The sequence below is a fragment of the Pezoporus occidentalis genome, unplaced genomic scaffold, assembly GCF_034315485.1.
Source record: "Pezoporus occidentalis ecotype Australia unplaced genomic scaffold, CSIRO_AGI_Poc_V1 ctg263, whole genome shotgun sequence".
Taxonomy (NCBI): Eukaryota; Metazoa; Chordata; class Aves; order Psittaciformes; family Psittacidae; genus Pezoporus; species Pezoporus occidentalis.
The window spans coordinates 1,416,850-1,533,875 of record NW_026914534.1 but is presented as its reverse complement, the minus strand read 5'-3'; the positions used below and the strand labels follow the sequence as shown (position 1 = coordinate 1,533,875).

At 48.5% G+C, this 117,026-nt stretch overlaps 7 protein-coding genes across 8 annotated transcripts; 4 read left to right on the top strand and 3 right to left on the bottom strand.

Moving 5' to 3' along the window:
- Positions 1 to 2,720: 2,720 nt before the first annotated feature.
- On the bottom strand, positions 2,721 to 18,330 carry DESI1 (desumoylating isopeptidase 1). Its single transcript, XM_062624198.1, has 6 exons — positions 18,081 to 18,330; positions 9,204 to 9,225; positions 8,206 to 8,275; positions 7,397 to 7,506; positions 6,491 to 6,613; positions 2,721 to 5,487 (listed from the first exon to the last, which is right to left on the bottom strand). The coding sequence occupies exons 1-6, from the start codon at positions 18,169 to 18,171 to the stop codon at positions 5,394 to 5,396; spliced, it is 510 nt and encodes a 169-aa protein (XP_062480182.1). The 5' UTR covers positions 18,172 to 18,330; the 3' UTR covers positions 2,721 to 5,393.
- A 33-nt stretch (positions 18,331 to 18,363) lies between these two features.
- On the top strand, positions 18,364 to 30,326 carry XRCC6 (X-ray repair cross complementing 6). Its single transcript, XM_062624196.1, has 12 exons — positions 18,364 to 18,470; positions 18,578 to 18,687; positions 19,140 to 19,278; positions 21,145 to 21,399; positions 22,188 to 22,371; positions 23,285 to 23,471; positions 25,061 to 25,229; positions 26,369 to 26,530; positions 27,086 to 27,215; positions 27,890 to 27,990; positions 28,959 to 29,072; positions 29,847 to 30,326. The coding sequence occupies exons 1-12, from the start codon at positions 18,383 to 18,385 to the stop codon at positions 30,050 to 30,052; spliced, it is 1,845 nt and encodes a 614-aa protein (XP_062480180.1). The 5' UTR covers positions 18,364 to 18,382; the 3' UTR covers positions 30,053 to 30,326.
- A 1,397-nt stretch (positions 30,327 to 31,723) lies between these two features.
- Positions 31,724 to 35,457, bottom strand: SNU13 (small nuclear ribonucleoprotein 13). The gene is made up of 3 exons (XM_062624195.1): positions 35,347 to 35,457; positions 34,475 to 34,595; positions 31,724 to 33,613 (listed from the first exon to the last, which is right to left on the bottom strand). Exons 1-3 carry the CDS (start codon positions 35,347 to 35,349, stop codon positions 33,351 to 33,353), a joined length of 387 nt encoding a protein of 128 aa, XP_062480179.1. The 5' UTR covers positions 35,350 to 35,457; the 3' UTR covers positions 31,724 to 33,350.
- A 139-nt stretch (positions 35,458 to 35,596) lies between these two features.
- On the top strand, positions 35,597 to 72,808 carry MEI1 (meiotic double-stranded break formation protein 1). Its single transcript, XM_062624194.1, has 31 exons — positions 35,597 to 35,742; positions 35,998 to 36,121; positions 38,560 to 38,610; positions 40,453 to 40,526; positions 41,177 to 41,282; positions 41,825 to 42,028; positions 43,295 to 43,425; positions 43,895 to 44,009; positions 44,815 to 44,931; positions 45,467 to 45,566; positions 48,326 to 48,460; positions 48,997 to 49,111; positions 50,629 to 50,747; positions 51,771 to 51,912; positions 53,272 to 53,383; positions 54,008 to 54,068; positions 55,243 to 55,340; positions 56,095 to 56,269; positions 56,380 to 56,527; positions 57,089 to 57,361; positions 60,520 to 60,685; positions 62,235 to 62,339; positions 63,974 to 64,084; positions 64,591 to 64,775; positions 65,811 to 65,892; positions 66,331 to 66,536; positions 67,266 to 67,347; positions 69,715 to 69,821; positions 70,665 to 70,796; positions 71,152 to 71,261; positions 72,587 to 72,808. The coding sequence occupies exons 1-31, from the start codon at positions 35,626 to 35,628 to the stop codon at positions 72,630 to 72,632; spliced, it is 3,849 nt and encodes a 1,282-aa protein (XP_062480178.1). The 5' UTR covers positions 35,597 to 35,625; the 3' UTR covers positions 72,633 to 72,808.
- A 430-nt stretch (positions 72,809 to 73,238) lies between these two features.
- On the top strand, positions 73,239 to 80,424 carry CCDC134 (coiled-coil domain containing 134). The gene is made up of 7 exons (XM_062624192.1): positions 73,239 to 73,366; positions 76,992 to 77,109; positions 77,853 to 77,974; positions 78,179 to 78,263; positions 78,480 to 78,661; positions 78,878 to 78,949; positions 79,274 to 80,424. Exons 2-7 carry the CDS (start codon positions 77,007 to 77,009, stop codon positions 79,397 to 79,399), a joined length of 690 nt encoding a protein of 229 aa, XP_062480176.1. The 5' UTR covers positions 73,239 to 73,366; positions 76,992 to 77,006; the 3' UTR covers positions 79,400 to 80,424.
- A 418-nt stretch (positions 80,425 to 80,842) lies between these two features.
- SREBF2 (sterol regulatory element binding transcription factor 2) lies at positions 80,843 to 105,986 on the top strand. Of its 2 annotated transcripts, none has more exons than XM_062624190.1 (19): positions 80,843 to 81,061; positions 85,184 to 85,579; positions 86,423 to 86,604; positions 87,780 to 87,920; positions 89,659 to 89,880; positions 90,992 to 91,106; positions 91,291 to 91,472; positions 92,220 to 92,412; positions 93,408 to 93,589; positions 94,254 to 94,527; positions 95,480 to 95,649; positions 95,865 to 96,033; positions 96,555 to 96,675; positions 98,213 to 98,322; positions 99,437 to 99,569; positions 100,096 to 100,264; positions 101,394 to 101,579; positions 102,474 to 102,585; positions 103,229 to 105,986. In XM_062624190.1, exons 1-19 carry the CDS (start codon positions 80,980 to 80,982, stop codon positions 103,447 to 103,449), a joined length of 3,360 nt encoding a protein of 1,119 aa, XP_062480174.1. In that variant the 5' UTR covers positions 80,843 to 80,979; the 3' UTR covers positions 103,450 to 105,986. The 2 variants fall into 2 exon arrangements, with proteins under 2 accessions (XP_062480174.1, XP_062480175.1); XM_062624191.1 differs by having other exon boundaries at positions 80,844 to 81,061; positions 85,184 to 85,576.
- A 1,041-nt stretch (positions 105,987 to 107,027) lies between these two features.
- On the bottom strand, positions 107,028 to 115,940 carry SHISA8 (shisa family member 8). Its single transcript, XM_062624189.1, has 4 exons — positions 115,024 to 115,940; positions 108,247 to 108,371; positions 107,992 to 108,132; positions 107,028 to 107,323 (listed from the first exon to the last, which is right to left on the bottom strand). Exons 1-4 carry the CDS (start codon positions 115,569 to 115,571, stop codon positions 107,046 to 107,048), a joined length of 1,092 nt encoding a protein of 363 aa, XP_062480173.1. The 5' UTR covers positions 115,572 to 115,940; the 3' UTR covers positions 107,028 to 107,045.
- Positions 115,941 to 117,026: the final 1,086 nt, after the last annotated feature.

The following is a 117,026-nucleotide window of genomic DNA, read 5'->3' as shown; positions in this document are numbered from 1 at the left end:
GTCCTGAGGAAGGGGATGGGAGCAGTGTGCATTCACCCTGTCAGTGCCCACGCCTCACCCTGTGTTTCATATAGGATGCTGTCAGTAGCTTGTATGTTCACTGGGGAAGTGCAGTTTTCAGCCTCCACGCCTCTGCACAAAGCCGTAACTTTTTGCTTTGACTTGCTTAAGCAATTACCCCACGAGTCATTTAGGATTAATCAGACCATCTGGCCAGGCCATATTCACAGAGATCCGTGTTACGCTGGCCTGACACGCCATGGTGAACAGCCTGCCTGGCTGCTGTCTCCTGCAATAACTCCTGAGTTATAGTCCAACATCAGAAACAACCCACATGGAACATCCAGTGTGCTTTGCTCAGCAGTTAGCTTTGCCTTCGGTCCCCACATGGTGCTCATGGTGCTGAGCTACACTGGAACTGGGAGGAGACTTTATTATGGTCTGATTGGTTTTCTTTCCCTCAGTATTACTTGGTTCCAGGACATGGTGCAGCCCCTTTTCCCAGCTCTTCACCAGATTCCTCTCAAAACGAAGCATTCAGGTGGCTTCACAGGTTCTGGTTTTCACTCATGGGTTTGATTTTCCTTCCCCCACTCCATGGAAGGGGGATCTACAGAAAGAGTGTTAATAATTTACCTCTGTGCCATTGCCTTGGACAAAGTTTACCTCCACATCCTCAACTGCTTGCTGAAGGAGGCATGGACTGTGTTCGTGTATTTCCACACTGCTCAAGTGAGTTGCCAGGCAGTCTTGCATGGTTATTATTTGCCCTGGCATTGGCGTTCCTCCAAAATCACAGGCCTGTTGCCTTCTGGATCAGACCCTGGTTATAAGCTCCCCCCTCTGGAAAGCTGGACTCTTCTCCCCCAGTGTTTTCTCAGCACCCAGCTGTTAGTGTTCAGTTGGGTGCTGAATTTTTAGTTCACCTTGGGGTTATGCTCATTTTATGCTCATGGCTTGTCTGGGTGTGATTACATATATCCCGCATCAGTCAATGTGTGGACACTAACTCCAGAACGTGAATACTTCAAAGTGTGTCTGCTGTGGCATGCTGAAGAGCACATAGAGATGCCTTCATGCTAATGCCCAGGACTCTCAAAAGACAGCCATGGTTTCAGGCACACAGTGAACTCCTGGGGGTTCAGGAATGCCAGCCTTTATCCGTGACATGGTACGAGGACAAGACTTCCCATGTCTGGGTGGAAGAGGTGTGGTGTTAGGAAAACCTGCCAGCTCACTCCTGTGGCAGCCCTGGTGATGTAGCAGCACTCATTTCTTGTTGTAGACCAAGCTGCCCTATGGTCTTGTCTCCAGGCTGCTCCTACCTGCAGCCTTCTTGTTTGGGAGAGACCTTCCTCCTTGCCTTTTGCGTTAGTACTTTGGACATCCCAAAAGCTGGAGCTGCTCTCCCCGGCTCAGGTGCATCCCTGCACCGCAAGGCAGCAGTGCCATCTCGAGGTACTTCTCAGAATTGCGAAGTGTGCTAAAACACGGGTCAGCGTTCCCATTTTTGCACATTCCCGCAGTGCCATGGGTTCATGCTGCAGGAGAGCTTCCCAAAACGTGAACTACCTGTTGTGCTTTCTCCAGCTTATTTGTCACGCCACTTTAGAACTCCTATTCAAGTTGAAACACCTCTCCTAGCACCCCAACTTCCTTTTGGTATCAGCCAGTGAGCACTTGTTCCACCTCCATTTCCCAAGAGTGTGAGCCTGCCTTTTGAAGAGCACAGCTGCATACAGCTGTGCTTGTGTCTTCGTTTGGGTTAGCTCTGGGAACATGGGCGCTGTGGCTGTTCTGGTTATTTAATACTTTGCACTTAGCCCACTCTTGCCATTCCCTTGCTTGCTGCTATGACAGGCAGCAGCTGTTGTCACAAGTAAGATCTCTGTTACTAGCAGCAAGGGCAAATACTGTGTTGGAAGTTTAGAAGGCAGGTGGCTATGAGCACTGGCTTACACTCGGTCTAGGGCTGCCACTAAGGTAAAGGTTTTCCTTCATACATGTTCCCAGGTATTTTATGTGGGGCTAGTACTGGTACTTGATAGCAAACCAGCACCACAGCCGAATAACACAGCCTAAAATAACCATAGACGTAAATCTTTGTTAAAGCCCCCTGCTACAAGCCCTCTTCTGTACTACACTGCTAGAGAATGTTAGACAAACAGTGAACTATGTGGTTTATCATTTGGATCCCACTGATAAGCGTTCAGAAGGCTGAATCAAACAGAACTAAGTTCTTCCCCAGAGCCAGGTATTTCCCCTGCTCCTTAACAGTGCAATGCTACATAATCCTTACAAGTCTACTACTTAAAGCTGTTTTCTTCTTGAAAGTAGTAATGTAAGACAATCAGGAAAAGCTTTGAGCCTTTTCCTGTATTTAAACTCTGTTGGGCTTCAACAGCAGATATTAGGCTGCACAAAACCTACACTGATGGAACACCTACTGTCCAGCCTTCATTCACCTCATCCAAGCTGTGTCAAGCCTCAGGCGTGAGGTCTTGATAAGATACCACAGTGGTTACAGAAGGAAAAATATTCCCTGCAACCAGTTTTAGCCAAGGGCAGTAGCAACCACATCCAGTAGCAGTACTTGGCACAAAAGGCTTGGGCAGTTTCTCATCCTGTGCTTCCTAGCTGGGACTAGAGTGAAGAAAATGATGACTTCTGCTGCATTTGCTGGGCAGCTGCATGGACGCATATATTCAAACAGGAAAACCTGCTGTATTTATTTTTATTGTAATAGAAAAAACCCACAAATAAACCAAAACATCACTTCCTGTCTAAAGACGTTATTAACATTTTCAAAATGGCACAGGGGAACCCCAACAATACAAGACAGAAGAGTAAGTGTGTGTGGGGGAAAAAAAGGCTCTGTTCCCTTTCAGGAGCTCAGTTTCCCCCACCCTCTGTCAATCAGCTGGCTGAAGTTTGTCACCTATATACACTTACATACGCCTCTCAGTCTAGTTCGTATATCTATGGGTGGAATGGTGGGGCCACAGTCCTGCAATTTGCACATAACCATCTTTGAGGAAAATGGGTTTCCAAAGAGGCCTACCAGGTACAAGGGTCTTGTCACCCAGCAAGATCAAGCAAACAGGATTCCCTCCTACAGTTCTTTTGCCATGAAACACGGAGCAGGTCCCCAGCCCAGGGGACCCTCTAGGAGCTCCTTGGCTATTGCAAACAGTGTATGGCCAAGGGAAATTTTACCCAGTGACCTTAAAGTAGCAGCAACATCTCTTCTGCAAAGGGGCTGCTCAGGAGGGGAAAAGGCAGATGGCAAAATGCATGGGGTGAACTGTTCTTTCCTGCCTTCCAAAGGGATGTAAAAAGTCCTCAAGTAGGCAGCCAAAGCAGAAACCAAGCTCAGGACCTCTTCAGTGGTGAGCATACAGGGGATATCCTCACTGTGTAAAGAGTGTGGAGCAGAAACTGTGGCACCAGTGCTTCCACTGAAGGCAGCTGCACCTGAAGCAATAGTTTGCTGAAAGACAAGCAACAACAGCTATGTTGCTTGCAGGTACCACACTACATACTTAGATGTTGGGCTGGACCATATCAGGTGGAGTGTACCTGTTCAACTGAGGAAGCTCCAAGACCTTTAACGAGCTATAGCACTGTGGCTGCAGGGGCCACTGTGGTGCACTGAGAGCAGGTACACACAAAACTGCAGAATGGACTGACAATACCCCACTCCCACTTGTGTAGCAACTGCACAAGGTGCAGGGCAAGAAGTATTTGACAGAGTGACTAAAACTGCAGTTTTCCTCCATTCCATCCCCTCAAAAATATGAACCATTATAGTCCACACTGAGTAACAGTGTGAGAAACTTATACTGTATTATTCTGGGAGAAGAGAGCCCAGCAGAGGAAAGACATCTCCTTCAGGTATGCAGGAAGATTCCAGTGCAGCAAATCTGAGATCCAGGACTGAACTTGCAGCGATACTTCTCACAACAAAGCAGTGGACAAAGAGCTATACATTTGCATAGATGCTTTTTCAGTGGCATCTGGGACGTGCAATCTCCATTTCTGGAGCATCAGCAATGTTTTGGGGTTTCTCTCATGTCTTTCTTCTGTTCCTTCCTAAATGCAACTGCTATAAAACTGCTCATGAAAGTAGTGTATACACAATGCATGAAAAGAAATCAGTGTGCCTATTTTTCATTCCCCCAATCGTTTTCCACTGCAAATAGCTGCAAAGCTGTAAGAATCTTAAACTAGAAGAAGCAGTATTGATACAATCTAATGCCAATCTAAGGACAGGACTGCTTCTGCATGTATCCCAATGAACTCAATTGTTTCATAGAAGAGCTTGATTTTACTCTTCCTCATTTTCTTTACATCAGGGGAGACCTACCACCTAATTCCTCTTACACTCAAGCAGAGTCCTCTCAGTTATGTGTTTGCTTCGGAAAGGACAGCAATATCAAGGAAAACTGAATTCCTATTGTGTCTGCAACCAGATATTGAAGGCAGAATTGGTCCACCTTATATTATCATGCAGTTGTCATGCTGTTCCTGCCTTGCTGTACTGTAACTCTGGCTTGGTAAGAAAAAAAAACCTCAAAGCCAAACAGAACAGCTCTTATGCAAACGTAACGGTTAACTATCTGCCAGTAATCCTAAATACCAGAAAAGTAAACCTTTCACTTCATTTTACTTTCACCTGAAATAATGATATTCTGTTCTGTCAACTGGTTCCACCCCACAACTCTTGGATCTAGCGTTACAAGGCTCTTGGTAACTCCCTTCCTCACACAACTCATCCCACTGAAGGTTTCAACTTGAGCATGACACAGACACAACAGTTCAGCTTGATCACCTTTCCCGCACAGCTTTGCCACTGCAAACATTCAAATCAGATGAGTTCAGCTTTTCCCTTGAGCAAACAACATAATATCAATGAAACATGCAGAAGACTAATCCTGGGATACCTTTACTTCCTAGGCTACCAATAGTTCCTTTGCCTTTTTGCTAAAGACTTCAGCAAATACCCCCATAACATAGGCAATGACAGGAGAAAGATGCAAGCCTGCAAGGGACAGCCACGACATCCCTTATTTACTTCAAATTGTGTAATGGGCTCTTGAATGCTCATGGAATGAATTCCCACTTACCATCACAGGAGTTACTTGGAAAGTGTCATCCTACTTGGACAAGACAGCCTTTATAAATTAGTATAATATTATTAGAAATTATGGCAATCTTTTTGGTAGCATTGGCTTACATGCACCCTGATAAATCCTCTCCCTAGGAAATTTTAAAACTTGTCTTGTAGCTTCGGTAGAGTTAATTCAGATGAGAAATTATAAAATAGAAATCTCATATATTGATGTTTAAAAAGGAAGAGGCCTGGTGAGGCTGGGCACACTGGGTCACTCCTGTTAGCTCTGTCCATTATGTCTGCTGAAGGTATTTCCTCCAGGTGGCTGGATCTGGATGGAGTCCAGGAGGGGCCTTAAAGCTTGTCCAAAAGGTCTGAGAAGGTAAAGAAATAAACATCTCAATAAATCATCTCTTGATGGAAAACTTTTCCCATATACTACTGAAGTGCACTCACTTCCTAGAGCGCAATCAAACTAACACTGCTTCTAAGCAAATCTGAAGAACAGACTTCCATTGCAAACTGAAGTAAATTTAACCAATTAGAGTTCACTGTTCAATAACTCAGAATTTCAAACATGATTTTATACAAGCTAGTTCTGAGTCCTAACATGCCCAGACTGCTAATGTGGTAATACTGTGTCTGAAACTGGCTTTTAGTAATTCATTCTACTTAAGTGTGTGAATGAAAGCCCTGTTATGCAACTGCTGTGCTCTGTTACGTACCACATCAATGTTAAAGACTGCTAGAATACCCTCTAGCTCCCTCATAAGACAATGGTTCAACACTCATACAACAATTGCTGTTGCAATCTGTAGCACTGCAACACTGAAAAATAAACCTGGTTTATCTTTCAATATGACTCACTCTGTTACAGACTTCGATTTTGAAACATATGAAGCAATAAGAGCCCCAGATAGAAGATGTGTGTCTCCCCAAAAATGTGGTATACCACTGTTATGAGAAATAAGACCTATATGATGGAGCTCAAACCAGCCCACTGGGATCCTCACTATCTGAGAATTAAGAGGAAAAAGAAGCTGAGCTGGACTATGAGGCAGGAATTCTTCATTTCCTTTTTTCTTCCATCCAGTCCTAGTTTTAAAACTGCAATGTTAATTTTAAAATTACTTTTTCCCTGCCTGGTGACATTTATGAGACCATTGCAAAATAACTAGCATAAGTTAAAAGTAGAAGATCAACCTTATCATGTCTTTTCAGCAACATCAGTACCAGTCAGCACCTGTTGTACAGTGTTGTAAGTGTTCAAGTAAAGCAAATAGCATCCTCTCCTTAATCTTATGCTGATTGTCTGTCAAATTTGTAAGCACTGGCATGAAACAATACACCATGGAGAGGAGCAGCATGCATACTCACGTGGCAAGAACTTCAGCTGGAAGGTCAGTGATGTAGGAAGGGATTTTTTTTCCTGTCAGGAACTGTGCCACTTCATTACTGAAGGTGTTGCAGTTATGTTCAAAGAGGTTGTAAGATTCTCCTCTGTGCCACAGGAAAGGAATTGAAACATAAAAATAGAGAGTCAGCAATAAATCTAACAAGCAGGAAAACTTCGTCCCCTAATGAGGAACATCATCTTATATTAGCACTTTTCCCCCACAGAGAATTCTAAGGCAAATAGAGACATCAATTCACCTTCAAATTCAATTGAATCTGGGAGGAAAATGGCATCTCTGCATCACTGACTTCGTACAATGTTTTTTGGAGGGTAAGTGAGGTCAGCGTTCTTCAATTAAATCCACAGAAGGAATAATGAGAAATCACAGGAATTACTGACATTGAAATATAGCCAGAACACTAAACGCTACTTTCCCATTCTTGTGAGTAGACTAGACTCTTTAACAGTCAAGGCCTTGATTTTACTCATATGAAAAGTTGGCAGCTTTAATACAACACTTTACCTATGACTCATGGGGCAAAGAACTATTTACTGAAATATTTCATACAGTGCCTTCATTTTCCCTGGTGATTCTTTCAAAGGCATTGCAGGCATTGTTCCATTTGACAAAAAAGCAGCATGAAAGACTTGCTGGCAACAACACTTTCTCAGCCTAGCTCAAGGCTGGCACACTAGAGAGTTGCCTAGCCGGTAGCTCCTCGTGTATCAGTGCATCAGATCCAGTCTCATAGTCGGAAAGTACAAAATAATGCACTTAGCAGACAGAGCTTTGTAACCAGGATCGGTTTCACAGTATCTTCCTCCACTCTGCATCTCTTCCCCTAAAGGCCTTTTTTGTTGATTTTACAGCACAAGCTGCTACTTACCGGAACATAGATTCCCCCAGTGAGGAAAGATACTCCAGAAAAATTTCTTCTGTGACTTCAGTGTTCCCCAGGTCAACAACTGTGTCTGGAGGTCCAAGAAGTGTCCCTCCCTGTAAAAATTAACAGCCAGAAGACAATGTTAAATGGACAGTGAATTATTTGGAAGGACTCTACTGACTAGAGCTGTTGTGGCTTGTCCAGGCACAAAATAAAGTACTTTAGGTATATTTGTGAAGCAAAAAGCCCTGCTGGCCTCCCCTGTTCTGGGAGCATGTTACTTCATGTTTAGGAGCATGTAAGTTGCATGTTACTTCTAATTCTCTGAGAAGTATGCAGAATGCAACTTACATTTCAGCTTGTATACTTGGCTCTTGATGCTGAAAGCTATAGACTATGGCAAAATTCTGCTTTAGAAGAATGGTCCACCAGTTTTGCCTCTCCAAGAGAAAAGCCTGTCAAAGCATCACGATTTTATTATTTAAGATTTTAAAAGGATCTCAAGTTGCCATGTCAGCACATAAACGCCCCTGATTCAGAATTTGACAAGGCATCACTCTGCCAATGCAGCTGCAGAAGGTGTTGTGGATAGGCAGATTCTCTCAGCAGAAGCAACTCCCAACCTGTATTTAGTTAGGCTTAAACTTGCTGCCCATGCTCCCTTTTCTTCAGAAGCCCTGGGAATCCATGGCAAGCAGCAGTATGTGGCTGCATTCAGAAGCCTCTTGCTGCTTTCTTAGAAGACAGTGTCACAAGCAATTTTGATCAGGTAACCCTATCACAGAATTATCACAAACAGAAGTTTAACTTACAGGTGCACAGCTGGAGATTCCTCCACTGCCGTAGAAGAACTCATCCTTATGGACTATTATGGAGGTGTGCCTGCCACAGAGTAAGAAACCACAGGTGAAACAAAGGAAATAGTTAACCTAGCATATAAATCACTGGCAAATTTGTGTGCTCAAAAACAATATGAAGTGAACAACTGAAAAAAAAAAAGGTCAATGTGTTGTGATCTGCTGGGACATGACTGGATAGAGAAGCAGTGATTAGCAAGACTATTGTAATACTCTAAGTGGCTGGGAAAGAACAGGCATAGATGTGCTCAAGCATGAAGGAGCATAGGAAGAAGGAAACTTCCCCACCAGCATGAGATCTCCAGCAGCCTCTTTCCACTAAAGGGCTGAGGGTAAATTCACAGAGATGGAGAGACGGAGCTAGCTCTGCTACCGCACTGACAGAAGTGTGGGTCTGACAGACACTGACTGAGAAGGACAGACAGTCACTGCAGACGGATCAATAGAGAGGAAAACAGGAGCTTTGGGAACATGTGTTTGCCTTTAAGGAAAAAAAAACACCTCAAACAAAAAAAAACAAAAACCCCAAACCAACCAGCAACCACTCTCTCGATATGAATGGCAGCAAATTGGGATGTCTTTTGTAACAAAATGTAGTTACTGCTTTTATGTGCCAGAATGCCTTATTTTGTAATGCCTTCTTCCCACCTAAAAGTGCTTGGGCCAAAGACAATATCCTACCCTTGAAAGAGTGTACAAGTGCATTAAAATGCAACAGCTACTACCAACAATTTTTTTCATGGGGTCCACTGAGCTTTGGATGGAGAAGTTCAACCAGCACCTGACTGTACGTCATCTTACTGTCAATCTGTATTCAGGAAGCAAAAGTGCCTTGGTCTCTCTTCAGCACCAAAGTGTTCTTAAGATCTGAAGCGCACAATCTCATACTGAAAATATTTCCTATACGACATAGTGTTCAACACACATTATGCGATTTAAATCTAGTCACTTACCATATGCCATCCAGCTGTTTCCCTGTATGCAGAGAAAAGAAGAGTTATTAGCAACATATTTTCCAGATTTCAGCCTACAGTCTGTCAATCACATAAGAACTATGCTTATTACTTCACCATGACAATAACGCCGAAGATTTCATCCCACAGCTTCTTCTAAAGGAACAGAATGTCTTGCTTTCAAATTAACTACCTGGTCCACACTAGGGCTATATTTTTTTCCTCCTGTATGCAGAGGTGGCAATGCCATCCTGTCCTGCCAGTGCTTATCTGTCTTAGGCTTTTATCTACAGAACAAGAAAAAAACACTTTTCCTCAGATTAGCACCTTCAGTCAGGAACAGAAGAGTTGAATTCTACACAGATTTCATAATGGCAGGCAGTTAGCCAGCAGAGAGTATTTTCAGCCAGTGAAGAGAAATCTGACTCAAACATATGATCTGTGGTCAAAGTCTCTCTAATCTATGCCATGATTGCCTCCTTTTCCTTCCCTCCCCTGCCCTTTAGAATTACCAGTTTAAGTGCAGTCAGGCAGGGAGGAGTGCAGGGTTGAAATTTATACAAATTGTGTGTTTTGTAGAACACAGCAGCAAAGACTTGCTTCAGGCACCACTAAGCTGACACCATTGTGTCTTCTGAAATGCATTGCTAGTTCCCTAGAAGTGGGAAACCTAAAACTCTGTGTTCATGGTAGGATCTCAAGATCACCAAAGGATCACCAGCTGTTACTGCTCTAAACTCTAACTATCATAAGCTAAAGTCTTGGCCTCTCTGCTGAAGCTTGAAGAGGCCACTCTTCTGTTGGTGTCCGGCTTCTTCCAAGATACCTGGTGTGCTAGCAGTGATAGGCTGCAGCGTACTAGTTCCACTTGTCCTGTGAAAAGATACTCTCCAGTCATGGCACATACATCAGTACCATGACACCAACAACCCACAGGCAGGCAAAGGCACTGTCTTTCCCTTTCTATAGGCAGAGGGTTTGGGGATATTTATCCTCTTACTCCTCCACAGGGCTGCTTGGGTCTGGGATTGCCAGGAGCAAGCATGCTACTTCAAAGCAGCAGTAGTTCTTCATGAGCTCTTTCTCTTGGGCAAAACCAACTTTCAGTCACCATGAGGACCAAGTTAAAAAAAAAAAAAAGGATTTTTATTGATGAGGATAATTGATGAGGATAATCCTTCAAGAGTTCAGAGAAAAGGATGCTTATGTGTCCAAGTACGGAATAAACAAAAGCACAGAGCGAGATACCTGTGTCAGATGAGGGTCGTAGAAGAGTGCTGGCAGGGAAAAGACTGTTGTGACAATAGAGACACCAGTAGAAGCAAGCACACACAGTTCTGAAGTAGGTGGACTGATTTGTCACTACCATGGATTACAGCCAGGCAGCAAGCATATTCCCTGTCATCCACCTCACAGAAATGTAGGCATGGAGTAGGATGAAGGCGAAAAGATAGTAGCAACGACAAGAGAAGCAAAGTGTGTATTACAACATCTCAGGAGCATTTGCTGCCCCTTCAGTGTGCCCCATGCTGTTCTTCTCCTCCATTCTCTGTCCCTTGTTCCACATCTTCCCCATTAGAGCTTTTGCCTTGTGCTCTAGAGCTGCCAGAGACACCAGTGGCACTGCAGGCTCATTGGCAACATGCAGGTAGGGTATAGTGCACTGCCTTAATGTTAGCAGCTGGCCTATGATAGGCTCTACCACATGAATTTCACATAGTGTTCTGCATATCTGTTAATAGATTATTACACATTCATTCAAAATAAAACACTAGAACTTGAACTTTACCCTTTAGGGCAGAGAAACAAACCATTTCAAACACAGCACATACTAGAACTATATTTGTCCTTTTGCACGCTAAATGGAAAAAGAACATCTTAATATTTACTTTCACCCTCATTTCCAGCAAACAAAGGGCTTTCCACAAAGCTGCCACTTTGCACCTAGATCCATGTGCAGGTGAAAGAATTCTAGCAGATGCTGACAATGGCACAGGTGTTGCTGAAAACCTGCTCATGCAATCACAGCACCTACTTGAAAAGGTCATTGAGGCAAGGGCTACCACATATTGGGCTGCTCTAGCCAGGCTGTAGCCAGCAGCTCAAGGAGAGTGACTACCCATATTTGACACTTGTGAGATCACATCTGGAATGCCATGTCTACTTTCAGACCTCCCCATTAAGACAGACATACTGGGCTGGAGCACTTGCTGAGCTGAACAGCAGCTGAGAGAACTGGTCTGTTCAGCCTCAAGAAGAGAAGGCCAAGAGTCCTTATTGCTGTCTACAACAATCTAACGTGTATGGAGGAAAAGGGCGCTTTGCTCTACTCAGAGGTGAAAGGCAAAAGGTGCTAGCTGGAAAAAGGGAAATTCACAACTAGGTAAGAGGATAAAAAAAAAAAAATACCATGAAGGTCATCAAACCCTGGGGCAGGGATCAGAATGCATGTGTGATTTCCACTGTGGAGATACTCAGAAGTCAGCTGGCTCAGAGGCCTGAAGAATCTGCTCCCACTGGATCTACTTTGAGCAGGACTTCCAGAGGCCCTTTTCCACCACTGCAATTCTCTGATTGCATGAACAAAACACCAGCAGAATTCAGGAAAGAGGCTTTGCATTAGATTGCAGTCCAACCTTGGGGGCTCCTCTCTGGCCGCTACACATAAAATCTGTAGCCAACAAGAGGCAGCAACTGCCAGGGCAATAACAGCACAGCTCTTGCCAAGTGAAGCTGCCTGTCTTCACAAGACGTGTCTGTCTGAGGCTGCTCAGCTAGGTCAGTTTGTGCCAAGCACTGGTTTGATGATCTTAATACAGCTGCTGACCTGCTCTTTTTGCTTGGCTCCTGTAAGACATTAACCAGGCCATCACTGCATAAAATACATGCCATATCTGCAGCACTGATGACAATAAAGCATCCACAGCAGGTCCCCAGCCTGCTGCAGGCAAAACAAAATCCCCTTCTACCACCAGCGGACTGTGCTTGGTCAGAGGCAGTGCAGGCCTCTCCAGTGACATTGGGGAATCCCATGCCTAAGAAACCTGCCATTATTCACCACATACACACCATCGAGAGACACCTAAGACCAAGAACTTTTGGTATGCTGTGCAGTTTCTTATGCTACACATCTGGCTCTTGTCATCTCAACCCTAAACTGACTAACAGGAATAAGCTGATGGCCACCAGCTTCTGAGGAACCTGTGCAGCTCCCTTTCTGCTGCTCAACAAGAATCTCAAGGTTTGTCTGCGACATCATGTAAGAGGTTCTATGCAGACCTTCACCTCCACCACCATCTTCCTCCTGAAGTTTTGTCTCAGTTGGTGATCCTCCTGTGTTACTCTTCTTGCCCTTCTCTCAAACTCAGACATTGCACAGAACAGGTGACAGCTCACAGTGCCCCTCCTGACAAGCTCATGTAAAGCCATCAAGGCAGTCTTTGCCTTCTGCTGGACATTGTCCACTATATACAAAATACGTTGCAGCCTCTGAAGGCTCGATACACAACACCAGCCCCAACAGCATGACCAAGTGAGGATCAGCACTGTTCTGTTTCCACGGACAGCTGCCCAAGTGAGAGCATGAGCACAGTATTGCTGCAGTAGTGCTACGGCACAAGTTGTACCCACCCCTTGCAGTGACACTTTCCACTAAAACTGCTTCTGGCAGCACTATCCAGCTTGAAAAAACAGAAGGTCAAGCTTTTCAGGGAGCCTCCCCATCTAATCCTGCAGTGCAACAGAGCTTACATCCCATAGACAATTGAGTGCTCTAGAGGAAGGGATTGCAAATGCCATCTGGGGTACTGGCAGACATCATCACATTTCATGCTTATTGCTGCAACACATTTACTCGCAAGCTGAGGCTGTCTGTAACTATATAGAAAAATCTGATTCCCCAGTAATTTTGATTAGAGCTGCAAAAGCCTTTAAATTGCAGACATTACTCTTCACTCAACAGCTACAGCAAAGCTAATCCAAATGATCCACATGCATATAATATGGAACAGCAATGTACTGTTCCATATTACTGTTCCACTGAATGATGGAATGATACTCTTTTGGGCATCTCCTGTTTATCCAGGTAAAACAGAAACAGCAAGATAATTAAAGACTTTAGATGTTTCACATATCATGACAATATGTGAATATTGTGATATTCACAATATTAGCACAATAAATATTTCCGGAGGGCTGTGGAGCAGGAAATGATGTTGCAAATTTAGATGTACACACTTATACAGCAATTAATGCAGATGGTCAAGTTACAAGGTTTCGGCTGTCCCACAAGCGCAAGCTCAGCCTGAAGTAAATGTGAAACAGTCCAGCTTAATTTGACGTGCTTGCATTATGAGCTAATGCAAGTTGAGCTACCTTGTGTTTGTCACAGACCACAAACATGGACATGAAGGTTACTGTGGTACACCTGTTTGTGATGATACCTTGTCAGGCTTTGGAAACCTCATCACATACTTGATCTTTAGGGTTTTTTTTAATGCCTGATATGCTTAGATGGATCTCATCTTAAAATACTCAGTAGAACTCAGGAGGGGACGCCAATTTAGCATAGGTCTGTATGCTTCAGCATCTCAAAGATTCAAATTGTTTGAATGAGGCAGAGTATCATCTGGCAAGGAAACAAGTTTTGGGTTTTTATTCATTTGCTGTTATTTTACTTTATAACAGCCACAGCTCAAATACTTTCATGTTGCTCATGTGAGCCAGAAACCTAGAGACAAATACAACATTCAAATGCATTAAACAGTTTCAGGACCCTCAGCTTAGTTACAGGAATGTGGACAACAAAGTAGTTAGAATTGTTTGTTGCACAACTGATTCAGGAGATTGTCACTGTTAGGATAAGAGGGTATTTTGAAAGAGGCAAGCAAGCCCACATAATTTTAGGATATAATCAAATGGAATTACTTCCAGGCTTGGATTTATCAGGAAGGCTAAGCAGAAGGAAGATTAGATGCTTGCCAATCTATTTTACTGGCACAGTTAATTTCTTAACCTTGAGGGCCACACAACGTGTTTTATTCCTGTGCATTTTAAATGCCCAATGAAAGTGGTGTTCGTATATTCATTCAAATTATTAGACTGAAGGGCAGAAGAGTTCTGAGATGTGAAGGAATTAGGGAGATGGGCCACCCATCCATCCCTCAAGCCCAAGAACAACACCAGTTCCTGAGCTGCAAAATAAAGAAACAATGGGAAGCGTAGTACTTTTTAACGATGTATCTATGCCCTGCAATGGATATGCAAGCCACCCCGAAAAGCAGTGAACTATTCTCCCGTGGAATTGGAAGCAACAGAAATACCCACTGGCTGACCAAATTATAACAGTGCATTGGTTTGCATATTGTTGTAATTTCCTTAGGCAAATCCATTACGATTCCTACCCTTTTCAAGTGAAAATTGTCCAAATTAGTCAAGCACTTTCTCCTATGTGCTACCCAGGGCTCTCAATTGAAGCAAAAATACCTGACAGCCTAATGTAGAGGGAGGAGCCTGCTTCAGTTCTCTCCTCCTTGAGATGCCTAGAGATATCAAGAAGCAGGCTAGATTGGGGGAAGAAAATGCACTTGATTTTAATGAAATCCCTAGCAAATGCTCTGATGGAATCTCACATTGAAGCAATTCAAAACTCTTCAGAACGGGTGGAAGAGAGGCAGAGTGATGTGCTGGGTCTGGAAAAAAGGAACAAAGCAGAAGGAACCTCCTTTTAGCAGTTACCTTTTGCCGCAATCCCTTCTGGGCTGTTAAGTCCTTACAGCTGAATTCACCACTTACATTTCAACCAATACATACTGCCAAGTTAACTGATCATTAATTTATACTACCCTCATCCAAAGGTGCCACAGTACACTAAGGTCCTGCCCATTCTTTGAGTCACATGAGCAATAAGCTCTGTTACAGGACAGGAGAACTTTGGGAGGCGCAAGACATTTGCCTTTAGGCCCATGATGCAATAGAATTTTAATCTTCCTTAAAGATTTCTCTGCCTTTGTACATCTACTTCAAAATCAGCACTGCAAGCTGAACTACTCTGTCTTCCTTTCTACCCTCCGCAGAATAATCAGGTGGATTATATTTTCTGTCTTGAAAACAGAAATCTCACTGCAGTCAGGTTAACATTTACTATTTTTAGATCATGTAGGTGGACAAACATAGCCTCTCAGACTGAGAATGGTGGAGAGGGAACAGTACCTGTAGAGAAGATGCATGTAAAGCAACAGCACACAAAAATTAAACACACCACTTCTGATTTCAAAGGCGATCGAACTGTAATATTTGGTCATGTATACTTTAGAACAGAAGTATTCACCGAGAAATACAGGAATCTCACAAAAAATTAGGAACAACAAAAAGCGAAGACGTGCCCAAGGGCATGACTGTGTCACCCTAAAGCCTGCTATGAACGGTGCTGTATAGCTCTGCCTTCCAGGTTCATCATTCAACAACAACAAAGGGAACTGATACTGAAAAAGTTAGGACAACATTTAGTAGTGAGACTTGATCCTTGAATGCTGTATTGGTATAATCCATAATACCTCTGGATCCTATTAGCACAACTCAAGATATCATGTGGTGATGCTCTTGCAGTGGTCACCACCATAAGAAAGGATGCATCCCACTCTGGCAGTGGGATCTGAGCTGTTTTCGAGCACACTAGGAATTGATTTTAACACAATCAATGATTGTATTTGTTTCTTCTTTCTAAATCATATGTATTTCCGTATAGGTGATGTTACAGAATTATCACTCAAAGCTAAAGCACTATTTCAGTAAAACGCAGCATCTACGGGAAGAATACCTGAAGTACAGATGACAAATATATGGCACTAAATTATCTAAGAAATCCTTTCCTCTTCAATTTGTGACTTTTTCTGATGAAGTACAATTTATGGACATCACTGGCAAAAAAAAAAAAAAAAAAGTAGCTATTGTCCACCTCAAAGCTGATGTACAGAGAAGTAGCAACAGATTCTGCTGTTCTTCAAGAAAAAGCAGGCAAGCAGAACATTCTCTCCATCACTTCTCTCTTCGGGAGGTATCTAAAATAATCTGGAGATATGAGAGAACTGGATGTAAACCACATAAGAGCCTTAACTTGAAGGAAAAAAGGAACAAACAATGATTTGTTTTACAGACAATTCAGTTGCTGGATCCACATTACCACAAGTGTTCCGCAGGCTGCACTGTCACTGTGACCACATAGGCCTTGTTGGCCCTGCTCCATGAACACGTCTGAGCTCAGCTGGTTACTGGGCAGGATGAGTGACACTTCCCATGCTTCCAAGAGGTGTGCTCAGCTTTGTAAGTTTTCCTTTTCATTACTCAGACTCCTCAAAGTGTAGCACCAAACTGTATCACAAGCACAAGGTTTTGAAATTGCTGTTCGGATAGCACCAAAAATGAAGTTGTGCACTAAGTGTTTTTATGTAGAAATTCAGAAAGCTAAAAGATCCCAAGATTGAGTCTGCATGTAAGAGAGACCTGTGTGAAGACTGGCATGGAGATGCACAAAGTGACAACCTATTTCTGTACAAGTCTTTGCTTGGATCAACATGTCGAAATAGAGTGGTCAAAATCTGCTTACCTCTAACACAGGTAAATCATACACACATGTAATTTGTATCTTAAGACATGTAACTCCTAGCACAAGATAAAACATGGCTATTGTGAATTAACAAGTGAAAAATTACTTCCCTGAGGGCTGCAACAGAAGTGAGTGACCACACAAAATGTTTTGAGGTTAACCAGTACAGGAAGCACCCATCTTCCACAGCTGTTGCTGCTTTATGGCTAATGGAGCACAGCCCATTCAATCTCCACAATATTACCTTCTCAACTTTGGAAGCCTATCATTGCCATGTAGGAAACCTCACACTAAGAATTATTTGGACTTTGATTTTAAGCCTGCAGGAAAGCACAGAACCTCCTCTTAGTAAAGATGAGTGAAGCGAATGCCAACAAACTGTAAAACAAGATTACACAGAGCCATCTGTTCAGACACTGCGCCTGTTGAGAAGTCTCATTTCATACAGACTGATATGGGCCAGAGCCTACACGTAACAGGTACAAACCACTTTCTTGTTCTGCTCCTAATTCATGCTTCCAAAACTTCAAGCAAAACCTGTGTTTTTGTTTTTTTTTTGTGTCCCCAGTCCAAGGTTCAGCTGGAAACACACACATACTTGATAAGCCACACAACAAGCTCCTACCAACTCTCTGGAAGGAGAAGGTGGCTTGCTGCGCATCACAGCTGTGCAATGCTCAACCCAGTCCAGCCTCACCACAACACAAACCCAATAATCTTGTGAACAGCAGCAGGCCTTCTTCCAGCTCAGCCTTCCTGCCAAGGTGTCACAGCAGTTGGGGTGTCATGAACATGAGCTTTCCCTCACTTCAGGGGCTAAGTAATACTTTTAATTAGGCTTTAGTAAATCATGCCAATGACAGACGGTGGAAAAGTGCCTGGACCCTCTTCACCTGGACCTGCCTGCCTGACAAAGCTGGTCCCGCTGACAATGGAGACAGGGATGCTTCCGCTAAACCCCACACACCGAGCCCCCGAGCAAGGCCCGCGCACTCCTAAGCCGTGCTTCAGGCACCGGCCACCGCCGCAGCTCAGTGCCCGCTACCCACACCCAAGGGAGCCCTTCCCCGGGGGGCCATTCCCTTGGGAGAGCGGTACCGGGCCGGGTCAAGCCACGCCCGGGGCTGCAGCGGGTAGTTTCGGCCCTTTCCCGCCCGGACCGCAGCGGTGGGTGGGAGGACACGACCCTCCTGAGGCGGCAGCGGGAGGGGAGGCCCGGGCCGGGCCCTTCGCGGAGGGGGGGGGCAGTGCCGGTGCCCCCGCCGTGCTCTTACCCAGCATGAGGGGGCTGAGGCGCCGGGCCATGCCCTTGGACAGGTCGTACACATAGAGCTTCACGGGATGCAGGGCCAGCGGCTCCTCCATGAGGGCGCGGGCACGGCCGCCGGGCGGCACCGGGAACCCTGATAGACACCTGCCGCCCCGCCAGGTACCGAGAAGCGGAAGGGAATGGGTAAGAGCGGCCCCCGTACCGTTCCCGCCACCACCGGTCCCGGGTGCGGGTGCGGCAGCACCAACGGCGCGGTGACAGGCGGAACGGAAAGGGCGACATGGGCCTCGCGCGGGACCGGGAGCCATGTCGGATTGGGTGTCTTACTACCGGAGCGAGGGGCCGGAGGAGGAGGAGGAGGAGGAACAGGATGAGGAGAGGGCTGAGGCGGTCGGTAAGGGTTCACCCCCCATCCCAGGGGACACGCCAGGGCCCGCTCCCTTCGGGAGTCAGCGGGTGGAGCGGGCCGCTGCTGAAGCTGTTCCCCTCCTTGTTCCATAGCGGATTACAAGTTCTTAGGTCGGGACAGCCTCATTTTCTTAGTGGATGCGTCCGAGGGCATGTTTGAGCCCGACGGGGACGGCGTGACTCCCTTTGACATGACCATCCAGGTAAGGCTGCTTGGGGAACCTCCGGGACCGGGTGGTCGCCCTGTCTGGTCTGTTGGTGTAAGGGCCCCGGGACGCTCGAGCAGCTCGAGGTTGAAGGATGGCTGTGGGACTGGAGGATCTGTTGCCTGGTGGGCCGTGTCCAGAGTTGTGAGGGAAACGTGTATAGAATGGGCGATGGATCCGCCTTCAGCATGGATCTTGCTCGTAGAAAGGGAATGCTAATGCAAAAATACCTAAGGCTGTGTACTGGGATTCTTGAAAAACAAGAATCCCAAACTCTTTCTCCTGGGGAAACGTAGCTTAAAGCATTTGTTGTGGTTCTGTTTGCTAGAATCTACTTGTATAAAGGCCTGATTGCCAAAGTCAGAACTGTTGCACCCTTACCACGGGTGATTTTCTTCATGCGTTGACCCATGTGCATTTTTTTCTCCTTTTTTTCTTATTTTTTCCAGTGCATCTGGAGCGTGTACACCAGCAAAATCATTAGTAGTGACAGGGACCTGCTGGGCGTGGTGTTCTATGGCACAGAAAAGAACAAGAACTCAGCGGATTTCAAGCACATCTATGTTCTTCAGGAGCTGGATAATCCAGGTAGAGACAGTAAAGTGATATGAAAGTCACATAGAAAGATGGAGTAAGGAAATCTGCTTAGCAGCACTGTCAGTAACTGGTCTCTCTGAAAACAGCTGTCAGATTAATGAAAAGGTTGCTGTTACTGAGGTGTATTGGGGAAGGGTAGGTTTAGAAGTTTATTGAAAGCATGGGATCTTAGTAGGAGCTTAGCTTTGTCTGTTATAATTGGGTGAGATCCCTTTCCCATGTATTTTCTTCTATTTTAATGTGGTGGTTCACTTGCTGTGTGCTAAACCTAAGATCTTAACAGAACTCTTGGAGACCCATCATGTATCTGCTGCACTTCAGAAAAGCATGTGTACATGCTAAGGTCCAGTGCATTCCAGGTGATGGAGAATACCGCAGAATGGCTGAGGTTGGATGTGATTCCTGGAGGTTGTCTTCTCCAACCTTCTGGCTCAAGCAGGGTCAGCTAGAACAGGTTGTCCAATATGCTAACCTGTTTGGTGTGTTCCATCTCATATTTTCAGGACAAGCTTTGCAGTTCTTGAATGTAGCTCTTCCTTTTCTTAGAATTTCATAGAATTAATCGTAGAATCATAGAATACCAGGTTGGAAGTGACCTCAAGGATCACCTGGTCCAACCTTTCTAGGCAGGCATGAACTAGACTAGATGTCCCACCACCCTGTCCAGCCAAATCTTGAAAGTGTCCGGTGTTGGGGAGTCCACCACTTCCCTGGGAGATGATTCGAGTACCTGATTCTTCTCATTGTGACAATTTTTTCTCTTGTGTCCAGTCAGTATCTCCCAAAGAGTAACTTGTGCCCATTAGCTTTCATCTTTTCCGTGTGACTTCTTGTAAAAAGGGAGTCTCCATAATCTTTGTGACCACCCTTTATTATTAATTATTTATTAATTATCTAGCATCTGCTTGAGAATGAGTGCCAGTTGCTGAATTGGAAAAGATAGGAGTGCAAAGAATGTATGGTAGTGGTTGCTGATTCTCTGACAGCAGTTTTGTGGGTGATTTTGTCTACTAGCTTTTAATAGCAGCCTTTATCTCTGAGGAGGTTTGATTTAGTTTTCATAACTAGCAGGTTTAATAACACAGGGAGGTCTCCTGAAAGAACTGTACCTTGTCCTAGTTTCAGAATTAATTGCAACAGGGACCTGACAAGACTGCTTTAAGTTCTTCTGCCTTTTCTGGCAGCAGGCACCTTAGGCTTCTTGCTCATCCTTTTTTCCTCCTCTCTCCCTGCTTGCCTTTTGCCTTGCCTTAGAGGAAGTAGCTTGGCTGTGCTGATGAAGACAATGCAGGTGAGAGGTGGTGGCTGTTAAAAAGGAAGAGAATTGTTTATTTGCTGCCCCTGGAAAGCAGCATGCTCTGGATAAGAAAAATAATACTGTAATACTGTTAGTGTATAGTACATAATTATGAGCCTTCCAATGTGCTGTGGAGATGCAGGGTGTATTTCAGGCTTCTCTCCTCTCCCTGGTGGCGCAGCAGTCTGTTGTGCCTCTGCAGTGGGTGCAGTTACTGCCTTTCCTGCTGAGCACTTGTCCTTTGAGTGTAGAGGGTTTGTAATACTTGGATCCATGCCTGTTTCCCTCCCCCAGCAGGAAGAGCCCCTCATTATTGCCAGGACACTTGTGTCCTCTTGGCCCTTGTAGGTACTTTCAGGTGGTAACTGGCTTGCAATATTGCAAACATTAGGCTATGCTGAACTGTTTTCTCAGATGGGTGTTGGAAGGGCATTGCCACAAAGGTGTGAGAGGACATTAGTCAGATATCAACTTCAAGGGCCCCTCGATGCACATTTGGAAGAGTTTGCAGTACTTCTTTCAGTATTTCTAATGTATATGAATGCTGTTATTCTCCTTAGGTGCAAAGCGTGTCCTAGAGCTGGACCAGTACAAGGGAGACAAAGGACAAATACTTTTCCATGACACCTTTGGCCACAATGCTGACTATTCACTGGGTGAAGCACTCTGGGCCTGCTCTAATCTCTTCAGTGATGTCCGAGTCAGATTGAGCCACAAAAGGATCATGCTCTTCACCAACGAGGATGACCCTCATGCCAATGACAGTGCTAAAGCCAAGCTGGCCCGAACCAGAGCTGGTGATCTGAGAGACACAGGTCATTATTTTCCCCTCTAATTTCAGGCAGAATAAAAGTGATGTATCCTTGCAGATGCTGATTGCATTGCAAGTTTGTGGTGGAAGAAGAACATAAAATCATCAGAACTGGCAAAGTTTTCTGAAACTTTCCAAATTAGAAATCTGGTATTTAAGCTAAATTAGAAAATTTCCTATCCAATCTGGTATCCAACAACTAATGTTTGTTTTCTAGGATCTCTTTTTCTACTCTGATAGCATAAATCAGGACTTGAGAGGGCCGTGGAAAACAAACTACTTTATTTCATTGTTCCACCGTTTTCCAGGAAGAGAAAATGGCTCCATTTTGAATTAGCTGAAGAACAGAATCCTGAGCTTAGTGACTAGAGAGCAAATGCTTCTTTTATTCAACTGTGTAGCTGTGGTAACTAGTGCTCTTGGAGTTCAGCAGATGTGCTGGATTTAGAAGCTGTGAGGCTTAGTTAATCCATTAGCCCTTAAAACTGGGTATTTCTGAGCTCGTTACCTGCATCTGTGCCTGAAGCAGCCTCTTCATGCACAATGTTGTCCAGATTCTTAATTAGGGAGGAAACACTTTCTGTGCTACGTTGTTTAGACTGAAGTTGAAGAATGTCTTTTGCCTCTTTCCCTGTAAAACTTTACATCTGGTGCAGATGACAATTTGGAGCTTATTCCTCCTTAAATTCTTTGTGTAAAGAGAGAAATCTGAGAATGCTGAGAAATAATGCCAATGTGGGGAAAAAGCTGTTTCTGTGATCCTCCTTCTCCTATCTTTTACTGTGTTTCTAGATATCATCCTGGACTTGATGCACTTAAAAAAGCCTGGAGGGTTCGATATCTCTTTGTTCTACAGGGATATAGTAAACATAGCAGAAGATGAGGACCTTGGGATCCAACCTGAGCAGTCAGAGAAACTGGAACATCTCATGAAGAAAGTACGAGCGAAGGAGACAAAGAAACGGACTTTAGCCAGGTTTGTCCCTAGTTATTCTAGATAATATTCTAGAAATTGTAGTTATTCTAGAAATACCCTAGACATTTCATTCAGTGGCGGCACCTGATGCCTTTTTAGACTGCGTCTCATCACCCTCCTCTGGAACAATTGGAATGTAAAGACATCAGTGCTTGCATTCCTCAGTCTTAGTTCCTTAGGCCAATATTGGTATTTCTTCCCTAGCTTCCAAGGATGTTTGTCTTTGGTGGATGAGAAGAGTAGAGATTGAAGCTTGGCTTCCTTTTTTCCTCTGTGTGACGTCTTCTGTATCGAGCTTGTGCAGGCATGATAATTTTTTTAAAAATGACATTATTGCCAATATGTCTTTTTTGACAATGCAACTCTGCAAACTCTGCAACATGTGAAACAGTTTGTAATGAAATCTGATTGAAATGATGCTCTTCTTACTGGTGTTAACTTAGAAAGAAGTGCCTCAATATGAATAGTAGGTATTTTGGCCTGTTATGAAATAGTTCCGTGTGGCCAGTCTGTCTAGGCACTTGGTGTGGATTCACATAGCCTTGATATTTCTGATCTCCTACTGTAAGATTAAAGATACTTTCAGAGAGATTAGAGGGATCTTGACAAAGCAGATAGAAAGTATTTTTGGAGCCATGCACTCCATAACAGTTGTGTTTTTAAATGAGTCAGTTCATAGCAGAATGATGTGAAAGCACATTAAGGGAGTGAGCTCCCCTTGACAGCCTAGTGTTTTTCTTAAATATATATTAAAAATCCCAAACTGAGCTGTTGTCACTGGCATTCTTGCTCAGATACATGTGATTTTTGGGGGAGGAGGAGGAGGGCAGAGAAAATAAGCTCTCTGAGGAGATTACTTTCTTTGCAAGTGAACTTTCAGAAGCCTCAAGTCTGTATCTGCTTTTTTATACAGGTTAAATCTGTACCTGAACAAAGATCTGTCGCTTTCTGTTGGTGTTTACAACCTTCTTCACAAAGCTCACAAGCCCTATCCGGTGAAGCTTTATCGGGAAACTAATGAACTGGTTAAAATAAAAACGAGGATGTTTAATGCAAAAACAGGCAGCTTGCTCCTGCCTAGTGACACAAAAAGGGCTCAGGTAACATAATGATTATGTGCCTGCTTTTTCCTGTGATGCGGGGGAAGAGATGCTGATTATCTTGCTGCTTTTGGTTATGTTTCTCTTTCAAGATCAGATGCAGAAATATTTACATGTGTATTCCCCTGGGGACAGCCTGTTCACTTTGTAAGCTATGTATGAAAACAGGCCAAGAAAGTTGGGGCTGTTCAGCCTGGAGAAAAGGTTGTGTGGAGACCTCCTAGCAGCCTAGTATCTGAAGGGGGCCTACAAGGGTGCTGGAGAGGGACTCTTCATTAGGGACTGTAGTGTTAGGACAAGGGGTAATGGGTTTAAACAGGGAAAGTTCAGGTTAAATATGGGGAAGAAGTTCTTCATTGTGAGGGTGGTGAGGCACTGGAGTGGGTTGCCTAAGGAAATTGTGAATGCTCCATCCCTGTCAGTGTTTGAGGCCAGGTTGGACAGAGCCTTAGGCAGCATGGTCACGTGTGAGGCATCCCTGCCATGGCAGGGGGTTTGGTACTAGATAATCTTAAGGTCCTTTCCAACCAAAACTCTTCTATAATTCCGTGCAGAGTAAGAGCGGGTTGTTTTTCTAGCGTGGCTGTCAAAGCATAGCTACTAGTGGAAATGTGCTTAGAGACACAGGTCATTTCTGACCTGCAGAACCAGGCTTTCAGAGCTTGACCTTATGTGGCCTTGTGCTGTCACTGCTCATTTTATTTTTGGATTCACTAGGAACAGATTTTGGCCATTTTATTGATCAGACAAGTGTGAATCATAGGAGGTGGGGGAGTGTTGGAGCTTCTTTCCAAACAAGAACAAAAAAGGGTATATTACCTTTGGGTTTTTCTTTTGTTATTTTATTCTTTGCTTTGTCTTTCTGCTTGATAGTTCGGCTGATGTAGATTTAATGTCACGTTCTGTTTAGGCACTGCCTTATTTCAAAGTAGGATATGCAGTTGCTAGGTATATTGTCACAAGTGCACAAATATGTTTTTTTCATGCCAGAGGCTCTTAAAGTTGTTGTCTTAGGATTAAATATTGTTTATGCTGGACATGAGTTTCTTCAGATAAAGTACAGGAGATGAAAAAAAAGCTGGACATTAAGCCATGATGTCTAACTTCAGCAGCTAGACTACAATATGTTTTTGTGACCTATCAAAAGCATTATTCCTTGGTCACTGTTTCTGCCAAGAGTAGATAGCTGATGTGCATCTGCTGAAGCAAGCGTAGAATCAGCACCTCTGAAAATGTCTGGTCCAACCCAGTCTAGAGCAAGACTCACAAAGCCAGATCAAGTTGCTCAGGTTTGTTTGGGGCAGCTCTGAAGAACTCCAACGAATGGACATGGCCTCTCTGTGCCAGGGCTTAACTGTTGTCTTTAGGAAAGTGCATTTTGCTGATGTCCAGGTGGAATTTCCCTTGGGATGATGATCACAGACTGAGGCTTGCCCCTTCCATGTGCACTAATGATGAGACTTTGCTCTGTCTTGTCTGAAATCCTTTTTTTCAATAGTGGAAGACAGCAACTGCATCCTCTTCTGCTCCCTCCCCCTGCAAGTTTTTTTTATGCTGCCAGCACTACTATCTGCTCTTCCCTGGTTTAGACATATGGAAACCGACAGATTGTGCTGGAGAAAGAGGAAACAGAAGAATTAAGACGGTTTGGTTCTCCAGGCTTGTATCTGGTTGGTTTCAAACCACTGTCAATGCTAAAACAGCACCACCATATCAGGCCCTCCCAGTTCATCTATCCTGAGGAGTCCCTAATAAATGGTAAGTAAAGATAGCAAGAGAAGATTCACCACTTCGTATTAGGATAACCAGCTGATTCATAGTGGTTTTGAGCCATTGGAGAGCGAGTGTAAAATCTTTGTCTAATATAAAAACTTGCTAATACTGAAAAGTATGGAATTTACTGTTACTGACCCTCTCAGCTGCAGATGAATTCTCATTTTCTTCAGTAGCTGAAGAGCTGATTGCATTTTGTGTTTCATCTATCATGACAAGCAGCTAATCAAAACTGTGCAGATGTAGTCCCAGAATATTTGGTTTTGTCATTCATGAAAGTGAGGGATCCTAGTACCTGAATAGAAGGCAAAGGTGATTAAAAAAAGCTCCCATCCAAACAAAAATCAAGCCCCAGACCAGTGAAGATAATTGCTGGTTTTAAGTCTGTATCAGCTCAGAGTGAAAACAGTACTCAAGAAGTATGGTTGAATTAGCAGAACTTTATGGGCTTGTGAAGAGAGGAGAGGATGCTTAGGACTGCTTTTTCTCCCCTTTTTACATGTGCATGAAAGTCTGCTTATTGAGAAATACAGTATTAATGCATCCCAAACTTCAGTAGTAAAGAAAAAATTCTAGCTCCTCAATCTACTGGTGGATAGAGAAGGCTGAGTTATGACCAGATATTTTGTGGTGTCTGACTAACAATCTTTCCACTAGCTTCTCCAGCTTTTCAGGTTTCTGAATCAAACACCTCACTTACATGTCAGTCTTTTCTTGACCACCAGATATGGTAAAATACAAAGCAAATGTGTGCATCAAGAGAGGAATACTGCAGTCTGAATTCTTAGTGCTACTTCTACAAAGGTTCTGTGATGTGCTGCTGCTATGATGTCTCACCAGAACAGAAAGAGGCTTTTTAGACACCTGTTTACAACTTTAAATAGTATTTGATAGCTCAGATGCTCATGATTTCATTTCTCACTAGATTTCTCACTGCTGTGGTTAGGATTGACACTAGTGTTGCCATTTCTGAGGGCTACCCCTTCCAAAAGCTGCTTTTTACCTCTCCAATATTTCAACCATTTCAAAGAAGTCACAGGTTTTGAAACTATAATGTCTGGGCTTACTTTCCTGAACAAAGGACCAAAGCTGTTAGTCTGACCAGTGTAGTCTTTACTTTGCAGGGAGTACAACGCTATTTAATGCCTTACTGATGAAATGCCTGGAGAGGGAAATGATGATACTGTGCAGATATACTGCCCGGCAGAACAGCCCTCCTCGCTTTGTGGCCCTAATTCCCCAGGAGGAAGAGGTGGATGAGCAGAAAGTGCAGATAGCTCCTCCAGGTATGGGAAAAGATGCTGCCTTTCCCTGCATCCATTCAGCTGAGTGCAGAATGATTAAGGAGCAAAGGCAGACTCTTGCTCTTTTGCATTTTCTTACCTCTTTTAAGTTAAAAATCCTCTTCTGGGAGGATGTAAACTAGGGAAGTAACACTGCTTGTGTACAAAGTAAAGCATTTCAGAAATAACATGTGAACACTTAATTTTCACACAAGCCTTTATCAAGCTTATATCCAGTGAGAGATGGGGAAGGTGGACAAGTTGATCTCCTTCATACACAGCGACTCGCAAGTATACCACTCTTAGCTATGCATTCAGTTGGAATCTCTTTCAATAAGCCATTAGTGATGTTGATTATATACATTGAGATTGGGATTGAATGCCACGCTGTAGGTGCTAGGAAGTGTTACGGATCGCTGTTGTGTACAACAAAACAGCTAGCTAGTTTGGAGTCAGCAGACCTAGGCAGATAATAAGTATCTTGGCCTTTCCCATAAAGGATCCTTTTGAGGCCGTGATTCTGTATAACTGTTCTCTTACTCCCTCTCTTCTGTGTAGGCTTCCACATCATCTTCCTCCCATACGCAGATGACAAGCGGAAAGTTGATTTTACAGTAAAGGTGCCAGCCAGTCGAGAGCAGGTGGACAAAATGAAGGAAATAGTTCAAAAACTCCGTTTCAAATACAGGTATATGGAGATAAATAGCATGCAGGGGGTAGCATGGGGAAGAAAGCACAATGCTGTTTGCTCTTTTGCACACATTGGTCAGCTGTGGTGTCCACGAGATGAGACTTTGGTGTATTTTGATGCAAATTGCTTGCCTTTGCAATAGCTTTGTCCAAACTTTATTCTTAATAATTTTGAATACCCAGGCACCACATGCTTTATGTAGCACGTTCTGGAGCTCTTTACAGTATTGCCCTTGTTGTCTGGGCTGTTGTCATTTGTTGCAGAGGTTTCACATTTTATTGTGGTTCTGCCAATCTATTGCAGATCAGATTGGGATTGTTTAAATTAGAGCACGTTAGAGGGAATAGTTGGGCCTTTTTCATTATAGCAAGGATACATTTTATGAAGTGCTCTTATGGGAGATCCTTTCCTAGGTATGTGGAAAGTAGTATAGCTGTTATTAAAGTCTTCATTTCTCCACTGTCTCCATTTCTCTCACACAGCTTTTTAATGGGGTTGATGCATGACAGGATAGTGATTCAGCAGGTAAATTGAAAAGAGAAAAAGCAGTTCTGATGAGATGGATTGTCGGAGGAGAAAGAGGGTAGTTTTACGTGAAAGAAGTTTGGGGTAGATCTTATATGTCTGTCTTCTTGGCTGCATGCATTGATGTTTTGGGGGGTTCTTGACAGGATTGACAGCTTTGAGAACCCAGTTTTGCAGCAGCACTTCAGGAATCTGGAGGCTTTGGCACTGGATATGCTCGAACCAGAACAAGCTGAGGATCTTACAAGTGAGAATTATTGGTGGATGCAAAGGGAGGTGGGGCAGAAGGCTCTTGGCTTAGTTTGGAGTCAGAGATGTGCTACTAGAAACCCAAAGTCTTTAAAAAATACTTCAGTTGTGTGCGGTTCCAAGATGTAGAATTCTGTATGTGTCCGTTCTGAAATATTGAAACCTTACTTTCTAATGCTGTCACTTTCAAGATAAAGGAAAAATTGTTCACTTTACCCTCCAAAATTAAATTTGAATCACCTTTTGTCTATGGTGACAAGAGTTTTGTCATAAATTCCTTTCTTCAAGAATCTAATTAATATTTCAGTCTGATTAATGGACAGAACTACTGAGAGAATTATTGTGGATGAGGCAGTGATGCCACCTTGTGGCTGTGAGAGTTCCTAGGTAAGAGTGTCTTGTTAAAGGTTAGAAACCTATTCCTGAAGGAAAAATTCTTTTTTTAAAACAATGCCTCAAACTACTTGCAACCTTAGATAATAACCTGTTGTATTCTAAATATTTAAGATTAGACCTGGGTAGCAGTGCACGCAAGTGGGAGATTTTTTATGACGCTTCCAGCTTGTCAGTGTCAGTTTTGTTCTATGTATGTATTTCTTATTCAGGATATGTGCGAGTCCATTACATAACATATGATACAGATTTTTGGTATTATCAAAAGCTGTACATTTCTCATCTGTGGGTATCATAACATAGGTCTTTGCATTTCACATGCTTGCAAGACGCTTGCTAGTTATTACAGAGACACAATTGTATTGGTGATAGAATCATAGAATCACAGAATGGTTAGTATTGTAAGGGACCTTAAAGCTCATCCAGTTCTAACCCCCTTCCAGTAGACCAGGTTGCTCCAAACCCCATTCAGCCTGGCTTTGAACACTGTCAGGGATGGGGTATGATGGCCTTGTTTAGAATTTCCTGTCATCACTATGTTTTTTGAGAGGGCAAATCTTTCTCTTTTACCAGTGCCAAAGGTTGAAGAGATGAACCGCAGGTTGGGCAACCTGGTGGAGGAGTTTAAGGAGCTGGTTTATCCCCCTGACTACAATCCCAATGGGAAGGCTGTAAAGCAAAACCAAGGTAAGTGATGGTGATGCAGACTCACAACACGGTGTCTGTATGTTGTTTAGAAGCCTAAAGTTTCAAGTTCATCTCATAGTTTAAAGAAGCCACTTGTGTGACAGCCTTCCTACTCCTCTTCACAAGGAAGTGGATTTATACCCAGTAGTGATTCTCAGGGAGTAGAGGAGATTCCAATATCCAGTTGGAGAACTGCTGGAATGAGAAAGTGCATAGTGAAGTATTGGAAGCAATGTGGGTAAATGATTGCAATTTTTTTTTTTTTTTTTTAATTTTGGGGGTGGTTTTTTTTGTGACAGAGTAATAAAATTGTTCATGCTTTCAGTTTGTGTTGGTGAGGAAGCAGACTTTTATGCATGGGCTGTTTAGTGAGTCCAGGATGAGCATCTTTAGGGCTAAATGGCTAAGTAATGCTGAAGTACGTGCGTAGTTTGGGAGTCTATGAAACTCTGCATGAAGTGGGAGCGTCAGCTGAGCTCTCGGTGGAAGCATTGCATTCTGCTGTCTCAATGAGAATCCCTTAAAAGTTTCATTTTGGGGTGATCTTTCCATCAGGACACAAAGTTTCATACTTGTTTGAAATTACTCCTATCAGTGAAAAGCTACATGACTTGCGTAGTGAGTGACAGCTGCTTCTTAAAACAAAATGTGGAAACTAGGTCTGTGAGCTGTTAAAGTACCATGTGCTAACTGCCATTAACAGTGTTGTGTATAAGAAACACTGATGTCTTTCTATGAAGCAACTTTAAAATCTTGGTGATCTAAAATTTCTAGCTTCTGATGGTCCAGCAAAGAAGAGGCTCAAGGTAGAAATCTCAAAAGATGAGCTGCAGAGTCATGTACAGGAGGGCACTCTGGGCAAGTTCACTGTACCTGTTCTGAAGGATGCATGCAAGCTTTATGGGCTGAAGGGTGGGGGGAAGAAGCAGGAGCTCATGGATGCATTAACGGAATACTTTAATGGCATTAAGCAGGAGTGAAAGGCCCTGGTTGACTTCAGTCTAAGATTGTGGTTGTCTAATGTGGATGCTTATGTGTCTGTTTAATCTTGCTGAGGAGAAGGCGACTAAATGTTGCTGAACCAGGCAGTGGAGAAATTTTTTACTCTTAGTTGTGAAACATCTCTGCAAAATTGGATTCTGTTCACAATAGCCAAAGGCAGAATTAAAGTCCCTGCTAACTCAGGTCCCCCATTGCAAGTGAACAGAGTTGTGCCTTCCTTGTGTCTCAATAAAAGTTATTTTGGACTTCTTACTTTGCAACACTGGCTATACCATCTTTGCATCATAACAACAGCAAAACTTGGCGTTTTCAGAGTTCAGTGTGAGTAAGAAGAAAGAATGATTTGTGTTAATGGCCCCCCATGAGTTCAAGCAGCCGGTCAAGTATGTGTGCTAACAGACGGTTTAGATGGGGTGTGTTACTCTCCTACTCTCCAAACCAACCAGTCAGTATCAGTACTTGTAATCAGATTGGGTTGTCTTCCACCATTGGCATTACAAAAATTACCAGCAGATCATAAAGTAGAAAATCATTATGGGAAGCGGTTGCCCATTGTTTGGGCAACAAGCCAGCACTTCATGAAGCTGCACAGCCAGGGTTTCCATTTTTAATTTGCAATAGCAAAAGCTGGTTTTAAAAAGGGGGGAAATCATATTCCCTGGAAGGCTGCAAGCACTTACCCCAGTTAAGTTACTTAGATGGCACAGAGCTTTTTACCTCTGCAGCGAGTCAGATGATTGCGCAGGCCTCTGTACTCAGATCTGTGCTTTAAAAACAGAAAAATGGCAAGTTGTGGAGAGTTGCTCTTGTTATCTCCAGTTGATTTTTGTTTTTGTAATCATACTTATGGAAGCTGCACATGGGGCTATGTTTTGGTTTTTGAACTTCCACCCATGGCATGCTCCACACGTCTTGTGGTGCAAGATGACTAAAACCAAGTCACTGATCTTGCTCTAGAAAACACTACTAATTGTTTAGCTGAACTGTAAGTTTCTACAGGATGCAGACATGGGATACATGAAGTGTCGTTTTGGTCTGTATAGGGTCAGTGTTCTGGGATTCCTGTTTGGCATAGAAACTATTAGGCAGCGTATTGGAGAATTAAGCCATGTATTAAGGTTGTGCCAATGCTGTAGTGTGTGGCACATGTATCGGAGGCAGCTCTGAACCACTCACAGCCCTTGCACTGTGATCACCCTAGCTGTGCCAGCATGCTGCTCACTTCCACTGCCACAGCTCCTCTCCAAAGAGCAGGTGGCCCCCATTGAGCTCTGCAGCACTGGAGCTATGCATAGTGCATTCTACTTCCAATCATCCTGCATTATAGTAGTTATTTTTAATAAAAATCTGTCTAAGCAATCGATTCCTTTGCTGAAGGGCAAAGGAAGTTACTAGAAACACTTGTAGCAAGACTTGAAGGCAATAAAACAGCAAGTGTCCTGGCCTTAATTCTGTGAATTTTCATTCCCCAACTGCCCATGTTAACTCTTGGCTTGCTAACCCCCAGGCACAGCATGTTCCAGGTTTTGGATGATTGTGGCATGTTTGTTCTACATTATTAGATCTTCCTCCTGGCTTTTTGTGTGTGTGTTAACAGCATAAAGCAGAATTTTAAAAGGGAAGGCTGCAGAGCAGAAAACTGGACCATCTTGCTTGCTCAAGAATCCTTTATTTCTGCTGCTCATGTGCTTTGTCTTACATCAGCTATCTTGGCAGGGTACAGTAGGATAAATCCTTTGCAAAGTTGTGGTTTTAAGCACTAGTTCAACAGTCAGCATCAGCAGAAGGAACAGCAGCCTTTCTAAACCTCATACACATGAAAAGGCTCCAAAATCTTTGCATTAAGTTCACCTAGCAAGGATATTACTGTTACCCGCCATTTACAAAGATACATAGGCATGATTTGTTTTCAGTCTTTCATGAGCTGATTTCATCAGCTTGGGATGTATTTAATAAAGTTATGAAGTTACTGCCTCTACGGAAATGTTACAGGAGAACTTATTTTCCCTTCTGCTATTGTACCTATTGGTCTTTCCACACAAGCTTTAGGACCCTGCAGTAGAAGGCAGGTTTGATAGGATCTGTTTCAACACAGAGGTTCAACTTTTCTCCTTAGAGCAGTAAGTGGATTTTGTTGCATAATATGCATTTAACTAAAGGTAGCTCCACAAAACCACCGTTAATCCAGAAGGCAGGCGGTGCTTCGCACTTTTCCAGAGCATGGGATTATCTGGCATTCTCTTCCTAAAACGCAGGTTAGCTGAAAAATTACTTGCTCTCTGTTGTCTCAGACCCATGACTTACAGGGTTCATCTTCAGTTGGGTGACTACAGTACAATAGCTGCCCTAAAAGCACAGTATCTTTTATGGCCACACGTAGGGTACTTGTCAGCCACAGCAGGCTCCTCTGCCATGTTTTGTACTTGAATTCCCCAGGAAGCCCAGACTCGTTGATATTGTCCAAGAGAAAACCCCATCAAACTGAAGGAGCGTGAGATACTGCACTGCAATAGCCCTTAGGCAATCTCTGAGCAGTTGAGCTTTACAAGTAGAAACACATCAGTTGCAAATGCTTCCCCAAGGGAATAACAGTAATGTTCAGCTTTGTCAGCAATTTTATTTTTCTTAAAAAGTCAATATTTAAAAATAAGTGAAATAAAGGGATTTCCTCCTGTGCACTGCCATATGATTTCTGCTCCCCATACACCTCTTAACAGCAGTCTCTTGCCTGGCTTCAAGAAGGGTTGTGCTAGGTGTACTGATCTTGGCTCTGTCCACTGCTACACAGTAGCCACTGCTCCCCTTAACACCTGGTGTACACTGCTCCATGGCATAAAGCAACAGCTCCACAGGGAACTAAACCAACACACCTTGTCTTCAGGCTAAACCCGTCAGAGTCAGGTACTCATGCCTTGCTACAGGCTGAAGCTTAGCAGAAGTACTGCAACCCAGAGGAAGCTAATGGGTGGGTTAAAAAAAGCCCTGAGCAGGCAGATGTGGAGATAAAGAAAGGATTTCTTTTTTTCCCCATTTTAAACATCAAACTGAAAATACAGTTGTACAATCGCTTTTCAAGAAGTAATACAATGAGTATGTTGGAATAATGGAAAGGGCTGGGGAGAAGAGGAAGAAACACTAAGAATTAAGCCTTATTAAACAAAAAATATGGCATTTTGAAATGAAACACTGATATCAAAACTATGATCTCAACCGAAGGTAGACATCAATTCCCTCAACTCCAACTTTCCTATTCCACACAGTTAAACTCATGGGCATTTACACCAACAGTCTTTCTATAGCTTGCTGGACAGATTGGATCTGAGGCTTTAGCTGTGATCCTTCCTTGATGGTGATGGAGCAGGCAATGACAGGCCGGGAAACACCGCATGCTCGGCCAAGGGCTTGCTTGGAGCGCACAAACACGTAAGGTACGTTCTTGTCCTCACAGAGAAGAGGAAGGTGCAGAATGATCTCCAAGGGCTCCGCATCTGCTGCCATCACAATGAACTCTGCGATCCCTCGGTTCAATGTTTTGGTGGCTGTAAAAGAGACTGAAGAGTAAGTGTAGGTCCTTCTGGAAAGCACATGTAGTGAAAAATAACTTCAGAAGATGCAGGAATTGGCAAGAGCAAGGAGATCTAATGCTACCATAAGGCCAGGCCAGAGGAAAGTGGCAGCTGTAGGGCCAAGGTGGGTTGTTTGGCCTGGAGAAGAGGGGGCTGAGGTGGGAGTGAGGGGGACATAGCTGCTGTCTTCAACTACTTCAAGGGGACTGCAGAGAAGACAAAGCCTGACTGTCCTCACAAGTGCACAGTAAAAAGGACAAGTTGCAGACAGCTGCCTGAAGATGATTCTGGCAACATGCTGGAATTTTATATTCAGACACACCTCCATGGGGGTTTAAGCCATGGAAAATGGGTCCCAAGAGATTGTTTCTATCCATAGGGATTGCTGTTTTAAAAGTCTAGACAAAACCCCGAGCAGCCTGATCCAACTGTGAAGGGAGCCACTTTCTGAGCAGGCTGCACCAGAGGTACCCTCAAACCCAGATCTTTCTTATGATTCTGAACTGGCCAAGCATCTAGTAATCCCAGTGCCACACACTGAAGTACCCATGACCACAGGACACACACCAGGAACACAGCCTGGGCATCTACCAGAACTGCATATAAGTGCTGAAGAGATTTCAGCTTAGTTCTGTCCCAGAATATTGCTTAAGTGGGACCAGAATATTTCTTAAGTGTGACAGAAGGACAAGGAAGGAGACAGACACTTGGAAGAGCCAGACCTATATAAAAGTTAGGGGTCCACAGCTAGAGAAAAAAGACGCTCTCTAGCCACAACTTCTTGCAAAATCCTCGAGATGATTTCCAGCACACTTTGCAACACATGGGTCTCACCTTCATTGGCTCCCTTGCGTAACTGCTTGTAGTTGCAGGATTGCTGCACAAGATCCAGGAGTGTTTTGGTGAGCTGTGCATCGGCCAGCGGGTAAGCTTTGGGGTTCACTTCTGCTTCACTCTACAGAAAGGAAAAAGTAGAATTACATTAGGAGCAAAAGGGGCCTTGCTTGGAACAACACTACATAGGCATTGTGTCCACCACATACATTGACTCCTGGAGTCACATCGCTATTCTCATCTGTTGTGTGCATACATTAAAAATCCCACTGCGTTTTATTTCTAAAGAGGAATTTCTCTGGAATTCCAAGTTAACAGTGTCTTTATCCACACAGCCAGCTTACACCTCATAAACTAGCAGCAGTGAACATACCTGCAGGGCAGTCACCAGGCATTTACTACTACAGATACTATATAAAATGAAGCATTTCAGTGCACAAATTAACAAGCTCGGGCAGGAATGTTAAGGAAATCCCGAGAGAGCACATACCGGGTTGATTTCTGCCAATTACACGTCTGTTAACATCCGTGGCGCAGCGGAAAGACAACGAGGCCACAGGCGGCATTAACGCCCGGCACTGCCGGAACGGCAACCTCTCAGCTCCCACCGCTGCGCCCCAGTGCCCCCTGCCCCCCACACGGCTGCCGCCCGCCGAGCACATGCTCCCGCCCGCCGGGTGCCCCAGCACCGCCAGCCCCCTTCAACCCTCCGGCTTCCTCCTTGCGGGGAGACCCGCACCCAGCCGCGGCCTCCACGTGCTCGCGGCCCCGCAGCCGAGGACGCGCCGTCCTTCTCCCCGCGCCCCGGCACCCCGGCGCGGCTCCCCCGGAGCAGGATAACAAGGCGGAGGCCGGCGCCGGGCCCCACTCACCATGGCCGCGGCCTGGGCGGTGCGGCACGGCACGGCGCGGCACGGCACGATCGCTCCTCTCGGCCTGAGCGCGAGGAGCGGAAGCGGAGCGGCGCCGCCGGAAGCCGGGGGGGCGGGGCGAGCGGGATGTGATCCGCTGTACGCCGGCCGCTCCCCGCAGCCGTGAGCGCGGCTGTAACACCCGGTACCGCCGGCGGCGCTGCGGAGCCCCGCCGAGCCACGCTCAGCCCTCCAGGGCCGCTAACCGGGCCCCGCCGGCAGCGGAGGCGCGCTGAGGCGATGGCGGCGGGGTGCGCGCGGCCCGGCGGCGGTCACGGCCCTCGCTGGTCGCTGCCCCTCCGCCCGCCGCTCTGCCTCGCCTGCGCCGTGGAGACCCTGGGCGACGGCAGCGCCTCGGTGGGCAGCGGCCGCCCCGCCGCCGGGCGGTGCTGGCATGGGGCACCCCCTTTCCCCTCAGCAGCCGCCACTCGGCTGCCCCCTCTCCTGAGCCGAGTCTGAGGGTTGGACAAGTGTTGCCATGGCGCTAGGCCAGCGGTGTCACCGCGGCTCTCGGGCCCTGTGGCAGCCTCCTTGCCTCCCTCGGGGCGTGGTGTGGGAGCAGCGGGTGGCCCGGGCCCAGGCGCTGACGGGTGGTTGTCTCTTGCTCCGTAGCTGGTGCGCAAGAGGCACGTCCTCTCCCGTCTCCAAGATGCCCTGGCGTGGCAGGCGCTGGCGGTCATCCAGCTGCTGGCTCCCGACGAGAGGGTCTGCCTTCATTTGATAGGAACGCTCTTTGGTAAGAGCTCTGCTGTGGCCTCATGCAGCAGCAGGGAGGCGGCTAAAGTCTGTTTTTGTGAGTAGGTACATACATGAGAAGCTTCTCCACATTTAGAAGCAAAAAGAACCCAAACCAAAAGAATATTGAGGTACACAATCCTGTACTTCTACCATTCTGTGTTAGGTGTGTTACGAGCTGCATGTGGGAATCTACCTAGCATTTGGTTTAGAATAGGTTAATTAATGTCCTTCTTCCCCAAGGAGCAGGGTTGGCATGTTCATAAAGCTCTTGCAGTTTTCCGAAGCATCTTGACGTTATCTGTGAAGTCTTTCTGAAGAACAGAGGGAGTGCCTGGTACATGGCTCTTCCCTAAATGCCCTCCATTCTGGTCTCATGCCTCAGTGCTCTCCTCCTGCTGAGCTGTGGATTACATGAAGATCCACACAGAAATGAAAGTGTGAGCTTAAAAAGGTGTTGCAGGACTTAATATCAAATTAAATGCAAAATATAAATCTACATGGTAATGTTTTTGTTCACACCATCACTTCGTGTCTGTAGGAATCCTGGTAGCAGTAGGACTGCAATAGCTGCTTCCTTCTGCTGGGCAGCCCCCACAGCAGAACAGCGTTCAGCGGGATACCAGAAAATGCCTTTCCAGTTACGGTCTCAGTGAGCTTGAGCGTCTCCTGCTGGTTTCTGTTTGCATAGCAGTGCTGTGGGAGCGGTCTTTGAAACGTCCAAAATTTTGATGGAAAAGAAATACTGGTCTAAGTGAAGGAGCAGTAAGGAGGAAGAGAAAGGTGGAGGGTATGAATGTGAGTGCCTTCTAAGAGCAAATATACTGGATTCCTTTAATTCCACGATCTCATTTCTGCATCACAACTAATTCTTGTTCAGTGGAGAAAGTGACTTATAAGCCCCTTGCCCTGCCTTGATGCACTGAATAACTCAAACAGTGTTTTCCTGGTTGATTTCCCAGCACAAAATGAGCTGTGCATGTTTTGGAAGCAGCTTTGTTAGAACTTTGTGCAGGTTTAGTTCTACCTGTTGCACAAATTTTGATTGAGTGCTGTCTGTGCACATAATCCTGCACAGATGTAGAGGGTTTATGGCAAATTCAGTCCTATGCTGTATGACCCTAACACGAAATACCCCAGAAGCTGTGCTTGCATTTCAATACTCTTGTTTGCTTTTAAGTATTAATTGTCTCTCTCTTTGAGAAGCTTTACAATTGGATGGTTTGGGGACAGCTTTCGGATTTTACTATATTTGGTGTAACTCCTAGAGCAGTTGGAATCCCCACTCTAAGCTTGCAGCTGCAAACAACGATGTGTGTTTTAGACAGAGCTGAATTGAACCAGAGTTTGTTTGGTGCAAGAGCATAAGACGGACCCTGTAAGGTTTAACCAATGCTGTGGAGGTACTGTTAATAGTAAATTCAGGAAAATACATTTGTTTCTGGAGAGAGAATATTGGGATAAGCACAAGCAGAAAAAGAGGGTTGAGAGAACAGGTGTAGTGCGGAGTGTTATGAGAAGATGGTGAATTTCAGGTAAGCCTGGATTTCATGCAGCTGATATTGCAATGTTCACTAATGCTGCATGCAAATCCTTTCCAAAGTGAAAGGAAGTTACTGAGGACAGGGCAGATGAGACAGGGAATAAGTAATTTCACCTGTAGTGTCATAACATTGCTTTAGTTGGTCAAATTTCTGAGAGGTCATGGGGTCTCCAGGGGGAGGCAATTTGATTGGATATGTTGAAACAAGGGGTTTGGTGTGGCAAAAGTGGGGGTCTGAACCAGATGCCTGATGCTCTAGGTACCTGAAGTTGCAAGGAGTTGGGAGGCAGAGTTTCTCACCAGTTGTGGTGTAGTAGAGTGAGACAGTGGCTTATTTTAATATATCCAATTTTACGCTCTTTCAGTACAAATGAATTGTGAAGTGATGCCTTTGTGTTCAATTTATCATTGGAACAGTTTCCATATGCTTTAAACCTGATGTTCAAATTTGGTCTCAGGATTTTCAGTGCTGTGGAGGGAGAAGACTGTTCATGGTAGGACATATGAATGGAAGATTGAAAGGAAAACTCACAGCTGGGCTCAAACTCCTGTCATTCGGGAGTGTTGTTTCAGATGTATGATACTGGATACGTGCAGTGAGTCGTGGGGATGGTAGTAGCAGTTACATATTTACTTAGATAGGTGGAGCCATTGACTTCAACTCTAAAGTACATAAAAAATTAGCAAGAGAACCGTGTACCTTCATGCCCCTGTGTCCCTGAGAATATCCCCCCTCCTCTGACAAAGTCAGGCTGGTGTCATGTGAAGTGAGGAAAACAAAACTTTCTTTCTGATCCTGAAAACAATCCACAGCAGTCTTTTTACATGAAGGCATTATGGCACCAATGATCACAAGCAGGAGTGAGTTCCCTGACTGATTGTGGCTTATCTTCTAGGGATGTTGCATACTGTGGAAGACAGCAGTGCCCTGGACCTGTTCATAGAAGGTGAGAGGCAGATGCTACATCTCAGTTACTGGCAGTTTGTGAAGGAAAGCTCTGTCTTGTCTGATAATTACAGTGAGATGCTCAGCTTCTACACAGCTTGAACTAGGATGATCATCTATTTTCTCTTAACTCAGCAGTGATGAGCAGAATGTTCCAGGGAAGCGTGTGCGTGTTTAAATACTTAGCATTTCTCTCATAGGTAGTGTGTGTGCCATGAATTTAGTGTCACATGGGTAACAGTGGTAAGCAATGCTTCATCTTTGGACCAAACTGAAGTCTGAAGTCAAATGTAAGTCTTCCCGTAGGCTTCAGTGAGCTTTGGGATCTACTGCTTTCTCTTGGGGTTTAGCTGTACAGGCTGCAGATCTCCTGTTTGTGAGCAGTCCTTCATTTGAAATCTGAAGGAAATATCTGCAGGACTGACAGAGGAATCTCTGCAATCCAGTTTAAACTCGGGCATCTCTGCTGAATCTAGTGATATTAGCAATGCAGGGATTTCCTCCTTTCATCTTTCCTGGCTGGACAGGGGCTCCTTCCTTCCAGAGGGGTTTTAGACACTTACTTGAAATGGTGCAGAATAGGTAAGAAGCCTTTCTGTCATGTTACCGATCTCTTGAGAGGTGGGTGCTCTCAAAGAGAGGCGTTTTAACTTAATGTTAGCTGACTCTTGAAAGTTCTCAGAGATTCTGAGAATTCAGGGCAAGAAAGGGCCGATAAACCGTATATAAATCACCTGTCAAGACATGCCTCTGTTGGGATGCTCTTTAGTTAAAGTAGGTCTTCTAGGTAAACCTCCAGTATTGCCCTGGATACATCAAGGGATGGTGAATCCAGCAGCCTCTAGTATTTCTTTTTATGATACTTTCCTAGAATACAAAACAAGAGTGTGTTTTGCAAATGTGTTATGCCATGACGACAAGATACATCCAGGAGAGCCTTACCAAATCCTATGGAACAATGTTCTGCATGGTGTCTCAGTAAGAGGCCTATTGTCAAAACATTATCTTTATCTGCTGAACCTTCAAATGCCCAGGTTCTAAAAACACCAGAAGAGGAACTTTGCTTCCTGAACTGGTCCCCTTGTATATGTGTGGAGGCAGAGGCAGCCTGCCAGCATCAGTCAATTCCCTCCTGATTTAGTTAGGGAAACCCTGGGTAAAGTGTAATCAGTGCCTGGTAAACAGAGTTTCTTGTTGATTCCTCTTACTAGGACAGAGCAGGCAGAGTTCTTGAAGTGGCAGTGAACCAAGAATAACAGCCTTTTCTTGAGGCTGAGGAGATGAGCAGTACCACAAAGATGACTGGAGCTTTGCTTTCTGACAAAAGAAATTCTGGGGAGGAATGGCTGATAGACTACACTGTTGACTCAGGGGCAGTAGCAACAGGAGGAGGAGCTCTCAGTCTGCATCTAAGGATACTCAGCACTTTCAGTTCTGATATCTTTTTTGGAAAGAGATGTTTTTAATTTTCACACTGTAGGAAGTCTATTCAATTACCAGTTTGGGGTTGGTTTGGTTTTTATTTATACTTTTACGCTGGGGCTTTGTTTTCTTCCCTTCCTGGTTCCTTCCATTTACTTGGTATCTTGATGCTCACTTTGTCACTTGCAGTTCATTTCCATGGATGGTTTGTAGTACAGCTTGAACAGGACTGCTGGAATGTTGCTGCAGGGAGCTTGGGCTGGGCTATTAGAAGCAATAGCGATGGCAGTACCCTGTTCTCCCAGCAGCTCTGTGCTCATTTAGTGTCTAAGTTCTTTGCTCACTGATCTGCTAAAGCCCTGTGGAAGATGGATTGTGAGTGCTCTTGTGTGTGAATTACTGATCGTGTTCTTCTGCCTAGTTCTGGTGCGGCTGGTAGTGGAGCTGAAGTCAGAACAGTACTTTCACTGCATTTTGGATGAAAGCCAGAATGAGGTCAGTGAAGATGAATTCCCTGCCCTTCCTTTTCAGTCCTTCAGAGGTTGAGGAGATGGGAATGAGTAGCTTTGCAAGGCTGCAGCTGCTGCACTGGGATGCAACCTTCTCTGCAGTGGAATGTCCTAGTGCCAGCTCCCCTGTTGTGATTTTGACCACTTTGGTGTGTTCTCTGGAGTCGTCCTGTTGTTCCTATGATGCTTTGCAAAGACTTCATGATGCTCTTGTAAAGCCATGTGGCTTCCTCAGATACTTCTTTTCCTATCTTGGTGTTTCAGTGATATGAGGACCTTTACCAACCTGTGCTGTGGGTTCTCTTCATTCCTAAGTCTGTGATGGTCTCAAGGGGTACAAAAAATTGGGAAGCAGCAAAAGTGGTTCATCTGCTCATGTAAGAACTGGAGGGGAGAGGAGGAAAAGAAATAACAAGCGAGAGATTTCTTGTATTAACTAAAAGATATTTTAGAGACTTGGTGCCGTGTTCAGGGTTTTCCTGTGGCTTACACTAAGTGGTGAAGAGGACCCAGCTTAGGAAAAGATCCTGTTCTGGAGGATTATTCATCACCAAAAGCTTGCTGGTTTGAGTGCATTTCTGTCTTTGGACTCTGTCCTCACAAGTGAAATATCTTTTTTCTCTGTCTCTTCTACAGCTATGCAAAGCAACTACCATGAGAGGCAGCCTGCCCACGTTCACTCTCTTGGGCAAGCTGGCAGATGCCATCCCAGGCTTTGCTGATATACTGGTGGTAGAGCACAGTGAGTAATGTGTCATGCACCGCGGCAGAGTAATACAGCCTGAATACCTATATGCATGCATGAACTCTGTGTGAATTCATGAAGGTCACGCAAGAAGCCTGACCAGAAGTCAGAGTGCTGTTCAGGTCTTCTGGGTTGCAGGTCAATACCTTCACAGCAGGTTTGTCATTGTGCTTTCAGCCAGCCTGGCAAAAACAACCTCTGTGAACCGGGGTTTGTGGGTCTGCCTCACAGGCAACATATATATAGCTTTTTTCTTTCATCCAGCCCCTGGGGGTCTGGTGAGCAAAACTTAGCTGTTTGTGGGAGTAACTGGGATGATGGATACTCTTATTGTGAACAGCAAGCTCCTCTAACCATTTATTACTATACCTCTCTTCAGAGGGACAGATTGTGGTAAGCATATCGCTTAGTTGTGGTATCATTTATCTGCACACAGTCTGTCCAGTGGGCTTTTGCAAGTTTTCAAGAGAAATAGGTGGGTGCTTTCAAGAAATCAGTTCATTGCTGTGAGTGCGTGCCCTCTCTGTTCCTAACACTAGGTAATTTAGTGGATCATCTGCTGATGGGCTTGGCATACCCAAATGAGGGCGTAAAGGCTGCTGTCTGCTACTTGTATGGCAAGCTGTACTCCTCCCCTGTTGGCACAGAACGGCTCTCAGCACACTTTGAAGAAAGGCTGCGTGGTATCTTCTTGAATACCTTGGGGCGTGCACAGACAAAGGAGCTGCAGATCAATTGTTTGGGTAAGGTATTGCTGAGAGAAACTGCAAGGTGCAAGGGAAGGCTTAGGATGAGGAAGAAATCTTTGGCTGATTTAGATGCTGTGATGTGGATTGTTCCCAAGAGGAGCTTTTTCTGCTGCTTGTCTGAAGCAGTCAATCATTTCTGCTACTCCACAGCAATCAAACAGACCAGACCTGCTGCTGAACTCCCCTGTTGTCCCTCGAGCCTCATGTTTACCTAGCACTGACTAGTTTTCAGAGTCTCTTCAGAGCATGCACTGTGGCCTGGCCTGTCTCAGTTTGATGTTTCATCCTAGGAACAGCCCATCCCTCAAGGTTTCTGAATGCAAGCACTGTACACAGGCAAGTGGGCTTTGTAGAGCAGTGGAATGGAGTCTAACAAATACAGTCTTCAGATGTGAGGCATCATGTTGTTTAGGTTAGAAAGCTGATGTGGAAGTAGTGCTTTCTTGCATTTATGCTTCCAACTGCACCTGTCAACTGTTGCTGGGGAGCACAGTTTCAGCCTTTCTGACATTGCTTGTTTGTAAACCATCCAGGGAATTCAGTTTTCTTGTAGGAGGTAAGCAGGAACTGGATTGCTCCTCAGCTCATCTACTCAGCTACTATAAATGGATGATGATTTCCTTTGAAAGTGGAATTCTGTAGCTTAGACAACACCCCTTGTGAATTTGTACTGACATGTACTGATGATTTGCATCAGTACCTATAGCAGTGCTCCACACTTTTTATACTGAGGGCTTTTGTGTGTGTGTTGGTATCCTTTAGGTAAACACAGCTGTTTCAGTAAGAGACTGTGGAAGTAGAAGGGGAAGATAAATGACAGTTCTCTAGGAAGTATTTCAGGGAAAATATCTAGTTATTGTTGGGTCACTGACTGTAGCTTGGAGAAGAGCTTGCAGGTCAAGAGCTCTTCCAAGAAACACTTTAAGGGATGGGTCCTGGAGCACAGAAGATGATGCAAGTAGAATGCTCCTAAGATGGTGTACCAGTGCACGTGCATGTCTCTGAGAAGGGGAACACATCAGCAGAACAGGGAGCACATGAGACCCAGAAAAAAGCATTAGCAACAAGGGCTTGCAAGACATGGGGCTCCTGGCAGTATCTGAGGACACAGTGAGAAGTAGCTCACTAAACTGGAAGTGAGCACCTTTGTGCAGGAAAGGGGATGAAGTTGGCAACAAGTCTTAGGCTGTAAATACTTCTGTGTTTATATAATGCTTGCTATGCCCTGTATGGTACTCACTCTTTTTCTTCCTTCTGCAGGTTTGCTAAAGGAACTGCTGAAATCTGACCATTTTGTATCCCTTCTTATGAATAATTCAAAGCCAGAGGAGGAGTCTGAGAACCCTGACCTTTTAGAAGGGGAAAATCCATTGCCACTTGTTCTCAAAAAGGTGATTGCTGAAGTAGTAGTGAGTTGTCAGTAAATGTAAAGACTTTGCTGGCCTGTATTGAATCTTTATCTGAGGCATTTGAGTGTGCTGTTGCCAACACCAGCAATAGAGGCTACAGTGGAAATGGGGACACCTCCATAGATCACCTCATTTTTCATTCCTGCATCCTGCAGGGGACAAGTTTTACTCACACTTGAGGTCTGATACAGTACTTGCAGTGCCAGCATGACTAAGCATGGGGCAGAGCTATTCCTGCTCATAATCTTCTCTGTTGTGGTTCTCATTTTACATTTTTTGAATGTATTTGGTCCAGTGTTTGATCTTGCCTTAGCAAGTTTAATCTGTGAAATACATACCAAAGGAGAGATCTTCATTTATGTTTTATGTTTTAAAACGTAGAGGAAACTGTTTCTTACTCATATCTGCAGAGTTGATTTCCTCTCTCATTTTGACTTGTGTTTCCCAACAGCTTTTGTTGACCAGAGATGAGATGTTACAGGCAGCAAGTTCTCACTGTATGGCTGCAGTGCTGGTTCACTCTCCCAGCAGATATGCTCCTGCTTTTATCCATGCTGATGTCCCAGGTGAAGAAATGCAGTAGGATCTTACTGTTCATCTGCTAATATCAGGCACTCCTTGGCTGTTTGTTTTAGAAATCAGTCCTCCTCCATGAAATCCTCTGATGGCATAATGTGTGTGGTGACCATTTTATACCAGTAAAAATGGCTAATGTGATTTAGGATTAGAAACGGAAAGTAAATTTTCAACTGAAATTGTAGAAGCAACTGCCAACATGCAGAATGGAGTTCCCACAACAAGAATTTGATGAGTCCTTCAGGTCAAGGTCCTTCTTGCAGGACCTTGGATACAAGCCAAAACAGACTGGGATTCCATCATATCCCACTAAGTACTGTAAATTTATACAGAATTTGGTCTAGGATTTAGCTTTAGAATGCGGTTTATTATTTCTTTGTAATCCCAAAGGACAGAAATGCTTTCATCTTACAAATTCTTTAGGAGGTATAAAAGTTCTGTGGAAAAAAAAAATCACTGCATCTGTGGTAAAGCTTGCTTTGTGGCTTTTTATTTGTGCCAAAGGCTAGAGCCACAGTTCAGCTCCTGCCTGCTGAGTTTATGCTGGGAAGATGCCTGCCTGCAGGACTTTGCTCTCCAGTCACCTTGCTTTGAAGGCTAGCATATCCCCCCAGCTTCCACTCCACTCTCCATTCCTGACATTTCGTAATACACCCGTTTCCCTGTGGCTGTTCCTCTGCTTATGCGTTTCCTCCTCCTTCCCCTGCTCTGTTCTGGGAGCAGCTGTGCCAGGCTGTAGGCAGACTGCCTCTTACCAGGGTGACCTTATTTGCCTGTGTGTCTGTGTGTTTGCAGAATTCCTGTTTGAGTGTCTCTTGTGCAACAGTGAAATTCTCATTTGGTCAGTGTATTGCTGCCTGCTCCTCCTCACTGAAGAGCGCCTTTTCTTCTCAAAGTGTCACACAGTCTATGGTGAGTCATCAACCTTTCTGACAGGGGGACTGCAGTAATACTGTGGGCATTTGTTGTGCCTCTAGCTGAATTTCAATGCTTTACACACAATCACAATTTCAAGTCAGGATGGATAAAGGACTGAGAACAAGTGCCTATCAATCAGGCATGTTTGTGATGTCCAGCATAGCTTGAATTTCAACATAGCTTTGAACTGTCCTAATTACAGTTAGAACAGTTCAAGGCATGCACTCATTATAATAGCCAGTTATCATGACTGACACTGAGTTACTATTAAGTGTTTTAGTGAACATACTAAGAGTAGATACAGGAAGAAAGGCTAAATTCCTTCTGTTCTTCTGGACTTACCTCCAGCAGTGGAGACTGGGGCCTATTACCAAGGAGCTGAGTGAACACTCAGCAGTTTGGGGCAGTTGTATGTCAGTTGTTCAGAAGAATAATTGTTCAAATCTTCTTATTAAAACTTAATTTTGCTTCTATGCTGAGCTTTGGGGTGTTAAAAGCCCTCTCTGTGACTTCTCTTGAACACGTGCAGGCATTGAATCTCTGATGAAGAGTCTTCAAGACGTCCTGCAGCTGAACAATGTGGAGTTGCACAAACAAGGGCTCCTGCTCTTCACTGAAATCCTGAAGCGGTAAGGGAGTACCCCTGCCAGGCTTGCACCAGCAGAGTGTGGTGCCCCAAAATGGAGGCTGTGATCCTTTTGATTTTTAAGGTTTTCATCTGAGGCCAAATATCTACACCACCAGAGCCTTTGTGTTGCTGAACAAATGCATCTCCCTTATTCTTGTGATGAAGGACCTGATGGTAGTTTCTGAACTTCCCAGCTTGTCCTCTTTGTGCATGCATCCGTGAGGATATCTACCTTCTTTTTCCTGCTACCTTACCAATCTGGGATGAAAGATCTATCAGCTGTAGACAGAGGAGGAAGGAAGGCGAGGAAGGTCCAGGTGTATGCAAGCAGGCCAGTTCCTGCTTAGTGCATCTCTGTGACAAAACAAAGCATGCAAGTTCCGTGGCTTCTGGTCTTGTATCATCATCTGAGCTAAATTCAAACAGCAAAACCAAATTCTAGGCTGAAATATTAATGTCTTCTGTCACTTTTTTCCTCATGTTTTCTGCTAAGAAATAACATGCCCTAGCTTGTTTTTCTTATATGCTTCCTGTTCTTGCTTCTATGATCTTGTTCCTGTCCTGTCATGCTAGTGAAAGAGTCTTGGTTTTGCCACTTAGTTCCCCCAAGAGAGCCCTTGAGCTGAATTTTTGAAATGTCACAGTCAATTCTGTAGCAAGTGGCAGGGTAAAGAGAGGGAAAAGCAGCCGTGCTAGAACAGTGTGATGATGCCAGTGTGGGATCTGTCAAAAAGAGAAACCAGGATGTGGGAAACACTAATTACAGCATTTGTGCTTGTAAAACAAAGAGAACACTCTGTGCAATTACTCTCATTTTCTAGCACATCCATTCTATCTCTCTGAGCTTTGCCTTAGAAATAATGTTTTATTTAAAGCTATCTCATAGCGGGGAAAGGGATCTCATTCGGGAACCTTTTCCTTGCAGCTGAATTCTCTTGGGTAAGCGAACCCCACACTCTGGTGTTGCCCAAACAGGACATGCTGCTCCCCTTCGCAGTATATCAGGAATGGTGGGTAACTGCCCCTTGTCTCTCCCAGCACAACCAGCGTGGCCAGCACAGTTTGAGACCCAAAGATGAGAGGTTGCAGGAAACTGTGAGAGTGCTGTCCTTCACGCTTTTCGCCCAGGCCCCAAAGACATTGTAGTGCACCATATTGCAAGTGGGCTTGTGCCTCGTGAGTCAGCAAGACTCCTCCATCCCTTCCTCCCTGCGTGAGTCAGTGAAGGCTTTTTTTCCTGATGTGTTTGACTTCAGAAGGTCAGCTACTAAAGAAAGGAACTACAAAGGATTAATAGAATTACAGTGTAAGTGAAACGATTTGGAAGTTCAGTACACCATTTATGGCTTGGGCCAGAGGGTGCTGGTGCTCGAGTTCCTTGCCTTGCCCACCTCACAGCTTTTTCTCACAGCAGAATGTGAGGTGATTGCCAAGCTGGGTTTCATCCCACCGAGTGACTAAAAGGAGTGGTTCTGCCTCTGCTCACTTTTTACCTTGTAGCTGGGCTAGCAGTGTAATTCCTACTGAAGTTTATTTTCCCCTCCCATGGAAACATGTGCTGTTCCTGACTTGCTTTAGTCATGCATAGGATCATAGAATGGTTTGGGTTGGAAAGGACCTTAAGATCATCCAGTTCCCCCCCCCCCCCGCCATGGGCAGGGACACCACACACTAAACCAGGTTGCTCAAAGTCCTGTCCAACCTGGCCTCAAACACTGCCAGGGATGGAGCATTCACCACTTCTTTGGGCAACCCGTTCCAGTGCCTCACCACCCTCACAGTAAAGAACTTCCTTATATCTAACCAGAACTTCCCCTATTTTAGTTTAAACCCACTACCCTTTGTTCTATTGCTACAGTCCCTAATAAAGAGTCCCTCTCCAGCATCCTTGTAGGCCCCTTCAGATACTAGAAGGCTGTGAAAACTGAATAACAGAGAATCTTTTTGCCTCCCAAGTTTTGCTCATTTCATGCCGTGCTGTTTTTCTTGCCTCACTTTGTAGATGCCCTCTGGCAGGCTATTAGTGCCTCTTGTCTGCAGGTAGCTGCCTGTCTTGCCCTGCCTTCCTGACTGTACCTGACTTGTCAAAATGAGCAGTCTGCCATTTACAAAGCTCTGTCCAATAATGAGATTAATGGCTTGTCATCCCTCCATATTCTTGTGCTGAATGCCCAAAGGTGCTGGGCCACAAGATGATCAGATGACCATATGCTCACTATCAAGAATTGTCAGAACAGTAGGATTGTGTTTGTTTTCCTGATTACTTTTCAAGTTCATGAAAATCCCTGTCCTGGCAATATTAGAAGTGCTATGTGCCTGTGAAAGAAGCTGTTCTCATCATTGTTCTGGGGTGGTGGTGTTTGCTTGTTTACTCAGAAACATGACTGGCCAAATGAACCTGCAAATGCCAGAGCAGATGGCCTCAGCATAAAGTCCTAGGCAGAGAGACCACTGTGTTTAGCAAAGCCCATTTTTCTTCTGCTTTTGATGTCAGTGTTCGCTGGTGCAGTCAGTTATCCAGGCTGTAGGGTTTTTTCATCATAGTAGTGCTTCAGGCCTGCTGAAGTTCACTCTTCCTGACAAATCCTCCACCTGCTCAAGTTTGAGACATCCTCCTTGGGAGCAGCTGGCTCTGAATACTTGAAAAGCATGGCTGGAACCACACGGCTCAGCTCTTCATTTTGTGAAATTGAGGAGAGGACAGTACAGTTACTTAACTCTGACAATGTTCTCTTTGCTTACTCTGTTTCCTCTTTGCAGGCAACCAGTGGAAATCAAACTATTCATAAACCGAGGTGTATGTATAGAAGCCATTGATGTTTTGATGGAGACAGTGAACTGCCCAGTGCTGGAGGTGGCACTGGAGGCTGTGAGAGCTGTGGCAGCTTTCCTGAGGTAGGCAGGAAAGTATTTGCAGGCTTTTCTTCAGATAGATCCGTTGATACCATGTCGGTCCCTGCAACTCCCCTGTAGCTGTGTGGGTGAGTGTTCTGCAGTGGGACTTCTGGCTGAGGCAGGCGTGGGTACAGCACCGCTAGCTTTCCACCTGCCTCAAAAGGCTGCGAGGGCAATGGAGCTGGGGTAGGCAGCGACTGCAGCAAAAAACTGGTGTCCCAGGCAGACTTGTACAGTGGTTGCTGCAGCTTTATCACTCTGTGCCCCATCTGGACAGGTAAGAGCAAGCATAAGTCTCTGTACAGTCATGTGTTTCCTGACTGTAGTGGGAGTGGACAGTGAATGCAGTGAGGGTGTGTTTGGGTGCACATGTGGGGGAAGGCACTGGTCAGATATTGTGACCTTAGCATGCTATGCTGGAGAGAAGTGGCATTGACATATTATTATCAAAAGAGCAGTTATTTCTGCTGGTGTGGCCTTCCCAGGTGGAATTGTTCCCAGCAGGGAATGTGCATGTTGTCTTTCTGCTTGTTCAGGAGGGACCATCTGAGCTCCCCACCAGTCCCATATGAAGAGCTGCAGAAGCTGCTGGAGGCAGTGCTGAAGCGATGTGATGACCTTTACTCCCCCCAGAGTAGCAAGAGGCATGCAGTAAGTCAAAACTTGTTGCTTTTTGGGAGGATCAAGCAGGACAGGGATGATCCTCCTACTGCATGTAGGAGTGTGGATGCTGTATGTATTTCATCCCCTTTACCCTATGGCTATTGGGTTCTCTAGTGTTTCTTTTGATCCTCCTGCCTTAAGACGGTACCAGTTTTTGTCTTTGAAGTAGCTGAAGATGTATGCTGGTAAATGTTGTCTTTCTAAACCAGTGAAGAGTAGTGGGGTACCTCTTGAGCATGCTGCTGTCTTTACCTGTCCAGTGCTACAAAGTCATTCCCTTTCTTCAGGACTCCACCTTGTAGGTTGCATCAGTCAATCTGTTTTTTTTTTTGGCAATGAATATCTCTTGCTGTGCCTTCAGACCAAGAGGATCATTACATATGCACTGTGATCCCTCAGTATGGGAGCTGTTAGCCACTCTTTGAACTGCAATTCCTTTTCTGTTCCTGGATTATGTAGTTAATCTGATGTGCTGCTGGGACTTGAGCATTTCTGTGGAAAGCCCCCATTGCAGATGGCTAGTGAAAAGACAAGGGCTGAGCCTCCTTGCTCTAGGCTTATAGCCACGTAGGTTTAGATTGCATGTCTGTTGTGGGAAAGAGCATCTTGCTGGAGTACCAGAGTTCCACATGCCTGATGAACTATCTTTAGGCCCAAGTTCTGTTGTACCAGATGTCTTTCTTCTCTGCTTGGAGAAGACAGAACTGCTTTCTGCCCATAGGTAGATGTTGGTTAGGCTGTTTGCACACACCCAATTCTTGATGCCCCATTCAGAATACTGAGTTTCACAGGAAGGAAATTTAGGAAGATAATAAGGACGTCCACGCTGTCCTTAAAGGAAAAAAAAGGAGAAATGATTGTACCTGTACTAAGGTATCTCAGCATCAAATGGAGAAGGAGTTCTGAATTGCCAGATACCAATATGTAGCTGTGCTATCCTCTGGTAGTATTCAGAGAAGACCATCACAACAGGTTAAGGCTTAAAGGCAGATCTTGAGTTCCAACTGCTTCCCAGTTTGGGCAAATGATTAACTCTGTTGCTGCAGTTGGCTTCTTGCTGAACTCAGTAGGATGCTGTGTGGGAACAAGAGCTAGTACATGCATAGTTGCTTACAAAGCTGAGCCAAATTAGAGCACTAATATTTCAGTGCTGTACAAGGAGAGGAGCTGTTCAGTGTTGTCTGAAGAGTAATTGGAAGAAATAAAAATTCTTAAAAATACTAGGTTTTCCCAGAAGGGTTTGAAGCTCCATTAGCTGAGCTATTTATAACTCAGATTAGACCAAACCGTGGCAATACAGGCAGTAAAGAGCTAGTAGCTCTGTAACTCTGTCCTCCCTATGAAGGGCACAAAAGCTCTCTAACTCTGCTTTTTCCTGGGGAAAGCATAGCAGTGAAAAGCAGTTGTGTGAAATCTGTTGTTCCTCCTGCTGCAGGTATCAGAGAAAATAGCTGTTTTTTACTGACAGTGAACATAAGATTTTAAAGACTTCTCTCCTCTTACAGGGTGATGTCCTGTTCTCAGTGTCTCAGAGTCACCCAGCAAACATAAATCTCAGCAGAGTTTCTCAGAGACAGAGCCAGTTCTTGCTTAACACCCTGCAAAGTTTCAGAAATGCTTGCAGGTGAGAACAAGTCAGTGTAGGTGAGTCGTGTGTGTCCATATGCATCCATTCTCCTGTCCTGGTAACCAAATGCCTCTGCCCACCCCACCACTAAAATATCACAGGTGAGTTCAATGCATTGAACTTGTCAGTGAAACAACAGAAGGAGGAATATGTAGTGATAGTGAAAAAATTGTGATACCTGTGTGTGTCTCCCAGTAAATTTCTCTGGGACCTTTTGTTCCCTGTTTATTTAATGTCTTTGGCCTTTGAGGAACTGCTTAAAAATTAGCCACTACTACTGACAGTGTAAGAACTATTTGAAGGTGTGTGTGAAACCATATTCCTGTGTCCTGGGGTATGCAGGGGGGGGATTAACCGTTTAACAAATGTGTATCTGCTTCAGATGCTGGTTTTGGATTTGCTCATCTGTTAACTGCCAGTGGGTTTATAGACACCAACATTTCCTGTGCTGCTGGATGAGAGCTGTCTGTCAGCCTTAGCTGCTCAGCAGACGGTGGTGCATGAGTTTGTGTGTGAGTCTGTTGTTAGGGAAGTCTGGCCAAGTTGCTTATTTTGCCTTCCATGGCTTGACTGAGATAATTCAGTCAGAAGCAGGTGGCCCTGTCTGCACTGACCCAGTGTCTTGGGGTTGTGTTAGAGGGCTCTTGGGATATGCCATGGCTTTTAGAACAGCTGAATTGTCCACTGGCTGATTTTCATGAAGTTTGCTGTACTGTGCTCCAGACAATCTGGCCTGGCTGAGAACCTTTAGTCTTGCCACACTAGGGCTTTCCACAGCAGATACTTTCTTCAGAGAAGCTAACCCTTCCTTTCCCAGATTGTACTGTTGTGCAACATTGCTGACTTCTAATAGCTTTGCTCAAGATGTAACTCTGCGATTGCCAGATTCCTGCATTGCTGACCCGATAAATATTTGTAGGGCCCTTAATGGTGAAAGTTTTGATGAAGATGTAGTATCTCCTGACTTCCTTTACAAAGTGAGGAGGATTCCTCTCTTTGATGTCCACTATGTGTTTGTAGGTTAGCAGTGGAATTCCAGAGTGACTTCATGGCCCAGGAGAATGCTTTCACTGCCCCCAACTCTGAGAGTAAGGACACGCTAAGCAACTTCTCTGAGTTCCTGTTGAGGATTTGTGACAGTCTCTGCATCCCCATGGTCATGGTAGGGTTTCTTTTGAATTTGATCTATTTGTTGGATACCTGGAAAGATGCTTTCAAACATCAAGAACAGGTGGCACAGATTGGTTCTGGGAAGAAGAGAGCATGTAGAGTAAACCAAGAACAAGTGTGGCGTTGCCCACCTCTCCAGAGCCAAATGTGGCATTACGCAGTTCATGCAAAATGGGGGTGTATGGTCTCAGAGGGTGGAGAAATTCATAAAGCTTCCATGTAGATGGCAGTGTCTTTCTTCAGACTGTGCAATCCCCATAACCTGCCTGCCATGCTATCTAATCCATGGCAGCTCTGGATGTTGCAGAAGATGGAGAGTGCCTGAAGTGTTGTTTTCCCTTCTTGCCTGTGTCCCAGAAAGCAGCGGCATTTTGCACCTGCACTTTCATTTCCCTGCTTCTTTCCAGAAGGTGTTGATGAGGCTGCCCAGTCTACCCAGCAAGGGCAGTACCTAGCACTGTGCCTCAGTAAGGCCAGGGACACAGTTTAAAAAGTAACTGGAGAGTCACGTGTGCTTTAGTGCTCCATGCAGACCTGTCACTAAGACACTTGGAGCAGAGCTGTCAAAACAGTGGGACTCTGGTGGTGGTTCCAAACATTGAGTAACTTTTGCTTGTGCTTTGCCACAGGTTCAGGTGTATGGACTCTTGCAGTTGTTGGGAGCTTGGAAATGTTTTGGTTTGTATTTTCTTAACCAATCTTTTGAGAGGCAGCTCAGCTGCAATGCAGTTGCTGTTGTCCTCCCTGAAGGGAGGTGCATGTCTCATTTGGCAAAGCTGGAGTCAGTTTGCTGCTTCTTGCTCATTGAACTTGGTTAAAAATTAATGGACTGTGAGAAAATTGTCCAGTGACCTTCTGCAAGAGTGAGTCGAGTTGTTCTGTTCTAAACAGTTTAGGCTCTGGACTCTGTAGAGAGTTTAAATACCTGTGTTTGCCACTACCCAATAAAATGCTGAAGCACAGGTATAAAGTGTCCCTGAAGTCAGCTGCACGTAAGCATATGTCCTGTGTTGTATGCCACGCTGGACAATTAGCCATCTGAGCTGTGAAAACAGTTGCTTCCAGGGCAATACAGGCAGTAAGGGCCTAACTGTTTGCCAGCTGGAATCAGGAAGAAGTTTCTTGTTTGATGTAATGTCTTGCAGAGTTAGCAGCATAGCTCATAACGTTGGCAGAGGGGAGTGTTAGTTGCTTTGAAGTGCTCATGTGTACATGCTGCCAGGCATTTTGGTAGAACTGTTACTCCATTTCTTTGGATTTAGAAATCTCACTTTCTGGGCAGGCAGAAAAGCTGCTGTTTTCAGTGTTTATTGCATACCACCATGCACCTGATCTTTTCTTCTTTCCACAGAACTACCTGGAAAGGGCTGTCAACCCATCAGTGATGGAGGTTTTCATCTCAGCACTTAATACCCTCTTTACAGTGGTGCCAAACATGCAGAATAAGTTCTCCAAAAAGCTGGGTATGGGGGTAGTGTGGGATCACGTTCTCTGTGCTCTTAACTGACGGAACTTACTGCTACTGCATATTACTGAGGCAATGAGCTTAACAAGACTTCATGCGGAGGATTATATTACATGTTTATATGAGTAAGAATAGAGCACACAGTCATGTTCAGCAGGATGAAAAAGTTATTTGGTCTAGCAATGATTATGGGACAGATTTTATTTTAGATAAATAACTTGTGTCAGCTTCACCCTTTCCTCTGGAATATTCAGAACTGGCTGTTCCTCTAGACAGGGATTATGCTGGAATTGGTAGGTTTTTACTATGTAGAAATCCTATTTACTCTGTGTGTTCCTTACTCGTTGTACATCAGAGAACTAATGTAGAGAATTCCTCTATTCTAAACACGTGAAGCTGTTAAATCTTCCCTTCTTCTCCTGAGAAAACAAATGAATCTCAGACACTCCTCTCCAAACCAAACTCAGAGTAGTTTGCTTTGAGAGAGGACACTGAGATGACCTGCCTTGTTCACCAGGTTGTTGTGGAGATGTGTGGGGATGGTTATGGGACCTGCCTACTTTTTTCCCTTATTGTACACATTCTATGTCCCTTTGACATTTCTGTCTTGCTTTCTGTCTAGCATCTTCATCCTTCATCCGACTGACACTGGAGCTGAAGGCCAGATTTTGCGCTGTACAAAGGTATTGTGATGCATATGCATTTTGAGGAAGTCAAACATTTCCAGATGGGAAAGCAGATCATGCCATATTTAATGCACCTGATTTGGCAAGATGGAATGCTGAAAGACTCAAGAGTGGTTATATCTTATTGCAAAATGTAAATGGTAACTGACAATGGAAAAGCTGGATGTGGGAGAAGGGAGAGGCAGTCAGATAAGGGGCAGGTGGATTCACAGAGTGGTGTGAGAATCCTGTGCTCTGTTGTGAGATGGGCAGGTAGAGATAAAGCAGCCTGGCTTTGGAGTAATCAGATAAGTGGGTGTTTTGAAAAGAAATAACAGTAGCATCAGTTTCATCTGAGCTCTGGCTCCCCAGGTACATATTACCACTATCATTGTTCCTTGTGGTGTGATATATAAGAAATGGGCAGGAGGAGGAAGGCTTCAACAGCAGGCATTGCAAAGGGTCTTCTGTAGCAAAGGCTATGATTTCTAGGTTGAGGAGGACTTAGGGAGACTCTCTGTGGGTCTGCAAAGGTGTGTTACCCCTCTTTCCTATGACTGCACCTTATTAAAGAGTAAACAAAACACGCAGCACCCCTAGCCCAGGTTAGCACTGTGAATGGGGGTGTGTAGTGGGGATGTTTGTGCCTTTGAATGGTGTGTGTGGGAAGTGATCAAGGCCTCTGAATACGGCAGTTTGGGGCACTAATGATGGTGTGTTAGAGTGCAAAGCTGATTCATTATGTCCTGTTCTTCAAGGAGATCATTGGAGACAGAAATAATGCCACAGAATCTCCCTACTGGTGTTTGCCAGTGGAATCAGGTGTGGGAAGCCACCCTCATATATAGGCCATTCTCTGCAGTGTTTGGGGTCCTGCCTTTGCAAGACTCCCTTTGTATACCAGGTGTGATGATTGTGAGAGTACCCCGCTATATTCATGTTGTCCCAAGGTGTGTGAACACGTTCACTGCCATCACTATGCACACCTGCCACATCTGTGAGCTGACTGTCCTTTGGGAATCACTCACTTTCCCGGAACCCCAGCTGGCTCCTGGAGTTCTGTTGTGATGGGGCAGGTGCTTGTATGTGATGATTCAGTAAACTGAGGTTCTAGCAGACAGCATGTGAGATTGGAAATATGAAGAAGATGTTCCTGGCCTTCTGCACTGTATTTTTCTGCTCTTCTTCACAGTAATCCTGCCTTGAATCAGGCGTGTTCCAGCTTCCTCTGCAGCTTGTGCTTGAGCCTTTACTCTGCCACAGAGAAAGAGAAAACTTCTTCTCAGGAAGGCAAGTTTGGAGAAGGAGACAAATGGTTTCACTTACTCTGAAACCCTGACACCCTGTCTTTAGGCAATAAGTACAAAAATAACTAAAATAAAAGGGCAAAGAAGAAGGGAAGGGAGGACACACATAAGCTCTATTTAGAGGTTGTGGGATTTTTCCCCCCAGCTTTTTTTTTAAGCTGGTCCAACAAGGAGATAACACTCAGAATGTATTTTCAAGAATTTGGAACCCTGCCTGTTTACATGGTGACATTTATTAGCACAACTGTGCATGGCTTAATTGAAACAATCTCATTTGCCACTTAACCTATATCTGCAGATTTTTCCTCTGGCACAGTCTGTAAAGCTTTCCTGTCTGTACTGTAACTTCCCATAATAGGTAAGTCCCAGACAAATGAGATGAAAATTTTCATATCACAAGAGCCACTTTTCTCACTGGCAGTGGTTGGTCACCATACAGGCAGCATCAGCAGAAAGCTGGGAACCTCAAATAGAAATGGCTTTTCATCCTCAAAACCAGCTCCGTTAAATCAGGTCTCACAACACCTCATGCCAGATCATAGGGGTGTGCTTGCTGTATGCAGGCTGTGGGGCGGGAGGTTGGCTTTGACATTTCTTACATCAGGAGCTTCCCTAATTATTAAATTATTAAATTCTTGAATTGGGGCAGGCAGATGCTTCCATCCCCCTGTTCCACTCTGCTTTGCTGTAAACATTCCTCATCGCTGCCTGCCTGCTCATAGTAGTTTTATTTGTAGAGCAAGACATTTCTGAGCTCCTGCAGAAGGGTCTGCCTCAATTAAACTACACCACTGCTGAAAGCCTTCTCCTCCTGGCTGAAACCCCTGACCCTTTCTCTTTGGATCAGGCTCTTTGCAGCCACCAACACTGCTTTATACTACTCTTATACTTTGCCTACACCCTTGAGGACAGGTGAGCCAAGAGTATACAAGGCACGTGGTTTTGTGGCTATTATATACCATGTATTGGTCGGTGAGGCATGTCTAATGTTACCTTTTGCACTCCAATCTCCTTGAATGCAGGTTTGTCCCAGAAACAGAATTATTTTTAGCCATAAGAAATTTCCTCCTATCAGCACAGGACCATGGAGACTGTCCCCCTCTATACATACTCAGAGCTGCACTTTACCTCCTTGCTGTCTGTCAGGACAAAAGCCAACCACTGGACTTGGTAAAAGATGATTTCATTCCTTCCTCTTGGACCCTTTTTTGGAAACTAAGGTTTCTCCCCACTCCCATCAACCCTCTTGAGGAAAGTATTTTGACATAGGCGGTGAGCAGTGAGTGAGTGAAGAGCATGCAGTGCATCTACACTCTGGAAAGTTAACTGTGAAAAGCCACCAGGGAATCTAGATTTGACTGAATAAACCTGTGTATGTGTGGGAAGTGTAAATGCGTTGGATAGGCTGTGAATTCACATATGGAATATAATAAATTTCATCACTTCAGTCTCCTGAACACATCTACAGCCTCTGCAGAAGGCTTTCTAGTGTTCCCATATGGCTCTTTGCTGATGCACAGCTTTGAGAACTGTATAAAGCCTACAAGTTTCTTAGCCTTTATGATGCAAATGGGCTTCGCAAAATGATGTTTAACTGATATATTTGATTGTCTACTTAGAAGGCAGTGTGACTGTTTCTCATAGCACTCACATCACTTCAGCTTTTTTGATAATTAGTATCTAGTGATAATTCTGTTCTCTCTCCCCTTTTCCCTCCCACACATTTACCAGAGGTCGTTGTGTACCATAAGGAGGATCCTGGATAATCTTCCAGATCTAAGCTTGGTCTACGTCCATTGTCCTCTGCTGCTGAAATTCTTCCTGCGTTACCCTGAACTTATGGGGAGATTTGGACACCAAGTCCTTCAACTCTGGTTTTCCTGGGGAGACTGCAAGCAAACTGGGATTGAAGAAGATGGTTTTGGCATGTCTGATCAGCTGAACAGTGTTAACCCATTACTTCCCATTCTGAAGAGCAATTCCAGCATTTTACTTATTTTACTGGTATGTAACTTTCACAAGGAAAGGCTACCATCCTGGCCCTGATTTAGGTGGCTTTTTGGTTTTTAAAGCTCTCAGTGATGTCATAGAATCACAGAATGGTTTGGGTTGGAAATGACCTTAAGATCATCCAGTTTCAACCCCCTGCCATGGGCAGGGACACCTTGCACTAGAGCAGGTTGGTCAAGGCCCTGTCCAATGTGGGACATGAGGCCAAGGATTCTGGTACAAGGGCCAATGAGTGTATACGTAGACTTCCACCTCGCAGGGAAGCCTGATACAGAAAATGGATCTTTCTCTGTCATCCATCCACTGTAACAGGAAGGGATCTTTTGAAAGCTGGTTAGGAAGGGATCTGAAGAGTGCTCATGTATGCCATGAAAAACCTCATTCCTTTCTCTATCCAGATACACAGCTGGGTACTCCAGATCCTTCTGTAGCAGCCTTTCAAGAAGCTGTTTTGCTAATTTGGGAGAAATGGTTTTACTACTGATAGATGAGAAGGGTATGAGGAACAAAGAACTTTGAAAAAGCAGCATGGAGAGAGCAGGTCTTGAGGGCATGGCTTTCTGTTCACTGGGGGTTTTAATTTGGTTGGTTTCAACTGGAGAGTCTTGTCAGAGATTTTTGCAGAACTCCTGAGTTTCCAGGGCCGCAACAACACATTTTATTGCTCTTTAAAGGTAAAATAAAAGTCTTGAGGAAGGGAAAATTATTCAGTGCAGGGAAGAAAGGGGCCTTGAAGTAGCAGGTCTTGTGTGTTTGCTGGCATAATGAGATCTGTTAACCTATGTAATCATGACAGAATCTAGGTGCTGATGGCTGCTTAGAGACCTCCTCTCACTCCCACCTCTTCCACCTCCCCTGTCACCCATTCTCATCAGTGGCCACCTACCCCACGACTGTTCAGCCAGTCACACAGTAAATACTTGCTGATATTTCCACACGGGAACATGAGATTTGCCTGGAAGGACAAAAGCAAAGAGCTGTGATGTTTCTTCTCCAGCCTTTTAGAGAAATTAAAACTATATATCAGTGTGAATAGAAGCCCGTGTCAGCAGACAGTGAAGAAACAAGGTTTGATTCTGAGTGGGCACCCATCAGGCATTACAGTCTGGCACATATTTGTTATGATCAAAGAGGCCGTGAAGTACATTTTAATATCGCACCTTAGTGAAATGACTGACAGGAGGGTACCTGTGTGGGGCAGTTCTTTTACAGTGAGGGTGATATTCGACAGTTGGTAGCAACATCCAGGCATTTGATAACCATTACAGAGCATTAGCCAAAATGATCAGTGAGCTCCCATATCAAATTCAGGAGAAGTGCCCCATGGGACTTGCCTTTGGCAGTAGTTCTGGAACTTAGCACTCCATAATGTGGTGTATACATCCCAGGTCTATCAATAAACAAAAGAGAAACAGTGGCTCCTTCCCTGAATGGTAGAGTATTCCTACTTCCCTTTGTCTGTATTTCTGTGTGCTCTTGCAGAAATAAATTAATTTAGCTCTGTCCTGGTCATTAAAGTGAGTTGTAATAAATCACAGGCTTTGACATTTCACCTTTCAGTTGGAGAAGAGCATAATCAATCTGAATTTAGATGGGCTAATAAAACAGTGCAATATCCTGGGATAAATATGCTGTCAGATGTAAAGAAAACTTAGGAGGTGAACAACCTCAGCCTGAGAATGCTCTAGTAAAATGGAAAGGCCTCTGTGTGGTACAGTGAAACAAAAATGAATGTCCTTCCAGGGATGATTTATTTGCTCCTCTGCTTTTAAGAATTGTCTGGACTAGATCGAACAGATGGTTAGTGGCTTCATCTGAGACCTTGAGCTCCTGAGTAGGAAGGAAGATGTTAACACAGTGATGCATTTACCAGGACCAGGAAGGCTGTGGCCCTTGGTTAGTGCCATTTTGTGTTGTGTGTGTTCATCTGAGGGTGAATGCGATCATGATCACACACTGTCCCACTTGTCTTCTTCATGCTTCAGATCTGAGCTGCTCTCTCAGAGAATGGAAATAGGCTGACTGGCTTTAGATTACATTCCTTAATGTCATATGGAGCAGATCTATGTCAGTGGAGCGGATTGTGCAGACAGTTCCCTGCCCTGTATCCTTGAAGGTCTCAGATATGAACAGGAATCAAGCTCAGAACTAGATACTTTTTTCCTGGCACAGGCAGCCTGTTCTTACCTCAACTGCTTTCCTTGGGTATGGGGTCCCACAGCCATTTCCTCTCCATTATCCCAGTCAGGATTCCTGACTACTATGTGATAGGGAAGGCAGCAGGCTGTCCTGGCAGACAAAACTGAGACCAGTTTTCTGTTTACTTCCTTCAGCTGTACCATTTGCAATGCAGTAGCTGGGACTACTGGGGGAGGAGAGCCAAGGTGATGCTGACATAATACATGTTGAGATGATCATATTATGTCAGCACTACCAAGCATTTTCTGCCTGATCTTTGTCGAACTGCATCTGTACATGCTGTGCAAGTGAATTTAATGTTAAACACCTTAACAACAAAGGTGTGCCCAAGTTAAGGCTAACAGCTGTAGGGTTCAGCTCAGAGGCTCCAGACAGAACTCTGTTGCCAAGAAGCAGGCTCATGGCTGAATGCTGTGTGCATGAGTCCCATTTTCTGAGATTCAATGATTGCTTGTATGGTTCCTGTATGTTTCATGCAGTTCAGCTGTTATGTTGCTAATGCAGATACAAGGCTGCCAGCCTTTTGAAAATAAGTAGCTATGGACTGACTCATAAGTTTGATATTAGGTACGCATCTTTTATATGCAACCTTAGTTTTCCAAACAACAAGGAGAGCAGAAGTGCCAGAAGATCTGTGCTTTTGGAAATAGGGCCCTGGCTTTAGGATCCCATGTGTTTAAAACCTTGCCCTTAAATGTATGCTGCTCAAATGTTTGTGTGCTAGATGGGGGTTACATAGCCACATGCATTCTTTAAACAGGATATTACTCACAGGTGCCTATCAGATGAGAGTCTGTCTGCTTTATTCAGTTCTCTAATCAGGACATACTTCATCTGAACAGTACTTTATTAGTCTGTTTCCCAAGGCACCAGATTAGCATAATGGTATTAAATAGCAGTGACTTCTGCCAAATCAGGGCAGAAAGGTAATGTGTGTGCTTCTTCCCTCACAGGACCTGGTCTGCTCAAGCTCTGTGGAGGTGGCTTGGAAGGTGTTGATGACTCTAAAGATCTTCCTGGAAAGCTATGACCAAGTCCTTGTCTGTGACCTCCTCCGGAGTCAGTTCCTACAGATTCTGCAGCAGGTGTTGGTAGAGAGCAGCTCAGCGTCCTTACAAGGTGACTGCCCCTCTGTGACTTGGTCTTGCTTTAAGGTCAACTAGCGGGCTCAATGGCTGAAGTGATGCACTCTAGGATAAAGCGTTTTTGAAGTGCTGATATAACTTCTGTACGTATCTGCATGAGGAAATTTATGGACAGGACTGCATTGATTTAGTTTCCTTTTCCAGAGATTCTTACTTTGAATTGAGAAAGTCTTTTCCTAATTTACGTTGTTCTGGCTTCAAACTGTGGTTGTTAAACTGAGACAAGGTTCTCTTACACCGCCTTAAGTGTTCAAGTGGAGAGCTGTGCTGGTCAATCTTCCAGCTTGAGTGGGGACTTAACTAGTGACTGAAGGACATCCTCCTTTTTGACTCCTCTCTATGCAAAACAGCTTGGTGTGCTGAGTACGCTCAGGGAACAGAGATTGTTTGAATTATTCATGATATTGATCCCCAAACAGGAACTGTGGCATCAGCAGATCCCATGATCATGTTCAGTTTCTCAATGAGAGCAGGGTTGTGATGGGGGGAAATCCCCTGTTTTCCCTGCTAGCCCTGGCTGTGGGGTTGGGACTGTTGTCCCATTGTGAAAGGTGCTGTGCAAAGCACCTTCTCAGCTTGAACTGGAACAGGGAGCAGTGCTAGGGTGTCCTTGACTCTCCTAAGATAGGGGCCCAGAACACCTTTTACTTGTGCCCTTCATGCAGGCACAGACACTTCTAACAGCTCTGCTCTGTTTGGGATGTTTTGTCATGCAGCAGTTGGGATGGAAGCAATAAGATGGAAAGTGTTTTTGCCTTACAACATCGGTAGACTGGAGAAGAGGGTGGGATTTAAAGCAGGAGCATGGTGGAGCTTGAGGTTACAGCGTTATGGATAAAGAAGGCCATACTGGCATCTTTGGTATTTTGCACATTTGGACACTTGTGGTGTCCTTTTCGTGCTGATCACAGGGTGCCAGGGGTTGTGGGGAGGCAGATTGTCCATTTCCTACTGTGGGAGTCAGACCTATTCCTCTAAACAGCGGGTGATGGAGAGATGACACAGGACTAGAAGAGCTTCTGCAAGATTAGAGCCGTTCTGCTGACACTAATATCCCCAGGTCCAGTTCATACTGCATCTTGAATTTGCTAACCGAGTTCCTGACAGCCCCATCAGAAAGTCAAACTCCAGATATACGCTGGAGACATGACTTCCTTGTCATGTCCTTGTCTTCCTTCCAGCATGCAGGCAGCTCTCTTGGAGGTCTGGGCAGGTAAGGACGTCTGCATCTCTGTTTGAACAGTAGCCTGCTCTTAGACAAGAAGGTGGCCCAACAGTGAGACTCCATCAAGAATATGTTAATATTAAAGACACCTGTAAATGTTTTCTCCTCAAAACTGAAAACTCCTGAGCCTTTGTGAAAACATTTTTTGGAGCTTATATATATATTTTTATATTTTTTATATATATATATATATATATATATATAATATATATATTTATAGATATTTATATATATATATATATATAAAAAATGTAAGTTTAGAGTTCACTGCCAACTAAGCTGTCTGCACCCTCCTTAGCTAACAGGAACCTGCCTGTTTTGCTGAGCCTCCTTTTCCTGGTGCAGCTGCGAAGCAAGGGTGTGAGGGAGCTGGACAGCACAGACTTCAAGCTGCTTCACCAAGGTGAGTCTGTGCATCTATCTTCTTCCAGAGGTCTTTGATCTGTGTTTGTTAATTGTTCCATAAGATGATATGGGGCTGGCCCTTTGTCCTTTGACAGCAAGTGTTACCTTGTGTTACAGTTATGCTCGCTTTGAAATACTTTCATAGCCAGAGCATTGTAAAGAGCCCTGGTTACCAGTTCAGTCAGCAAAACCCAGGTTCTCTTCCTCTTTCTTTTACAATACATATGTGGTCTGGAACCTCTCAAGGTGGCAAAAGCATTACCCTGGCCATGACAATTTCAGAGTCTGTGACTGTTGTTGACTTGGCACATGACAGTATTGCTGATGTGCTTCCTGAATCATACCTCTCCATCCACACTTGCTAACATGCTCCTGTTGGGTTCAGGCAGGACACAGGGGTCCCTTTTGAACCTGGGCTTGCCCTGGAGTTCGAGTCCAGAGTATATGGGTCTCAATCAGCTGTGGGACTTGCCCACTCCACGCCAGAGACCTAGAAGTGCAAGTTGTGTCTTGTCTAGTGATCCTCACTCGGTAACTTCTCCCTTCTCATTTGCCTATTGGAGGTTCATGTAGGCTGTGAAAAATAGATACCACGAGGAAGTCTAGCTGATCTGTCCTCTCATCCCTTCCCTGCTCTGACAAGTTGATCTCTCCAGCAGGCTTTGAAGGACTATCCCCTTCAATTTAAAATGTTCTGTGTCTTAGGGCTGCCTGTGTTGACCTTGTAAAGGATCAGTGTTCTTCAGACATTCATTAGCCAAGGAAACTGGGGGTGTGGAAGAGCCATGTCCTCTTTTTACCTGCCTTTTTAGCTGCTGTGATTTCAGAGAGCTCAGTTGCTCCCAGGAGGCACAAACTCCTTTTGCTCTTGCTTTCTGCTCTGTATTCTATAGCACAACTTTCTCTCTGCACCAGCCACCCCCTTCCAGCCCCGCTTAGCTCCGTAGGCTGTGTTCTTCAGGGGCAGGCGTGCAGGGCACTCTTCTCTGATGATGCCTATGTGGAACCAGCTTGTAGATGGAGGGGGTGTGGGGAGGTGTGCTGATATGTGGGTTTTGAGAACTGCTTACTCAGACTTTAAGCCCCTCAAAAGGTCTCCTATGACAGTTTTGCTGAGCCCTGCAGTCCTGGCTTTCCCTCCCAAAATCACACTAAATATTATTCCTAAGTGTTTGGTGCTTAAAACAAACATGGTGTGTTTATTCCTAGTGTGAGCAGGGCTGGTAAGAGTGGAGGAGCACAGTCCCAGTGCCCATTCCCCAGTCTGGTCACCATGTGAGAGGCACATGGCTGTTTATGGTTGACCTAATATTAGGATCAAACTCACTCTGTAGGAACAGGTAACTTATAGTCTATTGCTCTTGGATACATTATGGCCCAATATGATATATGCCCTTTAATATACCTTTTTCTATTCCTCCCTCCCCATTGTCATACTCCACTGCAGCATCCAGTCTAAAGCAAACACTCTAAGGCAGATGCCAGTTGCTTTGTCTGTACCATACTCTGGTTATTTTTACTTCAAGTTTTGTGGCTCTTTTACGAGCCCTGTTCACACCGACCAACTGTTTTCTTGTGCTGAGGTGCTCTGTTATGTTGGTGTCCGTGTTGTGCACATTCTTTTGTTTGCAGTCAGTAATCTCTGTGGGAAATGCAGGCCAAGGGACACTGACCTCCTGCAGCCATCCTTGAACTTTCTGTACTGGAGCCTTCATCAGACAACACCTGGTAGTCAACAGAGAGGTGAGGCAAGATTTTATTGACTGCTAAATTAATCTTAGCGAGGTTGTAGCTGGGCAATCAGACACTGTTCTAACCGTCTCAAGAGGTGAGGTGGATTTTACCCTATCCAGACACAGCATTAAAGCTAATAAAGACCATTTTGAGGAATTGGCTGCTGAGAGACAGAAGCACTGTATTTGTCTTATTCATAAAACACAGCAGTGGGGCTTTGGTGCTTTGTTTGAAATGTCCTGGTATTGCCAAAATTCAAAAAACTTGACAATAATAGAGAACAGCTCTAACCAACCTTCCAGCTGTGTTAGCTGAAGGCTGGTCATTTTATTAGGTGGCTGAACAGTCACTTGTGCTGTGGGAAATGAACACCAGTGTAGCTGGACAGCCTTACTCTGATGAGCTGAGGCTGCCTTGCTGCAGCGGGGGTGTGCTCTGCCCTTCTCCTCTGCTTGTCAAGCTGGTTTAACCTGCACCATCCCCTCAGCTGCTCTGATTGTCTCTCTCCCATGCAGCAGTGGCTGTGCTGCTCTCCAACGTGCCCTTGCTCGATCTGCTGCAGAAGGTTTTGGAATGCACCTGGTTGCGGTCCCCTCCGTCCGAACCTGCTGCTTACCTCTCACCTGAGGATGCCTTGCTGTGCTCTGGTTGGCTGCTGGTTGCATCCCTCTTACTTTCTCAGCATCGCTACAATACTGAGGTTAGCACCACTCCAGTGCTCACATCCAGGGAATGGCTAAACCTTAAAACCTTAATTTAAAGAAATCTTCATTACCAGAGGAAAGTGGTTTGCTTCGGCCTGGAATCTGCTTGCCTTGGTTGCTCTTTTGGTTTTGTCCACAAGTTATTCCCTGCTGCACTTCTCCAGCAGGACTGGAAGCCAGCATGTTGCTGGAGTCTGAGACCCAAATCATTGGAGTGTTAGAGGAAGGCAGGAATCCTGGGGAAAAAAGTGCGTACCCAGCCCTCCTGATTCAAATCACTTTACTCTTCAGGACAGAGCAAAATACATGTTAAAGCCTTTCTCAAGGGAAGCCTGGGCGTGGGAGACACAGTTCCCATGTCGTAAAGTACTTCTCTGATGCTGAAATGAACAAAAGTGGAACAATCACAATCCAAACCTATTATTGGCAAGTAAGTATTCAACAAAAATGGAACAATCACAATGCAAACCTATTATTGGCAAGTAAGTGTTCAATATTAGCAAGCTGTTATGAATGTGGGCAGCTGTCATTGTATTAGATGCTTTGCAGTCCCTCAAGAGAGCTGAACTAAGCTGGAGTTGTCAGCTGGTACTGGAATTACAACTTTAAGGGAAGCATTTTCTTGTGCCAACACAAGGGGAAAACGTTTACTTTTCAAGTATCTACCCAGGCCTCTGTTCCTCTTGGTGACTGGCTGTGTGGCTAAGGTACAGTTGTGTTTGGTTATGACTGTTCCTACTACTCCTTGTGCTTGGCACCTGTGTGCAGGGAGTAGTGAGAGTGAGACAGGCAAACAAACTGCACTGTGGTTTGGAAACTGTCTGGAGCTGGCAGCGAGCGGTGAGTGAAACTTTGGGGCCCACTGACATAACCCTCCCTCCTGGGTCAGACTTCTGAAACCCTGAAGCTGTTCCCTTGTTTTAGAGTGGTCATCATGGGGTAGCATCTAAGGAGTGAATGTATCTCTACTGGAGTTTTTCACCTGGTTCAAATCAGCACCATTTTTTCTCTTCTCTTTAATTCTTGTCTAGGTTCACCAGACACTCTCTCTAGACCTAACAAAAGTCCTGAATGAAGTCATCTTCAGGAATAAGAAGCCAATCCTGCTGTTAGGTATTTTTCACGTGTTACAGGGATTTGACTGGAAGCAGTTGCTAGTACCATGTTGCAACAAGGGAGAACTGGTGACTATAAATGGGATGGTGGAGGTGCTGGTGGGAATCTGGAAGCTTTGGTCCATTTAGCTGTGGGAGTCTGTAACTGGTGGTGAGAAAAGGCAAAAGTCTGGAGCTCTGAGTTTCGACCAGTCTTCCTTGGAAGTTGGTAATGACATCTGGAACCAAGCGTGAACTGGAATGGTGTCTTACAGGGAGGAGATGAACAAAGGGTTGTCATTCCTGTCTGCAGCTGCCAGCAGCTGCTGGGCAACTCTGGTGGGCCTTAAGCCCATATTTTCTGTTTACCCTCTCCCATGCTGTTGCACAGGCACCAACACACAGGGTAGGGGAGTGGAAAACACTGACACAAACTAATAAGCAGCTCCCTGTCTAGTGAGCATCATGCAGTTCCTGAGAGCTGTCCTGCGACAGAACTTCTCCTCCTCCCTGCTGGTGATCATTGGTCAAAGCACAGCCCAGGCTACTACACAACCACAGCCACCATCACTGCAGGATGCTGCTTTGCACCCCCTCATCCCACAGCAGGTCTTCTTGCTTGTTGCCAGTCTGCAGAACCTTCTGGTGCATGTCCAGTTGAAGGTATATAACATACGACTTTTGGAACAACACCAGTGTTGGGTTTCAAGCAGGTACACTAACCTGAGGAGAAACCACCCTGTTGCAGAACCTAAGGGGTTGCCTGTTTGGGTTTCTTTTTTCCCCTTTTGTTTGCATTTTCCACCCCTTACAGATATGCAATGAGGAGGAGGGAAAATGTTCTTGCTGCAGCATGGTGCAGTGAGAAAGAAGGTAAATCAAGCTATGCAGTACTCCCTGCTGCTGAACCGGATAGCTGAAATTCTGTGTACTAACGATCTCTGTTTTCCCATCTCCTGCTCTGCAGGGATGCCACATCCACAGGGACAGAGGTGGGGAAAGTGTAACAAATCCCAGTCCCTCCCCCACTCCCCTGGCAAGGTGCTTTTCAGGGTAGTACACCAGTGTGCATGTAACTTGCTCAAGTGATGTTGGGCTGCAGGAGTAGTACATCAGTTTACATTTAACTCTCTCAAGTGATGTTGTGCTCACATCTTTATTCTTTGGAGGCTGTTACTTAATCTCAGAATAAGTAGTCGTGCCTTTGTCTGGTTCCTTGATGTGACAGATCATTTGCAGCGCATTGTGAAAGAGATGAAAGGTGTTATTTTCCTGTGCTGCATGCTCTTCAGATCCTGCCACTTAATGAATTTTCCTCTGGCAATAGGTGTTGACTGTTAGGGGTTTTATTTTCTTCTTCTTCTTTTTTACCCTGTCTTCTTGGTATTCCAGAAGGACTTGCTGCTCTCTCAAGCCATGGTTGCCTGCCTGGAAACTCTAGTGGAATACCTGTATGAGAAGAACCAGGACGTTGGTAAAGTCTTCCTGCTCTTTCTTCTCCTGGGTTTCCCTCCTGCAGTTATTTTGAGCTCTTTGATCTCCATCCAGTAGCACCCTGGAGCAGATGCTTAGTGAATTTATGCCCAATAAGAAAAATCATTTGGATGCCTAAAGTTAATCATGTGCTTTGTAGGATGAAATCACAATGGCTAGCTCCCCTGTAGGCATGAGCCATCACTTTTGGTTCTGAACACCAAGATGCTTTCCAGAAGGAAAATAGTCATTCCCTACTAAGAGTGAAAGGTTTAGGAATGGAAGGGGTATAGGAATAATTACTCACTTCCAGGCCAATTGTAGCAAACATTCAGAGCATAAATACAGGGGAGGTAGGATCTGAATATGATGTGTGTTCCACACCAACAGCACTGGTCACATTTTGGCCCGAGGGGAGGGGAGAATAGGAAGGAAAGCTGGAGATTCTAGATCTCCAGGGGCAAATGCAGACCTTGGTTTCCAGAGTCCGTGTCAGACCTGAGGTATGCCAGATTAGCAATATAACATAATATGACAGCGTCGTGCAGTTGGTGGGGAGAACAGACTCTTCTGCTTATTGTCAGCCTCCTGCCATGAAGTCCAGGTGCTGGCTCTGACCTTAAACCAGACAAAGTTCTCTGTACCCTGACCTGTTCAGTTATTTAAACATTAAGAGAGCAGATGGAGCGAATGAACACCTGACTAAAGGGATACTGGTGGGAGAGAGAAATAATAGAATCCCAGACTGTTTTGGTTGCAAGAGACCTTAAAGTTCATCCAGTTGCAGCCCCCAGCCACAGGCAGGGACACCTTTCACTAGAGCAGGTTGCTCCAAGCCCCATCCAACCTGGCCTTGAGCACTGCCAGGGATGGGGCAGCCACAGCTTCTCTGGGCAACCTGAGCCAGTGCCTCAGCACCCTTATTTATTCCTAATATTTAATCTAAATCCTCCCCTCTGTCAGTTTAAATCCATTCCCCCTTGTCCTGTCACCACATGCCCTTGTAAAAAACCTCTTTCTAGATTTCTTGTAGCCCTTTTAGGCACTGGGAACTGCTCTAAGGTCTCCCCGGAGCCTTCTCTTCTCCAGGCTGAACAAGTCCAACTCTCTTAGCCTGTCTCCATAGCGGAAGTGGTTGAATGAAGATGTGATGCTGCAGATGAATGACAGGCAGGAGCTGAAGGGAGGCTATTAAAGGGCTAGGTTTAAAAAAAAAACACAAAAAGTGCCATGTTCTCAGGAGGTTCTGCTGATCTGGGATCAAATAAATGCAATGCTGCTTCAGCAAGGGCTGAACCTCACATTCTGGCTGCTTAAATGCTTTCTGTAGTGCAGAAGATTGCAACAGCGGTAACAGAAGTCTCCTTATTCCAAGCAGAATAAGGGTCAAAGCTATGTTTGACTGAAAGAAGAGAGAACACTGGAAAGAGCATGGCCTGGACTCTGCCTCCAGGAGTTGTCTCATTTGAGGCTTTCCAAAACACTCTCTTGGCCCAGAGATTTTTCCAGATGTGCAGAGCAGGTTCAGTGCACAGTGCTGGTGCTTTCTCATTTCCATCAGCAAAAAGATACCCCCCAAACATTTTACATGGTTTTTTAGAGTTGTTTCTCCCATAGGAAAGAGTTTTGTACTGCTAATAGGGAGGTTATGTGACTGTCAGTGGCAAAGGGACTTTCTAAAACTGAGTTGCCGTGGTTGAACATCTTGTATCAGCTGATGTGTTGTAGCTGTCCATTCCCTGCTCCTATCTGCAATAAATACAAGGTAGTAACACTTTATTCAGTGAGACTTTATGCTGTTACAGACAGTGACCTTGAGCCTTAATCTCTGTCCATCAGATAGGTTCTTTATTAAGAACTTTACTGCTTGTTTGTATTGCAACCATCAGCCTGTCTGGTCCCCATAGTGTGCACTCTGATGCAGATACAAGCTCGATTTGTGTTAAAGGCTTTTCTTCATTCCCCAAAGTGTACTCTGCAGCTAAATAAAACCAGTGGTCAGGAAACTTGTCCTCATATTGAAACCAGTGGGTATTATTTTTAAAACCCTGGGCTAAAGATATCCCCCAAGTATTTTATGACATGAACCCCAGGAGAAGGTTTCTCTTCATATACCAGCACAAAGATGGACAAAATGTATTTTCTGCTTTAAAAAGCTTTAAGCTTTTGTCCTCAAAACTAAATTTTTGCCCAGAGAGTGTCAGATTAACAAGCAAGAACAGAACAAAATATCCCCTTAGTGTTTCACAGCATGGGGTCTAGAAGAGAAACCTTGGGGTCAGTGTTGAAGACTGTCCTTACCCGTGTTCAAGCCTGTCACTTGACTGATTTTAAAGCTGTCTTTGATTGGCTGCTTCTTCTCTCCCAGCTCTACATGTGGCTTCCCAGCCCTGGCATCGATTCCTGCTCTTCACACTACTTGACGGGGGCCAGAAGTCCTTTCTGCAGCCAGAAGTGCTCAGGCTGATGACGTTGGTGAGCAGGGAAGGGCAGGCAGTTCTCCATTTTCCCCACGATGTTGGTACACTGCATGTGGATCAGTTACTGGAACTTGCCCCCTATGCACACACAAGTCTCAGATACTGCTGGGGCTTTGTCTGGCACTGTATTTGTGCCCCATAATAATGATACTTTGAAGTGAACTTCCCTTCCACACCCTGCAGAAACTGACTGCTATCAGCGAGCAGGTCCTGTTCTTCTGGTGTTTGTAGCACTTATTTATAATGCCTAGGACCCCTGGGGAGGAGAGGGGAAACTTGCAGAGGGCATGTAACTGCTGTTACCAGTCAGGGAGCATGCTGCAGCTCTCTGGAGCGCAGATTCTGCTCAGCCTCACAGCTTGTCTCCCCATCTTTGGCCTCACAGATCTGACTGCTTAGGGCAGAGAGTTACCACAATCTACTACCCTGCTGTATGTGGGGCCTGCAAACAAGAGAGGGAATGTGGTCCTGCCCAGCAGAAATACTGAAGTAAAGCCCTCATGACAGTGGATGAGAGGAATGGGTTATTAATGTGAACCTTCCCTCTCCAAATACAAGATAGGTCTGTGAATATTTGCTATTCTTATTTCACTTTTAAAAGGTTACCTGATTAATTTCAGTTCCTTACCTAAACCAAAATAAACGTGGTAATAAATCAGAGCACCATCAACACAGGTATTTGCACTGCTTCTGGGAGAAGCGGTGTAAAAATCAGGCCAGGGGATAAGGTACTGCAGCATCTCATGAAATAGGAGAGGTCTTTCCAAGGACCTGAGTCACTGTTGGAGTCTGTAGATCTTTCGCTATTTAATGCCTCTATTTTTCTCCTTTGTTCAAGTTTCTGAGATATAAAAGCAGCAATATTATTTCTCAAAAAGAAATTAGCCAGATTCTCCAGGAGGCAGCAGAAGCCAACTTGGCAGAGCTGCCTGAGGCCACATCTCATGCTCTTTGCCTCTTCCTTTGTCAGGTAAGAGAGCAGTGACTACCTAGGAAAATGAAAAGGGAATCCCTAGGGGCTTGCTTTAGCCTTTTGATGTGGAGCCATAAACTTCCTTTTGAGGAGGTTATAGTAAGATGAAGAGGAGTCCTGCAGCTGCTAGCTTGGCCTACAGCCTTGAGTGTCCAGAGGAATTGGAAAGCGAGTGATGCCAGCAGCTGCCTAAACTGTGTCATCAGATCAGGTGGCCCCTTAATTCTCCCCTGGATCAAAGTTTGAAGGTCTCACTGCTGTCTGTGGAGATGAGGGAGGGAAGGAGGGATGAAGGAACAAGCCCAACAGTCTGCTGTTGGTCTGGAAATCATTTTTTCTTATGACTGCTCAGATTCAGAGCAGTCAGTTCCAGGTGGAGCCAGTGCAGGCAGGGACCATTCAGACCTTGCTGGAGCGCCTTCTGGGACAGAGGACCACATCTGTAAAACATCAGGACATTGTGTATCCTTTGCTGGGCAAGATGCCTCTGGTAGGGGATGGGAGAGTGGTAGGTGAGACAGAGGGAGGAGATACTTGATCTGCTGCTCCTTCCCTTGTTCCAGCTGAAGGAAAACAGAATTGGAAAAACTCAGAGTGGTTGTTACACTTGGCTAGCTTTGGGATTAAAGACTTCATCATCCCTAAATTGAGAGGACATTTGGGAAATAAGGAGACATTTGAGATGAAAGATGGGTCTCTGTGCTGGGATTGCATTCACCTACATGGCAGAGTGGCCTGAGAAAGGGGAGCAGGCTGGGGAGCCTGGGACTTCAAAGCAGTAATGATCTGATATTGATTTCCCTGGGGATGAACAATTACCTAACCCTGTCTGTGTGCTACCTGGTGCAGTATGCCTGTGGAGTCATGGAAACCCAAAGATGATTTGAGCACTTGCAAAGGACAGTGAGCATTCAGAAACCACTAAGTTACCGAATTGTGTTCTGCTTGGCCTTAGAGTCCCCTGCTGAGAACTGAATCCTCCTCTGCTCCAGGGATGTAAGTAGGGGCTGCCCCCAGATTACTTGTGGAGAGAGACAGAGCCTGAGGCAGTATCTGTTTAGTTCTCAAACTGCTTTTGCCTTCCTCTTTTCATCACACCTCATTGCCTCAGACAGATGGCAGTGATGGAGGTGGCCGCAGCAGGGATTTCCTGTTGGGGTGGGGACTTCCTCCTCTGCGGGACACCTTCATCAGCCATGTGCAGGCGATGTGGTGGGTGAGAGGTGCTTGTCATCTGCAAGGAGCAGGTTGTCCTTGTGCTTACCCCCAGTGTGATGCTACCGCTCTGTGGTGGGATGCCTGGAGCACAGGTTGTCCAGGTGGAGACCATCCAGCCCCGTGAAGTTCCTCTCCACTGCATCTGCTTGTCTGCATGGGGGTGAGGGAAGGTGAACGGGAGGTCACATTACATTGCTCAAGTTGCTTCCTGTTTCTGGCTTTTCTTATGAAGAAGCCTTCAAATCTCAGTTGTTAGGAAGGGGTTTGGATGTGCTCCAAGTGCAGCCATAGTGGCTACCTGAACAGTCATGTTCTGGAAGTCAAAATCATCTGGTCAAAAATAAGCTTTGACATCAGTTTTGTGACAAAGGAACTTCCTTCAGGCTCACTGAAACACTGGTGTTTCTCGTACATGTTGGCAGTGGGGTGGGTGTTCTATGGCTTGGGGGAGGTTTGGTTTAGTAATGAAACCCTTCTGTCAGCACTATGTCAAATGTGGGAATTCCCATGGCATGGTGGAGTTTCAGCTATGCCTTCCATTCAGTTTCTACTCATGCCATCAATGACAGATGCCTGGGAGGTGTGGCAGTGTCCCTGTCACACATTGGAGACTGAGATGAGAAGATGTGGTGCACCCAGCCAGAGGAACAAGGCAAGAATGGAACAGGACACTCCATCCTGTCATTTATTTCCAGTCAGAAGCAGAGAGGAGATGGACAGAAGTCATGTGTAGTTCATTCTCAGAAAAAGGTTTGTTGAAAATCGGTTATAAAGCCAAGTTACTGAACTGCCTCTTCATGTCCTTTTCTCTGTGGGATACGGCTTAGTTGATGCTCTTCAGTTACCGGAGCATGGACCTTCCTGGTGCAAGCGTTGCCATCGGGGGATGCGAGTGCAGTGGAAGATGCTCCCTGCTCATTCGCCTTAGCTGGCGGTGCTGCGGGTTCCTCTGGACTGGCTAGGGGTGCTGGGGTGCTCGGTCAGACCCCCCGGCTGGGGGCAGACGTGCTGCTTGCACCACTGGGAAGAGGAGACTTCTTCCAGTTCACTGCTGGTCCCTCGGGCTACATCCCCGCACCGCCGCTTGCCTGTTGCCTCCTGTAAGTGCCCCACTGGGGCTCTAACTAACGCGGCTCCCTCCCCCGCAGAGCCGGGGGGGACCCTCCAGCCCCGGGTGAGAGGACAGAGGGACGCGCCTCCCTCCAGCCCCGCCGGGGCCGGTGCTGGGGCGGAGCGGGAGCTGAGGAAGTGACACGGTGGGGCGGGGCTGGGCAGCGGCGGCAGCGGCATGGCAGCGCGGCGGGCGTGAGCGCCGCTCCCGGCACCGGTACCCGCTACCCGGCCCGCAGGTGAGGGGCCCGGCCGCACCGCGCCGCCGTACGGAGCAGCGGGGAGCCCTGCCCTGCTCTGCCCTGGCCTGGCCTGGCCGGGGAGGGTCTCAGCGGGGCCGGGGGGGCTGGGGCAGGCCGGGGGCTGCGCTGGAGCACGGCGAGCGGGCAGGCGGTGGCCGCAGCGCCCCGGGGACACCGCGGGGGGAAGGAGGGAGGGAAGGATGGGGGGAATCCGCCCGTGCCGCCAGCGTGGCCGAGCCGCGGGTCCCGGCTGTGCTCCCGGCCGGAGGGCTCTGCCACTGCCGCCCCGCGCTGGGGCTGCGTGAGGAGCACAGCGGCGGCAGCACCGGGAGGCAGCTTTCCTCTCCTCTCCGTCCTGTCCCGTCCCGTCCCGTCCCGTGGGTTTGCACTCTGCGGTGTGCTGCCTGCTGCGGCCGCTTGACACGGCTCTGTGGGGCTTCCCCACAGCGCGGCCAGGTTGTCTTGGCTAATCCCATTTCAACATCCCTATCCCCGTGTGGTTGCCGTTACTTTCAGCCATGCTTGAAAGAGAATCCCCATCTCCCGCGGGGTGCTGCTGCTGACCCCCTCCTGCGGGATGGGAGGCACGATCCGTGCCCGTTCTGGATGGAAATCACAGCAGCTCGCTGGGTGCTTAACCCCAGCTGGTGTCCATCCCTGCAGTAGATGAGCTGTGGGTTTGGCAGCGAAGGGACTTTGGAGGGAAGCAGGTGTAAACGGCTTGTTGTTTCACTGAAGCAGCCGATTGTGTTAGATGTGTCTGTGTTAGCAGAAGTGGTCTGAGCAGCCTGTGTTTCTCTTCCAAGGCTTTTGGTTCAGCTGTGACAAGAGAGTCATCCTCATCTGGTTGATGGAGGAGCAGCTCAGGGATGGATTCGTGGGGTGGGGAGTTTTCATCCCTTGTTTGTCCACGGCGTGCTCCTGGGGTGAGCTTCACGGTGGTGCTTTTACCCCTGCAGAGGGGAAAGGGTGTCCTGCAAATTGTTTCTCCTGGGAGCCCGAGTGTGGGAGCTTGGCTCTGCCTGGTGAGCTCATTAAGCGAATAAATCCCAGCGATGCTCGGCTCAGATGGGGCTCCTGCAGGAGATTTTATAAAGTCATTAAAAACATTCTAATGGAAAATACTAACCATCTATAACACAGCATCTGTTGTCGTCTCTGTGGAAAAACACATCTAAATTAAGAGGATGGGAGACAACGGAACAGACTGGTGGGCTTTCTGCTGAAATAACCTGTTGGCCAGGGCTGCGAGGGGAATGTTGGTGGGAACTCCTTCCCATCTGTAGCATCAGGAGAGGCCCTGGCTCCTTAGAGTGCTCTGGGAGCGCCAAGCAGAGCCGGTTTTGACAGGGATTGGTTTAAGGAGGGAAGAGAGGAGCAGCTCTGTCCTGTTTCTGTTCTCTCTTACCCCTCAGCGCATGTGAAGACACGAGGGGAAAGCATGGAGGAGTATCTGCAAGAAGCTTTGGCATCCCTGTGCTTACCCAGTCCAGCCTTGAATGCCCTCTGCTACTAAAATGGGGTGAAACAGGAAGGGCAGTGACAGGGAATGAACTCAAGCTGGTGCCATGTGGGACCAGCAGCCTCACTTACCCTATGGATGGGGGCAACAACTGGCTCCTATTTGACTGTCATGGGGCTGTTTCAGCCCTGATGGATGATGGCAGTAGCTTTGATGTGAGAACAAGTGTCGGCAGGGAGGGGGTCAGATGGAAAGGTGATGGGCAGCTGTATGGCATGGTTCACTGGTCCACTTCTTCCAACCTGGTCCCATGGCACGATCTGCAGGACTGCTGAGGAGGACTTTTAAAGCCATTAAAGCATCCTTATTGAGCACATTATCCATCCATCCTGCTGTATCCGCTGTCATGTCTCTGTAAAAGCCTGTCTCGAGGCTCGGGGGCTGCCAGGCAGGCTGGTGGGATTCCAGCTCCAGCAACCAGCTGGCTGGCAGCTGCTTCGGCTGAGAGCCGTGCTTTGTAACCGGGGCACGCAGCCAGCCCAGCTCTCGCGGCCACGTGTTGGATGCGGGGTCCCAGAGCAGTCACACTTTGTGCTTTGAGCCGCTGCTCTTCCTCCTCCTAAGAGCCTGGGAGGGAGTGAGCAGCTGTGGGGGGCTCTGCAGAAGAGGGCACCCCTAGCCCCTTGCTGAGCCAGGCCTTGGCCCTTGCGTCATGGGTTTTGGCAGCGTGAAGCAGCCTCTTGGAAGCTGACCAGGCTGGTGGGTCTAGCAGGGCATCTGCCTGCCCCGGCTGGAAGATCGGTCCCCACAGCCTTGGCTTTGTGGCCTTTCAGGGTGGCTGGAATATACTGTCAGTGGACAGAGGGGACGGACCCCAGGCCTGGTGTGGGAGGCTTGTGCTGCTGTCCTGGCTCTGCACTGCATCCAGAACACAGGGTGTGATGCTGAGCCTTTCCCTGTAACGCTGGTTGTAGTTACTCTGATCTGTTCCCTTGCAGGGGTGCTGCCTGTTGCAAAGCACAACAGCAAAGTAACGCAGAGGGTTTCTTATGTTCTCCTGGCGATGTTTCCCTGTCTGTGCTGGGCGTACAAGGGCCCTTGGCTCAGCTCATTGGGAGCTGCCACTACTCCTTGTGGGGCTGGGAGAGCAGCCGGTGCTGCAGCTTTGCCTCGCTCCTGGGCCTGAGGCTGGACAGACTTGCAAGGAACCACCTGGATCCGGTGTGGCGAAGGGATTTGTTTGTGTTCCAAGGAGAGAGGCTCGGCCGTGCAGGGGAACGTGGGCTGAGGAGCAGAGCAGGTGTCAGGGTGAGGGCAGTGCTCGTGGCCTTACACATCTGCCTCCCTTGGGAGCAGGAGGCGGCTGGGGGATGCTCTGAGAGCGCTGCTGCTGCTCCCGTGATTGCCGGTGGCCACCGCTTGGGAACACCGTCCCTGTGCACAGGCTGCCCCGAGTCCCACCGCCTGCAGGCTGAGGCGCTCCTCCCCTTTGCAGGGTCTAGGCTATCCCTAGAGTGCTTGCTCTCAAGGACCTTCTCTTGTAGCATCTCTTCTTTGTGTTGTCTGAGGGACCCTCCTGGCTGGGAGCAGCTCAGTCCGGCCGTATTCCTGCAGAAGGGAGGATGTGCGTGGGGAGAGCTGCCACCAGGTCACCCGACTGCTGCTTGTCAGTGTGGGGCCTGCAGCTGGCACCTGGCTTGCAGCAAGGGGAAGGGTCCAGGTGCCAGCACCCCGAGAGGTGGAGATGGCTGAGGTGGCCAAGCCATCAAGGTGCTTGAAGGAGAGGTAGACTGGAGCCCCTTGGCAGCCCTCCTCCACCTTCAGCCCTGCTGCTGCAGCTGCTGGGCTGCTCCGATTTGCAAACCCAGCAAAAAGCCAGTGTTATTTTTGGGAGAAGGGGTAGGGCTCCGCTTTTGTGCTGGGTCAGTGCTCAGCCAGCCCCCCGGGGGCCCAGCCAGCAGTGGAGGCAGGCAGAGAGGAGGGCTGGCTGCAACACAGCCGTCACCCTGCTCTGGCCACTGTCTCCCTTGAGCCCCTCATGGGGACAGGGGAGAGGCAGGCGAGGACCCTAGAGCCAAGGGCAATGTGCTGTCGGCCCTGAGGGGCTCCTGTGGCTGTGGTAAGTCTCCTCACTGGGTTTGTTGGTCTGTTCCATTGCAGGCTGTGGCAGCTGACATGGATCTTCTCTTCCTTTGCCCTGTCCTGCTGGTGCTGCTGCTGTCCCGGGGCAGCTTCACTGACCTGGAGAAACAGAGGGTGGACTCTGGCTTGGAGATCTGTATCCTGCACAGCCTACCCCTCCTGTCCTGTGGATGCACCGTGCCTGCTTGGGGCTGCAGGGAGAGGGGCAGAGACCACCGGAGGAGGGGCAGGATGGAGGGAGAGGGAGGACCCAGAACCACTGAGCAGTGGTCTCATTGCTCATTGTTCCTGGGTTTGCACACCAAGTGCCTGATTCCATGCGGGAGCAGAGATGGGTTTTTCAGTGGTGTTCTCCCGTGCACAGTGCTTTTCCTGTTCACTCCAGCATCCTGGGTGCTGAGCACATTTCCCAGTCTGCTCTTGGGATGGCCAGAGGGGTGGCAGAGCATGCCTGTGCCTTGGGATCACTGGCTGGGATAACAGGACTTGGTCTCCTCTATGCCCCAGACGTTTATTGCCCACAAGGAGATGGGGTAATGCAGGCCCTTCTTAGCATATGGCAGCATCCCCTGGTCAACAGGTGAAGTATGAGAAGATGTGTGCTTGTTGACACATATATGGGGAAGGTGGGAGCTGATCTTCCCCTTCCGCTGTCAGCCAGTGTCTGGCGAGTGGAAAGCTCCCCACGAGCACCTAGTGCTGTTAACTGTCCCACTGGGATGTCTGGGCACAGGGGCTCACTGGAAAACTGTGTGTCATCCTGGCTTAGGCACTGCCCCATCCCTCAGGCACCCCATGGGGTGGTGCTGGGTGCCTGGCTGAGGGAGACGGCGGGAGCGTGGTGGGAATGTGCCGGTGGTGCCCTTGACGACGGTGCAGATAAGAAGCTGTTTGAGGTGAAGCGCAAGGACCAGATGAACGCGCTGAAGAACCTGATCGAGCTCAATGACATCAACCAGCAGTACAAAATCATTGACATCATGCTCAAGGGACTCTTCAAAGTGAGCCACGGCACCCTCTGGGCTCAGTGTGCCGTGGGGCTGGGGAGGACCGGGGGGTTATGTGGGGTCAAAGAGAAGAGCTGGGTGCGATTTAGCTCCTGCAGGGAGGATGCTGTGGGGCTTCCAAGTGGGGCGGTTGGGGCCGCACCCCTGGGGTACAGGGAAGGGCAGGCAGAATGGGGCAGTAACTGAGGGCTCTGTCAGGTGCTAGAGGACTCCCGGGCTGTGCTCATCGCTGCCGACGTGCCTCCCGATGGACCATTCCCTCAGGATGAGAAGATAAAGGATGGTAGGTGCTCTCCTCTCCTTACCCCCTCCCTTTCCTAGTGCTCCGGTGCACTGCTGCCATTCCTCCTGAGAGCCCTGTTTACCCAGACCAGACCTGGGCTGGTCTCTGTCCATCAGGGACCTTACTGCTGTCTCTCTGACCCGGGCAGCCTGCCCGCTTGCCCTCACCAGTGGGATGGGGCTCGTGTGCCGATGGGGCTGGTGGCTCTCCCCACAGCGTACTCCCACGTGGTGGAGAACACGGCCTTCTTTGGGGACGTCGTCCTGCGCTTCCCCAAGATTGTGCACCACTACTTTGACCGCAATTCCAACTGGAACAGCCTCATCCGCTGGGGCATCGGCTTCTGCAACCTGACAGGCGTGTTTGAGCAGGGACCCCACTCCCAGGTCCTGGGGCTGGTACGGCTCCTGATCCCTTCCCTGCTGCTGGGGCTGGGGGAGGTGTGAGGTTTTGGGGATCAAAGGAGAGCATGGGGAGTGTACCCCATGTCTGAAGGTTGTCCTTGGGCTGAGGGATGAGGAAGAACATGGAGGGGGCTGGTGGGGAAGAAGAGACCATGGGGAGGTGCAGGTAGGAGCCACCACTTCCCGACGCAGTCTCCCTTTGCTCCACAGATGGCTCAGGAGCTGGGTATCAGTGAGAAATCGCCCGATTACCGCAATCCCTTTAAAGTGGACCACTCCGAGGTGAGACAGAAATGCCGCCAGCTCACCCCATGGGCTTCCCTGTCCCAGTTGGTGGCTAGGTGGGGAGCGGCCAAAAACCCCATCACAGAGGAAGCGTGGTTGAAACATGCCTGTCAAATTCCCCTGCTGGGCTGTGGTCAGCTTGGGGCATGTGCTGCCATCTCCTCCCTCCTGTGGCCCATGGGAATGTTGGGACCCCATTCCCCTTGTGCCGTGTTCAAGCTCAGCCCCCTGGCCCTGCTGGCTTCAGCGGGTTTGGGGTGGTTGTGCCTCCGGGAGGCTGCGGGGGCTCCCCCGTGCTGACCCCTCACTGTCACCCCACAGTTTTTCCCCAGCGCGGACACCTTCCAGAAGGCGCTGCGGGAGGAGGAGAAGCGGAGGAAGAAGGAGGAGAAGCGGAAGGAGATCCGCAAGGGCCCACGCATCTCCCGCTCGCAGTCGGAGCTGTAGCTCCCTCTTGGAGGCCTCGTCCCGGTGCCTGGTGATCGCTTTCCGTTTGTGCCGTGGGGTTTTGTTTCATTGCCTTTCTCTTTGGTTCAGCCAGGGCCGGGTGGCAGTGCTGGTGGGTTGCCCCAGTGGGGCTGAGGGGGGCTGACGTGGGGTTCCCCTTCCCCAGAGCCAAAGCACAATCAGGAAGGCAGTGGGGCCATACCCATGGCATGTGGGGAAGTAGGGCGAGGGAGAGCCGGGGGATCCCCCCCCTCCACAGCACGCCCCGCACTGAACGTGCCTCCTCCGTCATGGTGGGCTGGGGAGCGTGTCACACCAAACAGCCTCATGAGCAACGCTGCTTCGCTCAGTTTTGGGGTGGTTCTTTTTTTGGTTAGACTGGTGATCTCATTGGCACCCCCGCCCGGTTATACCTGGTCTCTGCCCAGCCGCTACCTCTGCCGGAGCAGCTCTTCCCTCTTCCCGGTGCCTGTTTCAGCAAGCAACGTGTTTCATCCGTCAGCTGTCGTTGGAAAGGCTGACGGCATCTGTTCCTGGCCCAGCAACATCCTGCTCTCCTGGGCGAGCATTCCCAGAAGGGAGGCAAACGTGGTGAATCGCTGGAAAGGAGGGATTTCAGTTCTTTGCCTTCTTTGCAGCTGATGGGTGTGCATAGTGCAGGTACCGCTGACGCTGATGGTGCTGGGGAGCCATCCCTGAGCCCTGTGAGCCCGTCCTCCCACCCATAGTGTCTGTGCTGCAGGGAGATCAGAGGCAATGGCCTGGCCTTGGGACCCTGCACAACAATCCTGTGCTTTCCCGTGGTTGCTGATGAACTGGCAGCAGGCGAAGCTCTTGCAGAGGGACTGTCCTCCAGAAGCAGTTGCTCTGTGCCTGCCTGGGGCACCACGGCCTTTGGGAAGGGGGGAACGTCCTGAATGTTTAAGCGTGGAGTCAGGTCTGTCAGGCTGGGGGTTGGCAACGGGTGCGTGTTTTGTTTTAATGGAATAAACTTGACTTTATTTTTTTTGTATTAAGTAAAAGAAGGTTGGCTCTTGCTCCTCTTCCTGGTGAGAGCCGGAGTGTGCCGGAGGGCGGCGGGTCAGGCCCCCCAGGAGACGGGGGTCCGTGAGTAGCTGCTGAGGGAAGGAGGTGCCAGCGGGGCGCGATCCCCATCACCGCCGCCTTCATCCCCTCCAAGCCGGGGAATGGGATCCGTGCCCCGACGGGTGTCCCGCAGGCAGAAGCGAGACCGCAACTCCGGGCCCGCTCCACGGGTGCCCGCAGCGTGCGACTTCCCGCCTTTGTCACTCCCCCCTCATGAATATTCCAATGAGGGGGCGGAGCACCGCATGCTAATCGCAAGCTGCTGATCGCTGACGCACCATCACACCACGCGCCGCAGCGGCCGCGGATTGGCCGGTGCCGACCTGGTCTCATTGACAACAAACCGCGGGGGGCGTGGCGGGGGGCGGAGCCTCTGCGCTGTCGGGGCGGCCGAAGATGGCGCGGGGTTGGCGGCGCGCACCGGCAGCCTCCGCTTGAGCGCCTGCGGCGGGGTTCATGCGCCGGAGCGCCGGGCCGCGGCGGGGCCCAGCGCCATGGAGGGCGGCGAGCTGGGCGTGGAGAGCATGGACAGCCTGACCGAGCTGGGCGACGAGCTCACCCTGGGCGACATCGACGGTGAGCGCCGCGGGAAGGGAAGGAAGGAAGGGGAGGGAGCGAGCGAGCGAGCGGCGTGGTGGGGGCGTTGCTGCCGAATTTCTCCCCGGGCCCGGGGTGCTGGTTCCGCACGGGGAGGTTGGATAAGTGCGTGGATCTCTCTCCGTGTCGTGTCCCCCTTCCGCCCCGGTGGGGAGCGGGGTGGTCGCCCCACTGTGGTCCCGCTGCTCGGGTCGCGGTCCCAGCACGCGTGGGGTGTCCCGCCGGGCAACGCTAGCCTGGCGAATGGCACGCGTGTCTCCCCGCGTGGCACGGGCGGCCGGTGACGGTTCCCACCCGGCATCGCCTCACAGCCGCTCCCAGGGGCCTGGGCCACGCCGGGGGGGTCCCTCCCGGGGGGCAAACAGTGCTGCCCAGGGCCCCCCCGTGTGTCCTCGGTGCTGCACGATGGCCGGAGCTGTGCTGCCACTCGTGCCTGTGGGAGGCCGACCCTTATCCCCCTTCACCGAAACAGGTGTAACTGCTTAAATTTCACCTCCCCCCCCCCAATTTCCTTATTTTTATCCCAAAACTTCACCCGTCGATGGCAGAGCTCAGGCTCGCTGTGGTTTCCACTGAAGCGCAGGAAAGTGAAACGCTCCCGTGCAGCGCCTCGCCAGGAGTTTCCCAAACAGCTCCTGAAAAGAAAACCCATTACAAATGTAATTTCTCGATGAGCTGTCTGCTGGAGATGGGGACCTGGCTCCATTCCGCTGCCCTGCTCGGCTGTAATCCCAAAGAGAGCTCAGCTTTGGGGAGCCGATGGCCAAAGCATTCTTATTTAGCAGCTGGGAGGTAAAACTGAAGCAGTGCTTTTGAATTTCTAGTTGTGATTGATCTGCACTGTGGAGGGGGGCAAAATGTGTACCCTCCTGCTTTTAATGTATCACATGTAAAAGGAGAGTCCCTTGTGAGAACATAAGGCGCTTAGTTATATCACTCTTACAGTTGGTGCTAACGAGAGGTGGTGTTTGCTGTGGTTAAAGCACCAAGTAATGACTTCTCGGGATCCATATGGAAACAGAGTTCTGATGAACGTGGAGCCACGGTGTGCCCGGGGAGGTGTGATTCAGAGCGATGAGTAACTGAGGAAAAGGAGCTTCGCCCTCCCTCCTCCCCGGCTCCCAGGGTGGATGTTCCTGGGGGGCGGTATATGGCAATCCTGCTTTTTGGGGGCTTTTTTTTTTACGCTCCATTTGTCATGGATCCATCTCAAGGTTTGAAACTTTGCGAGGGCTTTGATTTGGTTTCAGGTTGTCTTGTTGGCAGGTCTTGGTGTTCCTCTCCCCTCCAGGCTGAGGGACCCTCGCTGCCTGATTTTCATGCTTGGCAGTGGAGGAGGAGTGACGCTGACTGGGTGGATGCACCAACTGCTCTGGGGTGTCGGTGTTCACCAGGATGCTGCTCCAGGATGGGGCATGAGGCTGATTGGGGGTTCCTGGTGCTGAGCTGGCTCTACCTCCTGCCCCGGCACAAGCTCCCCCACCAGCCACTGGCAGGGCAGTGCTGGAGAGCGAGGCCTGAGCTGGTGGTTGGTATGAAGCATGTCTTGGTTCAGGGTGGATGAGTTGTTTGTCTAGGTTGGGATCTCCACTGCTTTCCATTCTCAAAGCGCCACGTCTCCAGGAGCATGAGGAAGAGCAACCCATGTGCAGGAGAGCTGAGCCACTGCCTAGGAGAGGCAGCTAAAGCCCAGCACTTGCCTCTCTGCCAGATATTTTGGCCACTGGGCAGTGAAAGTGCTCGGTGGGTTTGGTTTCACAATACCTTATGGACACCTTTTAGCCTTGGTCTGGGCTGGGGTAGTTTCCTGCAGTGACATCTCGCTGTGTTAGGGGCCAAGACCCCTTCAACACAGAGGGTGTGGATGATATGGCAGTGATGGGTTTACCACCGACAGTTGTTCTCCAGAAGAGACACTCTCCCTGTTCTCTGTGTAGGCAAAGGTGTTTTAAAGAAAGGCAGAGATTTGGATTTTGGGTGTTGCTGTTTCTCTCACTTTTGATTTTTCTTGTGCTGCTACTAGGAAAGCTCTTGGGCACTTTAAAAGAGGTGGGTTGGATCCTCTGGCAGTCTAATTCTTTAAGATTAATCATTAGACATGTTGCACTTAGTCAAAGTGAAGTCTGATAAAGATGTGATTTAACTCATGACAGCAAGAGTAGTTTCTTTTACTAAGATATTCAGTCTGTATTGAACATGATGTTCTTTAAAACACAGTACTTGAAATTTGGCTCTTACACTGGAATTTACTTTTCCAGAGAAAATTGTGTCCTGTCCCCACTTGGGGTAGTGCTGTCTGGTAGTGAAATAGCAGTGCCATCAAATGAAGGTCTGGAGAAGTACATAGTTGGGAATATCAAGTTTATTGTGTTGAGGGTTGTTTGGGATGGTCTTAGCTACAGTCGGTTGGGGGGTGAAAAGCTCTTAGTATCCACCTAGGTGTTACGCAGGAGCATTAAACAGCTCTCCTTGCCCCAGTAGGGTTTTTGGAAGTTTACTGAGGTGCTGCATTAAAAAAAAAACCTAAAATCTCTCATTTCTCTAGTTAAAAGTGGAGACAGAGTTTTGGTCCAGCTGGTCCCTGAGGGCGGCTGCTGCTCCATGCTGGGGAGCTGCATCCCTGCTTAGCGTTGGGTTATAAATAGGTCAGGAGGACACATCCCCTCCCAAGCTTCTCCATGCAACAGACCTGAGTTCTTAGAGCAGTGGTCATCTCTGAGGGTGTGGAAAGATTGCTGTTGGAAGGGGAGTAGTATCATGGAGATAAAGCAACATGGTGAAACATTCATTGAGATAGCAGGAAGCTTGGAGGACAATCCCTTTGCTTTGCTTCAGGAGCATCAGGCAAATTGACTGTATAGCATGTGGGTGGCATTTCGGAGTAGCAGATGAATAGCTCTCTTATTGCTGGGACGATGTCCACGGAAACAGTGGAGAGTTTGCTTCTCCAAACCCCCTTCATAAACCACAGCAGTGGCATCTTTCAGGTTTGTGGATGAGAGAGCTCCTGGTCTAAGGAACCCTCTGCTGTATTTTTTCCTATAAACCACAAAGCTATTTTCTAGCTTCTAAACCCAGATTCATGATTTAGTTATAAACCCTCTGTTACGTTTGTGGGTCCCCTCCCTTTTTTTCCTACTTCCAGAAGAAAAACAAACATGGCTTTCAGAGAACAGTGGTGGAGCCAGTGCAGCCTGGGCAGATCCTGGGGTGGGGATGGATGTCTGACTCCTCGTGCTACCTCCCACACAGAACGGGGGAAGCATTCAGGTAGATTAGGTACGTAATTGGATTACATTGGATTAGATGGAGAGAAAAAGAAGCTTCACTTATGAACAATGATCTCTTGGTTGTGCATTTCTTTTCCTGTGGGGGGAGAGCTGTAGTGTTGTGGTAGCACCCTCTCAATGTGGGCTGAATAAGTCCTGGAGAAGGTGGGATGGAGATAAACTGCTGTGCAGTGGTTGCGGGCAGGGGTAAATAGGCAAAAAAACAACACCGAAGGTTATTCTGGTTGTTTAAACACTTGTGTGGATTTCTCCTTCTTTCAACACTTCCATAAGGTGGTGTTTCCTTTAGTGTGTTTTCTCCAGTTTCTGGTATGCTTGAAAGTAAAAACAAAGTTAAGGTGAATTCTTGTTCCATTTCTTCATTTTCCAGATACTCATTGGGGCAGGAAGGTTAGGGGGCTGGAAGGCACCCCAAAAGCTGAGTGGGAGAAAGGTTAGTGCTGGATTTACAAAGGTGCTTGGTTTCTTCCTTCTGCAAGGGTTAGACTGGAGCAGTGGTGGAATGAGAGTAGCATTTTCAGTATGTTGGAGATGGAGAAGTTCTAGTCTGTGCTTGGATCTTGTAGTCTGGGAAGGTGGTGGAGGAGGGTCCTGCCCTTTGCTCTGAACAGTGAGAGGCAGGTGGATGCTGGCCACCCCTCGGTTTCTGTGTGGAGGTGTTCAGTTGGTGTGGTATGTTCTCTGGAGGTTTTGAAAGACCCAGAGCTCCCTTCTGTTCAAGCACGCCATCATCCAAGTCCTGATGTAGTGGTGGGTGTCAAAGCGTGCGGGCAGTAAACCAGCGCTGAACGCGTTTCCTTCTGTTTTACAGAGATGCTGCAGTTCGTCAGTAACCAGGCAGGGGACTTCCCAGATCTGTTCTCGGATCACTTGTGTGGCACCTTCCAGGGCGGCAGCAGCAGCAACGGTGGGACCCTGGAGCCGCAGCTGCAGCGGCCCTACAGCCAAGTGCAGCTCCAGCCCTTCCCGCCGTCCCCTGCGTCCCCCCAGCTCCAGAGCCTGCCTGCCAAAGTGGCACAGGCGACACCTCCGGCCCCTTCGCGCTCAGCCCCACTCCTGCAGCCCCGGCCCCCGCTCCAGCCCCAGCCCCAGCCCCAGCTCCAGCAGCAGGCTGTGATGATTGCACCGACCTTCAGCTCTGCTCCCCAGACCAGGATTATCCAGCAGCCCGTGATCTACCAGAACGCAGCCACCAGTTTCCAAGGTAGTGGTTGGGGTGCTCACAATAACAATGTCAGTCTTCAACCTCCATGACAAGCATGATGATCCGTGTGATGCTGCCCGGGGGGTGTCCCTCTTCCTGCCTACTTGGCTTTGGAGTTGGGGGAGCATGAGCAGCTGTCATAAATGGGATCTTTTGTGTAGTCTCTTGCAGTAGTTGTCTTCTTGGTGCTCTCCTCTGTTGTGGCCTTCTCTCTTATGATTCTTGGGAGGCTTGAGAAAAATATGGCTAAAATATGGTTGTTGGCAACGCTGCCCTCCCATTGATGGGTGCTGCAGGCAGATCCAGTCCTGAAGCTCCAGCCTGTCCCATGTGGCAGTCCAGAATGAAGGCATGTTTAAACTACTGAATTCTCAAGTGTAGTACTTGCATTGAACAGAGGCACTTGTAAGGACCTTTAATGATGACCTGAGCTTCCTTTGTGAATGCCGGTTGTCTTGATCCTTTTCATTAGGTATTGATTCTTTACATGATGAGTAGAATCCTAGGGACCACCAAGATGAGTGGGAACGGGCAAGTGCTGGTTGGATGTACTGCATAATGTCACTGAAGTCATGAGTCCTGTGCTAGCAGAGCAGAGGTTTTTGACTATGTTTTCTCTTAGCTGATCCTCTGTGACTCCTGGGAAGCTTCTATTCTAGGTGCAGCCTCCTCTTGCAGGAGGCACCAAAGGAGCTGGAAGCTTCCCAACGTGTGGGATGTGTTAGATGAATGCTGCCTACTGAGAAGCTCTGGGAAGAAGAGGAGTGAAGCTGGGAGTGTTCGCAGGCTCCGTAACAGAGACCTGTGTCTCTGGTCTATTTCTGACATCTCTGTTCTGCCTTCCAGTTCTTCAGCCTCAAGTCCAGAGCCTGGTGACATCCTCCCAGGTCCAGCCAGTTACCATCCAGCAGCAAGTGCAGACTGTGCAGGCCCAGCGAGTGCTAACGCAAGCTGCCAACGGCACCATCCAGACGTTAACGCCAGCCACAGTCCAGACGGTTGCTGCACCACAGGTCCAGCAAGTTCCAGTAAGTGAAAATACAGAGTGAGGCAGGGATCCGGCAGCAGAAGGAATTGCTTTTGCGTGTCTGGTCCCATGGCTTGCCAGGGAAAAGGTGGTGAAGCTTGTAGAGCTGGCGGTCCTCATCCTTGCTTTTGCACAAGCATTTTTATGTGTGAGAGGTATTTTTAACCAGTCTGTGTTCCAGATGCATCTTGCTTCAAGTCGTGTGTGAGAGTCCCTGTTACGAGCTATGGTGTGACTTCCAAGTAGTGGGCCACGTTCAGAAACCATTTTCACTGAATCACATGCATGACTAAACTTGGTCTGAAATATTTCTGTAACTTGGTGCTGCCAAACCAGATTGGAAACCTTACTTGAACAAGCTTTCTTTGACTTTTGCCTACTTCTTTGCAAGTCCACCACATCTGCAGTGTCTTATAAGGGCTGGCTGATACCGGAATGTTTTCTTCCAATTCTTCTGCTGCAGTTTCTTTGATCTTTTAGCTGCTACAGTGTCATGTGATTTTGTTTTAAGACATACGGAAGACTTTTTCACTCGTGTGTCTTTGTACTGGATAAAAATGTTTATGGCTAGGGGACTCTCTCCGTATGCCAGAGTTGCTCTGGCTCAATTGTGTCATCTGCACTGTTCTCCATATGTAAGAGTCAACAAGGTATTTGAAAAAATAAGAGCAAGCTCTATTAGGGCAAAATAACTTGCAGTTGGTGTGGGCCCACTTGATTTTCATGGTACGAATTCTTTCAGTGACATTGGAGGGGCGAAAGCTACTACAGGTATTTGCCTAAGTAAATGTGTCCTAGCCATGTTAGGCTCTGCGTACTCAACCAGTTAATACAGACAGCTAGTTATAGGTGTAATTGGAGAGGGGAAGGAAGCTTTTCCATCAGCTCTTTTGTGTTTTTTTTTCATATGTGTTTACTTCTGGTGATTGGTTTGAAAACCAATGTCCTGGTGCTTCCTCTGCTCCCCCTCCCTCCAGCAGTGTTCAGAGTGTCTCATGGTCAGAGTTTGCATGAGGGTCTGACAAAAACCATCCAGGTGATGCAGGTGAAAGAAATACTCACCCTGCTCTATCCACTGATGAGTTACAGCTCTGTCATCACTTACTTCTGGCTACTGAGATCAGCAGGGAAATACATACCTGCTCTCACCTTCACCTCTGACTCTTTTCAACCTAGGTTCTGGTCCAACCTCAGATCATAAAAACGGACTCTCTTGTCTTGACAACCTTGAAAGCGGATGGTAATCCTGTTATGGCTGCAGTACAGAACCCAGCGCTGACAGCACTCACTGCTCCCATTCAGACCACAGCTCTGCAGGTACCATATGGATGTTCTCCCTTCCTCACTGACCTGCTTTCCTCTTAACTCAGTGAGGAGACCTGGGCATTAGTATTCTGCAGTGGCGCAAATGGGAGGGGTTTTGAGGGCTGCTCTAGACACGTCCAGAGCAAGTAATACCCTGTTTCTGCCAAGGCTAAGCACACAGATTGTACTTTCTTGGCAGCCTCCCATGGCCAGTAAGCAAAGACCAAGGGCATGTTTCTGTTTACCTTTTTCTGGTATTACAAGGAGAGAAACATGACCTAAAAATTCCATCCAGTATTTAACCTCTGGAAGATACTGGAAACTGAAAGCTAACTCACTCCGAATACCTGTGGAATGTTCTTTACCCCTCAGTAGTGTCTAATAGCAGTATGTTGGATCTGATAACTGATTAAGCTGCTCTTCAGAGGGCATTTGCAGTGAGGACTCAGTGTAATCATTGGAGATAGCAGCTGTGCTTCATGGCCTCCACTTCTTATCAACTCTGAGAAACTTGTGCCCCCAATGACACATTTATTACAGTCTTGTACGTTCTAACATACCTCTGGTAAAATATTTACTGGGGGAGATAAAATGGCACGTCTAGACTTAAGTTTTGACTTTTGTATAGCGTGGTAGGCTTCGTATGTACTTGTTCACAGCCAGGCTGAAATCTTCAATTAACCTGATTGCTTTTAGGTGACTTTCATACAAAGATGAGGCTTTTGTGATTGTGTCTGTCCGATATAGAATCTCTAAAGCATTTTGAACACATTGAAATTTGGTGGAAATTAGCCAAGGAAAGGTGGAGGATTTACATTCACTTATTTGTCAAGTTCCAGCTTGAAATGAAACTGAATTAATTTCCAGTATCCCAATTAGAAGACTCAGTGTCGGAATTACTCGTGCAGTTGCTCATGGCTAGTTTATCCTCACTTTTGTTAGTCTGCCTCTTGACAGAAGTACCACTTCCCTGATCCTTGATGTACTTCAGAGAACATGTGTAACCACCTCAGTCTCGTTTTGCTGGATCAAGCAGTTTAAACTTTCTTTTCTACAAATGTGCTAGAAGCTGCTCTGTGCAACTGTTTTGGTGAGATTTGTCATCTTCTATCACAGAGTACATACTGCTTTAGTTTGGTGTAGATGGTTTATCCTACGTCTAGATGTCCGTGTTTGAGCTTTTCACGCCAGTGTGTATCACTCGCTGTCTTAGTTCCTCATCTTAAGACCTTTTTATAAGTTATGGATCTTTTTTTGTCCATTTAATTGAATTGAGCAACTGCAATGCCCAAGCCAAGGATTTTTTTCCATAGTCATGTCCTTTCTAACACTGCCTTTACCAGTCTGGAAGTAGCATTGCCTGTTGCTGATTCGATGACTTTATTTGTCCACTGAAGAGGTGGATTTGGACACTTGAGGTGTAAGGATTGTAGGAACAACAAGGAGCCGTGGTTCATTTCTCTGTTTAGTGGAGGAACAGAGTGTTGATGCTCTTGGAGAGCAAGCGATGTTTTTGCTCCACAATGACCAGTATGGGAGGCAGAGTGGCAGACTTTTCCTGTGTTGCTGTGCCAGTGCTCATGCCAGCTGAGGTGGATGGCATGAAACTGGCCTATCTCTTCTTTTCTGAGCTTTAGAAACTTCCCCTGATTTTTTTTTTTTTCATTTACTTTCTTTTTTCTTTTACCATCGTAAACCTTATCTAATTTGGTCAACTGTTTGTGACACTTGTTACATATGGTCTCTGTAGACCCTCGTTGGAAGCAATGGGACCATTTTGACCACAATGCCAGTGATGGTGGGACAAGAAAAGGTGCCTATCAAGCAAGTCCCTGGGGGTGTCAAGCAACCAGAACCACCTAAAGAAGGAGAGAGGAGAACAACTCACAACATCATTGAAAAGCGTTACCGGTCATCCATAAATGACAAGATCATTGAGCTGAAGGACCTTGTCATGGGCACAGATGCCAAGGTAAAGATGTGGAGTAAGAGCAAATCTAGTGTCATAAATTCTTTGTCTTGGGGTGCTCGTTGCTCTACTAAGTGAAGCTGTTGGGTACATGTGACTTAGTAGTATGCACACATGTACTGGGATAAGACTGGTGTCTTATCCTTGCTATCAGTCACCTGTGTGATGGAAAGCTTGATAATGGTATTCAGGAAGGTATTCACCTGTAAAATGCTTACTTTATTGTGCTAGTGGTGCTGTTTCTTGAAAATGAGCTACATTATGTGTTGGTTCTTTTGTTAGACCTAACTTACATAGGCCCTCTACGTAGAGTATCCAGGTGGATGTTTTGATAACTCTGCCAGACCAGAGCTTGCTTAAGTTTCCTTTTCCATATAACTCCAGTAGAGATGAGGGTTTACAGAGTTTTCCAATATATTTCCTTTAGATATTGAGTAGTAAAAACTATTTGCTCAGATATTAGAAACTTCCTCACACAATGTGTTCAGGGTTGCTCCATTCACGTTACCTCATGCTGGCAGAGCAGGGAGTAGTGTTGTTGATACTTTGCATGGTCTCCGCGCACATGCTTGCGCTAGTGAAGTCACCTCCTATTGCTGGGTGGAATTGGAAGCTTATGTTTTAAAATCACTGGTAGTGTGCAATGGCTTCCTAGTACTTTGGGCTTGTGTTTACAAGCTAACCTGTCTGCTGCTGCTGGAAGCAAGTAATTTCATGGGGATGGTCAAGGGAGTGAGGCAAGGAGAGAGCCACTTATCTCAGAATTAAACAGTGAATGATGGTTAAGGGACAGCAGCTTGTTCCATCCTAGAAGAGCCACTTCATTTCAAAACTGTGGTGCTTTCGAAGGACTCCTGGCTGAAACCTAGATGTGAGCTCTGTTGTAATTTGGATGTTAATCTGTTTCTATTGCACTTTCTTTGTAAGATCTGTCTGTTGCCTTGGCTGCAGAATGTGCCCTGCCATTAGTTTCTTTACAGTTGCCGAGGGGTCCTTTACACGCTTTTTCTCTCCATCAGCACATGATACAAAGAGCTGTGGTATCCCTACAAGGCAGGAGTGACCCTTTGATGCTGTCTATGTAAACCACCTTCTACGTCTTAATTCCTTGCAGATGCACAAGTCTGGAGTCCTGAGAAAAGCCATTGATTACATTAAATACCTACAGCAGGCCAACCATAAGCTGAGGCAGGAGAACATGGTTCTGAAGCTGGCTAACCAAAAAAACAGTAAGTTGTGGAGGCTCTGCAGCAGGGGGAGGGGACACAGCATAAATGTTAGGATGCCTCTTGCAGTTTCTTATCCTTGACAGAGGTTGTATTGATGATGACTGGTGTTTGGTGTCCAGTCTGAGTGATGCTGGCAGGATGTGGGATCAAGAAACATGTACATAATGCACTCTGATTTTTGCAGAGCTGTTGAAGGGCATTGACCTAAGCAGCCTGGTTGACAACGATGTGGATCTGAAGATGGATGACTTCAATCAGAATGTGCTGCTGATGTCTCCTCCAGCCTCGGACTCAGGATCACAGGCTGGATTCTCTCCCTATTCCATTGATTCAGAGCCAGGAAGTCCACTCCTTGATGATGCAAAGGTATTCCTGACTTCAGCTGTCAAATTCAAGGCATGTACTTCAGGAATATGTGAGGGCCAGAGTTTAAATTCTCCTGATTCTCAGGAGTAGAACCAGCAGACATCTGGGAAGCAGATCTGTAGGGGACAGAGATCCCTTGTAAGGACGAAGAGGTGCATTGGTGTGTTTTATCTGTTCTTAAATGATTGAGACTACTTCCTGAGCTGTATTATCTGAGCCATACCTTAGCTGCTAGAAGATCTGTACTTGGCCTTCAGCCCCTGTAGAGTCTCTGTGGACTTACAGTGCATGTTCATGACCTGAAGAGACCATGGTTTTCCAGGGATGTATATATGTATGTCCAGTGATAAGCAGGAGAACTTGGAAATGGACGATGACATCAGCTGTGGTTAATGATACTCTTAAGTAGCCACAGTAACAAAGCTGTTAGCTGTCTTTGGCTGAAGGTTAGCTTTGTGGGTATCATAGAAGTAAAGGCAGTAAAGGTTAATCCTAGCCTAACCCAGGGATCCAGTTAATGGTAACTTAAATAACTGGGAGCAGAAGGAAGGTGAAGGCACTCAAATACTTCAGTCTTATCTTACTAAGCTAGGGAAGGCTTTACTGGAGTTCTTGCTGATCTTGATCTGAAAAGCAAATTTTAAAATGTGTTTTGGTTCTCCTTTTTCCCTACTCCTCCCTTGGCATAAGTATTTTTTGTTCTGTAAAATAAGCAGGTTTTTTCTCCTTTTTTTGACTCCTTTGAAGGTTAAAGATGAGCCTGACTCTCCTCCTGTGGCCCTTGGTATGGTGGATCGCTCTCGCATACTCCTCTGTGCTCTCACATTCCTTTGCCTTTCCTTCAATCCCCTGACATCCCTGCTGGACGCCCGAGGAGCCCCAGAGTCTGACAGCCTGGTGCGGCATGGCTCCAGCAGGACCGTGCTGACCGTTGAGTCAGGTAAGGAACCTGGATAGTCTGGACCACAGGAAGTGGCCGGGCTTACATGGTCTCCCTAAAGACCTAAAAGCTGTCATCTGCAGTGACAGCTGCAGGTTGCGAGGTGGACTTTTGGTGTGGTTCAGTGGGATGGGTTTGTGTGCTCAGGGAGTTGTACACCTTTGTTTGATGGTTGGGAGGGGTAGTGCAGGGCTGGGTATGGGAGGAGAGCCAGTGAGAGTGCTTGGACCTGGTTCCAGTTTACATCCACATTCAGCGTTGTTATTGCACAGAGCCAGCCATACGTGGTGAGGGAGGGGGAGTACCCACTTGTAGCCCAGCAGCTTGGGCTCTCAGGGTAGACCCTAGAAAAGTAGTTCAGAGTAAGGAGCTTGCTCCTGTGCTCACCAGTCCCTGATGCATGTTCACTTTATATTTGTTTTTAAGGTAACTGATTTTTGTATCTTAATAAGAAAGTAATAGGTGAAGAATTACTTCAGAAACAGTGTTCTTACGGGGTCTTGCAACTGTCTTGTTCAACACACTTGTTCCATAATATTCATAGTTTGGCGTACAGCAGCTTAGGGAGAAGGCAGGGGATTCTGCAGGCATGCTGTCATTTCTTTGACTGGTAAATATGCTTCCTTAATTAGGATCAGAAAATGAAACTGAAGTAATGTGTACAGATGGGTGTATTTAATAGAAAAATCAGAATACAAGGTACTCTAGGAGAACTGAGCACTGATTCAGTTTGGTTTGTGGATTTTTTTGTTGGTTTTCTTTTTTTATAATCTTGGTGTGTAAAAATCACTACTTTTATTTGGCTGGGAATGTTGTGGCTTGGAGTTTGGATGAAGAGCTCTAGATATAGATGTTTCCTGATTAAACTGCAGCCTTTGCAAAAGTTGATACCACCTGTGGCAAGCATAGCAAGACATCCTTCTGGGTCTTCTGTTGCTGGGCTTTTAGTGTCCAGATTAACTCTTACCTCTCCTTGTTTGGGATGTCCATTGCAGATGTGGGTGGCTGGTTCGGATGGATGATGCCCACGCTGATCCTGTGGCTTGTGAACGGGGTGATTGTACTGAGCGTGTTCATAAAGCTACTCGTGCATGGAGAGCCAGTGACCCGGCTGCACTCCCGGTCATCGGTCACCTTCTGGAGGCATCGCAAGCAGGCAGACCTGGATTTGGCACGGGTAAAGCTGACTTGTCGTTTTGCATCAAGTGCATCCTCTAGGAGGGGGCTTGGATAAATGTTGCCTAGTGAGACAGTGGCTTGGCATTTGCAAGAGTGTGGTATTTGAGTGGATTGTCCTGTCTGATTTCAGATTAGTTGTTGCTAGGTTGTCTTGAGTGGTTTCAAGATAACCTAGCACCTTAGACTTCCCTCAGCCTAAGATAGCAGGGCTGGATGTCAGTATTGGAAGAGGCTCCTAATTTTTGTCCTTGTCCCTTGCTGCTGCATCTTGTAGCTGTCTCCACAGCAAGGTCTTGGGTTTTGTCCAGAATCTGGCTTTTGCTGTCTGCTCTGTCTGCCTGCTGTTCTCCAGCCTTTTACAAGTTCTCCCCATTGTTGAGGCAACATTTGGCTTTTGGTGTGGGGGAACTTCAAATTGTTTGAGAAGGCAGGAAGCTCCTGTCACCTAGTGCTGATGTGTCTCTTGGACAGTGCAGGATCAGATCTGTGTGTGGAAAGATATGTGTAAGGCCAGATTTGAAGCTGGTGTAAGTTGCCTTCATCTTTACCCTCACCTAAAGATGTTGTCGTAGTTTGCACATCAGCGTGTCATGTTCTCAGTGCCCAGGAGTGTCTCTGTGATGGTGCTTTCGTTGTTGAACCCTTTCTCATGTTATTTGCAGGGGGATTTTGCTGCAGCTGCGTCAAACCTGCAGACTTGCCTGTCGGTACTTGGCCGAGCACTGCCGGCTTCCCGCCTGGACTTGGCCTGCAGTCTGTCCTGGAACGTCATCCGTTACAGCCTGCAGAAGCTGGCACTGGTGCGGTGGCTGCTAAAGAGGACTTCTCATCAGTGGCGGGCAAGGGAGGCCGCTGCAGGCTTCGAGGACGAGGCCAAGACCAGTGCTCGGGATGCGGCTCTAGCGTATCACAAGCTCCATCAGCTTCACATAACAGGTAGGAGCAGAGGTGAAGGATCTGCTGTCCTCATTTTGCCCTATGAGGAGGTTCAGAGCTGATCCTAGAGGATACAGGGAAAGCACTGCGGCCTCCCTTCTCCAGGAGGGCTGCTGTTGGAAATTAGCCTGACAAATTTCAGGAGCCACTTCCTAGAGTACAGCAGGTTTAAGCAATGAGAGAGCTCTGTAAGAAGGGCCAGAGAACAGCAGTGTCTCGAGTTGGGTGTTTCCTAGTCTGCACAAATGGCTGAGTTTTTCCCAAGCAATGGTTAATAGAGTCCAGTCACTTTTTTGCTGCTGTTACGGGCTTGTTTCATCTGTATCAGTTGGGAACGTTATATGGAAGTAGGGGCTGAGGTTAATTGCTGGAAGAACTTAAATTTCCGAAGCTGTGCAGAGTGCCATTTGGTGTTGATAAGCTTTGAAAATCCGTGTGCACATGTACTAAGGAAGTGCTTGAATGTTGCTTTGAACGGCTGTTTTTGCTGTTTCCTTGGCAAACCAATTTGCAATGTTAATAGGCTCCAAGCACATCAGAAATCCACGCTAAACTTCTTCTGCCTAATGCTGTGTGAATTGTAGCTATGCCACCAGGGATAAGAAGTCATCCTTAATATTACCTGTGTAGGTACAGATGGGGACTGCAAAGGAGTTTAGTTTTAAGCTAGTGATAGATAGCAAGACAGGTATTACTGATGATTTTATCCTAACTGGTTTAGCTGTACAAGGCTTTCTCACGGTAGATACCAGCCTTGGTATCTGTGGAGGAAAGACTCGGTTATGGTTGTTCCGTTGCCTGACTACAGAGTAGGCGTATGTGGTTGTAAATTTCTCATGTCAACAGGTCCTTCTTGTCTCTCTAGGACAGTAGCCCTGCACATCATGGCAGTATTTAGCAGCTGTCAGCACTTCACTAAGAATTAACACTTTTCCTTTCCCTCCGGGTGCAGGTAAACTTCCCTCCAGCTCAGCTTACTCAGGCTTGCACATGGCCCTGTGTGCTGTGAATCTGGCTGAGTGCGCAGAAGAGAAGATCCCACCCAGCACAATGGCAGAAATCCACCTGACAGCCGCGGTTGGCTTGAAGACCCGCTGTGGGGGCAAGCTGGGCTTCCTAGCGGTGAGTTGTGGTCTCCTCTTCCATCACACCTCCAAGCAGAGCTCTGGGAAGGCCTGTGGACTGGCATTGCTGTAGCTCAGGGCAACTGTCAGCACAATAATCACAGTATGGTCTGCAATTATGATACAAGCTGTAATTGTGATATGACCTTTGTCCCCGGTGGTGTGTCTCTTTCCCTGGGTGCTGTTCTCAACCTTAGCCTCTCCTTTCCCCAGAGCTACTTTCTAAGCCAGGCTCAGAGCCTGTGCAGCTCGGAGCGGAGTGCCATTCCTGACTCGTTGCGTTGGTTGTGCCACCCGTTGGGACAGAAGTTTTTTGTGGAGCGGAGCTGGACGGTCAAGTCGGCTGCAAAGGAGAGCCTGTACTGCACCCAGAGGAACCCTGGTGAGGGCCGCTTGTGTCCCGAGTACTTGGCCTCGTAGCACTTTGACCCTGGTTATCTCTCCACCTCTGGGGCAAAAGAGGGTGTCTTGTTTGAGAGCATGCTCTTGTATGTGGACTTGACAGGCAAGAGGGGCTGTGGAGCTGAGAGATGCGTCTTCAGCCTGCAGGACCTGGCTTTCCCCCTTTGGATACAGCGCTGTGTCATTATGCTTGTGCCTTTATATGCTGGAATGCAACCTGAATGTGGCTGTGAATGTCTGGGGGGTGACTTTGGGGTGAGCAGTGTCATATGGCAGAAGTGCTAGAGGGATATTTGGCCAAAGGCTGCAGCTTTGTAAATGGATTAAAGGGTTAAAAAGGCCCTGAAAACTTAGTCTTTAGAAATCACTGCATTAATTCCTCAAGTATTTCCCTCTACTTGCTCTTCTTGCTCCCATATTTTAATTCTTCTTTTCAGTTGTATTGAAGGGTGGCTGTGGCTGTATGCAAGTGAAGTGGTTTGGTTTTTATTTCATCTCTAGCGGATCCTATTGCACAAGTTCATCAGGCATTTTGTGAGAACCTGCTGGAGCGAGCGGTGGATTCTCTTGTGAAGCCTCAGGCTAGGAAAGAGATAGTGGAACAAGAGGAGGAGGAGCCATGGTAAGTTTACATGCTGATCACAGTTGCAGGCTCTGGGCAGAGCTCACGACCCCTGTCTGAGTGCTCTGGGGCAAACTGAGTGCTTAGTCCCTATTAAAGACTTGAAATGACAATGGAAGTCTGGCCACCACAGCTTGTTACAAGAGTGAACTCTGCCTCTTTGTATTGAAACATCCAAAGTCAGAGGTGAACCTGTGTGTAGTAAGGATTTCTGGTGTCAGCTGACACAGTCCTGATCGATTCCTGATCTGGAAGAATGGCGCCTTCTCTGCTGTGACAAAGTTTTATGTTCAGGAGTGCTAAACTTAGGGTGCACATACCAGCAGAACAAATGTGCAGGGCTGTAAAAGCATGAAGGTCTAGTGTGTCAGGGAGTGACCCTCCCCGCCCGCCCCCCCCACCTCACTGTCTTACGCATGAGCATTCTCCTAGCTGAAGAGCCACATTTACCAGCAGTGAAAAATCAAACTGGTGAGTTGCAAGTGATGATGTTGGCCGAAATTATCATTGCCTCTAAGCTCTGTGATCGAATGAAAGGGGCTGATAGGTGGGAATTGAAGCAGCTTTTTGTACAGAACCACCTTTTTCCTAGACTCCACAGGACATGGAGCCCCAGACTTTGCCAGTAATTCAACCCTGCTTCTAGCTGATACCCAGATATACTGGTGCCAAACAAACACTATGCAAATATATGGGAAGCTCTGTAAGGCTCCTGTCCCCAGAAAGTGTGGGTAAAAGCCTCAAATGGGAAGATAACCCATCATTTCCCTCTGTAGGGAAAATACTGCACGCTTATCTTATTTAACTTCCTTTTGTTTTCAATCTCATGCCTAGCATCGTTGTCGAGAATGAACAGCGGTTCAGTCTAATTGTACAGTACAAATGCTTGTGATCAGATGCTCCTGTTGATGATGAGATAAAGTAGCAGAGTTTGTATAAGTGGGGTGGATTTGCAATATGCTTGTGGGAGTCGTGTTTCCTCTTGGGAAGGACTAGCTTTAGTAATACAGCAAGCTTTTTTGCCCCCCTTTAGGGGTAGGACATCAACATCTTCCTCTGTAGCATGTCCCAGGAAATTAGATCATTGCTGCGTGTGCTGCTTTTTCTGACCAGCACTGTGAATGCGTTGTCACTTGTGTTCATATGTATTTGCATATATGCAAATAACCCCTTGCAGAAGAGTAGTTCAGCCACTTTTAGAGGCAGTGATTGAAAAGGAGCCTGTAATCAACTTGTAACATGTGCAGCATCTCTGAGGCTGAGATGAGGTTTCTGGAGTTGACTCTAGTTCTGTGCCGGTCCCCTTGCATGGGGAGGTGTGAGGCTGCTCCTCCTTGAGCATCGGCCTGTGCACTTCCATTCTCAGGGTGGTCTCTTCAGTCCAGCAGTGTTGTGTTTCCTATAGGGCTTGAACTTTCTGCTGCTTTAAGGGGTCAGCACAGTTTAAAAATGCCTTGTGACTGCTAAGAAGTGCTTTTAGGCCCTGGTATCCCTTGTGTGACAGCATAGTGAAGGTCCACCTTGCTTCTTGTTTCAGTGAGTTCTCCAGTGCCATGGAATACTTGAAACTGCTCAACTCTTTCTTGGACTCAATGGGAAGTGGAGCTCCACCCTTTGCCAGCACTTCTGTGCTCAAGTCTGCCTTGGGTAAGTCTGGCAGAACCGAAGCTGTCCCAGCTGCAGGAACTATTGCTGATACCTGTCCTCTCTCCCCCCACCACCTCTCAAACTCCATGCAGGGAGAAGGGCAGCCCTTGGAGTGAGATTTGATTGCTGAGCAGCAGCACACCACAGTGTGGTATGGGATTGCATGTTCAAGCTGCACCCTGAGCCCTTACCTGAGGGCTTGCTTCTGGCAGTGCAAAGTGGGAGGAAGGGTGTAGCTTATAGACAAGCACAGCACTGTTGCCATTGGGATTTTTCCACTTAATGACCTATTGGACACAATACAGGTTGACCTCAATTTCACAGCAGCTGTCCTGCAGCCCTGGCTGTAGGCAAGTTCTGGGCATATTTTAGGAGGCACTTGCATTTTGGTGTGGCGAGATATGTAGACTCCTCTGAGCCATGCGCTCATCTGGGCTTGGCTGGTAGCAGGCTCCTGTAGTATTTGTCTTGCTTAGTATTGGTACAGGCAGCACCTGGCAGCTCACTGGGATGCTGATGGAGCCTTGGAGACACATGAAAAGTGCTGTACCTATAATGTGTAGAGCAGAAATACAAGAAAAACTAGACATTTATTTTTCTAATTTTTTTTTTTTTCTGTATAAAGGGAAATCTATTTTTGTGCAAATATTTTAATGAAATTTAAAAGCAGGTCACAGTAGCAGAGCCAATGTCCTTTGGGCCTAGGTAAACTTCGGGAGGTTTTGCAGGGGGTGTGAAATAATGGAGGAAGTTATATCGGAAACCTGATTTAATGGCTTGATGGTGATTAGTGCCAAGGCACAGTAAATATGAGTGGAGCTGTTATTTTGGGGTGGTGAGTGGAGATTCTTGTTGGGAAGGGAGCCGACAGGTTTCTAGACTAGTAGACAGGTTAAGTCCTTGCTGACAAGGTACAAACTCGGCAGCCAGAACTGCTTGCAGTTAGCGTAGGGTGTTTGCCTGCTGTCAAGTTCCCTCGTGTTCCTGCAGTACATTCCAGCATTGAGCTGGATGGCTGCATTCCTGTGGGATCCGTTTGGGCTCATTAGCATCGATCTCAGTGGAAGGAGCCAGGTGCCCCTCCGAGGCTACAGCTCCAGATTGTGTTCCGCAGGCCCTGACGTGGTGTGCAGATGGTGGTCAGCAGCGGTGGCGATGGCAATTGGTTGGCTCAGAGGGGACGATGCAGCCGTGAGGTCGCACTTCGCCGAAGTGGAGCGCATGCCGAAGTCCCTGGAGATGTCCGAGTGCGTAAGCCTCAAGCGACTTCCAGGCTCCTGTGCCTTCTAAATGGGGTGGCTCTTCCCCTAATGCTTGTCCTGTGGGGCTGCCCCTACCTGTGCTCTGGAGCTGCATGCCTCTCATGCAGATGTGCTCAGCAGTTCAAGGCATGCAGGCTGATATCAGAGCTGTGGACTGGAAGTGTCAGAATCGCTTCTTTAGGGATGTCTTTTGGCTTTGTTCTAACTGCACAGCCTGCCACCTTCCAAAATCAAATAGAGCTGACGCACTGATGGAAAGGCTGGTGTCACCTTCTTGGTTCTTTTGCACTAAAGCCCCTTTGCCAGTTTGCTTCCATCTCTCTGTGTAGTCTGTGTTTCTGTAAGAGAAACAATTCCTATCTTTCTTTCCTGTCTACGAAATGATATCTCTGCTCTTGAAGATGGGAGGGTGAAAGCTGATGCTGGTTACTGCTTGAGCTCAGCTCCTTGAGCTGCCCTGTGGCAGCCTGACGTGGTACTGCTTGAAATCAGCACTCTCTTTCTTTTCCAGGAATGCCCTGGTGAAAGCCACCTTCTACGTATGTAAAGCCATGCAGGCCTCACTGTCTGGGAAAGCAGATGGACAGCAGAGCTCCCTGGGTCACTGCGAGAGGGCCAGCAGTCACTTATGGAACAGCCTCAACATGAGCAGCAGCATCTCCAGCGCAGTCCTCAACAATGTAAGAGTTACAAGCCTGAGATAGCACATGGTTTGCCTTGGTTGTAAGGTTGATCTTGCTGGGGGTATATAATTTCTCTGTTGTATCAATATTCACCATTCATCCTGTGTCTCCTGGGAATAGAGAGAAAACTTCTTACCTTTCCTTGCAAAGGGCATTTACCTCTTTCTGCCTCTGCTGTACAGAGGAGCAGAGCTGCGGGTAAAACATTGTTTCCTGGTCATGGTCTCAGATAGCTGAGCTCTTGCTCATCTCCTGCCAGTAGCTGTCACCCCTTTCTGATGCTTTGACCATATCAAGTTTGGCCCATGGAAATCATCCATCTCCATTCTGTAAATGAAGTTTCTGACACCTGTAAAGCAGGACCTCATTATGTTGAGTCTGCTGTCCCAGGCAGCACTCGTGAGTGTTTGAACCCTTTACCGGAAAACTGGCACTGTGCTATTTGTGTGGGGCTTATTTCTCTTCTTTCCAGGATTACCTAAAAGTGGATCTTCCCTTCATGGCATGTGGGACACAGTTCTGGTTCCTTCCGTCCCTCCTGGGTGGCAGCTGTAGTGCATTGTAGTTGCATTGCATGTTGTGGCAGTAACTGTGCAATGTTTCTGCAGTGCAGTACAGAGGCACTCTGCTTCTGCAGTGTGGGTAGGGTCCCCTAAGAGCAACTAGGACAGCAGGCGATGCTAGGGGGCAGCAGCAGATGGGGAAAAGGGATACGAGCTGTGTCAAGACTGCCTATTTATTCTTCTGCAGGTAGCAAGGCTGTCTTTACACTTTACCCTAGTTAGTATCACTGTTTGGGCAGGAAAGCCTTTGCAGAAGGCCGGGGCATTGCTGGTGCAATATCCTTTTGGGTCGAGGTCAGCCTTGCGGAGGTGTTGGACCTCCTTGGGCACAGCTTCGTGCTTGCTGCTTAGGCTGGACCTCTCAATGTCGGGCTCCAGAGATGCCGCTTGGGCAGAAGGCAGAGCCCTGCTCCCCAGGGTGCATCGCGGTGGGGATGATGTGGCTGGGAGGGCCCCTGGGAGGGCAGGAGGTGCTGTGTCTGCAGCTGTGTAGCACAAGGCCTGTTACTCCCCTGATGGGATGTGTTAATAAGCATGTGTGCCCGGGCGCCCGGCTCTTGCAGATGATCCAGCTGCTGGCCTGTGACTTGCTGCTCTCTCTCCGCACCAGCCTGTGGCAGAAGCAGGCGAATGCCAGCCAGGCCCTGGGTGAGACCTACCACGCCTCGGCCCCCGAGCTGACGGGCTTCCAGCGTGACCTCGGCAGCCTGCGCAAGCTGGCCCACGGCTTCCGACCTGCCTATCGCAAGGTGATGCTTGCCTCCCCTGCGTGCTTAGCTGTACTCCTTCCCAGGGGAAGCCGTGGCCCCTCACAGTGTAGGGTGTATGTGGGCTTGGTTGGTTTGGATGCTTGGGGTGGGACGGTCTGCCACCGGCAGCCTCCATACTTGGTGGGTGATGAGGGAGGTTCCCATGGGAGTCTGGTGCATGTCGGGAGATGTCTGCCTTAGTTTCTGCCTAGAAAACAATCACGTCTGTACTGCCAAGCAAATACCATAGCATTCTGTCCTGTAATGGGGCTTCAGGCCAGGTCAGGCCCTCTAGTGCGAGTGGGAGGCACACTTGGCCATGTTGGCTCTGCAGGTAGCCAGGGGGGATGAGATGCCTTCTGCACCTGTAGAGCTTAGCTGTACCCCCTTAGCTGTACCCTGGCACTTCCCTGGGTTTTTTCCCCTGCTTATGTTCTTCTTTGTCTAGTTTTAAGCCTCTGTAGAGGAAATGTCGTATAATAGGACAACAGAGTTGTGCTGGTGTTGTCCAGATTCTGGATTTCAACGTTTGATACCGTTATTGGAGTGCTGCACTAGCAGCCTGGGTGAGATGCCCACCTAGGCCACAGTGCCAGGGTTTGCAGTCCCATTTTTCCACCCTGTTCCTGCTCTTGTGCCTCTCCCTTTCCAGGCCACTTGCTGTTATGTGTCAAAAGCTTTTTTCCTCTCTCACGGTTGCCCTGACCTGCAAATTCCCCAGAGACAGGTGGGAAGATGAGGGAGGAGTGTGGAAATGGGTCTCTGCTGTTGGCAAGGCATCAGTGCTCCGCTCTGGAAATGCAATGGGAGAGGGATGACACACGCTCAGCAGCAGCATCACCCCTGTCCCAGCTCACCTCTCACCCTCCATCCCACCTTTCCTTCCACTTCCAGGTCTTCCTCCATGAGGCCACCGTGCGCCTGATGGCAGGTGCCAGCCCTACCCGCACCCACCAGCTGCTGGAGCACAGCTTGAGGCGACGCACGCCCCAGAGCAGCAAGCAAGGTCAGCCACAGGGGCCCCACTGGGAGGGGGCAGTGCTTGGGCAAGGTAAGGGGGGCATAGCAGCAACCTGCAGCCTCTTCTCTGTGTCTGAGGATCAGGATAATGATCTCCCATCACCCTATGGCTCACGGTAATTCTTCTGCCTTGATCTCTGTGAGCTGGTTAATGTGAGCTGCCAGACCTGAGCTGGTGGTGTCAATGAACAGGCTTGAAAACACTTGTCTTTGTTCAGCCACACGTGCCTGAAACTTGGCAGTCTGGAGTTTGGGGAGGTCAGTGCAAAGGCAGAAGCCAGGAATCCTAAAGGGGAGAGCCAAGAGACGTGGTAGTGGTGGTAAAATGCCCTGGGTGTTTAAGAAAATGGGCAGATGTGTGTGCTGGTGCTGGGATTGAGCCCTGGGAAGTGAAGTGAAAGGGCCCATCTCTGTAAAAGACAGGATTGCCAGTCCAGCTCAGACTGTTCTCATCTGCTAGCCTAAAGGAGCTGCCTGGGGGTCTGCTGCAGGGTGCCCCCCACTCTAGGCACAGCCGATGATGCCAGCCAGAGATGCTTGTGCTCAGTGGTGCCACTCAAGGGCCCACACGGTGGGGTTTATCGTGCAGGTGGTAGCTTCACCCTTCACTTTCTCCTCATTGCCTGTAGGTGAACTGGACACCCTGCCAGGCCAAAGGGAGCGAGCCACAGCCATCCTGCTGGCCTGCCGCCACCTTCCCCTCTCCTTCCTCTCCTCGCCGGGCCAGCGAGCGGTCCTGCTGGCTGAGGCTGCCCGCACCCTGGAGAAGGTGGGGGACAAGCGCTCCTGCAATGACTGCCAGCAGATGATCGTCAAGCTGAGTGGGGGCACGGCCATCGCTGCCTCCTAATGCCGGCATGGAGCTGCCTTGTGCAGAGCCTGGTTGACCATCAGCCTGGACTGCCCTTCTGGAGCTTGTAAAAAACTAAAGTGTGAGGTTAGGGCTGTGCTGGTGGGGTCGTGATGGGGTGGGAGAGGGAGGGTTTTGGTTTTGTTCTGCTTTTTTAATTGCCCCAGGTTTAGCTTTATTAGCCCCCTTGCTTGTTCTCAGGCACTGGTGCAGGAATCTCGTTCAGTTGAGGTTTTTTGCAACTGTGCCTGGGGCTGTTGGGAAGTGCTGCCCCAGCCTGGAGCCCCCATCCCTGCTGGGGGGAGAAGCCCGCACACCCAAAGCATAGAGAAGTGGCACATCCCGTGTCTGTTCTCAGGGGCATCTCGTTCCCTTCCCAAACACCTCTGTGGTAACCTTTGGGGAAGGCAGAGAGTCTGCTCAGGCCTTGCCCCCTGCGGTTGCTGAGGTCTGGGGCTGTTCCCAAGAGATGGGGGGAAGGCACCAGCTTTCCTTGAGCTGTATGTGAGGAAACTGAAGCCCCCTAGACCCAGTTTACAGAGGTGCTCCGGGAGTGTTGCTTGGGGCCAGTACTGCCCAGCAAATTTACCTACGGTTTTTATACAGGTTTTTTATAGGAGTGTTTGTGGCTTTACAAAAACATAGGGAGCGATGCAGCAGATTTCCCTTCCTCTCCACTTCATGCATCTCCTTCCTCTGACAGCTGCCTCTGTTTTTTGGCAGGGGACTGGGTTTGTGGCAGCTCTACAAGCAGAGCCCTCTAGAAGGCTGGGGCACCCTGGGTCGTCTAGTGCTGGGTGGCAGCAGAGGTGGATGTGCAGCGCCCTGCACTCGGTGTGAAGGGTGGGTGCTGCTCTGGTGCCTTTTTGTTCATGCAGAAGCAGTTTTTAGGAACAGAGTTTTAATTTTACTCAGCTCCCAGCCCCAGAGCTTGTGTTCAGATGTTTCTCCTTCCCTTCTCCAGCTGCTCAGCAGCTCTGGAGCTCCAGCAGGGACTCGGAGGCAGTGGTTCCAGGGATGAGTCTCCCAGCTCTGTTACCATGACTGTTCAGAGCACTTTGACTTATAGGTGATGAATCACCTGTGACTTTCCAAGAGGGGGAGGCAGACTGGCGACAGGGAGGAAACGGTTTGCCGCCTTCTTCCCTGCCTTTCCTGTTGCATCTCTCCAAAGAAGTGAACACACTCTTGTGTGTGCAAATGTGGAAACCAGTCTTTGGCAGGTGGGCATCCCTGTTTCTCCCTGCAGTAGCTGGTCTGTGCTCTGTGTCAGCATCTAGAAGCACTTGGATATGGGCAGCAGCCCAGTCCAATGCTGTCCCAGTCAGGCCTGTGCAGCCTGACCCCTGCAGAATCAGACTGGGGCAAGAAGCTTCTGTGTGCATCCAGATTTTGCAGACAGGTGTGAGAGCTTGAGTTCCTTCCAAATTGAGGGGAAAGAGACGGGGACTTGTCTCACTTGCACAGGGTCTTTTGGCATCTGGGCTGGGGATTTTGTGTGCTGCAGCATTGAACACAAGTGACGGTGGTCCTGGAGCTGCTTGGCTTCAACAAGGTGGAAGCTGCATCCAGGAGAAACTTGTTTCCCAGCAAAGCCCTTTCTCAGTGACCCTGGGCTATAGCTGCAAACAAAAGATGCTTTTGTTTTGGGGACCAGAAGATGCTTCCCTCCATCCCCCACTTTATTTTGGGAATAATATCTGGTGGACACCCTGCTGCAATGGCCAGGAGCCTGTGCTCCTCACCCTACTGACAGGCTGGGGCATCCCTTGCTTCCCAGTGTCTGCAGCTGGATGGGAGCTCATCCCTTTAAAGGGAAAGAAGGTTGCTCTTGGGTGTCTTTGATCAGTTTGGGTGGGTCTTGATTGCCCATTCCTGAGTTTCCTAGCTTACTGGTGATCTATTTTGGGGGGTGGATCGCATCCTTCTAAGTGTCTCTCACAGTGTCTTCCTGGTGGTTGTTTTTTCCTAAACCAGAGAAACTCCTTACCTGGGGCAACCTCCAAGTTATTTCCCTGGGTCTGGGTGCAACACGGGGGAAGTTTTGTGCTTTAGTAAAGTGGGGGGAAGTAAAGCTTCAGGAAAACCAGGATGCTGAGGCTTCACTTGTCACTAAGAGTGGACTGTGATCTGGGCTGCAAGGAGTACCGGTGGGGCTGGGAGGCTGTGGGGCATGATTCACAGAGGGAACCAGCACTGCTGGTTCTTCTCTACCCTCCAGGACCAGGGGTCTTTGCCCTGTTTTTTCTATGCTGTTCATCAGTTTTGCTGCCTGTCTGATCCTACACCTTTTTTTATACGTGTGTGTGTGTGTATATACTGTAACTTCTTTTTTTGTTTGTGGGTGGGAGAAAATTGTTTTATGGATTGTGTGAAGAAAATCTATTTATCCACATGGAGGTTGGAGTAGGGATGATTTGTGATACGAGATGCAGCTGGTGGTGGGGAGGTTCCCCAAGGAATATATCTGCTGTCTGAAAACCCTGTGCCAGGGCTCCTGAGCATCTGGTACCTAATAAAGGTGAACGTTACCACCACCTTCTGCCTGCCCTTTTTCTTTATAACCCTCTTCATCCTGCCCAGCAGCTGCTCTCAAGCATCCGTGAGCTTGAACCACCCTTCAGAGACATTCAGTCATGCAAGTGCCCCAGGAAGCTGTCACTCCTCTGTCTGAATAACCTGGGCAATGGAGCTGTATGGCTCGCAATGAAAAACGCCCCTTGGTGGAGCAAGTGTAGTGTCTCTGTGCTCCTTTGGAAGCAACCCAAGGGGCTGATGGCTTGAGCCGGGCCAAGTGAGGCAGAGCTGGGCCAGAAGCCTGCAATTTTGGCAGCATCTACATTCGTGGAGAGCTTTTACCTGACCTTGCTTGGAACAATGTCCTTTTACTCCATCTCTGGTTCTCTGCTCCCCCTGGTAAAACTGTCAGAACCATTAAGCTTCAGGCAGAGAAGAGCTGTTTGGTTTTCACGTAGCTGCTCAAAGGGTTGTTCAGTTGGCTCTGGAAGCACTGTTCCCACCACTTCCTCCATCTGGGGGTGTTCCATGGCTGGGAGCAGGCTTTGCACCCGAAGGAGCTGGGTTTTGGGAGCAGCATGGAGTACCCCAGCCAATCCATACCAAGGCCATACAGTTTAATGTAGTATTTATTGACAAGGTGGAGGCTGAGGCAGTGGGTAAGGGGAGGCTGGGGAGGGAAAGGGGCTGCTGTGGCTCTGCTGCCAGCACCAGGACAGTGCTTTGAGGCCGTTGCTCTTCCCCGACTTGCTCACAGGAGCTGGGTGGGGGTGCCTGGTCCCGGCAGGACGTGTCCCCCATCCCTGGGGGCTGTGGTCTGTCCAGCATCGTCCCCTGAGCAGCGCGCTGCTCGTGTGCCCCGGCACAGCCCCTTCATGGAGAGGCTGGGCACGGCTGAAGCTTGTTGCCCGGATTGCGAGCCTGCCCACCGGTGCCTGCTCGATGGCGAAGCGCAGCCGCCAGCCCCATCCCCGGGGGCGGGAGGGCGGCACGTCCCCTGCCACGTCCGGCCGCTGCAGCTCGTGCAGGTGTCAGCGGCGCTCGGCCGAGGGGCAGCCCCGTCCCCAGCGGTGCCGGCGTCAGACGGTGACCTCGGTCTTGCTGTTGGTGGCGAGGTGCCGCGGCGCCTGCCCGTACAGCGGGGTGGCGGCGCCCAGGGGCAGGCCGGGCCGGCGGGGGCCGCGGGGGGCGGCCCCTTCCCAGCCCCCCGGGAAGGCCGGGCCCCCCGGCAGCTTGGCCTTGGGCAGCGGGCAGCCCTCGGGCAGCACGGGCGCCTCGGCGTGCGGGAAGGGCAGCGTGCCGGAGGGGGCAGACTCCGGGCCCCCCAGCCGCAGGTAGAAGTCCTCGGGGGCGCTCTCTGTGGGGATAGGGAGTGGGGCGGGAGGGATCCCGTGTGATGATTGGCTGGGGAGTGGGGGATCTTGGACACAGATTGGCTGGGAAGTGCTGTAGGGTAATGGCGGATCCTGGGTTCTGATTGGGTGGGCAGTGCTGCAGGTGTGTGTGGGATCCTGGATGCTGATTGGATGGAGAGTGCAGTGGGTCTATGTGGGATCCTGAACTCTGGTTGTCTGAAGGAAGCAGATGATCCTAAGGGGTCCAGAGCTCTAGTTGGCTGGGGACTGCAGTGGATCATAGGGGATCCTGAGCCTTCACTGGCTGTGGAGTGCAGTGGGTCCATGTGGGATCCTGGGCTCTGATTGGCTGGGGAGTGCAGCGGATCCATGTGAGATCCTGAGCCTTTATTGGCTGGGGAGCACAGTGGGTCCATGGAGGATCCTGGGCTCTGAGGATCTGGGCTGGGGAGTGCAGTGGGTCCATGGGGGATCCTGGGCTCTGACTGGCTGGACAGTGGAGCAAGTCTATGGGGCAGTGGGGGGCAGCAAAGCCTCTGCCATGAGCAGTTGTGCTGGAGCCCTGGGGTGCAGGTCCTGCCTATGCCCCTCTGTGAGTCCCCCACCCCTCCCCACCTGTCTGTGGGGTCTATGGGGTGCATCACCCCACCCATGAAGCATCAGCACTCACCTCCAGCCTTGAGGGTGGTGTAGGCAGCGTAGGCAGGGGCCGACAGGCCCAGGCTGCTGGTCAGGGGCAGGCGCTTGCCATGGCCATGGGGCCGCCCCAGCGGGGGGGCAATGGTCACAGCGTTGTTCAAGGGTGGCTTGTCTGGGGGGGCAGAGGTAGGTGGGCGAGGGGCTCAGCTGAAGGCTGAGTGAATAAATGCCTTTGCCTTTATTCACCATGGGGAGCTTGTTTTTCCCCACCATGCCAGCATCTTACCTGCGTCGTTCCGGGGGGACCCGCAGGCCAGACCCTCACCCAGCGGGACCTGTATGCCTCCCATGAGGCCATCCATGTGCTCGGAGGGGCCATGACCTGGCTGCTTCAGCAGGTCTGTCAGTGTCCTGGAGAGGGATGAAGGGCCATTAGAGCAACACCCTGCCCCCCTGACCCCACCAAAGCATCCCAGATCTGAACCCCGCCTTTGGAGGCAGAGCCAGGCAGCCTGGGGTTAGGAAATGGCTGCTGGGAGCAAGGAGTGCACCTAGGGTCCCAGCCCAGCTTCTGCATGGGGGTTGGCAAGCTCCCCCAGCAGTGGATGGGGGCTGAGCCCTCCTGGGACCAGGAGCACCAGTGAGTGCAGATGGTGATGGAGACACATGGCTTGGGGTGGGCTGCAAGGTTATGACAAACCAAGTCAGAGCAACCTGAACTGACAGCAGCTGGAGCAACACCTCGGGGATGCTCCCCCAGAGTGAGAGCCTGGTGGAGGTGGAGAGAGGAGGTGACATATCTGAAGTCCCTTCAGAGCAAAGAAGATCCTGAGGAAGGGATTAGAGAGGCCGCTTGTGCCTCTTTGGGGAAGAGGATGAGCTAGCAGCGGCCACCAGCGCACAGACTATCCATGCGTAACACCCTCCTTATAACTAAGAGCATTAAACATTAAGCACCGTCACATAAGATAAAGCCCTATTTTGTTTAACATTCATGCACGGTGATGCTGCAGTTCCACCACGGCACACTGGCGGTACCGGAGCAGGACATGTCCACATGGACATGCTGCTTTCGGCAGCAAGTGCCAGGGCAGGACAAGAGGCTGCTGCTGGTATGGGGCTTTGCGATGAGGAGACCCACCATTCCCCCTGCATGACTGCACAGGGGTGTCCACTCAGGGCTCATTTTGGCTCCTTAATCCCCATGCCTTGCACCTCTGTGACTCTGGCTGGCTCATAGACACACACTGTGAGCTGCGGCAGGAGCTCAGCGTTAGCAAGAGGCTGGATAAACAGCAGATTAAATTCAACGTGCTGCATCAATGCAAATTGGAGAGGAAGGGGGGAATTATTCTGACTTGGTGGATATGACAGCTCATGGACCCGGGGCACTCAAAAGCCCAATGAACCCAGGGCAGGGAATTGCCAGGGAAGCCAATGAGAGCAATGGGGAAAGCAATGCATTATACCCAGAGGTGTGGATGCTTGCGGGGCCCCAAGCGTTGTTCCTGGGATGATTTCCCTCCCAGTCCGGATCCAGTCAACATCAGTGGGTGACGGCAAGAGCAAAGCTACAAGGGTGCTGTCCTTTGGGTTCACCTGACAGCGTTCTTGGGGAGCTTTGGGTAATACCTCCCAAATGGGCCAACAGGGCCCTCATGGAGCAGAATAAACTGGAATGGGGGAGGAATAGTCCCTGTGTATACTGGGGGTGACCAGCTGGAAGGCAGCTTGGTGGAAAAGTGCCTGGAGGACACCAAGCTGACTGTGAGCCAGCAGTGTGTCCTTGGGGCATAGGATGGTCTCCTAGGCTGCACTAGGCAAAGTGTTGCCAGCCTATCCAAGGGATGTGATCTTTCCCCTTCTCTTGGCATTGGTGAGGCCAAACCTGGAGTGCTGTGTCCATTTTGTGCTCCCCAGTACAAGAGAAACATGGACATACTGGAGAGACTCACAGAAAGGGCTACAAAGATGATGAAGGGACTGCAGCATCTGTCCTGTGAAGAGAGGCTGGGTGAGCTTGGGCTGTTTAGCCTGGAAAGGAGAAGGCTTCAGGGGATCTTATCAATGTATGTGAACATCTGAAGAGAGGGTGCAACAGGGACAGTGCCGGGCTGACAAGGGGCAACAGGTTCAAACCAGAACATGGGAAATGGTGTTTGAAGAGAAGACACAACCTTTTCCCTGTGAGGATGGTCAGACCCGGGACCATGCTGCCCAGGCAGGCTGTACTGAAACCCCTCACCTCCCCAGAGCCCTCCTCAGCCACTGCCCCAGCTCTGAGCCCAGTCAGGCTCCTTTGGCCATGGGTGCTGCACCCAGAGGAGCTCTGGACACCAGCCCGGGTGGGCTGCAAGCTGTGCCCAGGCAGGGCCGGGGGGATGCAGATCCCTGTGGCTGTGGGCTGTCAACGCGGGGAGCTCCCGCCCCATCAGCTCCAACCTTCCCTGGGGTGCTCTGGCCACTGCCTGTTCTCGCCTGTCCCCAGGGCCCAGCACTCAACAGGGCTCGTTTCACCAGGAAGTTCAATGCGATTTGACCTATTTTCTCGTATTTTTTTCCCCTCGGGTCTATTTATGAAGCTTGAGCAATCCTTTATCTGTGACTTCCTCTCCAGATAAATCCATCAGCGCTCTTTCTCATAAGCATGCCCTCCATGCCAACCACCCAGGGTGTTTGGATGATAACAGTCACCAATAGCGGCATGAACAGTTCTTAAGGAGCTGTTTTGCTAAGGTGAGGAGCATGCATGAACCCTCAGCATTGGCAACATCCAGGCTCACCCCCCACCCTCGCACCACCAGTCAGGGCTGTCAGCAGGGCCCCTGGGGGCTGCATCCCAGTCCCTGTCCCCAGGCCCTGCAGTGCAGGGGAGATGGAGCTGGAGGGTGACACTGTGCTGACGAGCTGATGTCTGTCTGTGTTGTGGGGAGTTTCATGACCCTCAGCATGGTCCTGTGGCTGGGGGCTTGGGGAAGGTCAGGCCACATCTCCGTGGGTCACTGGATGGTTTGTGGCACCAGGACAGCTCCAGGGTGCAGATGGAGGTGGGGAACACAGGGCTGATGTGGCTCTAAACCTGCACTGCTCACCTGCAACTAATGAGCAGCACCACCGAGGCCTCCATCCACCGCCATGGCCACGGGTGCTGAGCGCATGAGGCCATGTGTGAAGGTCAGTTGCCGCCACCAAAGCTTGCCTGAGCACAGTCTCGACTGTGTGGGCACACAGCCCTCAGCAAGCCTGGTTGTGCCAAACCAGCCTGGCACGAGCCCTGAAACCAAGTGAAGAGGCAGATACGGGAGCAGTGATGCTGGAAGCCATGGCAGCTCCATGGAAGAGCTGGAATGAAGCTCCCAGTGCTCCCAAGCCATCCCTATGGGAATACTGGCGCATGAAATGAAGGTGCCCATGTGGGAGCGTGACCCAGGGCATGGCAGAATACACAGTGGTGGAGGAGAAACATGGCAAACCACAGCTGCAGGTGGGCCGGCACCCGGCAGGGCACACAGCCTCTGTGCCCAGCCACAGTGCCACCTTCACCAAGGTCCCATGGTGGGGACCTTTCCTATGGCTTACAGTGCATCCGCTCAGGGCAGGCCATGCCCGTCCATGCACTCCACTCTGTGGGATACCTGCCTGGTGGGGCTGGGACACTGGTCAGGAAGGATCCTGCAAAAGGTATCTTTGTAAAACTGGGGTTGCAGCAGAGACGAACAGACCTAGGGCAAAGTGTGGGCAGTGGGAGTGAGCTCACCTGGAGGGACACTGCATCCAGTCTAGGGACAGGGATCCAGGTCTCCCTTCCTGCCGGAGCTGGGCCCCTTCCCTTGTCCCAGATGGCACGGAATGACTTGCCACACTTCCTGCAAACTCCTCTCCACCTCCACCAGCCACTACCTTGGGCATCAACCGCAAGCATGGCCATGGACCGCAGAAATACCTGGTGTGGTCAGTTGCAGTGAGGGACGAAACCCTGTCAGTTTTGGGACCCCAAATAGCATGGCGGACAAGGGGATTGAAAAGCCAGCACTGGGGATTCAGCGACTGCCAGGGTACCTACGCCCCTAGGCTGGTTTTCCCCTCTCCAGCATCCCAATGCCCCCCAGGAGGCTGCTTCTCGCCCAACTCTCCCCATAGGCATGCTCACCCCAGCCATAAACTGCAGTCCCCTCTCCAGGAGGTTCTGAGGGAGGTCAGGGGTGTTTGCCCGCTCTCACACGATGGGCACAGCCAGATCCCAGCGTCCCCCAAGAATCTGGTGTCCCTGCAGATCCAGGGTCTGGAGGAAAACAGGGGCGGGTGTTCCTGACTCAATGCAGGGCTTGGCCAGGCTGAGCGAGTGGTGGGGATGGGTGCCAAGCCTGAGCTGAGCAGGAAGGAGAGGGGTTTGAGGCAGCTGCCATAAGGCCCTGCAGGAGGAAGGCGGATGGGGAGAGGAAGACACACCAGGTAGCTGCAGCTCATCTGGGCGGACCAGCAGCCAAAGCCAGCAGAAACCATGCTGGAGGCAGCCTGAGGCATGGGGACCTTAGGAGAAGCTGGATGAGAGCTCAGGTATCTCTGTCTAGGAGGAGCTGGTGGGGTTTCTGAGCCTGGCCGCTCATCCTGCGCCCCGACCAGGACCATGACAAACATCTGGAGGTGCAGAAGTGGTTGACCTTCCTTCCCAGAGTGAGAAGCGTGCAAGCAGTGGCAGCGGGAGCTGTCCTGGGGTGGCAGGCAGCACTCCCCAGGAGCTGAAAACCCCTGGCGGGAGGGAAAAAAGAATGGGAATGGAAACCAAGCCGGCCGTGCAACAGGGAGCTGGCCCGAGGCCACGATGCGGTGCCCGAGGAGCAAATGAGAAGCTCCTACCTGAGGCGCAAGGAGGGAGGCTCGGTGGCACTGCCCGAGCCATGCATGGGTATGGAATGAGGCAGCTAGAAATAGCCCTGTTCTCTCACAAGCACTGAGACAGAATGTAATGCCGGGGCCGACTGAGTGCTCACTGGGATGGAGGAGACAGCATCCCTTTCCTGGTGCCAGTGCTGTGTACCCAGCCCTGGCACTGTCTCCATCAGTCCAGCACCCATCAGTCCAGCCTGGTGCCCTCCCTGGTGCCCTGCCTGGTGCCCTGCCTGGTGCCTGGGTCTCTATACCCCATGCACTGCTCACACCCTGCCGTAGCTTGCCAATCACCATGCCTGTGGAACCAGAGTAGCTTGTGGCTTTATACAAAAGGATACAGGGCACAGGAGATGATGAAACCTCACCTGACTTCTGCAGTGATGGAGGTGCCCTTCTGGTTTTGTCCCACAAAGGCAGGCAAGGAAAACTTGCCTTCTCCTGGGCCATATGCCCCAAAGGTCTGTGGCTTTGGGGAGAAAAGGCACTGATCTCCCTGAACTCATTTGGAAAGTTTGGATTAGCGAGAGGGAGGGGGACTATGAGGAAACACAGCTCCTGAGGCACAGCCTTGAGGATACGCCTGGTGAGTAGTGGCAGGAGTCCTGCCAGCAGTCCTGGTGGTGCGAGAAGGCATGGGAATGAGGAAAGGGGTCTGGGTGTCCTGGGGACTGAGCTCTCCCTGCACACAATATCCCCTTCCCAGGAACTGAGGGGAGGCCAAAAAGAGACATGGCGGTGGGCGAGTGGAAGGGGAGTCAGGAGGCAGGGAGGCTGGCGGAGGCCGTATTGATCCTGTCAAGGTGCCAGCGCTTCCTCAGGCGACACAGGGAGGAGATGCAGACGTGCAGCAGCACCCGGCCAGGCTCCCTGCCAAGGGGGGCACAGCACTGACACCCCCAAAACTGCCATACATGGCTCAGAAGGGCCCTGTGAGCCCCATCCATGCACAGATATGACACTCCTCAAAGCAGCGGCTCAGCCTCTGCTCCCCTGGGTGGGTGCAAGGAGTTGGGTGGGTCTGGGGTGCAGCAGGTCCAGAGCTGGGGTGCAGCACCCAGTGGCTGCCAAAGCTCTGGGCAGGAAGGGGGAAGGAGAGGGTGTCTGTGCCAGGGGGTGCAATCGGTGTGGCTCCAATTGTCCCAGTGAAACCACTGTCTCCAGCTCTGTGGTTTTGTTTTTTTCATTTTAAGCTAAACTCCCTGAACAAAATGACATAAAAACGGGTTTCTTTCCACGCTCGATGTCCCCACCGGGAAGATGTGAAGTAGAGCCCTGAAATGAGGTGTATCTGGAGCTAGGACTGGTGCAGGAGGGAGAAGAGAAGGTGCACTGACAGTCATGGGAGCTGGGCAGGAACATGGGGAGGCGCAGGGGGTCCCCAATGCCAAAGTATACCTGACACCCCAACCTGCCCCCACGCTCAGCTCCAGCAGCGGGCTGAAAAGCTGGGGCTGCAGCCACAGGATGCAGTGGACATAGGGAGGATGCCCAAGTGCCCACTGGAGGCTGAGCCCCAGTGGGTGTGCAGCTTGGTCCCCCCCAGTGTCCCACACCAGTGCACAGAGATGGGCACTCGTGCACACTAGTGCACACACACGCACAAACATGCGTGCACATGTGTGTACACGCACACTGAGGCGACGCAGCAGCCACGGTGGAGCTGCCTTTGCCATCTCCCCTCGCTTCTGCGCTGCCAGCGAGGCTGAGCCCAAGGGGACTGCAGTCCCGAGTCACCTCACACACAGTCAAACCCAGTCTCATCTCCCCTGCACATCGGGAACCACAGCTTTGGTTTGGCGGGCAGGGGGAAGCCACAACCTATAGCTCACATCACCCACTGCACTAGGCGGTAGGGATGGCTCTCCTGAGCCACGGACAGGGCTCCTCAAGGGACAGAGCATGTTGTTTTGAGAGGGCACGGGTGTACAATCAGCCTTTCTCATGTAGGCTGTCCTGGCTGGCAGCCCTCCCTAGCAGGACAGGTTGGGGGGCTGCAGCCAACACCCGCCCCCCCCCCCCCCCGATGTCTCAGCATGCTGGGATGGGGGTTTTGGGGATCACCTCACCCTCTTGTCAGCCCCAGGGTGAAGCTGGGGTTAACCCCACACAAGGGGCTGGGAACAATGCCCGGGGGGGGGATCAAGTGGGGCAGGTGGGGACCGGACCCCATTACCTGGAGACGGTCATCTCCGTCTGGGGACCTTGTGCCTTCTCCAGGCCCAGCTTGGTGAAGATGCCCACCAGCACCATGATGGCCACCACGCCGCAGATGATGTAGACGATCATGTTGGTCCTGTCACGAGTGGGGTCCTCGGGGGTCTCGTCCACCCGGGTGGGTGGCTGGCCCGTGTTAACCCAATTGGGGGTGTCGTAGTTGGAGCAGCCGCTCTGGTCCAGACGCCCGGGCTTGAACTGGCAGCAGAAGCGGTACCCGCAGGTCCCGCAGCAGTACTGGTAGATGCCGGCGTTGCAGTTGAACGGCGGGTCCCACTGCCCCATCACGTCGTAGTAACCGCGGCAGCGATCCCCACCCGGTGGTGCCGCCCCGGTGGGCGCCGGGGCCGTGGTCTCCACCGCCGGTACCTGGCTGCCGTTCCCGCTCTCACCTGGCGCCCCGGTGCTGCTCTCGCCGCTCCACACCCGGCCCGGCTCCAGCAGCACCAGGCAGCAGATACCCACGACGTAGCTCGGCTCCATCCGCCCGCGGCTCCGCGGGGCCATTCGGGCGAGGGGCGACTTAGAGCCGCTCGCCCGGGACCGGCCGCATGGCCGCCGAAGAGCCCCAGTGGAAGAGAAACGGGATGGATGGGGTGTGGGAGGCGATAGGGGGAAGGCAAAAAAAGGGGGGCGAAAAGAGAAATGACGGGGGGGGGGGAGAAGTGCGAGGGGACGTACCCCTTCCTCGCCTCCCCCAGACCGGCCGAGGGGCAGAGAATCAGAGCAGGAGGCGAGCCGGGTGGCGGGGGAGAGCCGCCGCTTCCCGCCGGCCGGGGAAGGGGTGCGGCGGCGGGCGGCGGGAGCGGGCGGGCGGGCAGGGGGCCGGAGGCCGCCCCATCCCCGCGCCTCTGCCCGGCACCGCTCTCCGCGGAGGACAGGGGGGGGAAAGGGAAAAGCAGCGAAAGCTCCCGGGGCGGGAGGAGCAGCGGGAGGAGGAGGAGGAGGGAGGCGGTGGCAGGGAGGGAGGGAGCCGGCGCGGCCAGGAGGAGAGCGGGGCTCGGCTCCCCGCCGCCCGAGAGCCTCCCGAGGAAACCGGAGAAGGTCCTTCACAGAGTCCTCTGCCGGGCTGCCCGCCGCCACCGAGCGGCACGGAGCCCGCCCTCCCCGTCGGGCACGCGTGGCACCAGCCCCTGAGCACCCCCCCGCTTCGCGGTGAGACCCCCCCCGCTCCCGAGCCGGAGCTGCGCAGCGGCAGGGTGACACTCTGGGGTGCTGTGGGGGGCCCTCCAGCAGCCCCACACCTGGCGGACACGCGGGGAAGGGGGATAGCAGCAGACCCAGCTTCGTCTGAGCATCCCCCAAGGGGAGCTGTGCACAGGGGGGCTGCAGGGTGGGTGAAAGGCGGGCGGGGTTCTGGGACACCTCCAGAAATGCATTCTCCCAACAGCCACGATGATTTTAGCCACGGGCGAGCCCCTTGCTCGGATGTCAAAGTCCGGACGTGTTTGGGTGATGTGCACCCGCCGCTTTGCTCTCCAGCTGATGCCACCCATAGCGACGGTAGTAATCTTCACTACCCGGTCCCCTCCCCAGAAAGGTGTCATTTACTGGGCTGTGGTGGCAAGAGCAGGGGACGGTAAACTGAGGTGCCATTTAGCCCCTTGCCTGCCACTGGCATGTTGTGCAGCGTGGGACAAGGGTGGCCTGGGCAAGGGGCAGCAATATGTGGGATTTATGGCTGCACCCTAGTCCTCTCTGGAGAGTCCTGCATCCTGTCGCAGGGAAGGGCAGCAAATCTGGCACCACCACTGTTTCCTTTGGAAAATACTGCCTCATCCTGCCTTGTCCTGTCGGTACTCTAACCTGGGGAATGGGGCTGCCTCTGAGCTGTGCAGTGCCAGCATCCAGATACCAGCACCCAGGCATGCAGTGATGCAAAAAGACATTGTAATGACAGAGACGGGATTAAACTGGACCTGCTAGAGTGAGTCCAGAGGAGGGCCATGAAGATGCTCAGAG

Excerpts from the sequence above, each read along its gene's own strand:
- SREBF2 (XM_062624190.1), top strand. The coding sequence starts at position 80,980 with ATGGAGGGCGGCGAGCTGGGCGTGGAGAGCATGGACAGCCTGACCGAG. Across the intron at positions 98,323-99,436 it reads TGTGCTCAAGTCTGCCTTGG|GCCCTGACGTGGTGTGCAGA; the intron begins GTAAGTCTGGCA and ends TGTGTTCCGCAG. Across the intron at positions 101,580-102,473 it reads TCCGACCTGCCTATCGCAAG|GTCTTCCTCCATGAGGCCAC; the intron begins GTGATGCTTGCC and ends TTCCACTTCCAG.
- DESI1 (XM_062624198.1), bottom strand. The coding sequence starts at position 18,171 with ATGGAGGAGCCGCTGGCCCTGCATCCCGTGAAGCTCTATGTGTACGAC. Across the intron at positions 6,614-7,396 it reads CTGGGGGAATCTATGTTCCG|AGGAGAATCTTACAACCTCT; the intron begins GTAAGTAGCAGC and ends CCTGTGGCACAG. Across the intron at positions 5,488-6,490 it reads CCAGCTGAAGTTCTTGCCAC|ACCTTTTGGACAAGCTTTAA; the intron begins GTGAGTATGCAT and ends TTACCTTCTCAG.
- MEI1 (XM_062624194.1), top strand. The coding sequence starts at position 35,626 with ATGGCGGCGGGGTGCGCGCGGCCCGGCGGCGGTCACGGCCCTCGCTGG. Across the intron at positions 40,527-41,176 it reads TGGATGAAAGCCAGAATGAG|CTATGCAAAGCAACTACCAT; the intron begins GTCAGTGAAGAT and ends TCTCTTCTACAG. Across the intron at positions 69,822-70,664 it reads TGCTCAGGCTGATGACGTTG|TTTCTGAGATATAAAAGCAG; the intron begins GTGAGCAGGGAA and ends CCTTTGTTCAAG.
- CCDC134 (XM_062624192.1), top strand. The coding sequence starts at position 77,007 with ATGGATCTTCTCTTCCTTTGCCCTGTCCTGCTGGTGCTGCTGCTGTCC. Across the intron at positions 77,110-77,852 it reads GGACTCTGGCTTGGAGATCT|ATAAGAAGCTGTTTGAGGTG; the intron begins GTATCCTGCACA and ends ACGACGGTGCAG. Across the intron at positions 78,950-79,273 it reads TTAAAGTGGACCACTCCGAG|TTTTTCCCCAGCGCGGACAC; the intron begins GTGAGACAGAAA and ends GTCACCCCACAG.
- XRCC6 (XM_062624196.1), top strand. The coding sequence starts at position 18,383 with ATGTCGGATTGGGTGTCTTACTACCGGAGCGAGGGGCCGGAGGAGGAG. Across the intron at positions 18,471-18,577 it reads GGAGAGGGCTGAGGCGGTCG|CGGATTACAAGTTCTTAGGT; the intron begins GTAAGGGTTCAC and ends CTTGTTCCATAG. Across the intron at positions 22,372-23,284 it reads AAGAAACGGACTTTAGCCAG|GTTAAATCTGTACCTGAACA; the intron begins GTTTGTCCCTAG and ends TTTTTTATACAG.
- SHISA8 (XM_062624189.1), bottom strand. The coding sequence starts at position 115,571 with ATGGCCCCGCGGAGCCGCGGGCGGATGGAGCCGAGCTACGTCGTGGGT. Across the intron at positions 108,133-108,246 it reads GTCCCCCCGGAACGACGCAG|ACAAGCCACCCTTGAACAAC; the intron begins GTAAGATGCTGG and ends CTGCCCCCCCAG. Across the intron at positions 107,324-107,991 it reads CACCACCCTCAAGGCTGGAG|AGAGCGCCCCCGAGGACTTC; the intron begins GTGAGTGCTGAT and ends CTATCCCCACAG.
- SNU13 (XM_062624195.1), bottom strand. Across the intron at positions 33,614-34,474 it reads ACGCAAGGGAGCCAATGAAG|CCACCAAAACATTGAACCGA; the intron begins GTGAGACCCATG and ends TCTCTTTTACAG.